At 37.3% G+C, this 112250-nt stretch overlaps 1 protein-coding gene across 2 annotated transcripts; it reads right to left on the bottom strand.

The window, feature by feature from the left end:
• Positions 1 to 36257: 36257 nt before the first annotated feature.
• Positions 36258 to 102330, bottom strand: SEC23A (SEC23 homolog A, COPII coat complex component). 2 transcript variants are annotated; one of them, XM_033428401.2, is made up of 20 exons: positions 102214 to 102330; positions 96392 to 96633; positions 94693 to 94750; positions 94403 to 94489; positions 92937 to 93173; positions 89271 to 89350; positions 88351 to 88495; positions 83981 to 84139; positions 82765 to 82880; positions 78939 to 79062; positions 74278 to 74358; positions 73170 to 73259; positions 71408 to 71514; positions 61576 to 61729; positions 55010 to 55087; positions 52406 to 52567; positions 49915 to 50001; positions 48379 to 48534; positions 46625 to 46690; positions 36258 to 37676 (listed from the first exon to the last, which is right to left on the bottom strand). In XM_033428401.2, the coding sequence occupies exons 2-20, from the start codon at positions 96610 to 96612 to the stop codon at positions 37587 to 37589; spliced, it is 2298 nt and encodes a 765-aa protein (XP_033284292.1). In that variant the 5' UTR covers positions 96613 to 96633; positions 102214 to 102330; the 3' UTR covers positions 36258 to 37586. The 2 variants fall into 2 exon arrangements, with proteins under 2 accessions (XP_033284292.1, XP_004270035.1); XM_004269987.4 differs by lacking the exon at positions 102214 to 102330 and adding an exon at positions 101508 to 101666.
• Positions 102331 to 112250: the final 9920 nt, after the last annotated feature.

The following is a 112250-nucleotide window of genomic DNA, read 5'->3' on the forward strand; positions in this document are numbered from 1 at the left end:
ACAGGGCATGAAAACTGGTAGAACCATTTGGAAAAGAGTGTGATAATATTCAGTAAAGGCAAAGGTATTCATATCCTGTGATCCAGCAATGCCATTCCTAGTTATCTGCCCTATAGAAATGTGTGCATATGTAATCGTGGCCCCTGTACAAGAATAATTATGGCACGATTGCTCTTATGGTAGGTAGTAAAATTATTCAAAAAAAAAAAAAAAACAACCACCAATCATCAACATAGCGGTTACCATTAAGAAGAAGGAAGGGGCTGTGACCATGAATGAACATACTAAAAGATTCTCAAGTACCAGCAATGTCCTATTTCTTAATCTGGATGATTTGGTAATCTGTACATATATATTTTATGCACTTTTATAAACTGTTCAATTTCAAAATTAAAAAATGTTTTTAATCCCTTAGTCTTGCCACTTTTGATTTATAACTGTCTCACTGGGTAAATATTACATCAATTCAAGATTCTCCCACTCCCCTCCATCTTCCTTCTCCTCTGATGACAACATAATTTCCCAAGGGGGTTACAAGAAATCTTGGCAGCTGAAGAAAGACATCTGGTCCACTAGCATCTATGGTATAGTTCACCCCACCTGGTCACAGGGCATCACGCACTGGCGTCTGATAAATAATGTGTTCAATTCCTGCCTCAACTCCAATCCAGTCTCAAAGGCAGCACATTCTGAATTTTCCTCATTCAGACCCAGGCCCTCTTTTAGCCTACCAGTCCTCTCAGCACTTCTGCGTGGCCCTGCAGGTTCAGAAAATCTGAACATAAGGACTAAGTGAGGCTGCCCCAGGCTTACCCACTTCTTCTTCCTTTGCTTTCCATCTTCCTGCACCATGCTTTCGGAAATAAGGCACAAATCTTCATGTTCTGGGCATCTCCCTATAAATATCCACATCTTGCATCCCCTCTATTTTCTAGAAAACTCTCAAATGCCTGGTGTTTCCTATTACCTTTAATTCTGTCCAGTTTTGCTTCATGTACTTTGAAGTTCTGCTATTAGGTACACACTTATTTATGACTGTTACATTTTTCTCATGTATTAACCTTTTTAACACTATGGAATCCCCTTTATCTCTTATAATAACCTTTGTCTCAAAGCCTAATTTATCTGATATTAAAACAGTTTACTCAGCTTTCTTATGGTTATAGTTCACATGGTATATCTTTTTCCATTCATTTATTTTCAACCTAATTTAATATTGCCCTACAGATCTGTGAGTCTCTGCTCCTTTTTTTTTAATCTTTTTCTCTCTGTCCTTCAGATTAGATCATTTCTATTGCTCTATCCTAAAGTTCATTGACTTTTACTTCTGTCATTTTTAATCAACTATTAAGCCCATTCAGTGAATTTTTATTTCAGGTATTATATTTGTGAGTTCTAAAATTTATATCCTGTTCTTTTTTGTAATTTCAATTTATTTGCTGAGCTATCTTTATTTATTATAGTAGTATCTTCCTTTATATCCTTTTCAAGGTATAATCACTACTTTAAAATATTTGTTTGCTAAATCCAACATCTAGCTACCTTGGGGTCAGTTCTGTATGGGTCACATTTTCTTGTTTCTTCATGTCTAGTAATTTTGAATTCACCTGGACATGATAAATGATAAATTATAGAGACTCTGCATTCTGTTATGTTTCTCCAGAGAGATTTATTTTTGTTTGTTTTGGCAAAAAGTTACCTAGGCTGAACTCAAACTCGAAACTCTGAAATCTCAGCTCAGCTCTCTTATTTAGCCTTAGCTGGGAAGCTTAGAGTCATCCTGCATATGTGTCATTCAGGGCCCATCTAGATATTTGGGCAATTGTACAAAGAATTTGGGGCTCCCTCTCTGTGGCTCTCTCTTTTCCTGGATTCCTCCCTTACTTTTCAGCTGCTATGGTCACCTCAAATCCTATACTCAGTATAGGTTTTACTCTCTATGGTTTGGTTTCCTAGTGTGCCAGCTGGGACTTACCTCCAGGCTAAAATCTATAAGAAACTGGAAACCCACCCAGTGCTGCTCCCTTACTCTAAATGTCCATATAAAATACATACAAATATGCCTACTTTGGTTTGCTCTTTAATGCCTTCAGATGGTTGTGTTTTCCATTTTATGCAGTGTTTATAGTTATTTGTGCAAGGGTTATTCTGACAGGAGCTTCTAAGCCATTACCAGAAGCAGAAACTAGCACCTACTATTAAAATCCAGGAATTTTGTATCTATTGCCTCTGGTGTTATTGTTGTTGTTTTAAATCTTCAGAGTCATGAAGAACCTAGGGGCAAGACGGATTTAAAGACACAGACCTACTAGAGAATGAACTTGAGGATATGGGGAGGGGGAAGGGTAAGCTGGGACAAAGTGAGAGAGTGGCATGGACATATATACACTACCAAACGTAAAACAGATAGCTAGTGGGAAGCAGCCGCATAGCACAGGGAGATCAGCTTGGTGCTTTGTGACCACCTAGAAGGGTGGGATAGGGAGGGTGGGAGGGAGGGAGACGCAAGAGGGAAGAGATATGGGAACATATGTATAACTGATTCACTTTGTTATAAAGCAGAAACTAACACACCATTGTAAAGCAATTATACTCCAATAAAGATGTTAAAAAAAAAAATCTTGACAGAAACTCAATGAAGTCCTCTCTCTCTGCTTTTTTGTATCCTTCCTTCCCTGGGACTATAGGATTCAACCTCACTGCCTAATTTTAATGCTGAAAGGGCTAAAGGAAATAAGAAAGGGAACTATGCATATATCCCTCTGTAAGTGAAGATATCTTATGGAAGAGATAACATATTAAAATCATCATTTGAACAAATCAGGTTGCTGGCCTAGGAGGTCCTGAAGAAGAATCCATGAGGAGAGAGTACAAAGGAGATGAAAACATCCAGAACTGGGTGAGAGACAGATCTGGGTGAAGCCCCTTAGTGAGGCGTGAGATGGGGAGAAAAGGCTGACCTCTCATAGAGGAAGGGGGGCCCCAAAGACAGCTTAGAGCCCAAGAAAACGGAGAATCCCTAAATTTCAGAATTATAGCCTCATGACATTTTAAACCTAAAAGATACTTATCAGATCATCTAAATCCAAAAGCCTTATTCTGGAGACAAGGAAACTGAGTCTCACATTTTGCCTGCCTCATAATTTAGTCAAGGTGCCCATACCCCCTCAGCACAGGGTTGGTACTATCCTATTCTTTTTAACAACAGCCTGGGGCCTGTTCACATTTGTGTTTTGACTAATCACTGTTCTGTATGATAGCTTTAGGTCTGAGCTACTCAATTCATTCTTAAACATGCCAGAGAATTCTAATATAGAGCTTTTTGTTCTTTCTCTATATATCTCAGAGTTTTAATCACAGCAGAGTCAATTGAGGATTTTTTATGACTGCATAGAATACATCAGGCTCCAACTCTCTTTTCTAATTATGATAAAGCCATGTGGCCTCTCATGGATTGCTTGGTGTAGTGTCCAGGTATAGATGGCTCACAGGATTTTATAAAGATTAATTCAGATTAGCTCATAAATTTATTGAAGGAGGTATCTATTAGGTGTTCCTGTCGGTCTGTGTGACTGCTATTGACAATAATAAAATGATATGAGTTTCAAACTCCCTTGTCCCATGATGCCTTCAGATTTAATCATTAGTCAGAATCTGCATTCTTCCCTAAGGTATCTTTTTATCATTTCAAATAAGAATGACAAACTGTATCAGTGAATTTAAGAAATTTTATTTCAAATACTACTTTTATTTCCACAGATTTATCCTCTTCTCTCAATATCTGGGTTATAATATAAATTAACATCTTCTGGACAAATTAATATATAACAAGATGAATATTACTGTCTTTTTACTCAAAAGATAGTATGTGCTTCTAATGACATCAGTGGCCAAGTAAAAACAGAGTAAACAATTGTTGACAACCCAAGGTCAAGAGTTGCTCTGGTTTCTTTCAAAATGATGCATTACAGCCCTCTGCTGTTCTGCCAACCAAGAGCCCAAGTAGTAATTTAACAAAGAGCCCCAAAGTGTCCAGTGTAACCAAAGAGTAACCTAGCTTTGGGGGAGAATAAACATAAGTAATAGGGTTTATTTTTATTTCCTTCCCTTAAATAAAAAATAGAAATGTTAACATTCTTTTAAAAATCTACAAATATTCACCACATTATTTTTGAGGCTGTAATTATATAGCCCAAAATTCAGCCCTTGGAAATACAAAAACAGTGCCATTTCTTAAGCAACTACTATGTGTAGAGCCAAACAGCAGATGCCATGTTATGTCTCACCCACTGGGGACCTGAGGGTCTCTTCTAATATCCTAGGGGTCATTTATCTTCTTTTTAAGATTTTTGGGCTTAATACTAAGATCCTCACGAAGAATATTTTCTGCAGTCCCAGATTACTGCTGTTATTTGCAGTGACAAGCCTGATAACCTCCACAATATACGATCAGAATTCATATATAAATAAGATATATAAATAAAATAAGATAAAAAAAGATCCAGATCATTTTTAAACAAAAGATAAATCATTTATTATTTCTCAACAACCACCTATGCAAATATACTACAGAATAAATGATATCTGATTAGGCAAATTCACAAAATCAATAACAACAAACTCCCACTAGGCTATGAGACAACATCTCAGACACCTCTATCAAGATCCCATGCATGGGCCCAGTTTCAGTGGTCAACACAATAAGCAGGAGCAGGAAGAAGAGGTAAAAGAAACATCCTTTTGATCTTTTCACAATATCTCTTCTACTCTGCTATGTTTCTTTTTCCCCCCACCATGTCCCTGGCAGTTACTGGATTCTATCTTCCTTAGCCTGGAGAAAATAAACAATGCCAGCTCCCTTTAGCCTCCAGACAACTTTATCCTATCTGAATGTAACTGGTGTGTAATATTAGTGGACACACTTATACCAACTTATTTTTTGTTGCTATCCTCAGGCTTAAAAACCTCTCTCACTAATTATTGAATGTACTCATTCGATGAACAAATATTTTGATGCCTGCTGCGTGTCAGGCAACATAGAAAAGCAGGACTGAACTAGACAAAGAAGGGGACAGGCATTCTAGGCAGAAGATACCCATTAAAGAGAGACTGCAGCAAGAAAAAGAGATTCCATCATATAAGGACTTATTATTTTAGTTGTAACTTGTAATTCAGCCCGTTATTGCTAACCCTTGAAAATTAACCCATCAAGCTAATTTTCAAGAAAAAAAGGGACAACCACATAGTATGGTAGTAACCAGGTAAGTGATTGTCAGTGTGATAGTACCAGATGGTCATACGGAAAATGCATTTTTGCATATATGCCTCAGTGGGGTTAATAGTGTAAGTGACAGGCAAGTAAAGTGCAAACGACAGGTAAAAACAGTGCTCTCAATATGGCTTTTAAGATGAATTATACTTTATATAATTTTGAAGTTCTTCAGAAACTAATACTCTGACTAAAATGCTTGAATAGATAAATTATCATCACTAAGATACATGTCATTTTTGGTCTTAATGATGCTTTAGTAACAAAATAAAAAATCTGTTTTTGTGTATCTTAATTCCTTGAGTTTTTTACTGAACTAATACTTCTTGAAACAAAATGAAAAATATAGGGCTTCCCTGGTGGCGCAGTGGTTGAGAGTCCACCTGCCAATGCAGGGGACACGGGTTTGTGCCCCGGTCCAGGAAGATCCCACATGCCGTGGAGCGGCTGGGCCCATGAGCCACAGCCGCTGAGCCTGCGCGTCCGGAGCCTGTGCTCTGCAACGGGAAGGCCACAACAGTGAGAGGCCCGTGTAATGCAATATATATATATATATATATATATATATATATATATATATATATAAGCTGAGGTCCATACTTGGTTAGACTGGAAAATAAAACATTTGCTTATAGTTTAGCACTATAATTATATTTTTTAACACACAAAATGTCCCTGAGGGTTTTACTTCAGAAATAATCCCCTGGGAGTCTACCTCAAGACATTAATATATCTATATATACAAAATGTATTAATACAAATATGTGATATCTTAAGCTTTAAACAAAGTAAATTTATTTCCTTTTTTAAAATGAGCTTTTACATTATGCCACAAAATAGCATTATGAGTACAATATTTAATATCAAACTTAAATATAAAAAATTCAAAACTACCTCAAATGCATTCCCTTAAGAGTAAATAAAACAGAAAAATATAATAACCAGATGAAGATGCTATCAAGATTATGAGCACCCCTGTGGAAAAATAAAGAATGCCACCTGATTTCGGATAAAATCAAAAATACATTCATAGTTTAGCTCTTCCTACTATAGTTTTCTAAAAACAACTGAAAAGGAGAAGGGAAGACAGGCATTTCCAGAAGACCCACCTTATGCAGGCACTGCAATGGGCTCTGGGGATGCAGCAGGGAACAAAACATACCTTCCCTGCCCTTATAGAATTTACATGAGATAGATGAGAACTGAGAAAAGATAGTTTTCCTATATTGTCTCTCTTCCCTCTCAAGCTCCCTGTAGCTTCCTTCCAGCATAAGGAAGAGAAATGCATCTGAAATTCCCTTTAATGCCTTTTCATTTTCTACAGAGTTCCAGTTCTCTGACCTGGTTTTCCAGGCCTTCCTCAGGCTGTTCCCCACCCACAACTGCAATCTCATCTCTCCCACTTTCTCACATGCATGTTTTTCTGTCCGGTTTATCTATTCACTATTTCAAGATGCTGTGTTTACTTTTAGTCAAAATAACTCACTGAATCCTTTAGTATCTTCTCTTCTTTCAAGGGCAACTGGAAGGGCTCCCTTTGTGGACAGTCCTGTCCTAGGCCTAATAAAGATCTACAGAATGAAGCAGACATGTTCCCTGACCTTGAGGAGCTGCTGGGAAAATGAGGAGAAATGGGCAGAGTTGATCTCTTTGCATTAGCTGTCTTCATGATCAATATCTGTCTCCACTGAATCGATTTTATGGAGCCTCAAACTAGTGGTTAAAAGGCCAGACTGAATATTCCAACCATGCCATGTATGTCCATTCATATTTTCCATGTTGGCTGGGCCATTCTGAGTGGTACCATTACTGGGGTTAAATATATAGAAGCCATCTTTGAAATGAATTATTATTCTTCATAATTTTTTTCAATATGAAGTAAACACAAAGACTTTCTTATGACTTAAAAAAGGAGTCAGGAACTATAGCCCAGAGACAATAATTATAAGACCTAGATAAGATTTCTTAAACTTTCATAATGTCATTTACTTTTGTCACTCTCCATAGTAATTAACAACAAAAACATTAAAAGAAACAACAAAAAGGCTCTGATTTTTCTTTATCTTTGGGAACTAGGGGTGAGTAGGTCCTAATCTAAAGTAGGCATTTGGTTGTTTCATCATGATTTATAACACTGTGGCCTGCAGGGAAAGAGCTGGGGAGGTGAACACCCCAACTTCTTTCCCTCCAACCTCCTGCCAAGGCTGAACCAAACCAGAAGTCAAAAGTCAGAGGAGCACACTGAAGTGCTTCTAGAGGTCACACTGCTGGGATGTGGAGCAGACGGAGAAGAGTTGAAAGCAGGTCCAGAGGAGCAAACACAGGCTATCTAGCCAGAAGACCTGAAAACCTTTAAAATTAGACTCCAGAAAATTCTTGTGCTCAGATGCAGTTTAGGAAATGTTATGCTACATTAAAATGGTTAGAAAGATGGGGTCTTGAGTGTCAATGATTCTTACTCATATACCTAGTACTTCTTTTTTTTAAAGAAATATGGAGGAATTTGAACCACTTACCAAGAAAGACATCAATTAGTTGCAATTGAAGGGAGAAAGATTATTTACTTTAACAACCTACAGCTTGAAAATAACATCCCAATTTTCGAACCTTGAGGCCAGGCGATTTGGCAGATGAAGATGAGTCAGTTATCACAAAGGGATAAATAAACACACCCTAGTCTCTCATTGTCAGTAACAAAGGCTCATGCCTCTGTGATGTAGTGCTCACAGAAACTGTGAATTAATTGAGAAAGAATGGAGAATTGAGCCCAGAAGCTCAGATGAGAACACACACAAATACACAACACCACACTGAAAGAGCAGAAGGAAAATTACTACAACAGCGTGTATCTTCCTCAAAGGAGAGAAGCCCTTATCTCCAAAATTTCCTCTGCTTCCCCTGCCTCAGAAAGTACAAACCACGCATGGACTGAACCAAAGAAGGCGCCGGTGAGTTCAGTGTCATCATTCTGTGAATTAATTTGGCTTTCACATATGGGTTGTTTTTCTAGAATACAGGATTACTACATTATGAAATGCTAATTGTTTCTGCTACCCAGCATGACCTGCCTGGAAGATGAGATGCAAATTAAGACATAATACAATTATGGATGCTCTCATCCTATTCAAATGTATTTTTCTTCTCCAACAGGCTCAGGTAAGTGGCCCTTATTTTAATTTCCAGCATCCTACTCTTAACTCCCAACTCTTGCAGGACTCTACTCCAGTGAAATACCTAACAGTACCACAAGATAGTGAGGCTTCTTGTTTCGAATAAACATATCAGAACTTATGTCTCCAAATAAGTCTTGTCTTTCTAAGTAACCAACTTGGGACACTAAACATTTAGGCCACATGGGCTACATTTTTATACCAGTGAGCTCTCATTAAAATACTATGTCAAAACAAACAAAAAAGAGAAAAGAGGCATCATCAGAGAAGGATGACATACATCAGCTTGGGAGGCATGTGTAAAGGCAGGGCTGTACGCTGCCTTAATGACCATGGGGAGTTTACAGAGGCAGAAACCTCTCTTCCTCTTCACCACCAGCTGTTAAGCCTCCTCTTAGCCTCCTTGCCAGGTGCCCACCCTGATTCAGGCTCCTTATCTTACCAGGAAAGAATGAAATACATTACTAATGAAAGTGTTTCTAAAAAAAGAAAGACACAGGGGAGCTAGGGAGGGGAAGGGAGGGGAGAAAAAATCAGAATAAAGGGGAAATAAATGCCTTTTGGCAAAGTATCTGAAAATCTCCTGTCAATAAGACATTAAGTACTTAAGAATGTCGCAGAATGTGAAGTTGTTTATGACAGTAAATACTTGAAGTTGCTGAAATGTTCAACCAAAGGAGATTGGTAAAATAATTTATGGATTATCCATGCAGTAGAATAATTGGCTGTGATTTAAAGCTATTGTATAGGGCTTCCCTGGTGGCGCAGTGGTTAAGCATCTGCCTGCCAATGCAGGGGACGCGGGTTCAAGCCCTGGTCCAGGAAGATCCCACATGCCGCGGAGCCCGTGCGCCACAACTACTGAGCCTGCGCTCTAGAGCCTGCAAGTCACAACTACTGAGCCTGCGTGCCACAACTACTGAAGCCCGCATGCCTAGAGCCCGTGCTCCACAAGAGAAGCCACTGCAATGAGAAGCCTGCGCACTGCAACCAAAAATAGACCCAACACAGCCAAAAATAAAATATTTTTTTAAAAAGAGTGAATTAAAAAAATAATAAAGCTATTGTATACACCTATTTTCATTGATTTAAGTGAGAAAATCATGTTGCAGAACTATATGTATAATGGGATCTTTTTAAAATACGTATGTTTGCGTGTATCTGTGAATAAGTGTATATGTGTACACACAGAAAGAGGGAGAAAACTACAAGGAGACAGAGGGAGGAAGGAAAGATTCTCAATAAACACCAAGATGAAAACGGCTATTTTTGAGAGGCAAAAATTATGAATGATTTCTTTCTTTTGCTTATTTCTATTTCCTATTTTCTACAAGAAATATGACTTACATGTGTAAAAAGTAAAGAAGGCTGCCATAAAGAAAACTGAGTAGCTGTGGCTGAAGATTATCATCCAAGTAGTTACCCAGCATTTGCTTTTTTTCTACTATATCTCTTTCTAAAAGGAGGCAACATTATGCTACAGATACAGTGATAAGCTTTGTACACAAATCTCTAGAGTCCACATCTAGTGCTCTTTTAAAATCATCAGTCTTCTCATCTCCAACATGTATTATTAAGTGAAAAAGCAAAATGAAGATGCAGGAAATGTGTAAAGTATGCAGCCAATTGTTCACAAAAGAAAGGAAAATAAAGAACATATATCAGATTGGCTTCTATGTGCATAAAAATTATCTGGAAGGGTTAAATAAGAAACTTTTAACAGTGTTTACCTGTGAGGAATAGCCACTGAGTAGAAGGGGGACAGAGATAAACCTCTTTATATTTTTTGATGTTTGAAACTTGTGAATTCATTACCTAGTCAAAAATTAAAATTTTAATTAGTCTTTTGTACTTTTCAATGACTTATCTTTTTATCATGTATCCTCAGAATTATAACTAAGTGATTGGTTTAGTGGTTTAGTCTTGATTTTAATATTAATTATATTCAAATATACATCTGCATGATTTTTTAAAATATTTCTACTTGATCTCTTTTTAAATGTTAAATGTAAGATGGCCTGGGTAGAAGGGGACAGCCTCAGCACCTTAGCAATTGAAGGGGACTGAATATTTTCGTCCATGCTCCCTACTAGCAGGTTTATCAAAAAGGTCAAATAAAAAACAAACCCCAGCTGAGGGTTTGCTACTAAAAGGTGTGTAAGAGGCACATGTTCTCATTTATCATTCTATTTTGGATCCAGTATTAACTTCTCCTGGATGACAATACTGCTTCTATTGTTCCCCCATTAACATGGTACACCCAGTGGGGACATCGGCCCAACACTAACGAACTATTCACAGGAGAAACAAGAACAGGATACCAGGAGCCAAGACAAAACAATTAGAAGGAAAGGGCGACTGTTGGCTCCTGACCTAAATTGAATTGCTTTTAAGAGACAGAAACAGATTTTTAATTATGTAATCCCTTTCTCATTTCCTTTAAAACTTAAAGGTCACATTCCCCTTTCAAATGCTAAAGGCCAGATCTGACATTATTTTATCTGATGTTATTGTCTCTGTGAGACTCACTGGACTAAAAATGGAAGAGGTGCCCTGTTCAACCCAAATGAATGCAAAGCATTTCTGTTGTTGTTGTTATCATCCAAACTACTGTTTGGAAGAATTAGTTAATAACTACTGTCTCTCTCCCTTTGCATTTCATTTTTCTTTCCAAATACTGTTCTAAGAGAAATGTGCTCTGCCTTTACTAAGAAAAAGAACTGTCTGAAGGCATGAAGATCTGGGATAAGAAGTCTCCTTAACTTCCACTTTTGCCAGACTTGACTTGGTGAGTTTGCTTTCACCTACTCTTTATCACATTTTATTGTTTGCATTTCAATAATAGAAATTTTTCTTTCCACACACTTCTCCTCTGCCCTTATTTCCCCCCTCTTCCCAGCCCAGTGAAGTCCACCTCTTCAACAGCAACTTTCCCGGTTGCGTCAGCTCCCTCTGATCTTGATCTCTGATTTCCTGCCTCTTTCTGTTTATAAAACTCATCTTGGCACTCAAGCCCACATTGTCTTCTCTTTCACTGGCAAGAAATCTAATAAATGAACTGCACTGGTTCCCACGGCAGAAAATAAAAGGAATTAAGGCCCAGCTAGCTGTGTGCAGAAGTTCAATCAATGTCATTGGACTCTCTGCCTCTTTCTCCATGTCTTTGGCTCTGCTTTGCCTCTGTGCATTTTCTCTCTAAAGCAAGCTTTCCCTACAAGGTGGCTTATATAATCCTAACGGTTGGAAATCCCAGAAGAAAAGGACCCTCTTTTCCAAAATCATAGCAGAAGTCCTAGGGCTCTTAGTAGGAGGCCCAGCTCTGAGTTACATGCTCACCTCTGGAACAGGGATCAAGATCAGTTCTACCCAAAATTCATGCACTGAGAAGGGGTAAGGGAGGATCCCAAAAAGAAAAGAGGGATTCTGACACCAGATGCTACGTATAAGGCATCACAGTTTTAATTCAGTGTTATTTAACAATACCTGTATATTCACCATATCTCCAACTAGAATGTAACCTTTCAACATCAGTTTCACTTCCTTATATCCCCACCCCTTTGTTAATATCTACCACAGCAGTAGTCACTGTTATAGTCTATTATATCAGAGGCTCCCAGTGACCCACACTCATGTGCTTCCCTCTGCATAACTAGGGTACACCGTGTGACTAGCTTTAATCATAAAATGCAGTAGCAATGACCCTGTGCCAGTTCCCAGTCTAAGCCTTGAAAAGACCTCGAACTTCTGCTTTTGAGCCCATGGGAGCCCGTGGGAAACTGGGCAACTCTGCTGGAGAGAGTCCCCGTCAACCCAGTGTCCCAGTTTAATCCAGCCGCGACCTGACCCACAAGTTGAATAAGCCACCGGACTGACCATCAGCAAGATCAGCAGAAGAACTCTCCAGCTGAGCCCATATTGCAGAACTATATGAAAATAAAGTTTTATTGTTTTAAGCCACTAAGTTTGGGGACTTATTATACAATAAAAGATAACTGGGGAAAGGTACTTGGAAAAAATATGTTGACTGAATAAATTAATGAATGAATGAAATTCTTGATTTTTTTATTGCTTTCGCTACAAAACTGCCATGGCAACAAATGTGACATTAAAAATGCATAAAGAGGGGCTTCCCTGGTGGCGCAGTGGATGACAGTCCGCCTGCCGATGCCGGGGACACGGGTTCGTGCCCCTGTCCAGGAAGATCCCACATGCCACGGAGCGACTGGGCCCGTGAGCCATGGCCGCTGAGCCTGCGCGTTCGGAGCCTGTGCTCCGCAACGGGAGAGGCCACAACAGTGAGAGGCCCGCGTACCGCAAAAAAAAAAAAAAAAAAAAAATTTATAATGAGGATGGGTTGGGAGTTTGGGATTAGCAGATGCAAACTATTATATATAGAATGGATAAACAACAAGGTCCTACTGTAGAGCACAGGGAACTTTATTCAATATCCTGTGATAAACCATAGTGGAAAATAATATGAAAAAGAATGTATATATATGTGTGTATACACATACACATATATGTATACACACATATATATATATATATTACTGAATCACTTCGCTTACAGCAGAAATTAACACAACATTGTAAATCAATTATACTTCAATAAAGTAAATTTCTTAAAAACTCATAAAGAGTGGATTGAGAAAAAGGAGAATGCATGAAAAAAGAGAATATAACATTTACTGATAACCTTCTATGTCCCAGGCACTATACCAAGTCGTTTTCACATTCACATTTCATTCTCTCAGCAACAACCCAATGAGGTAGTATTATTTTCCTGCATTTTTTTATTGATGAGAAAACTGATGCTCTGACAAGTAAATTAATTTGGTCAAGGTCAAGCAATTATAAAGAGTAAAAACTTGGATTCAAATGCAACTGACCCAAATACAACTCAGGGGTTAGGGTCACCAACCCTCTGTGCAGCTGAAAAATCTGTGTACAATTTATAGCTAGTCCTCTGTACATATGGTTCCTCTGTATTCCTGGTTCTTCCATATGCCTGGTTCTGCATCTCTATTACCATAGTATTTACTACAGAAAAAAAATCCACATATAAATGGACTCACGCAGTTCAAACCCATGTTGTTCAAGGGTCAAATGCACAAATCTTTAAGCTTACATACAATGCCCGTGCTGTTTCCACTCCATCATACTGTCCTCACAGACACTTGTAGTCAGTGGGGTATAACCATGCCCCAGCTTCACCACTGATTTTCCATGGGATTTTAAGCTTCTTCCATACACTATTCACTATACTTCTTCCATATTCTATACACTAAAGTTTCAGCTTCCTAAGCATGATACTACTAGGCTGACACTGCCCTTTCTTCCCTAAAATCCATCCCAACTCCTAAAATGCTTACAAAATTCCAGCAACTCCTTCTTCAAAGACAGTTCCTTATCACTTCACTTCTTGCGGAGCACGGGCTCTAGGCACACGAGCTCAGTAGTTGTGGCCCACAGGCTTAGTTGCTCCGCGGCATGTGGGATCTTCCCAGACCAGGCCTCAAACCTGTGTCTCCTGCATTGGCAGGCTGATCCTTAACCACTGCGCCACCAGGGAAGTTCCAATAAAGACTTTAAAAATGGTCCACATCAAAAAAAAATCTTTAAAAAAAAAAGTATATATATATATACACACACACACCTTGCCCTCATGTTTCTCTACTTTGATAATTAAATGTAATGTGTTATAATTTCCAGGTCAAAGTGGAATGTGGTTAACATCCTCCCATAAAGATGCTCCTATGTTCACACTAAATAATCCATGAAAATTTAAGACTAAACCCACCACACACACAACTAAATGATCAATAACCTCATGCCACAATCTTAGTGGAATCAACACAAAGCCCAAGGCATTTGAAAATACACTGAGAAAAACCTAATTGTTGTTCATCACACCACATACCCTGGTTTGCCTCATGAAAAAGAAGCCACTTAGGGAAAAAAATATACAAACAAAAATTATTTTTAACCTTTAAAAAAAAACTTTTTATTGAAGTAAAATATAGATATAGAAAAGTTCATGCATCATAGGTGTGTAGCTCATTGAATTTTCACAAACCAAACTCATCTGTGTAATCAGCACCCAGATCAACAGATTATTACGAGCTGCCCAGAGGGTGCCCTCAGGCTCCTGCCAACCACTAACCCCCAGACCAGGGTTTGTAGCTTGGTTTAAAATTCATAAAAGGTATTTCTATTCCCCCACTTTCAGTCCCCTGACTCAGAGTCCAAAAGAATGGAGCAACCAGAGACAAAGGCAGCTGCTCTCTGTGCTCCTTGGGTGCTTTTCTACAGGTCAAACACAATACCACACAAGACTCCCCTTTCCTACCTCACTCCTCCAAATCTCTACATCCAGGCAGAGACTGCAAATACCAGAAAGTAGTGGGACAATAAGTATGTATACAGAGGTGGCAGGGGATGCAGGGAGGGACTGGTGACATCTGTGTCCTTGCTATGAACACTGAATACTAGGGATTGTAGCCTTTGTGCATTATATTGGTTCACATATCACAGAATCAAGCATCACAGATAGACAGTATGTCAGTTGAACAAATGCCTACTTAGAAACGGGAAACTGGGTTGAAAGTGCAAAAGCATCAACCGGCATGCCCTTCACATGTCCTGCGAAAAATAGATCATACCAAAACATCTCTGAACCACATCAATACAGTTTGTGGAAGTTATGGGTGAGGGGGGTAAGAAAAAGTCTACTCACCCTGTCTGATGACAGGAGTCTGGACTCATCTCACCTTGTTCAAGGAAACAAAAGAAGAAAAAACCAACACGAATCTATGGGGAAAAAATACAGGATAAAGAAAAAAAAAAAAACAAATCAGAGACCAGGAAAAAAGAGTTAACATCTGAAAATAACTCTTTTTATATTCCAGAAGAAAATTTCCAAACTCTGATTAGTCTTCAAAAACAATATAAAAAGACACAGGAGACTTCCCTGGTGGCGCAGTGGTTAAGAATCCACCTGCCAATGCAGGGGACATGGGTTCGAGCCCTGGTCCAGGAAGATCCCACATGCCGCGGAGCAACTAAGCCCATGTGCCACAACTACTGAGGCTGCTCGAGCCGGCGAGCCACAACTACTGAAGCCTGCGCACCTAGAGCCTGTGCTCCACAACAAGAGAAGCCACCACAATGAGAAGCCCGCGCACCACAATGAAGAGTAGCCCCCGCTCGCCCCCCGCTCGCCACAACTAGAGAAAGCCCACACGTAGCAACAAAGACCCAACACAGCCATAAATAAATAAATAAATAAATAATTTTTTTAAAAAGACACAGGATCTAAAAAAGAGAAGCTGGACAAGGAAGGCGCAGGGTGAAATGAGAGGGTAAAATGAATGTTTTTAAAGAAATTAAAAGCACTATAGCACACAGCATTGCTTGGTGAATGTTCTCACAATATGTAGTAGACTTGATTATATGTATGCTCTATTAGCCAACAAACCCTCCAGTGGATACTTACCCTAAGAAATATCACAGGGTGCACCAGCATACAAATTTCAAATTAATAATACTGTGTTGGCTACTGGAAATTTGCTAAGAACAGATTTCAGGTGCTCTAATCACAAAAAATTAAATTATATGAGGAGAAGGTGTGTTAATTAGCTTGACTGGTAATCAGTTCACTATGTATATGTACATCAAATCATCATGTTGTATATCTTAAATACATATAATTTGTATTTTTTAAATTTTTTAAAGAATAATATAGCAGCATTTTTTAGTAGCCAAAAACCATAGACAACCCAACTGTCCACCTCTAGACGGGTAGTATGGTGATGTACACAACGAGATACCATACAGAAATGAAAATGAGCAGCATACAGCTACTCAGCACAACACAAAAAAGAGTCATAAATACAGTGACCTGTGGAGAAGCCAGACAAAAAATTCATATTGGCTGTTTTCTTATACATAAAGTTTAAAAGCTAAACTGCAATATTTAGGGATGCATACTTAGGTTGTCGAATGATTAAAAAAGAAAAAACGAGGCAGTGATTACCATCAAAGTCAGAAGGCTGTTACCTTTGAGAGGAACAAAGAGTTTGTCCGTGGGATGAGGCATGTGGGGAGCCTATGGGATGCTGCCACGTTCTGTTTCTTAACCTTAATTGGTACACATGGTTTATTCTCTTAGAAATTCCTCAACGTGTACATTTAGGATATATACATTTTTCTGTATGTATATTATATTTCACGACTTTAAAAAGTTTTGGAAACACATTAGCAGAGTTAAAATCTAGGCTGAGAGAAAAGGGAGGTTTGATAAAAGAAAAAATGAGAATAAACTTGTAAGAAAACAATAAGAGGTAAGATGATGACCACAAAGGAAAAAGAAAAGGAAAGACTGAAATTCAGACAACTGACATCTCCTGAAAAAAGTCCTAACAGACAGAAGGGGAAATCAAATAAATAATAATTGAGTAACATAACAGGTACTGGGCTAAATACTGTATACAAATTAACTCTGAATGTTTACAATAACTCTGTGAGGTTAAATACCATCATTGGGTTCCCTCCTCATGCTAGTGGGAAAACTGAGGCTTAACCTTCCCAAAATCTTATGACTTTGGTAAGTGGTAAGCAGGTAAGTGACAAATAGAAGCCTGAAACCCCTGTCTGTGAGGTACTAAAGTGAGTCCTCTGAACCACGATACCATAATGCCCCTATTTTTTCCTGCCCTGGATTAAAATAAAATGTACTGCAACATTCAAGGCCAAAGGACAGGGAAAAAAATCTTTTAAAAGATTTAAGGGGAAACTCATTTTTTGTTTGTTCTGAGGGGTTTTTTGGGTTGGTTTCTTTGTTTGTTTTTTCCAGAGTTCATTTAATCCATTTCTAACCATAAGCACTTATTACAAAACTCATTTATTCAGACCAAATAGAATTAAAAATACAGATTTTCCTGAAACAACAACTATGAGTCATCTACCACAAAACCAGATGTATTCAATATTTACTACAGAGTCCAAAATTGATAAAAACTTTAAATAAAAGTCATACTTGAGGGGGTAAAAAAACAACGTTCTCTAAAGAAAGCCAAGTTTACCTCAGTACTAACTGGGAGTAGCACTCATATGCTCTGCTGAGAAACACTAGTAATTCCTAGGTTCTCTGCCCTCTTTCTACAGAATAAATTACAAAACAACCAATGACAATGACCCTTAAATATTATGCTATTTTAGTCATTTTGCTCAGAATGTATGACCCCTTTATGTATTTTTAAACCATACTTTTTTTAAACTCTCATTTGTGAAAAACTTTTCAAAGCAAATCATTTATCTCTACGTGATATAACTAGGTTATGAAATAATGCACAACCAAAACCATCCCATATTTAGTACAAAACGCTCACCGCTTGGGCCGGGCCTGGAGCCCCCGGCGCTGCTGCCCGTGTTCGTCATGCCGACCGGGCACAGGCCCGAGGGGCTCGCGAGCCACGGGGCCGCACGTGGCCCACCTGCTGCACCAGCTGCACTTGGGGACTTTGTGTGGCGGCTCAGGATGCCAGGCCCGGAGACGCAGCAGCAGCGAGGCCGGTGCGGAAGTGGGCCCGGACTACATCGGAGAGCGCCGGCGGCGGCATAACCTGCGTGCCGCAGCACGCATTGCCGCTTCCGCCCGCAGGAGTTCCGGGGTCAGCGCTGCGGCCTGGGGCGCTGGGGTCGCCCAGTGGTGGAGCCCGGCTGGGTGTACGGCCTCAACTTTCCGCGGAGGACGCTGCTGCAGGCCGTCACCAACACACAGGTCGTCCACGGCTTCTTTGTGAAGCACACGGAGGACATTAAGGAGTCGGCTGCCTACCCGGCTCTCGTGCCGCGGGGCCACAGGGACTCTACCAGGGCCGCGCCCTCTCCAGTCGCCCCACCCCCCATCCCAGACGAGCCTTAATCAGGGGCCCAGCCCTCTGCAAACCCTCTCTGCTCACTCCTCACCTTCAGTGCCCGAGCTTCAAGGACAAGGCCCAGTGGGGAGGTGTTTGCCAGGGAAAAGGCAAAAAAAGGTGGCCACCAGCCTCCTGGCCACCTGTGAGGCCTGACCAAGGACCAGGCCACGCTGAGGAGCAACCATCAAGTGTGCAAATCTGTGGAGGTGTCTGGGGCCTGCTCTTAGAAGCACCTTGTCCCCACTCTGCTACAGCTGAGGGGAAACTTATTTTGACCCAAGAATTTTATACACAGCTGTTGACTGGGGAAAAAAAAGCACAACCTGAAAGTTGAGAATTATGTTTTATTCGGTGGACTTCCTGAGGACTTAAGCCTGAAAGACAGGCTCTCAGATACCTCTGAGGGGCTGCTCCAGAAGAGGTAAGAGAGGAGCCAGGGTTTATACAAGCTTTGCAACAGAAACCAGGTAGTTGGAACATCGAAAGATTGCTGTTAATTAAAGAAAACCAGACGTCTCAAGTTAATTAATTTAGTGCTTTTCTGTGTATGGGAAGATGCAAGAGGCTGGGCTCATTGAAATTATTCCTTTGATATGCACCTTAGCTATCTAGGGCCAGTATCCTGCTTTTCTACATCCTGAATCCCTTCGGGGTGCACAGTTGGGTGTGGCTACAGTGGCCTCTGGCTTGATGGCCACAGCATCCTTTGTTTACTGATATGGCAGGCAACATTTCTCAACCATACAGCCAAGTTGTCTCACACTTGTGAAAGCAATAAAACAAATTCAGGTATTTTAGAAAGTATACCCACTCATATTTTTAAAGCCTTTTAAAAAACATGCATTTGAAAACATTTCAATTGACCAAAAGAAGCAGCCTAGAAGGAGGTAAAAATGAGGGAGTAATAGCATAGGCATGTTCCAGAGCTCCAAAAATGACTGAAACCAATATAGATTTAATCATCTAGGAATAGTTTAAAAATAAAAACTAAAGCAATAGCAAAACATTCTTGAAAGATGCAGTATTTTTAAAATTTTTATAATCTAAATTTTAAAACCCAGATTTCGGGACTTCCCTTTAAGGGAAGTCTTTAAGTCTTCCCTTAAAGGCTCTGCACTCCCAATGCAGGGGGCCCAGGTTGGATCCCTGGTCAGGGAGCTATATCCAGCACGCCCCAACTAAGAGCCTGCATGCCGCAACTAAAGTACCCGCATGCCGCAGCGAAGATCCCACGTACTGCAACTAAGACCTGGTGCAGCCAAGTAAATAAATAAATATTTTTAAAAATAAATAAAAATAAAACCCAGATTTCATTAAGAAGAACTTGATGGGTGAGGGGCAATGAGCAAGGAGAAGGTGGAGGGTAGGTTAAACTGCTCTGAATGGTAATCAAAAATATGGTTTTACTCTGGGGGTTAGAGAAATGTAAATTTAAGAATGCTTTTGAAAAACTTTGAAAGCTAACTACCACTAGCAGAATTTAAATATGTGTGTGACTATCTCCAAAGGAAGATAAAAGCAAAGAAAATTAGATCCATATTTCAAAACAATGGAAACACACATAAATGGGCAAACAAAACATGAAACAAGATGACAAGTAACATCAAATCTATTGAAGTCAAAGGGTTGCAGACTGAGTCCCAAACTGCTGTGTTTAAGAGCCCCATCTAACATCAAGTGACATAAAAAGAAAAAAAGTTAAAGGAAAGGAAAATGTATGAAAAACAAAGGCAAACAAAATAGAAGCAGTGATGAAAATACTAATAAATTAAGAGGACTATAAGGCCAAAAGCATTACATAGAGCAAATAGGATCATTTTATATTAATAAGTGATACAGTCCTTAGTATCAGTATAACAGTCAAATCTTCATATGCCGACTAGGATTGTATTGAAAACACACACAGGAAATATGTCCTTAGGAATACAAGGATACTTTTTCAGGAACACTATAGTAGTAGGGAACTTTGATACCATCTGCATCTTGGCAAATCAAGTAGGCAAAAAAAAAAAGGATGATGTTTCAAGAAATACATAATAAGATCAACTTACTGGATATGTAGATCAAATTATGTATACCACAAAAAAAATAAAAATTATGTATACCACAAACCAAACACCACCTCCTAAAAATGTCCTAAGTAAAAGAAAAACCTCAAAGCCATCATTAGGATCAATTTAGAAATAACCAAAATGAGAACACTACATATAAAAGAATATAGTATCACCAACAAGGTACTCAGAGGAAAACATTCATAAACACTTTAAATATTAAGTAAGAAAGCATCATAGTAAATGAGCTGAGAGACTTCCCTGGGTCCGTGGGTAAAACTCCATGCTCCCAGTGCAGGGGCCCTAGGTTCGATCCCTGGTCGGGGAACTAGATCCCGCATGCCAGAACTGAGTATCCTGCGTGCTGCGGCTGAGACCCGGCACAGCGAAAATAAATAAACAAATATTTTTAAAAATAAAATAAAAATTTTAATGAGCTGAGCACTTATAAAAAAGCAATAAAGCAAGTCAAGGGTAAGCACAAAGGAATTAATAGGAGAAGAAAATAATGAATAGGAAAACAGAAAAATATTAGAATGATAACCCCTAAGATGGTTCTTTGAAAGAACCAATAAAATGGACAAATTTCTGTTGAATCTCATCAGGAAGCAAAGACAGAAAGTACTTGTAGAGGATCAGGAATCCAGATACGATAACTTTTTTAAAATAAAAGATTAAAAGTTTGGAAAATCTGGAACAATGGAATACAGCTTCACACCAGTTAGTCTGACAAAAATCATAAAAATCTAACAATAACAAGTGTTGCACATGTGTGGTAGATGCACCGAGAGCTGCTTTGGTTTGGAGGGCAGGCAAGACTGGAGACATAAAGTAGTTCAAAGTTGCTTTCTCTTTGGTCTGCTTTGCACAGCAAATAGTGCAAAGGATATCTATCAGAGATGCAGGTAGGTGGATGTGGCTCCCTTTTACTACCCTTGCTTTTCATGGTGGCACACTAGAATTTCAGTCCACCAGCTCAGAGAAGTATAGAATGGAGGGATCCCTGATTTTTTTATACCCAGATACATTAAAATCCAGACATGAGTTTTGCTGCATAAGAAGTCAGGTTGCCCCGCCTGTGCCTAATGTTCAGATCGCACGCCTTGACATTCCTGCTCTGCCAGTTCTGGGCCAATACCCTTGTCTGCTCTGCAGGATCCAGGTGTTTCCCACTGATGTCCAGTCAGGGGATTTGTGTGCCAAGGCTTGGCCATAACTTTCCACAGAGTAACACCTACTACTCTGATAGGTCTGTTCATTTGTTTATTCATCCATTCATTCATTAAACAAATATTTAACAGACTTTTATGTACCAAGCAATGGAATAAACCCTGAGGATACAAAAACTTTGGGGAAAAATAACTGCCCTCATTAGGGACAGCACATTCTAGTGAGAAAGAGTAAAAAAATTTATCATATCAAATGTGTACAGGTTGCTATGGAAGCAAGCTATGGGAAGTCAGGGAAGGCTTCACTGGTAAGCTCTTTAATAACAAATATGCAGGGATTTCCCAGGTGGTCCAGTGGTAAAGAATGCGCCTTCCAATGCAGGGGACGTTGGTTCGATCCCTGGCCGGGGAACTAAGATCCCACATGGCGTGGGGCAACTAAGCCCACGCACCACAGCTACTGAGCTCATGCACCACAACAAGAGGGCCCGATTGCCACAAACTACAGAGCCCATGTGCTCTGGAGCCTATGTGCCACACTAGAGAGAGAAAACCTGCACACCACAATTAGAGAGAAGCCCATGCACCACAACAAAAGATCCTGCGTACCACAACTAAGACCCAACACAGCCAAAAAATAAAATAGAAGAAAGAAAGAAAGAAGAAAGAAAATTAATTGATTAAATATATTTTTTTTAAAAAAGAACACATATGCGGTATTTGTCTTTCTCCGGCATATTTCACTTAGCATAATGCCCTCAAGTTTCATCCATGTGGTTTCAAATGGTAGGATTTGCTTTTTTTTTTTAAGGCTGAATAATATTCCTCTGTGAGTGTGTGTTCGTATATACACGTATATTTCACATTTTCAACAATACTATATTGTATACCTGTAAGTTGCTCAGAAGATATACCTTAATTTAAAACTTCTCTACACATACACAAAATCATAACTATGTAGGGGTGATGGTTAAGTTACTTAGCTTGATTGTGGTGATATTTTCACAATATATACATATATCAAAACATCAAGTTGCACACTTTATACAATTTGTATATGTCACAGATATCTCAATAAAGTTGTTAAAAAATAAAAAATAAGTATGAATTTTCTAGCTGAAATGAGATAACTCCAAGCAGAGGGAGCCTGTCTCTTCTCCCTCCTACAACCAATCTCCATGTCCTGTCACTCCCACTACCCTCCTCCCAGCATCATCCCTCTTGCCTAGATGTCCACAGGTACTTCCCAGCTGCCCTCTTTATTGATTCCATCCAGCCTTACCAACCTTCCGGTTTTCCACTCTGATCATACATTGTCCTGCTTAAAATCTGCCATGGGATCCTCAGTGCCTTCAAGATAAAATCTAAACTCTTTAACCTGGCTTACATGGCCCCTCAAGATATGACTCTTGTTTATCTCACCAGTTTCATCTACTGTATTTTCCCAGTGTATTAATTGGGAGAAGCAGATATTACCCAATTGAAATGACCCCCCTAAACTCTTGTAAAGTTAGATTTTCTTGCAGGTACCAGCTGTCTCTTTGCAACACATGCCTAATATAATACCAGGGCCTGGGAATATGCTATATATTCTCAGTGATGGTGACAATGCTGGTGGTAATGATAGTGCTGGAAATAGATTATATCTCCATTAAAACTAAAGAAATCAGGAGTCTGGGTAGAGAGGGAGAGGAATGTAGGAAATGGGTAGTAGTAAAGGAGGGATATTTAGGACATGAGTATAAGGCCGTGTACCTCAATTCAACATCAAAATGCGTGGTGGAGGAGATAGTAGTAGAGATTTCAGGTAAGTGTAAATCCCCAATCAATAGGAGTATGAGTCTTTGTTCCTGCCTGGAGTTCTGTTCTAACAGGCAATTATAATAAAGTAGATATCAGTGTGGAGAAGGCTTATGAGAACAGTGCCTTACCCCTACTCAGGTATACCTGCAGGCAGGGAGCTAGAGAGAGCAACAAAAGTTTTCAAAACCTTTAACAAAGGATGCAGAAGTTACTTGAAAATCACAAATCAGTACACCAAGCAAGAGGTCACCCCAGCATGGGGCAGTGATGAAAGCCCACAGCCAGTGGCCAAAGTGTGGACTGGCTGAGTTTGGGAATGTCAGCAGGACCCATGTGAGCAGATGTGGGAGCTTGTCAGCAGGGCCTCGTGGCTGGGCTCTCCTGAAGCATCACCAAGAGAAACAGCCCACAAGTTACAGGAGCAACAGGCAGTGAGGGAAAGGCTGATGACTGAAGATCAAATAGAATAGCCTTCCAGCCAGAAGCCACTAATGACCAAATGACCCCATGTTGGTTCAACTGACCCCCATAGACTGAGAGCAAAAACTGAGGAAAGAGGCAGACCACTCCAGATTACTGGATGACAATTTTAATAAGCAAGGGAACTTACATGCAAGACTCGTCTTGGGTGGCCACTAGATAAGTAGATCTCTGCACTCACCCGCCAGAACTTTAAAAGTTTATAGAGAGGCCTTAATTGGGTTCTGTCACATTTTCAGTTCAGATGGCCTCATCAATACCTATTCTCTTTTTTTTAAAATTTATTTTATTTTATTTTTGGCTGCATTGGGTCTTCGTTGCTGTGCGCGGGCTTTCTCTAGTTGCAGCAAGTGGGGGCTACTCTTCGTTGTGGTGCACGGGCTTCGCATCGCAGTGGCTTCTTTTGTTGCAGAGCATGGGCTCTAGGCACGTGGACTTTAGTAGTTGTGGCACGCAGGCTCAGTAGTTGTGGCTTGCAGGCTCTAGAGCGCAGGCTCAGTAGTTGTGGCACACGGGCTTAGTTGCTCTGTGGCATGTGGGATCTTCCCGGACCAGGGCTCGAACCCCTGTCCCCTGCATTGGCAGGTGGATTCTTAACCACTGCACCACCAGGGAAGTCCCTCAATACCTATCCTCTTAAGGCTGTGTCTTTGAAAGCAGAACATCATTCTGAGGATGGGGTTGGGGGTGAGGAGCATCCAATTGCCCAGGTCCAGTTCTCCACTCAACCAGTGGGCACAGCTGTTCAGTGACCTCCTCCAACATCCTTCCCTGATCTCAAGACCCCATACAAGCTCCATAGGAATTTAAATCACCCTCAGGGAAAAGAATTAAAATAGGTCATGTAGTCTGGATCAAACTACCTGGACTTATATCTCAAGTCTACCACTAAGTAGTTATGTGATCTTGAGTGAGTTACTTAACCACTCTGTGCTTTGGTTTCCTCATTGGCAAAATGGAAATAATAATAGTGCTTATCTCAGAGGTTATCCTTAGTACATAACAGTGCCTGGCACAAAGTGAGTGCTCAATTCATGTTATTAATTACTACCAAGTATATTATTCATTTGCAGTTTATGATGCATTTTTATACAATCGGTACAGTATAATCCATGGACTTTACTACTTACTGGTTGTACAAGCTTTTATAAGGTCTTTTAAGTCTTAATTTCTTCATCTGTAAAAGGCAGATAATAACGTGGGGTGCCTAATAGACAAGGAAGAATCAGAGAGAAAGAAGTAAGGCCTCCCATGACAATGATGACAGCCAACACTTACAGGGCATTTAGTTAGCTCCAGGCAATGTTCTAAGCATACTACAGGCACTTAATCATTTAATCCTCACACAACCCTATAAGGTAGGTACTGTGATTGTCCCCATCTTATAGCTGAGGAAGTAAGTCCAGAGAGGTTAGAAAACGTGCCCAAAGTGATTCAGCTGGGGAGCGGCAAAGCTGGGACTTGAACCCACATAGTCGTGCCCCTAAACAACTCACTCTGCCACCCTCTGGCCTCTGCATTTGTTCTTAATATCAACACCGGTGGATCCTTCTTCTTAAAAGATATGGACTATATCTGTTTTCCTCTATTTACTAGATTAAAATACATCTGATTATACTAAAAAAAAGAAAAGAAAAGAAAACACCTCTGAATCTAAACTCTGTTGGATTACCCCTACTGGAAATAGCAAATACTCAAACCTTGATGCTTAAATATAGCTGAAACACCTGCTATATCCCACATTTACCAAAGCTGTTTATCTCCACAGATCTCCACTCATGTGATAATTCACTCAAGCAAGGAAACTGAAGAGTGAGAGAATTTTTAACATTTTAGAATCTACCACTAAATATAACTTTGTGTAATTCCCCTGGTAATGGTTATTGTGCTTTTGCTTAAAAAAAGAACATCATACTTTAAATCTATATTTAGATTGTAACCAAATGGAAATATGACTAAAATATTAAATATTCTGCAAGAAATTATAAGTCAAAAATGTGGTCACATCTGGAGGTTCTAGGATGAAATGTGACCTCAAAATCCCTACCCAGCCTCTCTTAATTGTGCTATAGAGTCCACAATTGCTACTTTTAAAAGAATTAATTTACAGAGAAAATTTTTAATTTCATGTATTTGTAATTTTCTACTGGGAACTCAGATTTTGAAAGCTTTCCATGCATGATGTAGAGCTAAAGTCATACTTTCCAATTTTGTACACTTTCAACAAACTATTTTTTCACTTTGGGGGTCCAACTATTTTAGACAGTAGTAAGGATTAGCTTTCAAAAATCAAACACTAAGGAATGGGCATTGATATAAAAAAATCACACACAAAAAATAGAGTTCAGAATTTAAAGTGGAGGAGAAAGATACCAAAATTACTTCTTTCCAGTTTTGTAATAGCTGCTGCCACCCTGAGGTGAAAAAGTGTTAGTGCCTTCAAGCTATTTTCACCTCTTGATTGAAATTTCTTCAACATTTTCTAACATGTTTCTCTGAAATGATTTCCTTGTTATTTTTATTATATCGTTATTTTCTTCCTTTAGTCACTCTTTTGTTTATTGATGGCTTAATAATATAAAAAAAACAGAGTGAATTAAAATATTCACTCAATTCAAGAGCTAGTTCAGCAATTCTTACAAAAAAGCCGAAAGTGAAAATAATACAGAGAAATGTAATGACACATCTATAAACAGAGAAAAAGAGCACAGAATAATTTTTGTCTCTTGACAAGTTTTGTTTTTCAATCCTTCTAAAATCTAATAGTAAAGAAGACTTGGCTAGAAATAATATTGTAATATTAATTTTGTTAAATCACAGAGTCAGAAATAAAGGAAAAATATACTCTAATGTATGAATCACCTAACACATAGAGAATCTTTCATTGATTATTTGAAATGAAATTATAATTTTCTTTCCAGGGAGGGTAAATGATTAAATACCTCATGCCTCCCTCCCTGCAGATATCTGACTGGTAGGTTAGTTCTATTTCTAACTTTCTAGAATTATCAGCAACTGATATTTTTAGCACAAGGCACTTCCCTATAAATCATTTTTATCTCTAGTGTATCAGCACTTATGTAACCTACATACTATTGCATATGAAGTGATTGAATTATAGTATCTCTGAGATATTTTTTATCAACAACTGCCAAGAAACACCGATGTTACACAGGCATCGTAGATTTATGCAAAGTAGTGTCCATTTTCAGCCCAGACTCCTAGCAGGGAGGGACTCTCATCACCAAAACACCCTTCCCATGGCTACAGCCCACAAAGAATCCCCACCAGCAGAACGGACCCAGCAGGCAGAGAAGAACACAACCACATTCTGCACAAAGCTGCTGCATCAGATCACCGTTTTCAAGAAAAAGAAAAGCAGACAGATGGCCTTGTCTAGCATTTGAGAGGCACACGTAGCCTTTCATTAGAATTCGTTGATGAAGATTTGTCTCTTCAGGTTTACTCTGAGCTGTTTATAAGCAAATCCTGTGACTCAGAGTAAAGGTCCTAAAGTAAGAACTATATATCACAGAGCAAATACTGTGGAGGAAGAGGTGAATGGGTGGGACCCAGGAGAAAATCTCCAGGTCCTGGGAAAAGCATATATGGAGAACAGCACTATTCCCAAGACATGCTGATTAAGAAGTATCCCTGAGGGCTTCCTTGGTGGCGCCGTGGTTGAGAGTCCGCCTGCCGATACGAGGGACACGGGTTCGTGCCCCGGTGCGGGAGGATCCCACATGCCGCAGAGCGGCTGGGCCCGTGGGCCGTGGCCACTGAGCGTGCGCGTCCGGAGCCTGTGCTTCGTGGCGGCAGAAGCCACAGCAGTGAGAGGCCCGCGTACTGCAAAAAAAAAAAAAGTATCCCTGAGAGAAGAGCCAGAGACTGACAATGGGATGCTCCACGTATGTGTAATTTATGCTATTCTTGTGGATGAATGTGAAACAAGTGACTTAGACTAAGATAACACAGATAGCAGATTACAACGTGAGCCATAAGACAGACCACCATTCAGAAATGTAAATGAGATGATGCATGTATCCCACCTAGCACAGGACATGGCTATTGTTAAGTGGGACTATGTCTATGACTTAGAGGGATCTATTTGGTAAAAGTGACCCCAAAATTATCAGCCTGCTAGGGTCTTCCTCAAGTAGTTGACAGGTGGAAAACTACACACACTGAACACGTTTAAAGGGACAGAGATAAAAATACATAATTACAGCTCATGATCCCTACTCATTCAATGCACTAATTACAAAGATGTGAAGTGAATTATATATAACTCCTATTACTCATTGATATTAAGGCTTTTTGTTGTCTTCAGAAAGCTGAAAGTGAGGAATTCTCCTGGATAGTGTTAGAAAGACACCCAATCCAGGTGAACCTTATCTGTTTCAAGTGAACAGGTTAAGACAAAACAGTGTATCTTCTGGGACTCTCCAAATGTGTCACATATCTCACTTTCTCTGATTAGTTTTCTGAATACCGAATCCCTATTCTTAGCAATAGCCAGGTGAAAAGGTAATATCATCATGGTCACTGTGATCTTTGTTTCACCAATAAGTTTAACTCTTCTTCAATAATGGGGATTTGATGTAAGGGCACATTTGGCAGTAAGGGTGAAAGGATTCCATAAATAGCCATGCTTCAAAATTCAAAGCCATCTAGGAACACTCCTCCAGCTGGAGCTCATGAACCTTAACCCTCTTGTTCCACCATCAACGTGCCTCTTCCACTCCTTGTTTCTTCTCATTTTTTTCTCTCATTACAGAATGGCTGCTGCTCTCTGGGTTTTCCTATTCAACTTTTAGAGGAGGGAAGTATAAATAGTCCCTTACTGGGAAAACTTTTTCATGCCAAGTCATTTCAGCAGCCAGTCTGTGGATTAGGTGCCTTTAGGAAACTTGATCCTGTGCCTTTGTCTAAGGAAGAGACTGGTGCTGGCTGCTTAGCTCAGCAGAGGAGCTACAAGCAGAGACTTGCTGAGTGCAACGGGCGCGATGATTGACGTCTCTAGTATACTATGTTAAAGATTTGGTTTTCTTGCCCTGTAGTGGCAACTTTAGATTTCACTTATGAATGGGTTTTATCAATAACAGGAACAGAGCTATATATACCATATAGCATAGCTACATCATTATTAAACACATTTTGTGTTCATATTTTTAATAATAAAAGTAAGTTCCGGTCATGTTTAAACATATCTTTTCGACCATCACAGTTTCATGATCTATTTAATCATGAGAAATCCTCACATCATTTCACAAAACTATTTTTTTGTGGAAGTCTTGCAGAAAGGTGGAGTTTTTTTCAAGCCAGTTAGTTTCCTTCATTAGATAGTCGGACAGCTAAAGATATCGACTTAAAACTGAAAGGTGCAGATGGAGAAGCAGATGCAGCTGTCGCCCATAAGGCTGAGCAAGCACAACGGGCACCGTGAATGTTCTTGCCAGAGAACCTACAATAATAAAACATTAGCTCCCTGAAACCCTGCTGGACTTTAGACTCCAAATGGAAACTGATCATAGAGTCATCAACAACAAGCCATGTCAAAATGTGTATGATACTCAATAAGTGAACATAATTGAAAAGGCCTACTGTAAATAAATATATAAGAAGATGAGAAGACACAACAAACACAGAACAGTAGTCTGTTGGTCTAAAGACTGCTCAGACTGTCAAATTTATTTTTCTAACTCCAGGAATATCCATGTCTATCTAACCCATAATGGTTATCTAAGTAACTAATAAACATACCTAATTAAGAACATTTCATAGCATGCCTTGGCTTTCACAGTCCTAAAAAATGGGATGCATCTTCCCTAAGATACTTAAAGGCAGTTATTAACTAAGCCATTCCACAGTTTATTACTCAGAATCTCATTTTCTCAACACCCCTATTAAAATATAGAAGCTCATTCTGGGTATTATCAAAACCCAGGATTCAATGAAAACATTCTCTTCAGTTATATGATATTGTACTCCCATTAATATTTCAGTAACTTGATAGCTTTTTTTATAAATTTATTTAATTTTAATTTATTTTTGGCTGTGTTGTGTCTTCATTGCTGCGCGCGGGCTTTCTCTAGTTGTGGTGAGTGGGGGCTACTCTTCGTTGCAGTGCGCGGGCTTCTCATTGTGGTGGCTTCTCGTTACAGAGCATGGGCTCTAGGCGTGCAGGCTTCAAGAGTTGTGGCACGTGGGCTCAGTAGTTGTGGCTCACGGGCTCTAGAGCACAGGCTCGGTAGTTGTGGTACACGGGCTTAGTTGCTCCTTGGCATGTGGGATCTTCCCGGACCAGGGCTCAAACCCGGGTCCCCTGCATTGGCAAGCGGATGCTTAACCGCTGGGCCACCAGGGAAGTGCCGATAGCCTTTTTAATAGAAATACTTCCTTGCTGAAAATGATGCATTTGATAAATCAGTTGGCTTAATGTTCTCATTAAAAGAAGAATTTTAGAATTAAACATTTCAAGAGACCATACATGATGGAATAATCTGTGCTCAACGGAGGAGGACTGTGTCTGACTCTGTTCTCCCTACCTACCTTGTTAGCACTTAGTCAAAAATTAAATAAGAGAAACCTCATCAAACCCGCAGCTTCAGTTATCAGTTTTATGCTTACAGTTCCCAAACCTGAGTCTCCTGACTCCAGAATGCACATCTCCAACTGACTGCTGGACTTTTTCTTATGGAAGTTCCAAACCATGGTGAAAATGTTGCTTCCAGCTGAACTTGCTATTTAAATTGTGGTCCAGAAAGCAGCAATGGTATCTGTCACCTGGGAGCTTGTTAGAAATGCAAAAATCTCAGACTCAATTTCAAACCTGCTTCGAAATCTGCATTTTATCATTACCAGGTGATTCCTATACCTGGTCAAGTTTGAGAAACACTGTGCTATGATTCTCTCATCTCCGTTGAATTTTTCTTCACAAATGTTTTCAAACATGCAAAATACTTGACCTATCAGCATCTCACAAGGATTTTATGAAGATTAATTTTTAAACCTCTGAGGATTAAGTTATTTGTAAACAAACGGTGCAGTCCTTAGAACAGGTTAAATGTATACATAGGATCATTCTGTGGCTGCTTCACCCCATTAAGGCAGCTAAGCAAGATCTTGACACAGATCAGAAAATAGAATTTTCCCCAGCAGATCAGGCCACATTTCCCCTAGGAAACAGATTAGCACCACCAGCCTCTTAATGCCCTTTTCTCACCTAAATATGTACTCCGGTTACTGAAGTTGGGAAACACATAGGGCTCTGTTGGAAAGTGGGTGCCTGATGCCCTGCTTGGAAAGCATATTTCTAAACTGGCACACACTTCCTGCATTATGGGCTGCCCCGCTCTCTTTTAATGACAGTATCAGAGTGCCAGATGGCTTTGTGGATCAATGGTTACAGTCCTCAGAATGTGTTGTGTAAAACAGATTTAAATGTTCACCATCAAATTCTGGTCCAGGCTTATTTTGGTATGTCACATATTAATCCCTCCCAATTCACTATCTTTTCTCTAAAAGTGTAAGTCACTTGTAGCACTCAGCAATTTACAGCTCTCTTGTCTTGTCACTGCAAGTGTCCTACAGAGGTCGGATGATCAACCATCAGGGACACTGTGAGGGAATTCTTGAACTGGGTAAGGAGATAGGACTTAATGACCTCAATGGACTCTTTTAACTACAAAATTCCATAATTTCTCAACTTCATAACTACTTCTACATTCATAAGTAGTAAATATGATTTTAACATCAAGTTTTCCCTGAAATTCATTAAAGGATAAATTTTAATTAAACAACTAAATAATTAAACAACTAAACAATGATGCTTCTTAATTGGCCTGGATAAAAAAAAAATTGAATAATTATTCATTTAAGATTTCCAGTAAAAGATTATTCAGAAGATAAGCTGATACCCAATTTCCTTCCTAGCTTTAGAAATGGGTTTAAGACTTTCAAAGCTATTATCTTTTTGGTTTTATGAAACATCTCCTCCATTTATTTTGTTTGTTTTCTATCCCATTAAAATTCTTATTTTATCATTATTATTTCCTTTGCCCTTCTTTCCTTAGATTTGTTGTTGCTTTTCATTTTCTTGAATTGAATACAAAGTTCATTTATTTTCAATCCTTCTTCTCCAGTTGCATTTAAAACAATATATATCCCTTGATATATAATCCTTTTTCTCATACCACAGGTTTTGATAGAGTACTTTTATTGTTCAATTCTAAATATGTTGTAATTTTCATTGAAATTTCTTATATAATTATGAGTAAATCAAACCTGACTGTTTAGTGTCTGAGGACAATAGTGTAACAAGGACAGAACACTAGGTTTGAGTTTTATCACCATGTGCCAGCAATTCCAAATAATGTCAGTGATAAAATACTCCAACATGAAACAATTTTTATTGGTCTACAATCTATACAATTGCTATGGCTACTGCTGAGTTTTAATAATATGTGTGTAACCTTCTGATTAGTACATTGTTACTACTTATCCTTTCATAAACATTGTGTTCTACATGGAACTTGATTCAGAGAACTCCCATACAATCCAGTCCCAACATACACAGACACCCTTGCATTTGGAAGGTTAAGTTAGTAACATTTTTTAAAATCATTACAGCTCCCTTGGGAAGATTTTGTGTCTTCAATACCCATGGTTCTAAATATCCTGGTGTTTAAACAGTAGGTTCAAATAATACCAGCACAGTAATTACAAAGATGAAAAAACAATTCTCTCAATCTATATATGACCACTTGGAGTTTTTGTTTGTGATTAAATTTTGAAACAGTGAAACACTGTGAACTCTGAGGTGTAATCTTTTTCGTAAGCGCAAATTTTAGTGTGTATATGGAAACTTTTACTGAATCTTAGTATCTTTACAATTAAAATTGTCTTTTTAAACTATTGCTTTAAAACTAAAGTATTGGGCTTCCCTGGTGGCGCAGTGGTTGAGTCCGCCTGCCGATGCAGGGGACGCCGGTTCGTGCCCCGGTCCGGGAAGATCCTACATGCCGCGGAGCGGCTGGGCCCGTGAGCCATGGCCGCTGAGCCTGCACATCCGGAGCCTGTGCTCCGCAATGGGAGAGGCCATAACAGTGACTAAAGTACTAACCAAGAAAATAAATCAGTACATTAGTGGCATAATTTAGAAATTTTTCTTGGTGTGAAGTTTTAGATGAGGTTGATCAGAAATCAAAACGGTTGCAGCCTAAACAGAATTGAACAATGTACAGTAAAACATTAAAAGTTTTTAAGTTGTTCCTCGAAGAGCAGCACACAGCAATTGTAGAGAAGACTTCTAATTGTATTAGAAGATTATTTGTCATTAGCTTTGCAATGACAAAATGTAAGATAGGCATTTACACTGAAGAATCAAATTCAAAGAATGCCAGGAAAGCAACAAAAAGATGTTGGTCTTAAATGGTCAGAAGAAACTAAAAGAGCAATGTTCAAATGCCTTGATCATTTTCACCATAAATGGACATTTGTTCTAAATCAATGGATCAAATAATGTCAATGTTCACCAGCACTGAGCCATTTGCTCTCCTTTTTGCAAAAGAAAAATTTTGGAGGGTTTTACCAAATGTAATAGGAATTTATCTTGAATTTTCTGGTTTATATATTTTAGTGGAATTTTTTAGACCAAGAAGCTTTTTGAAAGCCACTAAAATAAATCCTAAAAAAACAGTTTTAAGAATTTAGGAATTTATTGTGAAATGGAATTTTTATGAATCTCTATTAAACTTATCTTTGTTTTCCTATTTGTGTATCTGTTGCTTTACATGAAAAAAAAAAACTTTTGAAATTAATAAAAAGTGTTCTTCAATCAACTATGAGCAAAGAATGACCAACCTGGCTATACTCTGTAGAGCATGGGTACATGAAAAGAACAATTTTTATAAAGTCTTAAGACACATTTGCAGAAGGTTCAAAAATAGTACATGTAATATTGTTTATTACAGTGAAAGACCAATAAGTATTTTTCCATTTTCACAAAATTCACTAAAAAATATTAATCCATTATTTCTTCCTTTTTGTGTTTCTTATTTACCATGCTTTCCCATTTGCCATGCTGCCTTTTTTTTAAACATCTTTATTAGAGTATAATTGCTTTACAATGGTGTGTTAGTTTCTGCTTTGTAACAAAGTGAATCAGTTATACATATACATATACCCCCATATCTCTTCCCTCTTGCATCTCCCTCCCTCCCACCCTCCCTCTAGGGTGGTCACAAAGCACCGAGCTGATCTCCCTGTCATGCTGCCTTCTTAATCTTTCTTGCCTTCTCTTGATTGATCAAATTATTTTTATTGCTTCTTTTCCCCTACTGTTTGGAAGTTACACATTCTGGTGTAAAAAGTATGTATCCTGGTTTTATCTTTGTTACCCTTAACTTTTAAAAATACATAGCTAATTTTATGTTGATCTAAAAAAGCCTAAAGTTAATATTTCTATCCACCTTCCAAATGCTTTAGATGCATTACTATATATATTTTTCTATGTTTACTTAAGTTAAAAAAATCCTTAATATTCCAGGATCACATCTGCAACCCAAATAATTGGGCTTTATTTCAGTATAAGCCATAGATAGGGATGGGAGAGAAAAAAAATCTGATTTAGTAATGTAACTTCACTATTACATACTTGGTATTGCATACCTATTATTATAGTCACCAGATAATACATTAAACTTAGACCAGATTTTGTTTCAATATATTAAACAAAGAATGAACACAAGGAGAATGTATTAATTTCATAAAGTAAACTACTAAAAAGCAAACAAGAAACAAAAATATCTCTAGAATTACTTGATAAAATGCTCAAAATGAATACAAATTGAGCACATCAAAGTACAAGATGTATGCATGTACATCGGAAACAGGAAAAATATAAATTAAAATGTAAAGCTAGACATTAGAAAACAAATAATCCTAATTTGTCAGTATTGTTTGAAAAATAACTGAAAAAATATATTCATCTTTTTAAAAGCCAAGTGCAATGAGCCATAGCATTTAGTTTGTAACAGCCAATAAAGAATGCATTTGCTCTTGTCACTATATTGACCCCAAACATCACACCTAAGACTAATGCTTAGGTAGAACTAGAGACCACTCTCCAGCACTACCTTTCCAATTGCATCCTTTGTACTATTTCTAGGAGAGAGCTATGGATTTGATGTGTAGTATACAATGTTACCAGGTCAAAGTGTTTGGATTTCATTACGAGGGCAGAGGGAATGACATAATCATATCCACGTTTCAGTGAATTGAAGAGAAAGATGGAGAAAAAGAGACTGGGGAAAGCAGACTGGTTAGAAGGCTATTTCAACAAACCAGGTGAGATATGATGAAGGTAGAATAGCAGTAAGATGGAGAACAGTAAACAGATTAGGGAGATATTACAGAGATAGAATTGGTATAATTTGGTTACTAAAGATGTTGAGGAGAGTAAGAGTTGAAAATGATTCCTTAGTTTCTGGTCTGGACTGGAAAACAAGCACAGTCCTTAGATGCAGTCTGGGCTAGGGAATATGAGAGGGAAGTTTACCAAGTGGAGAACTGGATAGAGGAAGTATCAGATCATTTTTGGAATCAGCCAATAAAAGCATAAATTTATTCTGTTACAACAAAATGTAAGTGTGCATAGATGAGATCTAAAGTCATTTTTAGAGATAAAGCCACTAGGGGTAAGTAGGTTCAAGAATGAATTCCCTAATAGTTCTGGACACACCAAAGCTTCTCAGTGCTGCTAGTGATTTAGCAAATATTCGTTATCCACTCTAAGTTCATTAAAAGGGTTAAACATTTCTTCCTTCAAGTCTATTTAAATAGCTAGCAATTTAGTAATAGCTAAATTATACACAAAAATTATCCAGGGTGACTTCTTTCAAATGGTAAGCTAAAAGGGTATGATGATATATTTGTTCATCCTTATCCCTTAAATACAGAGATACTTTAGTACCTTCGGCTGTAACTGCTTTAGAAGTAGAGGAGAGTTTAGGAGTAAGTAGCGGCTCATCACTCAAGAGAAGAAAAAACAATGCATTCTTAAAGGATATAAGTTAAGGGGCCAGGCAAGCTAAACATGTATCATCATCACAGGGATTTTCCTCAGTTCCTTATAGCAAAAACAAATAACTATTTGGGAGATGAAAATGCTCTAAAATTGATTGTGGTTATGGCTACACAACTCCATGAATATTCTAAAAACCATTGAGCTTTACACTTCAAATGGGTGAATTGTGTAACATGTGAATTAAACCTCAATAAAGCTGTTATTTTTTAAAATGAGTAACTTTTTAATCCACTAATATCAGGTTTTATAAATGCTTTAATTTTACATTAGGCTTTTCAGGCTTAATAGGTTTCAAAATAAGCAGGAAAACAGAGAAAAAGTATATTTTATTGGTATTTAGACCTAGCACAGTTCAAATCAAATAAAATGGAACAGAGCAACTTATTTACTCTAATTGAATATAACATATAAACAATTTTTTTAAGTTTCTGTCTATTTTACCATCAGATGATAGTGTTCATGCAAGTACAATCATGACACTGTCCTTCCGGGCCCATATCATAGCACCACCTTTTATTTGCAGTACTTGATATAAATTTCATTGTCAAACATATCTTGCTTTAGCAATGTAAACATTTGCTACAAGTAAACTTTAAGAGGTAAAAGTGAATGATACTAATGAATAAATCAAAATAGAACTGAGCATCACATGATAAAATTCAACAGAATATTAGATAATACTGTTTCAATAAGAACTACAACTTAATAAAGTTCACAAAATGGAAGCAAAAACCAAAAGTAGTGTGTAAACTCCCAAAATAGTTTAAAATACTGGAGGATATAACGTAAAATTTACCTCAGAAAAACAAAGGGAAACAACAAAACCATGCAGTGAATACCAAATTTGGTTTAGAAGTTACAGAAGTCCTTTTACTGCAAAGCCTTTCTAAAATGTACTGTGCCAAACTGTTTATTTTCTATCTCCCTTTATAAAAAAATTATCACTTTTAATCACATAGTTGAATACTTTGTGGGAATTTCACATATGTTGCCAACTGTGGAATTGTTACCCAAAAACTTTCATCTCTAAACTATTTTTTCAAATGACCAAAACATTAAATTATCTTCATAAAAATTACCATACATAAAGTCAAATAATTCCTAAACAAATCATCATAAAAGTAAATCTGCCTTAACAGAGTAAATACAGAAATAGTGTATACATAAGTGCTGAAAATCACAGAAAAATATTCAATGAATAGGCAAAAATTCTCACATTTATCATTACTGTTGATGATTTGCTTTACTTTTTGGTTAAAATTAAGAAACAAGTTTTCAAAATGTCAAAACATTCAGTGCCACTTTGAATTTGTCTGCAACATACAAATGAGTTATATCTCTGTAGTACAAGGCAGACTCTATTTTTACTTTTTAACATAAGTTATAAAGACCTCAAATTTCTAAAACCAGTTATAATACTGTGACAAGCAAAACAAATTTGTTCTTATTGCTCTTATATTCTAGCTTAATCTACAAACATGAACATTTTTCCATTTGTTGTCTCAAACCATACTAATACAAAAAGAGTCTAGAGAGATCTCTCTGTTGGTTTCCACAGATTAACTGAAAAAAGGGGGAAAAAAAGAAACTGAAATATTATTTCATCTTCTTAAGTGTTCTTAATATGTTTAGCACATCAAGCAGCACTTGACACAGCAAGTTTCTTTAAGTGATCCATAAACACTTGTAAACTAACATCATCTGTGAGAATAGGTGCTCCAGACTCCTAGAGGAAAAGAAAGATATTTTCTATGATTAAAACACAGGAGATGATACCTTATATAAACAAATGTGTAAAAAAACAGACAAGGAAATCATTTTAAGCAGAATGTCTATGCTCCCTGTTGTAATAATAAAGAATCTGCTGGCCTTTGTCCCAGATTCCTGTTCCCAGACTCCTGAGAGGGGAACTACATCCTTAGAATTTCCTGAAAGTAGTATCTGTTATTCATGAGCCCCTCAGATCACACCTGAGTTTATGCTATGAGATGAGATGACTCAGGATAGGGACCAGTCACCAGAAAGATCAACCATGTAATTAGATGCCTGGGCTTTAAGAGAGCCTGACCTCCAGGGAGGAAGAGATGCAGGGCTAGAGATTCAATCAATCATGCCTAAGAGAAACAAAAGCAAAAACAATAAAACCACTGGATACCAAAGCCCAGCGGAGCTTCCTGTTTGAGGAATACATCAATGTGCTGCAAGGGTGACGCACCCTGATTCCATGGGAAAAGGGCACAGAAACTCTGTATCTGGGACCCTCCCAGACCTTGCTGTCTCTTCCTTTAGCTGGACCTAACTTGTAACTTTTATACTAAAACTGTAATCATAAATATAGTGCTTTCCTGAGTTCTGTGAGTTGTTCTAGGGAATTACCAAACCTGGGGAGGGGGGTTATGGGAACCCACCCCCCACCCACTGCCCACCCCAGCACCCTCCCTTTCTCACCACCCCCCCCACACACGGATTTGTAGCCAGTTGGTCAGAAGTGTGGGTAACCTGGGATTCGACTTTCGGCTGGCATCTGAAGTCGGGGCAGTCTCGTGGACCATGTCCTTTAACTTTTGGAGTCTGCACTAACCCCATGTGGTCAGAGTCAGATTTGTACTGCAGTTTACCAATTGGCCTTACATTAGCTCCATACCCAACTTAATCTTTAAAGTAGTAAAGTGTTCATTTGTCTTGAATGTATTGGTGTTTTTATCACTACTAAGAAATAAGTCTCCCTTATTGCTGCCTGTTTACTAAAATAAAATTCCACTCACACATTTTAGCAGAACTGCCAGATGGAAGGAAGAGAATTTATATCATTTTTAAAATAAACTATACTTATATATTTTCATTCAAGTAATTTTAATTGATTTCTGTGGGTTCTAAGTAATTAACAAGGGTTAGGGAAAATTCCTAACTTCTATTTTAATAAAAACTGTGTTGATTACCTTAGTAATCCAATCCACTAATAATGAAATTTTATTGTAGCAAGAAAGTTTTTCTAGAATATTTTATATCTGGATTTTTTTGTTTTTTTTTGCGGTATGCGGGCCTCTCACTATTGTGGCCTCTCCCGTTGCGGAGCACAGGCTCTGGACGCGCAGGCTCAGCGGCCATGGCTCACGGGCCTAGCCGCTCCACGGCATGTGGGATCTTCCCGGACCGAGGCGCGAACCCGTGTCCCCTGCATCGGCAGGCGGACTCTCAACCACCGCGCCACCAGGGAAGCCTTCTATATCTGGATTTTTAAAGTTTTCACCTGATATCCAGTTTCTTATTTATCAGTATATATAAAATACCTAAAACAAGGAAATTAAGTAATTTTCAGAGGATACCAGCAAGTTAGTGGCAAATATGAGCTCTGACTTTATAGGTCTTGTGGTTCTAGGCTGGCATAGCCAGATATGTCATAACCTCTCCTGAATACTGGAAAATCAATTTTATTATGTGTTTTCATATGTGAATTTATAAGAACTTGAAAAACTTGATAATGAAGGGAGACAACAGCACTGTAATTAAGAGCTCCGAGTTTGGAGCCTGACTGCCGAGCTCACATCCTGGCTCTGCCACTTACTTAACCTCTCTGAATCTTAGTTTCCTCATTTGTAAAATACAGATAATAACAGAACCTATTTCACGTGGTTGTTATAATGATTAAATGAGTTAAACTTTGTAAAGCAAACACAACAATACCTGACACACACAGTAGGCATATAACATTATTATTATTATACCTGAATTTTTTGCATTTTACACATTTTCCACCTCAATTCACCCAATCCCAGATCTATTTCTCCTAGTCAAGACAAAATATATATGGATTTTCTAATTCATATACTGTGATCTTATTTGAAGTGATTAATACGAATGCTCAACTCAATCTTATCAAAAATTTGCAGTTGATTGATCTCAACTTTACAACTGCACTCTTTTTCTCTTTAAAATATATTCAGGATTAAGCAAAAAGTTCCAAGCTTTATATCATTTAGTATATGAAGCACTATAGCAACAGAGACCTCCAGCACCCTGTCACAGAAGCAGTGTTGCAGTGGTGCCCTCTTCAGGCCATCCGTGGATAATACTTACACTGGGTACTTGATTTCTGACGAAAAGAAAACTAAGGTATTAAATTCCATAATTTTTAGTAAAATGCTTGGCTACCATGTTAACGCCCTAAATTTCAATCATCAATTTAGCTTAATGGTTAAAAATTCTGATTCTGGGGTTAGAATGACCTAGGTTCAAATCCAGACCCTGTCACAGTTTAGCTGTGTGATTTGAGGTAAGTTAACTTAACCTATATAAGCCTCAATTTCCTCTTCTGAAAAATAGGATTAATAGTACTCACCTCACAGGAGTGTTTTAACAAATAGAAGTGTATGAAAATCTTAGCATAATGACTAAAACACAGTACAGACTCAGCTTATTAGCTATTATTATCTATAAAAATATTAACATAATTTCTCTTACAAAAATCATAGGTCAAAAAAGACCTTAGGGCTCTTGGTTTCTTTCTTACTTCTAATTAACGTATTTATTTAATTTTGACATTTCAAACAGCATTACAGGAAAGGGATGTTTTCAAATTTAACAAAATATAAAGACTGAGAAACACTGATTTAAATATGTCAGACCAAAATTTCATTGTTTTTAGACACATGAAAAAGTTTAATACAAATGAAAGATTTTTCAAATAGTTTGGAACCAATCTTAAAAAAAGAAATGGTCTAAGTAAAATCCTATAGAAATTTTTTTGTTTTGTTTTTGTAAGAATCTATTCATAAAAGATAGGATCAAATGTCAGCTTCCCCCAAAGGTGTAACTGTAACTAATTCCTAAATTTTGCTAAATCAAATGCATTTCTGGGGGCTTTCCCTGGCGGTCCAATGGTTAAGACTTCGCACTTCCAATGCAGGGGGAGCAGGTTCAATCCCTGCTTGGGGAACTAAGACCCCACATGATGTGCGGTGTGGAGTGGCCAAAAAATTACAAAAATTTTTAAAGTGTATTCCTGGAAAAGATGATTATATTTTCTAAAATGCAATAATGAGAAGAAACCCAAACTGTCTTCAACTGCCTCTTTGAGGAAAACACTTTATAAAAAATCTAAGGAGAAACAGACCTGATAACAATGTAATTAAAACCACCATATAGTATAAGGACATAATTTAACTTAATGACTATAAATATTTAAACAACTTTTTATCAAATCAATAAAAAGAATTCACTTAATAACAAGTAAGTACACTTAAGTTTCTCCAAAGGTGATGGCTTTCAAAACTGAGTACTGAATAGATGAATGGGTGGATGGATAAACAAATGAGTGAATCAGATAAACAAGATGCATGTTTATTCCTTTGCCTGGGATTTCCTTCTCCATCATATTCATCCAATGAAATAATCTCCATCTTTCAGGGTCTGGCTTAAGTGTTAGGGCTCTTGTTCATGTCTCTAATGCCCCTACTTCCAGGCAGTAATAATTAAACTTCAGTTTAAAAATAGGTTTTCTTTCCTATCTTAAATATCTTTAGAGAGACTTTTTTTCCAGTGATAAAAAGGAAAACTAATAACTAATATTTACTGAGTATTACTGGGCATATCAAGTATGTGTCATCAAACTCTATAACAGACAAGGAAGAGAAGGCATAGGAAGTTTAGTAACCTGCAGAGTTTTCAACTACCAGCCCAGAATGATGCCTCTCCATGTTTAACAGCTCAACAAGTTCTTTACTTTATATGTCTTCCATCCACATCTCCATGCTGTAATTTAAACCTCCCCAAACAAGGAACAAGCCATTATTTCCATGAACTAAACCATGTTTTTTTAATGCAGAAATTCAGCCACAAAGAGATAGGTTTTATTTGGTCTTCATAATGTGAGCTCACAACATTTTGCTAATTGAATTATGTGTATGACAACAATCATCTGGAGGGGAGGAACACTACCCCCTTTAGAAAAGGATTTGTGTACCCTCCCCACAAGCCCTAGTCTGCCATATCCCGCTGCCTCCAGGTATTGCTTTTTGACACTGAGAGTCAAGTTTTCTTATATGCAGCCAGGTTCACTCATTTGTTCACCTGGTCCCTAGGGGCATGTGAATATGTGACCCCTGACAAGTACTATTTTAAAGTATCCTTCAATCCTTTAACCTCCCCTTCATATTGATTATTCACCATTTCCATTAACTCTATTAACTTTATTTATTGGTGCTACTTTTCTATATTCTTGTGATTTTTTTTTCTTAAATAAGTTCTTCTTAAGTTGTGGGATCCAGAACCAAAACCAATACTCAGTTAACTAGAGTTAAGTATAATGGAAAGTCTGATTCATGGTACATCCTGTACTCCAAACTTCCACATCACAGTAATATTTGGCTTTTTGTTCCCCCAGCAACTGGAAGAGGGTGAGGGGTGATATTGAGAGTCTATACGTATATGTGTTATATGGGCACAAATTTTTCTCACATGTGCTATGTGTACCCTGTGAACACCTTCCAACAGTAAGTTCCTTTCTTTGCTGTAAAAAACTCCTCACCTTTCAGGACTTTTAGATCGTGAATTCAATTTATTTATCTATATCACGAAAGCTTCTTCACTCCTAAAGCATCTCTCTGTTCTCCTGTCCAGATCTATTATAGTCAATATATGCTATGTTTAAGGTACTGTGGAAAGTCAAAGATGAAAATCTAACAGGAGAAATAAGTGTCATCAGAAATAGATTAAAAAAGGGGGTGGGGATGAAGCGCCAGGGATATTACACAATATCCAGTCATGCAATCACAGAAAAGGTTTCATGGAGTCAGTAAACTTTGCACTGAGCCTTGAGGGATGGCTATGATGTGTTACAAGTGGTGATAGGGACAAGTCACATGCTCAGTGTATTCAGAGTGCAGTAAGAAGTCCAGTTTGGCTAAAAAGACTAAAGAGTAGCTAAAAGTGGACAAAGCTATTTGGAGCATACCACAAAGGACCCTCAATAGCAATATAGAACTTCTATGTAACTTAGTAGGGGGTTATTAAAGATTTCTAGGCAGTGCTTTGACTTAGAACGGCTTTAGGGGGACCACTCTGGCCAGTGCCAAAATGGAGGAAAAGGCTGAAGCCCCAAGAGCAGGTAATTCCAACAGTCTATGTGAATAGTAACAAGGGCCTGACTTCGATTAGTGACAAGGAAAGGAGGGAATGGACAGCGAAAATAAGTCAGTAATTAGGGGCAGAAAGGAGAAGATGTAAATGACTAAAGTTCCAAGCCTTGGGAATTGAGAGAACAGTGGGGCCCTCTATAAAAATAGGAAAGTCAGTCAGTACAAGATAGTGTGAAAGAGTTCAAGTTGGGGCATGCTGCTTATGAAGTGTCTACAGAAAACTCTAGTGCTGTGCAGCAGGCAGTTATAGAAATTCCAGTCTATAGGTCACTGTGAAGCCAAACCAAAGATGGAGATTTACAAGTTAGCCTCAGATGAAAGATGAAGCCATAGGAGTGGATACAATCACCCAGAGAAACAGTGAATGTACAGAATTCAAGGCAAACTTTTTTTTTTTTTGCAGTACGCGGGCCTCTCACTGTTGTGGCCTCTCCCATTGCGGAGCACAGGCTCCGGACGCGCAGGCTCAGTAGCCATGGCTCACGGGCCCAGCCGCTCCACGGCATGTGGGATCTTCCCGGACCGGGGCACAAACCCGTGTCCCCTGCATCGGCAGGCCGACTCTCAACCACTGCGCCACCAGGGAAGCCCAAGGCAAACTTTTGAGGCACCTCTATATTCAAAGGAAAAGGACCTTAATCCCAATTACTGCTTCGTTGCTCTTCTAACCAGCCTGGACCCCACATTCAGTTATCTAACTTCGTTCTCAATTATTCTACTCCCTTTGCTGTGTCCATCTTTCTTACCTCCAGTCCTAAATTAGCCCCAATGCAATGTCTGAATTACAAAGCACGGCTAGAGAACATTACAGAAGCATGCTCAAGAAACTGTTAGTAAATAAAATGGATCCTCACCATGCTGTAAAAGTCTTTTATTCATCTTCTGTTGCTTTCTTATATTCCCTATAGCTGTTTTTAATCTTTTCTATTTTCTAGTTCTTAACCCCAGCATTTCTCTCTCTTAGCAAATAATCTTTTACTGAAAAGAAACAGGCTTATCCAATGTGAGTTTTCTCTCCACCTCAAAAATCTTTCTCTGTCTTCACCCTTCTTCTCACCCTTTGCTTTTGCAGAAAGAAATGTCCTGCCTCCTTACCAATGCTTAACCACCACACAATGCGTGTGATCACACTGTCTCCTTTTGAGGATCTTAAACATCTATACACTGTTCTTTTGTGTCTCCCCTACATTAGCTCCTTACACTTGGTCCACAAATAAATTCTGTGCCCTTACTGTAGTAACAATCATCCTACCCTTCACTCAGGCTAAATTTGCAAAAGAATCATTTATACACACACACACACACACACACAGAGAATCATTTACACTTATGACCTCCACTTCTTTACCACCTACTAATTCCTTACAATCTATCTGCTACTCAACCACTATATTAAAGCTGCTTACCAAGGGCCAAAAATAACCTCCTAATCATCAAAGCAAGTGTCTGCAGCACCTCAATATTTGCTACTCCCTTCTTCTTCCTTCTATAACGTCCTCCCTCATCATTTAGGATGTGGTATTCTTCTAATTTTCCTTCCACTTCTCTGATTATTTATAAAATATTCCTACCACTTGTACTTCCTCAAGGTTTTATCTCATCCTTGCTTTGCCTCTCTATTCTCTCCTTGGACAAGAATCCACTGTGATGACTTTAAGTATCACTTGTCTATGAATCCTTGCCCTGATCACCAAACCCAAATTCTCAACAATCTGCTCAATTTGGGCATCTAGATGGTATCTCAAACTCAAAGTCTAAACCCAAACATTTTCAGGAATTCCCTGGTGGTCCAGTGGTTAGCACTCTGCGCTCTCACTGCCAAGGGACAGGATTCAATCCTTGGTCAGGGAACTAAGATCCCACAAACAATGTGGCAAAAAAATAAAATAAAACAAAAAATAAAAAATAAATAAAATCAAACATTTTCTTTCCACCCTCCCACTTACTGGCACATGTTCTCCTCAGTTACCCAGGCTCAAAACCCAATATTACCTTGTTCTCCCTCAACTATTTATTTTTCAGAAATTCAAACCTAGAGAAAAGTACAATGAACAAACACCCACATACTCTAAACATAACATCACCAATCAACATTTGCCACATTTTCTTTATGTTTCTATATATTTTTCCTTTTCTTTTTCTTCTTGTTAAATAATTTCTGCAAGTTGAAGACATCATGATATTTTACCCCCAAACACTTCAGGATATATCTCTCAAGATCGAGGACAATCTCCTACATAACCACAACACCATTATCACACTCAAGAAATTTAATAATATTATACTAGTATCTGACATATAGTCCACATTCAAATATCACAAATCATCCCAATTATGTTCTTTATAAGCTGTTCTCTCTCTCTAATCCAGAATTCAGTCAGAATTCACATTTTGCATATAGCTGTCTTGCCCTGGGGTAAGTTTTCCTTTCCTGCAACTTCTAATCAAATCTCACCGAGTCTACTTTTGAAATATCGCTCAGATCTACTCTTTTTCACCATCTCGTCTTCCTTCCCTTTCACTTGGATTACTTCGATAGATACAGTTTCAACCTACACACTGCTCCCAATTAATCTTAAGATTCGACTGTATTATCTAAGACCCAAATTTGCCCCTCTGTCCAAAAACCTTCAATAACATTCCATTACTTACCAAATAAAGACTCAGCTCCTCAGTCCTCAGCCTGGCATTGAAGAGTCTCCACAATTTGGCTGCACAATATATTGCCAACTTATAGTTCTACTATTCATCCCTACGTGTACCCTTTACCTTACTCCATACTGTCTTCTCCCTAGAAATCTCTTCCTCATACAATTTCTACTTACTGGATTAATAACCACTCTAAAAGGAAATGTCTCTTTTTCTGAGCTCTATTCTGACACCCTCTCCTGCTGCCACCATGTGACCTCTTCCACTCCTCCTCGTCTATCCCCCTGTAATACTTTAAATCTTCCTAAAAGCACATAGCCCACTCGGCCTTGTACTTTAACTACTTAGGTATGTATTTTATTTCTAATACTAGACTACAAGCTCTTCAAAGGCAGGGATGATCACTGTGGATCTTAAAGTACCAATACAAAGTCATGAAGATTGGAACACTTGATAAATGTTGATATATTGTATCAAGAGGTAGGACTTCCACCAAATTAAAATATATTAATAATGATTTCCAGGCTTCCAGCCTCTCCTGCTCAACCACAATCCCTGACCACTCCCAGCTTACTGTGGCCTTTTATAGTTCATAGTCTAGCATTAAGCTTGAATCATCACCTCCTATCTCATATTATACACTTTATTGCTTTTTGTCTCAAGGGTAAAGTGTTAAGCTTGAAATATGAAGGGGTTCTATCTATTTGATATAATCACTTTTTTATTTTCTGTGGTGCCACCAAATGCTAATTCTATTTTCGACTCTTATTTTTTTATTACTTTTCCAACAGACATTACCAAATACATAGGAAAAAATGTAGCATTCACTAAAATAACAAACTATAATAACACAAAGAAATAATTTCCAACATCTGCTATTTACACTTACCTGTCCCCAGGCATACATATTATTATGAGTCTGTGAAGGGTTGACTTTCGAAAGCAGGAAACGCGCCTTAAAAGCAAAGAAGAAATAACATTATCCATCAAAAATAGATTTGGTCAATATAGGCTAAACAAATGTATTATACTATCTAAACTCAATTTTATTTAATATGTTTTGGTCAAATTAACTTTATTAAAATACAACTTTAAAAAAATGAACTAAAGTTTGAAATATATAGGCCACTATATGTTACACATAAATAATAAATGTAACCTCTTCTCGCCAAATCATACATACATAATAACATTCATAGTAACAAATACAAATTGTTGAGTCCAAAACTCAGCATATAAAGATTATGTCTGCAACAATTATGACAAGGTTACTGTGACATTTACCAAATACCTAGTCTGAAATGTCATCAGAGGTTGGAAGTCCCCAAAAATGATAAAAATAAAAGCCATGAAAACCTATACATGTTCTTTTACTTTAAACAATGACTCTCAAACTTTTTTAAACTGTAGGCTATTCCATGAGAGCACTTACCCAACGTTTTACCCATCTATCCACTATGCCTTATCATCATTAAATAATAACCAGAATAAAAGAGGAAGACAGCACTACATGTGGTGAAACATCAATGAGAGAACCAGTCATAAATTATTATTACATGTTGGAAGAACAAGGACAGTCCTGCCTTTTGAAATTTAGTACCATATAAAATCTTTTCCTACTCTCAAAGTAGAAACACAAGAGCACTGGCTCACGAGTCAGAACGTCTGGATTCAAATCCCAGTTCCTCCATTTACTATGTTTCCTTGGCCACAAGTATCCTAAGTCTCAGTTTTATTATCTGTAAAATGGAGGTAACAATAGGACTGCTATGAGAATCAAATGAGAGAAGGTATGTAAAGTGCTAACTATCAGCTTTGCAAATTCTCAATACAGGGTAGCTTCTATTATAGTAAAACCCTAATAATAATTGCTATCATTTCTGAATAATAGTTACTGATATTTATTACCTACTATGTAATACTGTGCTAGGCACTAGGGATACATTAATAAACAAAGCAACATCTGTGCTTTTAAGGAACAAGTGAAACAAACTTATAATAATCTACAATTAATTTATATAACTCTAATAAGAATTACAAGGGAGCAGTAAAAGTGTTTTAAGAGTGTATGTTAAGGGGTCCTGAGTCTTCTGTAAGGCCCAAAAGGGCTATGTGTATATGTACATGTATCTTATTTAATCCTCATAATTCTAAAAATTACACACCTTTTTACAATGCCATAATGCTTTCCTATTATATTTCCTAGAAAATTGAAATGACAGAATGAGGAAAACAGAAGAACATTATGTTACCACAAACTTCGTATTCATAGACTTTACCAGTAAGTAAACTTAAAAGATTTAAGAAAAGTACACTAAATTATTTCCAAGTTGTTTATATCTTCTTGCTCAACTAAAGCTTGCATACCACCATAATGCCATCCTGGCTCCTTACTAGAGCTGGGCTGGAGGAAGAAGATGTGATAAACCACCAGCTTTAGACAGCTAGTCAATAATCTTACTGCTCTGCTCTCAAAGCTAAAGCAAAAAGCAAGCATACCTTCCCCTGGAAACCATCTGCCCATCTCCTTCCTTCTTTATGTGCCTGGTGAAGCAGTCTATTCAAATTAACGTCAGAAGGCAAGTAGGATCAACTCGTAAAACAAGCAACAAACAAACACACAAACAAATTAACAGTAGTTACCTGACTGCCCCCATGTTCAGTGTCAATGTATCTCGGCATTGGAAATCTGGAGTGAAGGATCTCCTGTGCATCATCCACTGGGGCTTGCAGAAGGTGGCGGAAATTTTCATATTCTGGCATGTCCTGGTATCCCGACTTACGCCACTGAGCTATGGTCTAATTTTACAACAGTTAAAAAATTATGACTTTTTTTCTTGCCTAACCAAAAACTTTAAGAGATTTTTTTCAAATGAAGCAATCTTTAGAAAATAAGAAAATTACAGAACATTATCCTATTTTTTTTTTGAGTTACAAATTTTTTTAAGTTACAAATCCTAATTTCAGTATTCTTGAGTAAACAGATGCAAAATTAGGATATTTCTTCTCCTTTAAAAGTAAAAAGAAATAATAATTCAGCCAGAACAATTGTAAAACGCTATACTTATATTAATGTTAGCTAAAAGCTATCTACCTAAGTTTATGATAAATAAGGGGGATTTTCACTACAGAAGATTTCCTAGAGACTTCAAAATTAATGACCTACTATTATGAAGTCTGTACCAATGGAGTTACATTCTCCCAAGATACATAAACATAAAAACTTTAATAATAATAATAGCAATAATATTATAAAAATAATATACCTGTAAAAGAGCATCTGAATCAATTCCTTTATTAAGGAAAATGACTCCAAAAACCATGTAATTAAATCATCCACAACTTTAAACCTGGCTTGATTTCTAAGTTAACTGAATCAATTAACTGAATCAATCAATGTATACTCTATATTGCTTTATATCTCCATATTTAACAGAGGAACAGTCATCTGCATTTCTGATTTCTCATTTAAGCACATTAATGAGCTATTGAAGAAACAAAAGTACAAAAAGACAAAAGATATAAGCAAAAAACCTAGCTCTGTCATATCATAGACATTATTCTTAAAAGGTAAACAGCACTAGTAACTGGTATCAATTAAAAATAATAATCAATAGGGCTTCCCTGGTGGCGCAGTGGTTGAGAGTCCGCCTGCCGATGCAGGGGACACAGGTTCGCGCCCCGGTCCGGGAAGATCCCACATGCCGCAGAACGGCTGGGCCCGTGAGCCATGGCCGCTGAGCCTGCGTGTCCGGAGCCTGTGCTCCGCAACAGGAGAGGCCACAACAGTGAGAAGCCCTCGTACCGCAAAAAAAAAAAAAATAAAATAAATAATAATAATCAATAGGTCTTTTAAAGTCCTGGATAATATCACTTAAAGTAATATTTTGAATAAGGTCTTCACCATTACAGTGCAAATCTAAAATCATTTATAATTAAAACACTGGAAAAATATATCTGCTGAAGTTACTAGAATACTAGACTATAAGCTTGAGTGTAGGTTTGTGAAAAAAAGATCTGTATCTCTCAAAGAATCTAGATTTACACATATCTTATAAAAGTGGAAATAAAGCTTATCATAGAGGAAACACTAGTCATATAGTAAAGGGGGAAAGCTTCTATGAATAAAAAGACTTTATTGAACCTACGTGCTTAGCTTTAAATGCTATGGACTCTTACCTCACCATGATAAATCAAAATCTGGAAAAATGTGTCCATAAGGAGAATACGATCTGCAAGAATGCTGCTGCTATCAAGAAGAACCGGCTGACACAAAGAAAACAACGGAAGAGGAAACAGGAAAACATAATTAAAAACATAAAACTGATCTTTCTAGGATATTTTAAATTTTTAAATTTATTACCTTATTACATAAAACCTCTTAGTATTATGAATTCTCAAAGTATATTTCAACTTAACTTTCTGAGGAATCTCTAAACTGAAGTAACAATTGAAAAATAGAGTCCAGTCAAGAGGAAAGAGTCTAACTGATGGTGGCACCACTGAGTGAGAGGGGAAAGGCTTGGGAAAGAACAAATTTGGAGATGGAAAATTAGTACTGAATATGAAATAGAAGGAAGTGGCCTGAACTTGGGTATCACATGCACAAAGATGGTAATTAAAGCTATATGGTGAGACTGCACCACTTAGAGAAAGGGAAGCTATAGAAGAAGTCAGAGATTGAGCCCGGAGCACGCCAACACTTAGAGGTCGGAAAGGGAGAAACCAGCAGGGAGAGACTGAGAAGGAACAGACAGTGAGGAGGAGGAGGAGTAGGTGTTGTAGGTGTCAGAGAAGCCTACAGCAAAAGGTTTTCAAGGAAAATCCTCAAGGTAAATATTGTTGAGAGTTCCGGCAAGATGAAGGCTTTGGTGACCTTCATAAGAGTTGTTTCAGTATAATTTTGGGACAAGAGGAGTTCCCTGGTGGCCTAGTGGTTAGCATCCTGAACTTTCACTGCTGTGGCCTGGGTTCAATCCCTGGTCAGGAAACTGAGATACCGCAAGCTGCACAGTGCGGCCAAATAAAAAAAATTTTAAAATTAGGGACAAGACTTTAACTAATATAGGTTGAAAAGAGAATGTGACATGGGAACATATAGACAAGTAACTTTCTGCATTTAGCTGTGACTGGGACCAGAGAAATGTGGTGGCAATTAGAGAAAATGTGAAGTCCAGGGGCTTTTTGTTTAACACGAGCGCTATTAAGGTTTCTATGTTAATGAGAATGATCCTGATGAGAGAAAGTGATGATGCAGAAGAGAAAGAGGGTAACTTCAAAAGCAAAGTCTTAAGAAAGGAAGCTAATGGGATTCATGGATTAAACAGAGAGCTTGAAATTTGATAGGAGTAGGCAGTGGGATTCCAATTTTCTTCTAAACAGTTTTCTACATTTTCCAGATGTCTACAACTTACATATATTACTATGATGATAAGAAAACAAGTTACTTCTAAAACTTTTTTCCTGATTCAAAGAACTACAAAACCAAACATAGACCAACATATTAAAAATGCATTTTCTAGAAAAGTAGAAACTATGACAAATTACTTTAAAAATTATAGTAACAAAATACAACATTTTAAGGGACTTCCCTGGTGGTGCAGTGGTTAAGAATCCACCTGCCAATGCAGGGGACACAGGCTCAAGCCCTGGTCCGGGAAGATCCCACATGCCGTGGAACAACTAAGCCCATGCGCCACAACTACTGAGCCTGTGCTCTAGAGCTCATGAGCCACAACTACTAAGTTTGTGTGCCACAACTATTGAAGCTCAGGCGCCTAGAGCCCGTGCTCGGCAACAAGAGAAGCCACCGCAATGAGAAGCCCGTGCACCACAACGAAAAGTAGCCCCCGCTCGCCACAACTAGAGAAAGCCTGGGTGCAGCCACAAAGACCCAACACAGCCAAAAACAAATAAATAAAAAATAAATTAATTAATTTAAAAAAATACAATATTTTACCCACTATTTTTTACAAAACAGTGAATAAAGGCATCATTAGAGATCATTAATCAGTAGATATTATAAATATTCTCTTTATAATAACCTTTCCTAAAGTATTATTTTCATACTTTTAAGTAGTGTAACAGATAATTTTAACCTTAGAACGGAAAAACTCTTTATTTAATAATAGGTTAAAATAAGTGTGACAGTTTTCTAAGAAGGCAAAATGGATGATTTTATCACTTTTTTAAGTATATCTTTATAATCAACTGTATCTTTTGTTCCAAAAAGACTATAGGAGAATGAGACTATATTAAAACAAGAAGTTCTGTTCAGACAGAATGCCCTAATTGTCAGACACTAAACTCTGGAATACAGTTTCTAGAATCATCACTACCTCTAGACATTGTTAAAGACATAAGAATAATCATGAGCCCTATAGGATTTAATCAACTAAACGACTAGACAAAATGATCTTTAAAAAGTCTCTTCTACCTCATTGTTGTTTTATTTTTTAATGATTTCCTAATACAGCCTAGTATTGTATATATAGCATATAGTAAGCACTCATAAATATTTTTAAGTGAATATATGAATAACTTAAGATAACTACACTTGAATTAAATTCTTATATTTAATAACTATATTTAAAGAAAAACCTAGTTGTTTTATTTTTTTAATAGCACACATCACAGTAACAAAACCAATTTCTTTTTCTGTCCCTCTTACCTCTGGTGGTCCACTAAAAGAATATGCATACAGAATAGGCTGAATCATGATTAGAGACTGGGTCAAATCTTGACGCATAAAATGGTGACGATAATATGAACTCTCGTCAGGACTATTGTTAAACACTTGCAAGAAAGGAGATCTTCTTAAATGAAACATAAACTATAAGATAAAACATGTGAGATAGCTTTTACTGATTTTAATATTACAACAGAAGTTTACTACTACAAAAGCATTTGATTACAACCATTAACACAATAAAACAACACCTTACAATAAGAACATTCTAAATTGTATTTCTCAGAAAGAATCTTACTCATGATATTTATCAGTTACTTAAAAATATAATTCAACAACAACTTAAAAATTAAAGAAAAAAGATGACTCAAAAGGAAAACAAGAATAGGGACAAAAACCCCTCGCTCAGATCTAAGTTATTAGAGACTGATGCTAGGTGATGCATTAGCAGCAACCTTTGTTTTTATTCTTCATCTCTCTGTCCACATCTCTGAGCCTTTTTATTTCTATTCATTACCACCACCAAAAGACTCTAAGAGAACATAAAAATAGATTAACAGATAGATCCCCAAAACTGCACTGGTTTAAAAAAAAAAGGACATATATACCCACTTATTTCTTAATATTTAAGGTCTCCTTTATCCTTAAGAAACATTCTCTAGACTTTGTTTCATAATTTCTTTCTCCTTTCCTTTTCTCCCCTTCTACCTACTCCTCATGTGAAAGAGATCAAAAAGGGGGTGAATTAGGCCTGAATGAAGGACAGCTACACTGTCCTTTGACACCAGGGGTCTCTGATATAATCAATAGGATCAGCTCCAAAATACTCCCATTTGTCTTTTAGTTACTTCTCTCAACTTCCTTCAGCCCTCAGGTCTCAAGTGCCTACATGCTGCCTGCCTGGGACTCATTCCACAGCTCTCTCCCAACACATGCCACTCATTGAAATTCTTATTCCTGTTCCTTTTTTCAGTGATCCATAATTCATTGAGAGGCTCTCTCATCCCTTACCACTTCAATCATTCTTGTTTACTTACAAAAATGTATAATTGGTAAATCTGGGGGTAAATATTTTATAAATGAAGACCTCCCTTAGATTTAGTTTATGTCACCTTTTAGAAGATCATAAGGCTTTGAAAACCCAAAGAAAAAAGCACTTCTGGGTCCTCTGGCTCTCTACTTTCAATGAGAGGAAAAGATGGGATGCCCAGATCTCTTGGAAGATCCAAAAGCCCAAAGAGAAGGCTTGGAGAGGGAGAGAAGAGAAAGTAAGGAAAGTGTGGAGAATTTAGTCAAATACTTAGACTAATGCCCTCAATTCCCTTTCCTATTAGTTTCTCTATGAAGATGAGGCCTGAGAATTCCCAAAACACAAAGGGTTGCCTCCCTTAAGACAAATAGACCCTGCCTTTTCCTAGCTCCCCAAAACCTCAACCAGAGATTTAGGAAAGTCTCCCCCTATAAACATGGAGCTTCTAGATTACAGATTACTAAAAGATTTTCAAAAAATAAGTATAGCTCTTATACTTCAACTTAATAAAGTTGAAGCTTTAAACAAATTTTTTGTGAGCAAAAATTTGAATTTCCACATCTCAATATTAATCATCCTTCCAGACTGAGCTAAAACAAAACACTACCTCTTCTATAAAGATATATCAGGGCTTCCCTGGTGGCGCAGTGATTGAGAGTCCGCCTGCCGATGCAGGGGACACGGGTTCGTGCCCCGGTCCGGGAAGATCCCACATGCTGCGGAGCGGCTGGGCCCGTGAGCCTGCGCGTCCGGAGCCTGTGCTCCGCAACGGGAGAGGCCACAACAGTGAGAAGCCCACGTACCGCCAAAAAAATAAACAAAGATATATCAAATCATCCATTTGGAAGGATTCTTTAAAGTTTCCTTTAAATGTTATATATCTCTCATAGTATTTCTCACTTTCTTTTCTGTGTTATTTATGTATATTTCATATCTCACTCTTCAGAATGAAAGCTCCTTGAAAGTGGGATCCATGTCAGCCATCTCTATTCTCCTAAATTCCTTGCACATAGTATATACTCAGTTGAATAAATATTATCTCTATTACTCATCATATAAACAACCTAGACTTTTAAAAATATCTATCGAAACAACACATAGACTCCACTACCCAAGTGGAAAAGGTTCTGTAAGATAAATCAAATTAGCTTCTTTTCTATTTATCTGGGATGTCCCCATAAAGTTGTTCTCAGGCAATGAGACCATGCTATAAGACTAGCTGATTTGTAAAATTACTTCCTTTTGGTACTACTGTAATTAGTTAGATTCCTTATATCAGATGGAAAGCTAATCTGCTTCACACCTAATTCTACTCCACAGTAGGGTTCCAGTGTAAATTTCTACTCAACACAAATAAATGCTATCTGCAAGGCCATCATAAAAATACTACATACTTTTCACTAGCTATTCAAGCATAATACTAATTTCTTAACTATCTCAAAACTTAAAACCTAACCAAAAGAATGACCCTATAAAATGAGTAATAAAAGACAACAGGAAAAGTGAAACCCAATGCTCCTGTCAACACTAAGAACACGGACCTTTTATCTACTTACCTGTGGATAAAGGGAGAAAGTTTCTGAAAATCTGAAGGAACTTGGATCATCTTTGTGATACTCTCCAAATTTCTGACACTAAATAAAATAAAACATGTTAGTAATATATTCCCTGGCACAGAGCTAAAACTTTGTCTATGCATACTCTATTTTTTTGAATGTTTGTCACTTTTAATTCAGGAACTATGAACAAACATAAACAATTCTGTTTAAAAAAAGAATTTCCAAATCTGTTCTGTATGATAACACACAAAATTGCTTGGGACACAAATTAAAGAGAGCAAATATGTCCCATCAGCTGCATACTCTATTTTTAAAGTTATTACTCTTTAGGAGGCAAGATACTTGATATAGGATAAAACTGGAATATTTACTTATAGACTTACCAAGAGAATGATTACAACCAAAGACATAAACTTGAATTTTGGAAACAAATAATACATTGCTCCAATGCAAAACAACTCATCTTAAAATGTTTGAATTTTTTTAACTAAGTGTCTCTGATAGCAAATAAAGAGCTCTTGGATGATGGCCAGAAGAGCTCAACAGGCACCCCCTAAGACTCTACTTAAAAAAGACAATAGTCTACTGACAGAAAGATGCACTATCAAAATACCATAGTGGCTCCAAAGGCAAATTGATGGTATAAAATTGGGTACACTAGAAAAAAGACCAAAAAGAAAGAACTGTTGAAGAAAATCAAGATCAACAGGTAAACCGGTAAAGAAGAAATGCAAAGGCAGAAAGTGGAAGGAAATCAAGGAGACACATACTCTAGCAACAGAGAAGTAAACCCTCTATGATAATGTGACAAAAGGCATCTAAATAACTGAGATAATCCACATGAGAAAGTGCTTAGCACAATGACTGACACTAAGCACTCAATAAATGTTAGCTTCCTCTCGTTCTTGAGCAAAGTCTCTGACCTGAAAAGTTTTTATAGTACTTATGTAACTGGTCTACTTCCTGGCAACGTTTATCGGTACTTGAATATGATCAAGGGCAAAAACAATAAGCAAAAAATAACAAAAGGTTCACTGTTGCAAGTAGTACAGGACTTTTACAGCCTAAAATGTTCAACTAAATAATTTATGTAGTTATCTGTGCCTTAAAGAGCACATACGAAGGCCTAATTGGTTTGATCACATTTTTTGGCTTCCAGGAAAAATCATTTCAGAACCACAGTTATCCAAAGGATAGAAAAGCTATAGTTGTAGCACTAATCCTCAGAAAATAGATCTTGGTATGTGGGAATAAGAATGTTTCTGTCTTCAAAGCCCCCTAATAACACTTCACTGACGGAACTTATAGAGTTGGATAATAATCTTCACTGTCCAGTATGAAAGCCACTAGCTATGATCCAATTTAAATTAATTAAATTGTATTAAAATCCAGTTCCTCAGCTGCACTAGCCGTATTTCAAGTGCTCAAGAGCCACATGTGGGTAGTAGTTCCATAATGGACAGTGCCGAACACAGAACATTTCCACCACTGTAGAAAGTTCTCTTGGACAGTGCTGATCTAGAATATAAAAATACACTTGAGATCTAGAATATCAAACACATTGAAAAGATTTTGTGGAAAAGCCAATATGTCACACATTATCTGATTTGATTATAAATAAGATTGGTAACTTTTTCATATGTTTATTGGTCACTTGCATTCCTTCTTTTGCTAATTCCTTGCTCATCACCTTTGCTCATCTTTTGCCCAAATACTACTGATTTGTAACAGCTCTTGTACATGAAAATTTTCACATTCTGTCATACATATGACAAATGTTGGCATGAAATTCTGCTAATAGTATTTTTACCACACAGACTTTTGTCTCATTTTAATGCAATAAAATCTTTTAATATTTTTATTTAATGGCTCCTGATTTTACCTTTCATGTATAAAATCCTTCTGCATCCAGAGGCTAAACACATATTAACCTATTTTTTGATAAATATCATCTATACTCTACCAAAGACAACAATATAAATTTTGTATAATATACACATACATAAATTTCTAATCTTTGGGTTACTTCTTAAAATTTTTTTGAACACTTATCAAATGCCCCAGCATTAGTTACTGGAATCATGAGGAGTAGTCCTTATTTACAACCCAAACAAAACACTAATACAAATGAGAAAAAAGATTGAAGCATAAAGGAGGTATATCAAAGATCCACCGTTTGAGTTATTTAGAAGTAATAAGACTGGGCAGATAAAGCATCAGTAATACAATTTTCTTGAGGAAAATAACAACACTTGCAAGAAGTTTAGTCATGTCTTCAATTCAGCAATTAGTTATGCATAAAGCCATCCACATAAATGGGCCCAAAGGGTCACAGCATAACCTCTATAAGAAAATGGTAGGGCTTCCCTGGTGGCGCAGTGGTTGAGAGTCTGCCTGCTGATGCAGCGGACACGGGTTCGTGCCCCGGTCCGGGAAGACCCCACATGCCGCGGAGTGGCTAGGCCCGTGAGCCATGGCCACTGAGCCTGCACATCTGGAGCCTGTGCTCCGCAATGGGAGAGGCCACAACAGTGAGAGGCCCGCATACCGCAAAAAAAAAAAAAAAGAAAATGGTAATGACAAAAGTGGTCCTCTTTAAAAACAGCACAACTGAAGTGCCTGGTCCCACTGGTATAGCAAGAAGAAAACCTAGCTGTGATAAAATTTGCAAGGAAAGCCCCAAGAGTCTTAAACAAGAGAGATTTCCTGGGAATGAAATTTCCTGAGAAATGATTTCCTGAAAGATGAACTGTTTATCCATCGTAGCTAGCAGCACAGCTGAAGGGAGTAGTTAGTGGGTAAACCAAAGGTCAAAGATGAAAAAAATCAAATAGTAATTTTAAGTTATACGAAGATGTCATTCAGTAGAAAAGGTCAGAAGCCAAAAAGGTAAGGAAGGAACAGATCCATGAAGCCAGACACAAGATGGACCCAAACAAGAGTCTGAGAATGGAAGCACCATATATCATGTGTTATACCGATATCTTAAGTGATTCTGACCAAGGAGAATGAAAGCTTATATTAAAGCTGTCAGAAGCAAATGTGGTACCAGCACCAATCTGGCCATATGATGCTCATTAGCTACAAAATAGTTTTTAAAAAGATGTTTATTTCTGGTTTTTTTCCTTCTATTTTATCTATTTTAATTGAGGTATAGTAGCTTTACAATGTTGTGTTAGTTTCTGCTGTACAACAAAGTGAATCAGCTATATGTATACATATATCCCCTCCCTCTTAGATCTCCCTCCCACGCTGCCGCCATCCCACCCATCTAGGTCACCACAGAGCACCGAGCTGAGCTCCCTGCGCTATACAGCAGGTTCCCACTAGCTTATTTTTAATTAAAATGACTCTTAGTCATCAAGAAAAAAAGAAAACAGTTATATTCACTATACCAAATTGAGGCAAGAAGTTTGTTAGCATAATTTCACAGGTGTTTCATTAGGAAAAAAATTAGAAAAGTGTAGTACCTAAGAGGTATTAATCCTTTCTCTGTTCGTATTGCTATCATTGTTATAGTTGAAAATTCAGCAATAGGGAATCAGTACAAAAAATGAGGCTACGGATTTCCCTAGTGGCACAGTGGTTAGGAATCTGCCTGCCAATGCAGGGGACATGGGTTCGATCTCTGGTCTGGGAAGTTCCCACATGCCACGGAGCAACTAAGCCTGTGCACAACTACTGAGCCTGCGCTCTAGAGCCCGAGAGGCCACAACTACTGAGCCCACGAGCTGCAACTACTGAAGCCCACACACTCTAGAGCCCATGCTACGGAATGAGAGAAGCCACCACAATGAGAAGCTTGCGCCCCACCACGATGAGTAGCCCCTGCTCTCCGCAACTAGAGAAAGCCCGCGCCCAGCAACGAAGACCCAACACAGCCAAAAATAAATAAAATTTTAAAAAATTAAAAAATGAGGCTACACTATGTTAGCTACTTAGAATAGCTTCTATAACTAAGGTTCATCTGTCATCACCTGAAACTTCACTTCAATTGTACACTAATTTGATTCAACCAATTAAAGAAAAGAACGTAAAAACCATATTCCCACCACTTTTACGATATATTAGTCACTAGGGTTTCTATAAGAAACTGTGATCTTTTTAAAAATTATTTTTTGAACTTTGCACACCATATGATGCCAGCCACAGTGATGCAGTTTCCAGGTTATCCTGTTAGCAGTTTCATTGCAGATCTTTTAGTCTCACGTGGCAGTAGGACTATATTCATTTGGATAACTCCATTCTCAGTTTTCGACACAAGACAAGGGGGGTCATGGATAATTGATGAAAGCTGTTTTGCAAAGAAAGCACGGCAATAGTCTGATGATATCAGCCTTTCCCTCTGAAACTACCTCCACCAATCCCCTCTTACACACAGTTGCCAGCTGACTCATGGAACAGACAAGCTATACTGCTGTGACAGACGAGCAGAGTATAATTTTCATTATGTCATGACTCGCCTGTCCTCTACCCTCAACTTGCTGCTGTTGTAAATGGTGCAAACTGCAGGATATGTAGCTTAGAATTGAATTATATTGTGAGATTTTTATCATTTTGTACTTTTTGCAACTGTCTCATTCAGTTATTTACAAGACCAAGTCTATGTTATATTTTATTAGCATTTGTGTTTTACAGGCATGTCAAACAATATGGCAATTTTTGAAGCTGAGGTGTGAGAAGAGAAAGATTCTAGACAGAAGCCTACAGAGAATTCCGAAGAATTACAATCTTCTGAGTCATTTCACTAAACCCATACAACAGAACACAGAAAAAGTCCATCTTCACACTGAAAGCTACTTACCAGTGGGTTTTATGTGGGGCTGATAAGCCAAGTTGTACTATCCAATTTTGTGTCATGTCATAACCTACAAATGTAGTAATAGCTCCAGCAAAATGGAAGAAGTACTTTACTACAAATCATAACCATTTGAGAAATAAAGGTGCTGATTACTTCAAACAGCTTTTAGACTCTCAAAACAATAAAGCGTTTGTTAAAACAAAGTCACAATCAGTGAAAAGGCTCAGGAAGCAAGATACTTCAGAGCAAAATTTATTATCTAGAAAAGGAAAAGTCATATAGTTGATGAGTGCTAACAATGACATGTAAAATTATAGTAAGTAAAATGCTGGGACAAGATGAAGTCTGAGAAATTGAAAAGGTTCCATCTTAAAACAATATAACAAGTGGATGCATTCATGACATGTTACATGATGCTGAAGAGTTTTGTGTAAATTAGCTGAAAAATAACAGCTTCTCTATTCAGGTTGATGAGTCAACAGATTTCACCAATGTCATGTCAAGTTGCTAAATAATAGTGAAATTCAAGAGAACTTTTCTGCTGCCCTAAACAAGCAAAGGTCAAAAATATATTTAATGTTTTGATCCTCTTATATGGAAACAAAAGTCCACCTTGGAGGAACTCTGTTGACATTTGTACTGACGGTGTCCAACCAGTGGTTGACTCCAAGAGAGATTTGATGCCTATTGTTAAAAAAAGACAGGCTGATGTCGTCATAAGACTGCTTTATTCACAAAGAGGTGCTAGTGTAAAAACACCCTCAGAAATGAAAGAATAAAAGCTCTGGATGATGCTACAAAAAATGACTAACTTTATTAAACAAAGACTAGTTCCCTCGATAATGTTTTAAAAACTGTGTGAAAATCTAGACAAAGGGCACAAAAACCTCCTGCTACAAACAGAAATTTGATAGCTTAACAGAGAGAGTTCTCAACAGGCTGTTTGAGCTGAAGGGTGAACTGAAGAGGTACTTTCAAGGAAATTATAGGCCAGAATTTGCTGAGTGAAAATGAAGCATTAAGAACAGAACTTGGGACTTCCCTGGTGGCACAGTGCATAAGACTCTGAGCTCCCAATGCAGGGGGCCTGGGTTCAATCCCTGGTCAGGGAATGAGATCCCACATGCATGCCACAACCAAGAAGCCCGCGTGCTGCAACTAAGACCTGGTGCAACCAAATAAATAAATATTAAAAAAAAAAAAAGAAAGAACAGAACTAAGCATTCTAGGTCATAGTGAAAGTAATGGGCTCCTGACATGTTAAAAGCCCAAGTAAATCATCATTATCAATAACTTTATTAACATACACTTTGGTAATCTAGATCTAGATAAAAAAGACTTGCCTATATTTTTATATGTTAATGTGTATAATTTTTATACCCTAATTAATTTCTCTTAAAATTTCCATTAAAATGAAAATAGAAAATTTAAACCACAGCAATGAAGGAAAATATGCAAAAAAGGAGTAAAAACAGATATAGTAATTTAGGATTAAATTGGGAATTAATTTCATATCAGCCCCCCAAAATAATAACAATAATAGGTTACATAATTGTCACTCTTTTATTTTAAGGAAAAAAGGCATTTTCATTTACTGGAAGAGATAAATTAACTCTGCTATTCATTAATATGCCTTTCTCAGAAACGTTATTAGGAGTCCCTCATACAGACTTTCAGTTACACTGTCAAGTACCATGAAAGAAAATAACTGACTACAAATAAATGCGTACAGATTTAGAACAGTATGATGTTTACTTCTTACCAGTCGAATGAGCTGTCTGTCTAGCCATCTAAGCACATCTGGACCTTCTTCTGTTTCTGCTCTATATATTGCCAGCCGAGCCATAAGAATGGCAGCTGCCTCCTGGTCAAAAGATGCAGCAATGTTTTGGATTTGAGTTTGAGCATCTGCCCAGCTAAAGACAAGAAGAAGAAAGCAAGAAGTGCTGCTAAATTATTATATTCATGATATCATAATTGGCTGTCACACAGATTTAAATTTAAAACATATAGAAAATTACTTCAATATTTCAAAATTCCAATATTACCTAGAAAAATTAGCTTTAAAAAAAATCACTAGTAGTAGTTTCAGTATAGTACTCACTGTTTTGCAGAAAAATATATCCAAACCTAATAAAATTTTCTAAAATAACTGTAAAGGTCGATTTCCAAACATATTCCTTAAAACATTAAGATTTTTACATGTAAAAATGTGTGTGCATATGCACATAGATATACAAGTTGGTATATCAGACTTTAAAAATTCACTTCTTCAATTTTATAAAAGCAAAAATATGGAAATAGAAAAATAAAGTTTTCTCCCAGACTAAGTAATTGTCATTTACTAAACTGGAAAATGAATAAACTATCAGAATATTTTCTCATTGGTCTTTAATTCAATTATTAGTAATAAAAATTAAATAATTAATATTATTATTTTTACATCTTCATTGGAGTATAATTGCTTTACAATGGTGTGTTAGTTTCTGCTTTATAACAAAGTGAATCAGTTATACATATACATATGTTCCCATATCTCTTCCCTCTTACGTCTCCCTACCTCCCACCCTCCCTATCCCACCCCTCTAGGTGGTCACAAAGGACCGAGCTGATCTCCCTGTGCTATGCAGCTGGTTCCCACTAGCTATCTATCTTAAGTTTGGTAGTGTATATATGTCCACGCCACTCTCTCACTTTGTCACAGCTTACCCTTCCCCCTCCCCATATCCTCAAGTCCATTCTCTAGTAGGTCTGTGTCTTTATTCCTGTCTTACCTCTAGGTTCTTCATGACATTTTTTTTTCTTAGATTCCACATACATGTGTTAGCATACGGTATTTTTCTTTCTCTTTCTGACTTACTTCACTCTGTATGACAGACTCTAGGTCCATCCACCTCACTACAAATAACTCCATTTTGTTTCTTTTTATGGCTGAGTAATATTCCATTGTATATATGTGCCACATCTTCTTTATCCATTCATCTGATGATGGACAATTAGGTTGTTTCCATCTCCTGGCAACTGTAAATAGAGCTGCAATGAACATTTTGGTACATGACTCTTTTTGCATTATGGTTTTCTCAGGGTATATGCCCAGTAGTGGGATTGCTGGGTCATATGGTAGTTCTATTTGTAGTTTTTTAAGGAACCTCCACACTGTTCTCCATAGTGGCTGTACCAATTCACATTCCCACCGGCAGTGCAAGAGTGTTCCCTTTTCTCCACACCCTCTCCAGCATTTATTGTTTCTAGATTTTTTGATGATGGCCATTCTGACTGGTGTGAGATGATATCTCATTGTAGTTTTGATTTGCATTTCTCTAATGATTAATGATGTTGAGCATTCTTTCATGTGTTTGTTGGCAGTCTGTATATCTTCTTTGCAGAAATGTCTATTTAGGTCTTCTGCCCATTTTTGGATTGGGTTGTTTGTTTTTTTGTTATTGAGCTGCATGAGCTGCTTGTAAATTTTGGAGATTAATCCTTTGTCAGTTGCTTCATTTGCAAATATTTTCTCCCATTCTGAGGGTTGTCTTTTGGTCTTGTTTATGGTTTTCTTTGGTGTGCAAAAGCTTTTAAGCTTCATTAGGTCCCATTTGTTTATTTTTGTTTTTATTTCCATTTCTCTAGGAGATGGGTCGAAAAGGATCTTGCTGTGATTTATGTCATAGATGTTCTGCCTATGTTTTCCTCTAAGAGTTTGATAGTTTCTGGCCTTACATTTAGGCCTTTAATCCATTTTGAGCTTATTTTTGTGTATGGTGTTAGGGAGTGTTCTAATCTCATACTTTTATATGTAGCTGTCCAGTTTTCCCAGCACCACTTATTGAAGAGGCTGTCCTTTCTCCACTGTACATTCCTGCCTCCTTTATCAAAGATAAGGTGACCATATGTGCGTGGGTTTATCTCTGGGCTTTCTATCCTGTTCCATTGATCAATCTTTCTGTTTTTGTGCCATTACCACACTGTCTTGATTATTGTACCTTTGTAGTATAGTCTAAAGTCACGCAGCCTGATCCCTCCAGCTCCGTTTTTCGTTCTCAAGATTGCTTTGGCTATTCAGGATCTTTTGTGTTTCCATATAAATTGTGAAATTTTTTGTTCTAGTTCTGTGAAAAATGCCAGTGGTAGTTTGATAGGGATTGCATTGAATCTGTAGATTCAATTTGGGTAGTAGAGTCATTTTCACAATGTTGTCTCTTCCAATCCAAGAACATGGTATATCTCTCCATCTATTTGTATCATCTTTAATTTCTTTCATCACTGTCTTATAATTTTCTGCATACAGGTCTTTTGTCTCCTTAGGTAGGTTTATTCCTAGATATTTTATTCTTTTTGTTGCAATGGTAAATGGGAATGTTTTCTTGATTTCACTTTCAGATTTTTCATCATTAGTGTATAGGAATGCCAGAGATTTCTGTGCATTAATTTTGTATCCTGCTACTTTACCAAATTCATTAAGTAGCTCTAGTAGTTTTCTGGTAGCATGTTTAGGATTCTCTATCTATAGTATCATGTCATCTGCAAACAGAGACAGCTTTACTTCTTCTTTTCCAATTTGGATTCCTTTTATTTCCTTTTCTTCTCTGATTGCTGTGGCTAAAACTTCCAAAACTATGTTGAATAAGAGTGGTGAGAGTGGGCAACCTTGTCTTGTTCCTGATCTTACTGGAAATGCTTTCAGTTTTTCACCATTGAGGATGATGTTTGCTGTGGCTTTGTCATATATGGCCTTTATTATGTTGAGGAAAGTTCCCTCTATGCCTACTTTCTGGAGGGTTTTTATCATAAATCGGTGTTGAATTTTGTCAAAAGCTTTCTCTCCATCTATTGAGATGACCATATGGTTTTTCTCCTTCAATTTATTAATATGGTGTATCACGTTGATTGATTTGCGTATATTGAAGAATCCTTGCATTCCTGGCATAAACCCCACTTGATCATGGTGTATGATCCTTTTAATGTGCTGTTGGATTCTGTTTGCTAGTATTTTGTTGAGCATTTTTGCATCTATGTTCATCAGTGATATTGGCCTGTAGTTTTCTTTCTTTGTGACATCCTTGTCTGGTTTTGGTATCAGGGTGATGGTGGCCTCGTAGAATGAGTTTGGGAGTGTTCCTCCCTCTGCTATATTTTGGAAGAGTTTGAGAAGGATAGGTGTTAGCTCTTCTCTAAATGTTTGATAGAATTCCCCTGTGAAGCCATCTGGTCCTGGGCTTTTGTTTGTTGGAAGAGTTTTAATCACAGTTTCAATGTCAGTGCTTGTGATTGCTCTGTTCATACTTTCTATTTCTTCCTGATTCAGTCTTGGCAGGTTGTGCATTTCTTAGAATTTGTCCATTTCTTCCAGATTGTCCATATTATTGGCATAGAGTTGCTTGTAGTAATCTCTCATGATCTTTTGTATTTCTGCAGTGTCAGTTGTTACTCTTCCTTTTTCATTTCTAATTCTATTGATTTGAGTCTTCTCCCTTTTTTTCTTGATGAGTCTGCCTAATGGTTTATAAATTTTGTTTATCTTCTCAAAGAACCATCTTTTAGTTTTATTGATCTTTGCTATCGTTTCCTTCATTTCTTTTTCATCTATTTCTGATCTGATTTTTATGATTTCTTTCCTTCTGCTAATTTTGGTGGTTTTTTTGTTCTTCTTTCTCTAATTGCTTTAGGTGCAAGGTTAGGTTGTTTATTCGATATGTTTCCTATTTCTTAAGGTAGGATTGTATTGCTATAAAGGTCCCTCTTAGAACTGCTTTTGCTGCATCCCATAGGTTTTTTCTTTTTTTACAGATCTTTTCCTGTAATTAATATCTAGTCTCATAGCGTTGTGGTCGGAAAAGATACTTGATACAACCTCAATTTTCTTAAATTTACCAAGGCTTGATTTGTGACCCAAGATATGATCTATCCTGGAGAATGTTGCATGAGCACTTGAGAAGAATGTGTATTCTGTTGTTTTTGGATGGAATGTCCTATAAATATCAATTAAGTCCATCTGGTTTAATGTATCATTTAAAGCTTGTGTTTCCTTATTTATTTTCATATTGGATGATCTGTCCATTGGTGAAAGTGGGGTGTTAAAGTCCCCTACTATGACTGTGTTACTGTCGATTTCCCCTTTTATGTCTGTTAGTATTTGCCTTATGTATTGAGGTGCTCCTATGTTGGATGCATAAATATTTACAATTGTTATATCTTCTTCTTGGATCGATCCCTTGATCATTATGTAGTGTCCTTCTTTGTCTCTTATAATAGTCTTTATTTTAAAGTCTATTTTGTCTGATATGAGAATTGCTACTCCAGCTTTCTTTTGGTTTCCATTTGCATGGAATATCTTTTTCCATCTGCTCACTTTCAGTCTCTATGTGTCCCTAGGTCTGAAGTGGGTCTCTTGTAGACAGCATATATGTGGGTCTTGCTTTTGTATCCATTCAACCAATCTGTGTCTTTTGGTGGGAGCATTTAGTCCATTTACATTTAGGGTAATTATTGATATGTATGTTTCTATTCCCACTTTCTTAATTGTTTTGGGTTTGTTATTGTAGGTCTTTTCCTTCTCTTGTGTTTCTTGCCGAAAGAAGTTCCTTTAGCATTTGTTGTAAAGCTGGTTTGGTGGTGCTGAACTCTCTCAGCTTTTGCTTGTCTGTAAAGGTTTTAATTTCTCCATCAAATCTGAATGAGATCCTTGCTGGGTAGAGTAATCTTGGTTGCAGGTTTTTCTCCTTCATCACTTTAAATATGTCCTGCGAGTCCCTTCTGGCTTGCAGAGTTTCTGCTGAAAGATCAGCCGTTAACCTTATGGGGATTCCCTTGTGTGTTATTTGTTGTTTTTCCCTTGCTGCTTTTAATATGTTTTCTTTGTATTCAATTTTTGACAGTTTGATTAATATGTGTCTTGGCGTGTTTCTCCTTGGATTTATCCTGTATGGGACTCTCTGTGCTTCCTGGACTTGATTAACTAGTTCGTTTCCCACATTAGGGAAGTTTTCAACTATAATCTCTTCAAATATTTTCTCAGTCCCTTTCTTTTTCTCTTTTTCTTCTGGAACCCCTATAATTCGAATGTTGGTGCATTTAATGTTGTCCCAGAGGTCTCTGAGACTGTCCTCAATTCTTTTCATTCTTTTGTCTTTATTCTGCTCTGCAGTAGTTATTTCCATATTTTATCTTCCAGGTCACTTATCTGTTCTTCTGCCTCAGTTATTCTGCTATTGATCCCTTCTAGAGTATTTTTAGTTTCATTTATTGTATTGTTCATCATTGCTTGTTTCATCTTTAGCTCTTCTAGGTCCTTGTTAAATGTTTCTTGCATTTTCTCTATTCTATTTCCAAGATTTTGGATCATGTTTACTCTCATTATTCTGAATTCTTTTTCAGGTAGACTGCCTATTTCCTCTTCATTTGTTAGGTCTGGTGGGTTTTTATTTTGCTGCTTCATCTGCTGTGTGTTTTTCTGTCTTCTCATTTTGCTTATCTTACTGTGTTTGGGTCTCCTTTTTGCAAGCTGCAGTTTCATAGTTCCCATTGTTTCTGGTGTCTGTCCCCAGTGGCTTAAGTTGTTTTAGTGGGTTGTGTAGGCTTCCTGGTGGAGGGGACTAGTGCCTGTGTTCTGGTGGATGAGGCTGGATCTTGTCTTTTTGGTGGGCAGGTCCCCGTCTGGTGGTGTGTTTTGGGGTGTCTGTGACTTTAGGCCGCCTCTCTGCTAATGGGTGGGGTTGTGTTCCTGTCTTGCTAGTTGTTTGGCATAGGGTGTCCACCACCGTAGCTTGCTGGTCGTTGAGTGAAGCTGGGTGTTGGTGTTGAGATGGAGATCTCTGGGAGATTTTCGCCGTTTGATATTACGTGGAGCTGGGAGGTCTCTTGTGGACCAGTGTTCTGAAGTTGGCTCTCCAACCTCAGAGGCACAGCACTGACTCCCGGCTGCAGCACAAAGAGCCTTTCATCTTTTGGGACATCTGAGGTCTTCTGCCAGTGTTCAGTACATGTTCTGTAGGAGTTGTTCCCCGTGTAGATGTATTTCTGATGCATCTGTGGGGAGGAAGGTGATCTCCATGTCTTACTCTTCCGCCCATAATTAAAATTATTATGTATTCTTTTCTCTCCACATTAACACACTAAAACCAATCAAAAATTAATGAATAAAAATTTTAGTCTAAGGGATAAATTTGAAATTACCTACGAAATAACAGTAATTTATTAAATTTACATGTTCTATAAATCTAATCCAAACTGATCCTGGGTAGACCCAGCAATAACTTTTTTTTGTTTGTTTAACATTTCACAGCGTTTTGTAATACTTCAGCTGATCTTAGTTCTGAAGTACCTCACTTTAAGCAATTCTGGCAATAGTTACAGACTTTGTGAAAAGCTGAACCCCTTTTACATGACTCAAAGATGTAAGACGTGATCCCAAGAAAATCCCGGCAGCAACGTTCAAAATTCTTCTCCTTTCTTCCTCTATTTTTAATTTTTTTCAAATAGACGAAAAATTTTAAAATATTTTCCAGATGACTGATACCCACGAATTATCTCAGTCTAACGAAATACCAAGAGGCAGAAAAGAATGAGAATAAAGGAATAAAAGCTGCTAATTATTTTTTTAAAAGATACACCATGCAAAGCACTATATATATATATATATATATATATATATATATATATATAGGCTGCACTGGGTCTGCATTGCGGCACGCAGGCTTCTCTAGTTGTGGCACACGGGCTCCAGAACACATAGGCTCTGTAGTTTGCACATGCGGGCTCTCCAGTTGAGGCATGCGAGCTCAGTAGTTGCAGTGCATGAGCTTAGTTGCCCCACAGCATGTGGGATCTTGGTTCCCCGACCAGGGGTTGAACTAGCATCCCCTGCATTGGAAGGTGGATTCTTAACCACTGGACCACCATGGAAGTCCCAAAAGCTGGTATTTTCAAAAGTTATTTTTAGTGCAATTTGAACACTTAGTGATTATACTAATAGTTTAGTTTAGTTATCTTTTTATTTTTTAAAATTTTTTTTGGCTGCATCGGGTCTTAGGTGTGGCACATGGGATCTTCGTTGAGGCATGCAGCATCTTCCGTTGCTGCACACAGGCTGTTCATTGTGGTGCACGGGTTTCTCTCTAGTTGTGCCATGCGGGTTTTCTCTCTCTAGTTGTGGCGTGCAGGCTTCAGAGCACGTGGGCTCTGTAGTTTGCAGCACATGGGCTCTCTAATTGAGGCGCACGAGCTCAGTAGTTGTGGCACGTGGGCTTAGTTGCCCAGAGGCATGTGGGACCTTAGTTCCCTAACCAGGGATTGAACCTGCGTCCCCTGCATTGGAAGGCAGATTCTTTATCACTGGACCACCAGGGAAGTCCCTATTTTTTAATTTAAAAATATCATAGAGCTAAAAATAAAGCTGGGTTTTGTTTGTTTATTTTGGTCACGCTGCACGGCTTTTGGGATCTTAGTTCCCCAACCAGGGATTGAACCCGGGCCCATGGCAGTGAAAGTGCCGAGGCCTAACCACTGGACCACCAGGGAATTCCCAAAAACAAAATTGTTTTAAATTGGTATTTTCCCAACTTGTATGACCATGGTGTTCATTTGCTTCAAACTGAAACATGAAGGTGACATTTTTCTTCTGAAAATATCAATATAATGGTTCAGTAGTGAAAATAAATTAGCAAATAAGCACATAAAAATTTACTACTTAAAAGTTCTTTAGCCATAAATTTAAAATTTTGCTCTTAAAGTTTAAAGGGTTTGTTCACATTGTAAAATCTGTCTTTTGTATTTTCAGTACCTCTTCACTGTGATTCTTACAACTAGTTTCAAACCAAACTTTCCAGATCAAAGTTATTTTCTCTATAAATATAGGATAACTTTTTTAAATTTTTATTTATTTATTTATTTATTGCGGTATACGGGCCTCTCACTGTTGTGGCCTCTCCCATTGCAGAGCACAGGCTCCGGACGCACAGGCTCAGCAGCCATGGCTCACAGGCCCAGCTGCTCCACGGCACGTGGGATCTTCCCAGACCGGGGCATGAACCCATGTCCCCTGCATCGGCAGGCGGACTCTCAACCACTGCGCCACCAGGGAAGCCCTAGGATAACTTTTGACTGTATCTCAGGAACTTGAGTCCTTTATTTTCATATGGCTTATTCACTTAACAAATGCACTTGCCTAGGCCCCTAAAGTCATATTTCTAATTAATAAAGAAAAAATAAGCCTTGATTATTGAAAATGGTCAGGATAAGTTAATTTGAAAGAGTGGGTGCTTTGGTGAGACACAATGATATAAATGGCACCATAACACACATAGTATCTCTCTACAAATAGCCTCATAAATTCTGTGTAAAAAACTGAAAATATATAAACCCATGAAAAATTTCTCATGACAAAAGTTCCCTTTCTCTTGAATGATTAACCTAACTCTTTTTAGAACTTTTCATTTTAAGAATATTTCAAACATAAAGCTATAAGTAGAATAATCTATATATCCATCACCTAGATTTATCAGTTGTTAGCACTGTAACATTCTGCTTTATCGATCTCTTTTCCTTCATACACACACACTTTTTCTTTTGCCAAACTTTTTGAGAGTAAGTTACAGATACATCACCCTTTCCCCTAAATTCTTCAGTGTGTATCCTAAGAACAAAAAAGTTCTCTTACATAGCCCCAATGAATTACTAAATTAATGAAATTAAACATTGATAAAATACTATTATCCTATATGTAGACCATATTCAAATTTCCCCAGTTGTCTCAACAAGGTCCTCTATAGCAAAAATTTTCCTGACGGGATTTTATCCAGGATCATATATTGGCTTTAGATGTAATTCTCTTTAGTCTCCTTTAATCTTAACTGGTTACTAACACTTTCTTTGCCTTCTAAGACATTTTTGAAGAGTCTAAGCCAGTGGCTTTATAAACTATCCCTCAAATTGGTATGTCCAGTTGTTTCCTTAAGTAAATATTTTGAATTCCAAGTTAAGTTATACGTGCATATGGGGTTGGGGGTGTGTGCTGAAGGGCCATAAATAAATTGACATGTTTGCCAAGAATCAATACTTCCAAGTTCATGATGTGCAAATGAACAGATGTAAAGGAAAGCTCAGGGGGCACTTTTTCTTCAAAGGAATAATGTATTCCCTTAACATTCATCTAGGATTTTAAGTCAAAGCAAAGTTACAGCAGGACAATAAATCTCTCTACATACTACCCTCTGCTAAGTAACAGACCATCCAACACAACACTGTTTCATTAGGCCATGTCCGTCACTCACCAGAATAGTCTCATGGTTTTCAGAAATGAAGCTAGTTTAAATACAGTTCAATAAAATGAGAGTTACGATGCCTTCAGTGTCCATTTTCTAGGCTATGCCTAAATCAGGTTAAGTTTATACTGACCAACACTTTTCCTACCCAGACAATCAAATCCAAAACAAACAGAAAAAGACCAAAAGCCTGTTCAATTCTGGACTCACCTCATCTAAGAAACCTTTCCAGACTAACTTCATTCCAAAACGTCACTCAAAATAGGAAGCCAGTTTGGGAGCATGACCCAGAATAGTTTTGATATGTAAATCAAATCTCTAACAAATACAACTTACTTCCTAGCAATGGTGGTCACTCGGATACGTCTCTGCCCACTTGAATGCTGATACTGAGTCACAAACTGGATTGCACCACGTCCTCCTTGAGGAATTGGAGCATTATGCTGTATAAATATAAAAGAGTAGAATCTAAGCAAGATCTATTACATTGTTGTCATATAGTCATGGACTGCATATCCTAGCACTAACAAAATTCATTCTAAAATCTATCAGAAGGATGCTTATTTCCAGTGCATACAAAACAGTGGTGATTTGCCACGTGAAAAAGAAACGGATTTGGGAGAGGAGAAAAATTATGGAGTGAGTCAAGCTAGGAAATCAATTTCAAGTAATATATAATTCAGAGAAACATGAAAAAACAAAATGAAGGGAGAAGTGTAAAGAAATTAACAGATAAGAAAACGCGTAAGTGAGGCAATTTTGCCTAATAGTAACTGGATAAAAAGACATTGAGCTAACATAAAAAATAATGAAATAATGCCTTCTGCAGCAACATGGATGGACCTAGATAATCACACTAAGTGAAGTAAGCCAGACAGAGAAAGACATATATCATATGACATGGTTTATATGTGGAATCTAAAAAAACAATGATACAAATGAACTTATATACAAAACAGAAATAGACCCACAGACATAGAAAACAAACTTATGGTTACCAAAGGGGAAAGGGCAGGGGATAAATTAGGACTTTGGGATTAACAGATACATGCTACTATATATAAAACAGATAACCAACAAGGACCTACTGTATAGCACAGGGAACTATACTCAATATATTATAATAACCTATAAGGGAAAAGAATCTGAAAAAAGAATAGAAAAATATACATGTATAACTGAATCACTTTGTTGTACACCTGAAACTAACACAACATTGTAAATAAACTACAATTCAATTAAAAAAAAGAAAAAGAAATTGAGCTAAGTTCTCCTCCCCTAGGTACATAAGATGAAAACACAGCTTTGAGGAAGATAATCACATGATGAACAGATGACTAACAGAAAATCATTAATGAGAAGAGACCAATAGTAATATATGATAACGATCCTCAGAAAGAAAAAGTGGGGTGGTCAATAGGGAAACTTTCTTCATGCCCTTTGACAACATTCTTGCTTTGTTGTTGTTGTAACTGTTTATCAATAAGAGCCACTATATTTTTCACAAATTTTAACTGTAAAAAAAAATTCCTGCACTTGTCTTAGGAAGGCTGACTACTAATACTTTGTGGTTCATTTTATGCCTAATAACTATTGGTATATAAGTCAATAATTTATCCATTATATCATTCTTTAATATGATAACTTTTTCCTGCAGCAGCAGAAAAAAATCTTTCCAAATATTGGCATCTTTACCTTCCAATCTTTTTCTATAAGTTTTGATATATTAAACTTTCTCGTAGGAGGACTCAAATATTATATACCTTGAGACACCTAGGAGGAACTAGATACCTAATTACAAAAATGCATAACTAGAACAGAATTTAAGATTTTATTTATGCTTCAATTTTTTATTAAAAACAAAAGAAAACTAATACTGAAAGTTGGGTTGCCCAAGGTTGGGCATTTGCAGGTTTCCCTGACATCTCTATTATAGTATGTCCTCTCACCAAGGAGTGTAGCCTTGAGAAACAGAAAATGACAAACAAAAACTCCAAAACAGAATAATCTTTGGGTCATAAGCTCTGGAAATATTCATGGCCTAAATTAAGTATTTTTTCAAATATACATTTCAATATTCAAATATAAAAAGTCATACCTGATTGACAACTTCAAAATATATGGCTAAGGTTGTAGTGGGACTGAGTCCACATATCTTCCATTGACAAGTGCCACCTGTTCCTATCTCCTATAAAAATAAAACATAGTATGTTTGAAAACCAGAGAATATAGTTTATTACTATATATATATTAAGGTGAAAAAGTAGAAAAAAATATCAGTAAGAAAAAATCTATTTCAGGTTTCTAACTAATTCAATAAATGTTAGAGGTTTAAGATTTTTTTAAGATCATATAAATATACTATGAAATAAACTTAAGCAATTTTTACACAAATAAAATTATAATTAATTCAAATTCTTGCTAAGTAAATTACAAAAGTATTGATACAAGTTCTTCATATTGTAGACTTTAAAAATATACACCATTTAATGAAGTAATTACAACTAACATTATCCTTCTATCCAACTATTTAATCTGTGTAAAGAGATAGTGATTTAACATATAACATACGCATATATGAATATAGGTTCTCTGGATCAGAACTGTGTAATTTAAGCAGTCTAATTCCCAAGAAAACTTCTTAGATATAAATTTTTCCATGCAAACTGCTTAAAATTAATTTTTAAACTCTGTCATTGTAAAGATGATTGCACACTTTGTTATTTGTCCCATCATCCTCTCCACAGCTACATGATTCTACTATTTCAAAGTGCCTTATATGTCCACTAGATGTGATAAAAGAAAAGAAAGGAATTGAAGCTTAAAAGTTTAAATCTGCTGGCTACTTTGATGGAAATTCTACTAACGAAAAAAATTTCAGAATTAATTTTGACTTTCAGGACTCTCCAAATTTCCAAATCATAGTTGTTGTTTTTTCAGGCACGCTGGGCAAGGAATAACTTAGGCATAAAAAATAGAAGACTGGTGACAGTACAAAAGTTTTAATTTAGGGGTGAATGGGAAAAGGGGTATGTGGAAAGAACAACAACAAACAGATGTATACCAATGGAAGCTGAGCCACATTCTACTGTAAAACAGCCCACACAATAATTCTGAAAGGAATGCTATAGACTGCCACCCCAGGTCTCTCTTGGATCTGCCCTGAGAATTAACTGTATTTTCTTTTTAGAATAAAGATGACTTACATTTTCAGACACACAGGGTCCTTTAGAATTGAGAGACACACAGGGTCCAATAGCTCCTGAAATCTTTATTTCCCTTGAGGTCTGCAAAATAAGAATATATTGTCAGCCCTCCATATCAGTGGGTTCCACAGCTGCAGGTTCGACCAACCTCGGATTGAAAATACTTGAAAAAAAGTTTTTCAGAAAGCTCCAAAAAGCAAAACTAGAATTTGCTGTGCACAGGCAACTATTTACATAGCATTTACATTTTATTAGGTATTATAACTAATCTAGAGATGATTTAAAGTATGTGGGAGGATGTGTGTAGGCTACATAAGAATATTACACCATTTTATAGAGGACTTGAGCATCTGCAGTGGTGGTGTGGGGGAGGTGTCCTGGAACAAGTCCCCTACAGATACCAAGGAATGACTCTAGTACACTTTGGTGTACCACCTTCTATTTTAACTCCCATTGAAAATCTGTCACCAAGACTGGTTTCTTTCCAATCTCCACTAACCCCCAAATTTAAGCTAATGTTATCTTCTATCTAAAAATTTGGAAGCCCAACTCAAGTTTTCTTACATGAGATTCTTTTTCCTGACAAATCCTGAATACCACTATCAAGACAAATTTTACCCCAAACACTGTTCTTCATTAACCTATAAGGGCTTCTTCTGCCTACACATGCATCTCCAAACTACAACCAAACCACACAATTAAAACTATTTCACTTACATTCCAATACAAACCATCCACTCTCACTGGGCAGTCTTCCCAAACATACCATGCTGATTCTCACCTCTGTGCCTCTCTTCACACTGGGCTCCCAACTAAAATCATTCTCCTCAACCAAGTTAAACTCTGCCATGTTTCAAAAACCACTCTAAGTCACTGTAAAACCATCTAGGATAAATTGTATCCTGCATACATTCATTTTTCTTCCCTAAACCTTTACAGCTCTTTTATAATCTACTATTGTTTCATTCAATCACATGTGTTAATCTTGTCTTTCTATCAAGAATAAGTTCTTTATAAGAATACCTGTGCCTTAGATATTCCCTGAGATCTCTACAATTTCCTAGCTTAATGCTGGACATATAGCAAGCATTCAATGAAATAAGAAGATTAACAAGAAATATTTAATAATTCAAAATCAACGTGCTTGTAAGACACTTAAAAATAACACTAAGCCTTTGGGTTTCTTAAATCCCAAATTTGAAATGAATGATAGAATTGAATAATATCAACAACTTACCAAAAACAATTACTGATTATCCAAATAAAACAGAAAATGTTTCTCTTAAGTTAGATACCAACTCCTGCAATTAAAGAATCTAGCACTAACATAAGCAAATTTAGCACTAAAAAAAACATACGGGCATACCTTGGAGATATTGTGGTTCTGGTTCCAGATCACCACAATAAAGCAAATATTGAGAATAAAGAGAATCAAACCAATTTTTTTATTTCTCACAAAGTTATGTTATATAACTTTATGTTACATAAAGTTATATTTATACTACACTGTAGTCTATTAAGTGTGCAATAGCATTGTCTTAAAAAACAATATACATAGCTTAATTTTTAAATGCTTTATTGCTAAGAAATGCTATCATCTGAGCCTTCAGTGAGTCATAAACTTTTTGCTGGTGGAGGGTCTCGCCTCGATGTTGATGGCTGCTGACTGATCAGGGTGATGGTGGTTGCTGAAGGTTGGGGTGACTGTGGCAATTTCTTTTTTCTGTTTCTTTTTTTTGAAGTATAGTTGATTTACAATGTTGTGTTAATTTCTTCTGTACAGCAAAGTGATTCAGTTACACAAATATATACATTCTTTTTTATATATTCTTTTCCATTATGGTTTATCATAGGATATTGAATACAGCTCTCTGTGCTATACAGTAGGACCTTGTTGTTTACCCATTCCATATATAATAGCTTACATCTGCTAATCCCAACTTCCCACTCCATTCCTCCCCCAGCCCCCTGCCCCTTGGCAACCACAAGTCTGTTCTCTATGTCAGTGAGTCTGTTTCTGTTTTGTAGATAGGTTCCTTTGTGTCATATTTTAGATTCCACATATAAGTGATATCATATGGTATTTGTCTTTCTCTTTCTTACTTACTTCACTTAGTATGATAATCTCTAGTTGCATCCATGTTGCTGCAAAGGGCATTCTTTCTTTCTTTCTTATGGTTGAGTAGTATTCCATTGTGTATATGTACCACATCTTCTTTATCCATTCATCTGTCGATGGACATTTGGGTTGTTTCCATGTCTTGGCTATCATGAATAGTGCTGCTATGAACATAGGGGTGCATGTATCTTTTTGAATTAGAGTTTTGTCTGGATATATGTGGCAATTTCTTAAAATAAGGCAACAATGAAGTTTGCTGCATTGAATGACTCTTCCTTTCACAGTTTCTCTGTAGCATTCAATGCTGTTTGATAGCATTTTACCCACAGTTGAACTTCTTTCAAAATTGGAGTCAGTCCTCTCAAACCCTGTCACTGCTTTATCAACTAAGTTTATGTAATATTTTAAATCCTTTGTTGTCATTTCAACAATCTGTACAGCATCTTCATCAGTAGATTCCATTTCTAGAAACCACTTTCTTTGCTCATCCATAAGAAGCAACTCCTCTCCATTCAAGTTTTATCATGAGGTTGCAGCAGTTCAATCACATCTTCAGGCTCTACTTCCAATTCTAGTTCTCTAGCTGTTTCCACTACATTTGCAGTTACTTCTTCCACTGAAGTCTTGAACCCCTCACATTCATCCATGAGGGCTGGAATCAACTTCTTTCAAGCTCTTGTTAAGACTGATATCTTGATCTCTTCCCACGAATCACAAATGTTCTTAATGGCATCTGAATGGTGAATTCTTTCCAGAAGGTTTTCAATCTACTTTGCCAAGATTCATCAGAGGAACCACTGTCTATGGTAGCTATAGCCTTATGAAATGTATTTCTTAAAAAATAAGACTTGAAAGTTGAAATTACTCCTTGATCCATGGACTGCATGATGGATGTTGTGTTAGCAGGCATGGAAACAACTTGAATCTCATTGTCCATCTCCAACAGAGCTCTTAGGTGACCAGGTGCATTGTCAATGAGCAGTAATATTTAGAAAAGATTCTTTTTTTTCTGAGTGGTAGGTCTCAACAGTGGGTTTAAAATATTCAGTAAACCATGCGGTAAACAGATATGCTGTCATACAGGCTATGTTGTTTCATTAATAGAGCATAGGCAGAGTAGATTCTTAAGGGCCCAAGGATCTCGAGAAATGGTAAATGAGTATTAGGTCAACTTAAACTCACCGACCTCATTAGTCCCTAACGAGAGAGTCAGCCTGTCCTTTGAAGCCCACCACTGACTTCTCTCTAGCTATGAAAGTTCTCAATGGCATCTTCTTCCAGTAGAAGGTTGTTTCATCTATATTGAAAATCTGTTGTTTTATGTAGCCACCACCTTTATTCATTATCTTAGTTAGATCTTCTGGATAACTTGCTGCAGCTTCTACATCAGCACTCAATGCTTCCCCTTGCACTTTTATGTTACAAAGCTGGCTTCTTTCCTTAAGCCACATGAACCAACTCTGCTAGCTTCAAACTTTTCTTCTGCAGCTTCCTCACCTCTCTCAGCCTTCCTAGAATTGATGGGAGGACAGGACTTGCTCTGGATTAGGCTTTGGCTTAAGGGAACATTGTAGCAGGTTTGATCCTCTATCCAGACCACTAAAACTTTCTCCATATCAGCAGTCAGGCTGTTTTTCTTTCTTATCCTTTGTGTGTTCACTGGAGTAGCACTTTTAATTTCTTTTAAGATCTCCTCCTTTGCATTCACAACTTGACCAACTGTTTGGAACCAAGAGACTTAGCTTTGGCCTGTCTTGGTTTTTGCCATGTCTTCCTCACAAAGCTTTTGATTTAAAGTGAGAGATGTGGGACTCTTCCTTTCACTTGAACACTTAGAGACCATTGTAGGGTTATTAATTGGCCTAATTGCAATATTGCTGTGTCTCAGGGAATAGACAGGCCTGAGAAAAGGGAGAGAGACAAGGGAACGGCCAACAGCTGGAGCAATCAGAACACACACATTTACTGATTAAGTTCACTGTCTTAAATGGGCACGGTTCATGGTGCCCCAAAACAATTACAATAGTAACATCAAAGATCACAGACCACAGATCACCATAACAAATATAATAATAATGAAAAAGTTTGAAATATTGTGAGAATTACCAAAATGTGACACAGAGACATGAAGTGAGCAAATGCTGTTGAAAAAATGGTGCCAGCAGACTTGCTCCACACAGGGTTGCCACAAACCTTCAATTTGTAAAAAAATGCAGTATCTGCGAAGCACAATAAAATGAGGTATGCCTATACTTAAAAAGTTAAACCCTATATAAACAAAAAATAGAGTTAAAGGAAATTTTACTTATATAATTTCCTCTTGTTTTAACAATTATTTAGAGATGCTCAAGTAAAATTTCATTGTACATTTAACGATGAACATTTTTCTGGTGAACAAATCTCTAACTCCAGGTTTCAATACAAAATAACCACTATTTTTAAAGCATATCTTGAATTTGATTGATGATGTTTTAAAATTATGATCAAGCCTACAAATTTCTCTCTTGGTAACATACCATACATGTCAAGTTTTGGTTCTTACCTTTATTTCTAATGTACCACCAAAGCCCATTTTAAACTGTCCATGCATATCTTTGGTAAAAACTCTTTGAAAAGTTTGCTTGAATAAGGAAGTGTTGAAAGAGTCACCCATTACCATGTATCCTCTGCATGGAAAGAGGAAAAAACAATGTGACACAAGAGTCCATGTGTAAAACCAGAAAAGTAAATTATTTTTCAACACTACCAACAAAATTTTAAAGATATTTCCCAAGATGTGTGATATTAACATTAATTTAAAAAACTCAGTTATATGAAAATATCCCCACGCCACAAATAATCTCAATTCTGAGGGTACCTGAGTGCCCCTAACACTTGTATCTGTCCTCAGTAATTTTTAAAAATTCTTTTTTAAATAGGTAATACATCTATACATTACAAAATTCAAAAAGTACAAAAGGGTACATAGTAATATATGTGTCTCTCCCATCCCAGTTACCCAGTTCTCCCTACTGGTGAAGACATCTGACAGTTCACAGCATTCATTCTCATTCTTAAAAATAAATATCTCCATGTGTAGTGTGTGTATATGCATATATTGTCTCTGTGTGTCACACTGAACTTAACAGTGTTATGCCCAGTGAATGAGAATACAGGCATATTTTGGGAGCATTTTCACTTTATGCACTTAAGTACTGTTAAATTTTTTTCAGTAACCATGTACCTTTATAAATTTTTTTAAGTTTTAAAAAACACTGTCAAATAAAAACTATTCTGAGATGCCATTTCCACCCTAATAAATCAGCAAATCAGTCTGACAACATATTCTGTTGACGAGGCTGTGGAAAAACGGGCATGCTCATAATTGCTTATGGGAATGGAAAATGGTGCAAACCCAATGCAAGGGAACTTGACAGTATCTAACAAAATTACATATGTATTTTCTCTGTAATCCAGCCACCCCACTATTAGGAATCTATCCCAAAGATAATCGGGCAAACAAAAACCAAAAAGCAAAATACAGGCACAAGTCTATTCACTGAAGTACTATTTATAATAATAAAAGATTGGAAACAATCCAGATGACCATGTATTAGACTAGCTGAATAAAATATGGTACAACCACACAATGGAGTGATATACAGTTGACCCTTGAAAACCACAGGTTTTGAACTGCGTGAGTCCACTTATGAGCGGATTTTTTTCAGTAGTAAATATTACAGAACTACACTATCCACTGATGGTTGAATCTGAGGATGCAGAACTGCAAATATAGAGGAACCACAGATATGGAGGGCCAACTAAAAATTATACTCAGACTTTCCACTATGCAAAGGGTCAGTTCCCCCAATCCTCAAATTGTTCAAGGGTCAACTGTACTACTATAAACCCATTTCCAAGATATCAGTAAAAAAATGCAAAGTAGGGGAAGCTATGTAAAACTTTCTACTGTTTAAATTAAAAGGCGGATACATATATCCATATACAACCTGAGTCCAAACATTTACATGTATTTGTTCATCATATTTTTAAAATATTTTAAGTAGTTTTTAAAATAACAATAAAACAATCAAAAATTACATTAGGCAAAAGAAAAAAAACTGATGTGGTATAATTAATCAATGGAAATTTTATTTTTGATACTGCTAAAGTCCTAATTTATGTTATCTCTGATGCTATTATAGATTGTATGCTGTTAAATTTTGTTTGCTTTTTATAGTTGACCCTTGAACAATGTGGAGTTTAGGGCACAGACCCTTATGTGCAGTCAAAAATCTATGTAAAACTTTATAGTCAGCCCTCCGTATCCATGGTTCCACATCCTTGGAGTCAACCAACCAAGGATCATGTAGTACTATAGTATGTATATATTGAAAAAAATCCACATATAAGTGGACCTGTGCAGTTCAAACCCATGGTGTCCCAGGGTCTACTCTATTTGTTACTGTTATACAAAAATATAGTTGAATTTTGTACACTGACCTTGATTTAGAAGTCTTGACAACTTAACATACTAATTCTAATAGTTTGCATGTAGATTTTTTCAGATTTTCCACTTTTGCAAACATGTCATCTAGAACGATCTATGTTATCACTAAACCTAGTAAAACATCCTAAAATAATGGCAACGTATACCATACCCTACTTATCCACTCCCTTTTACAGCAAACCTCTATGAAAGAGCTGTCTATACCTTTACTACTCAGTGTTGCCCTTGGTCCAACAACATTAGCATCACCAAGGGTCTTGTTTGAAAAGCAGAATTTCAAGTCCCATCCTATGCATACTAAATCCAGAATCTATATTTTAACAAGCTATCCAACTGACTTGTACATGTGAAATGAAAGTCTGAGAAGCTCTGGTCTATGTCAGCTGCTTCCGATCCCCTTCTCCTGTTCCTTTTCTTATTCACTCTAAGTCAACTTTCAGTGCTCTTAGGAAGGTCACCAATGACCTTCGTAGTGTTAAATTACACAATCTTACAATCTCATCCACTTTTATTGCTTTAAAAAACCAACAATAGGGACTTCCCTGGAGGTGCAGTGCTTAAGAATCCGCCTGCCAATGCAGGGGACACGCGTTCAATCCCTGGTCTGGGAAGATCCCACATGCCGCGGAGCAACTAAGCCCGTGTGCCACAACTACTGAAGCCCATGTACTCTAGGGCCCATGCTTCGCAACAAGAGAAGCCACTGCAATGAGAAGCCCGCGCACCGCAATGAAGAGTAGCCCCTGCTTGCCGCAACTAGAGAAAGCCTGTGCACGGCAACCCAATGCAGCCAAAAAATAAAAACCACAGCAATATTCTGACAACTCCTGCATTTATATCTCTAGATACAAATTCAGACCTATCTTCTGCATTTGTAGGTTCTAATATCCAACTGCCTACTCAACCTCTCCCCATGGATGTCTACTGGCATCTCAAACCAAACATGTTCAAAACTGAACTCCTAATCTTCTCCCCAAATGTTCTTCCTCCCAGTCTTACCCATTTCAATAAAGGACAACTCAATCCTTCTAGACTTATTTGGTTTTCTCAAACCCCAGATCCAACCTCCTAGCAAATTCTCTGTCTTCTAAATATACCCCAAATCCAACCACTTCTCACCAGCTGTGATGCCACCACTTGATATTCCTGTGTCCCTCTACGTACTAAAGACAACTAAAGTCAAATGATCCTTTTAAAGCATTAAGTCAGATCATATCACTCCTCTCCTGAAAACTCTCTAATGACTTCCCATCTCACTCAAAGAAAAATCCAACAAACTAGGAATAGGAACATACTCAACCTGATAAAGGCATCTACAAAAATCCACAGCTAACATTATACTTAATGGTGAAGGATAAAATGGTGTCCCCCTAATATCAAGAACAGGCAAATCTATAGGGACAGAAAGTAGTTTAGTGGTTGTCTAGGCTGAAAGGGGGAGGGGGAGGAAGGAGAATTGGGAAGTGACTGCTAATAGGTACAGAGTTTCTTGCTGGGATAATGTAAATGTCCTAAAATAAAATCATGGTGATGGGTAGAATATACTAAAAGAAAAAAAAAAACCATTAAATTACATGCTTTAAATGAGTAAATTTTATAGTATGTGAATTATATCTCAAAAAAGCTACCAAAATAATAATATAAAACAATGACTGAAGGGTATGAAGATGATCTTTTCAAACAGAACTTGTGCCTTTTTAACTGTATTTTAGAAAAAATTTAAAGTAAGCTTTACTGAAAGGAGTATCAAAAACTGTTAATAGCTGTTGCCCTGGAGTGGCAGGATCATGACTATTTTTTTTTTCCATTATTGGTTTATATTTGTAAAGTGTCATTATTAGTTTATAACTGCAATACTTGTAAAAACGTATATACATACCCAGTAAGGTTAGGACAGCATTTCATCTCCAGGAGACCTGTCTGATCTAATGCACATGCATAGATATCAATAACATGACCAGTCGTAGCAGCGCGATTAGCCAATGCTTCAAAATGCTACAACAGATTTTTTAAGATCAAATCAAAGTAATGTACAAACTTAATCATCCTATAAATCTTTTGCCATTAATAAATCAAAATGATCTAAGAAATACTAAAAGAATAATCCATAATAATTTAAGTGTGATTTGTTCTAATTTAATTTTCTATAACGTCTCATAAAATGATACGATAACTTCTAATAAGTCTGACACTCTCACATTCTTTTCTTTAAATGCCATTCATTCTAAATGAACTCCTAAATTTCAAGCTAACCTTGAAGAAAGGCATGTTGCTCTTCATACATACATGATGGAAGAACAACACAGAACTCTTTTTCCTGGATAAATCTATACTCAAGTAACATGAAAAATAGACAATAGCAAAAGTATTAAGATAAACAAATATAAAACTTCTTTTGAAGCTCTAAGAAATACTCCAAATTCAAAAGGGAAATTAGGTGACAGGAAAAAAAGCATCCATTAATAGTGACAAAAATTATCTGTTATTAATTACACCCTAAAAATATAATAATGACTACCAAAAAGAAATATGAGATAATACAGGACAACTAAACTAAAATTGTAAACTCTAGACAATTTTTTTAAAAAGGGGGGGAGGGATGGGACATTAACAAGCAGAACCAATACAAGGGTATCAAGAATCAACAGTAGTGAAAATGTACTGACACAAACCCAGATAAAATTGAAGTTACATGAACAGAGAACAACTTATGAGAAAATGATGGACTATTCAAGCTATGAACAATATACATATCTAAAGGGCAGCCTCCTGGAAATGAAAAATTGGAAAATTCAAGAAATTCTTCCTGATGGGAAAGACATTCTTTAACATGAATATTAAAAAAGACACACAGGTTTTCTCTCAGGAGTAGTTTTTAAAGAGACACCTATTGGTGCCCCTTATTAAGTTTTTAAATATTTAAAACCAGAAAAAATATAACAAATTATCAAGGAAGAAAAAGACTATTTCTCTAATTCTGAGGAGCAGTTGCAGGATCATCACAATATCAGACTTATCAGAAAGTAATTATATTCTTCCTCTTCCATCAAATGAATTTTTCTAATAAGGCAAAAAGACTTAAAAACCAAAATTACCTTAGTTCCCTTTTTAACATATTTGGCATTGTCTTTTTCAATGTCATGCCATGATCTTATGGGTGTCTTCAATTCGTCTCCAACCACCATTCCAGGCCCCTGAGTGGCTGGACCACCAATGAACATCATGATACGAGCACCAGTGTTGGGAAAAGTACACTATCAGGAAAAAGTAATTCATGAGAAGAGCTTAAAGGAAAACATATGGATATACATTTATGATAGTGAATTTTTATATATTCTTTCTAGAAAAGCATACATTTTCCAAGAATAATCAAATGTTTAAAACAAAATTTAAAAACAAGATGTTTGTGTGAATATCTTTCTTTTGAAATCCTATTCTAATAGCAATGCCTTCCTAATTTTAAAATAATCTATAAACCTGATCCCTATAAGCAAGGATGTTTCTCCTGCTTAACTAGTACTAGATAGGGAAGAGTAGGAAAAGAAGAAGAAAAGAGGGTATCTTTTTCTGTTTGGTTGTTATTTTTGTTTTCTATGCTTAAAATACATGCACAACTTTTATTTCTAATTCAAACTGATGGATTGAGTACTTCAATCTACCTCCCCCTTCTTCCCAAGATGCCAGTGAAATGATATAAATGGTACTGTTTAAAAAATAAATAAGAAAGAGTACTATCAGCAGACTAGAAATTTTGAGGAATCCAAACAACAGATTGTACTGGATTGACAAAAGAATTTTAACTATATATATTATGTATAATTTAAAATATATATATGTACATATATATATACCAAAAGTAAGCCAGATCTTCCCAAGGGAATATCTTAAAAACTCTACATTTAGAGTCAAAAAAACACAAAAAGCAGCAATGGGCCAAAGAAGTGCAGTCAGCTCCAGAAACAGCAGCTAATGACAACAGATTTTAGCAATTCCTAAGAAGAGCTCTCTGAGAAAAGTAGGCAATCTTCCCAGAGAAGGTTCTTAGCATAGAAATTGGGGGCTGAAAGATACAGAACACATGTTACAATGAATATCAAAACAAATATGACAACTCTCAAGAGATTCTAGAATTAAAATCATGGCAAAAGTAAAAATACCTCAAGGAATGGGCTAAAAAGCATGTCTGAAGACCAAGTTAGAGATATGGAAAATAAACTTGAAGAAACCTCTAAGAAATAGGAGAAAAGAAGGAAAACATGAGGAAAAAAAATAAAGATATGAAGAAATGCAGAAGTCCAGCATCAATCTAATGAATATAGAATAAAAAAGAAAAAAAGAAAGTAAGCTGAAGAATGACAGAAGTCTTAATGAAAGGACCTACCAACAACCAAACATAATTAATGAAAAAATAATCAAACCTAAACACAACCTAATGAAATTTCAGAACTCTAAAATTAAAGAGAACATTCTAAAAATGTTCAGTGGGAAAAATAAGTTTCCTGAAAAGGACTAAGAATGAGACTACATCAAATTATCCAATAAACTATCTGTTAGAATACTAGCGAGGAATGCCTCAAAGATCCTATTGAAGACAGGGACCCAAAGTACAAATGAAGTGAGAGGGAAAAATTAAAAAACATTTTTAGACATGCAAGAACTCAGAAAATTTATAATAAACAAAAGAACTGAGTACAATCCAAAAGAAGCAGGGAATCTAGAAAAAAAAAATTTAAAGGTATCCTAAGACTTTAATACATGAAAGATTCCCCAGCAAGCAGCAAAACTGCAATTACAAAGAATTACATCTCCTTCTCTATGTGTATAACCACTCTATTCCACAATTAACAATATTTATATATCATATTTGAAATGCTTTTATTTCTAATTTCTATAAGCAGTTATTGAACAAAAATACACAGTGCATTTTCAAGCTACATTATAGCTTCAGAAAAGAATGTCAATGATATATATTTTGATGATAATTTTAAAAATTCATGATTAACAAATCTAGGCAAGAGCAAGGAAAACTGCCTTTTACTTTTCATTTTTATACATCCTTGCATATTTGAATGTTTTTATTAGGTATACTTATTACTTCTATAACATTCTTAAACTAGATTAATAAACAAATAAAAATACTGTTTTCATACTGGGTATCACCCTGATGAGGTAACAGCAGTCATGTAAAGCTGAAACATCAGTAAAGAACAAGAACAAATTAAAGTATACAAACCACACACCTTCATACCTAGAACTCAAAAAGCATTCAAACTTCAAGTTACTTATAAGTAAAAAATAAATAAATAAACACTAAGTCCCAGTGAGCTATCTCCCATGCAAGCCTTCACACAAGCAAGGGCAGTTTGGGGAAAAGTACAAGGAAGAAAGAAGGAAACTAGCAGCCAGCATAGAACAACTGCCAGATTCAAATGAAAACTTATTAAGGGGCACTAAAGAACAGCAAGAAAATAATCAAGAGCATGAAAACGAAATAAATAAGAATAAAAAATCAGAGATAAAGTGGTTGAAATAGAAAACAAGCAAAGATCCAATTTATGTATAATTGGAGTTCTTAAAGAAGATAAACAAAACAATGAAAAAACTAACACTTAAAACTGTAATACAAGAAAACTTTATAGAAACAAAATACTTGAATACACATATAGAAAAGGATCACCAGGCACTAGAGAAAATTAACCCACAGGACATACTAGTAATACTCCAAGCAAATGATCAAGTAATTTACAAGGGCAAGAGAATTAGGCTGGCATAATTGCATAAGCTCAATCTACTCATGATTAAAGATCAGATAAACCCAAATTGAGAGTCCTTCTACAAAATAACTAGCCTATACCCCTAAAAAGTATCGTCATGAAACACAAAGAAAAACTGTGGAACTGTTCCAGAATAAAGGACACCAAAGAGACATGACAAGTGAATACAATATACAGTATTATTAGGATAACTGGTGAAATCTGAATAAAGTTTAAAGATTAGAAAATAGTGTTATATCAATGTTAATTTCATGATTGTTAAATGAACTGTGGTTATACAAAGGAATGTTCTTATGTAATTAAGAAATGCACACTAAAGAACTTAGAAGTAAAGGGACATCACGTTTGTAACTGACTTTCAAATGGTTTTTTAATATTTATATGTGTGTAACATATAAATAGATACCTATATATAGCTACATCTATATTTATAGAGAGAGCACACTATATAAATATCTGGAGAGAGAAGGATAAAGCAAATGTAATAAAATGTTAACATCTGAGGAATCTGGGTGAAAGGTTTAAAGGAATTCTTTGAACCATTCTTGTAACTTTTCCATATGTTTGGAATTATGTCAAAGTAGAAAGTTAAAAGAATAAAAACTGATAGTAACAGATAACTCACCGTAAAAAATAGGAAACCACGAATCCACAGTGATATTAATAAATGAATAAATTGAAAGTTTGATGAGGAATAGGATATTTGCATGGTTTCAAAGATCCTCACCATCTAATGTTTATTAATTACAAAAGGAGGGGAAATAAGAGTAATTTTACAGTGGAGAAACCTGGCAGACACACCTTAATGAGTGATCAAAGTCATAATCATCAATAATGGGCAAATGAAAATCATGTGCCACCTGAGAGGATACAGTAAGAATAGACCATTACTTCTGTGATATTCCTTCCAATGATGCAATACCTCAATCTAATTGTGACGCTACATCAAGACAAACCTAATTTGAGAGACATTCTATATACTGGCCTGAATCTTCCAAAGTGCCAAGGTCATGAAAGTCAAGGAAAGGCTGAGGATCTATACCAGACTAAAGGAGACTAAACAGACATAACCACTACATACATGCCTCTGAATTAAATCCTTTCAGTAAAAGAAATTATTGAGATAACCACTGAAACTTGAATGAGTTTTGAGAATTAGATGGTAGTAGTGTATCAGTGTTATGTATTGTATAATACATCAGTGTATGTATCATATATTTCAAAACCTGACTTTGAAAGTTGTATTATGGTTATGTAGGAGAATATCCTGGTTTATAGGAAATACAACTAAAGTATTCAAGGGGTTGGTAACATCACTTCAGCAACTTAATCTCAAATAGTTCAGAAAAAAAGTCCTTTGCAGCTTTTCTATAAATTTAATAACATTTCAAATTTTAAAAAACATTTTTTAAAAAACTCTTCTAATTACAAAGCTAATATATGTCAAGTGTAAAATTTTCAAATTCTACTTAAAAGTAAAACTCTCCTTAACCCACCACTGTTAACAATTGGGTAAATATCCCTCCAGAAGCCTCTCTATACACAAAAGGATATACCACAGATCGAACTTTAAATAAAATCACATATGCGCTGTCCTATGACCTGATTTTTCCACCCAACATTATCTGGTACATATCATTCCATACACACACATACACATTTACATTCCAAAACAAAGCTATTGTCACTACCTCAAGTAGTCCTACAGCTATGGAAAGTGCCACCCCAGAGGAACGCAAAGGTCTCTTTCCCTGTGGTACAGGCCACGGGTCTCGCTGCAGTTCTCCCAGAAGATCTGTGAGATTCATGTCTATTTTCTGTACTGGCTGTAAGAACCTGCAAAACAAAATTAAATAAAAATCCATTTATAAATGTTTGTGGGTGAGGGTTTAAGAAACAAATTGTCCACTTTCTTAAAAATAGAGAAAAATAATTTGAATACACATTAGAACAATGGTTCGCAAACTTTTGTGTACATCAAAATTGGTGGGAGGGTTTGTTTTAACATAGATTGCTGGTTCCAAAGTTTTGCTTCAGTAAGTCTGGGGTGGTGACCAAAAATTTGCCTTTCAAATAAGTTCCCAGGTGATGCTGCCCACTGGTGAAGAATCACACTGAGTACAACTACTATAAATAAAACACTCAAACCAAGTATTACTTTGAGACTGCATCTTCCTTTTACCAATCTAGTAAGTTTTAAGGTTACTGAATTAATTATGAGAAGATACATTAACTCAGTTTTAGTAAGACCACCTCTGATTAGTAAGTTTAGTGGAAAAAGCTACTACAAGGGTAAGGAGGCAAAATGAAAAGTTTGTGGGGCACTATTTTTGCTTGGCTGCCTTCAACTACAAAAATTAAGTTTTTCTGAACTTAGAAAATCAAGAATATATCAAAACTAAAGAAACTCCTTACACTGTAATAATGAAAAACCAACCTTTTCAGCGATGTGATTCTACCTCAACTCTTTAAAAAGTATACTAATGCAATATTTATATTCCTAAAAATGTTTAACAATATAGTATCACTGAATCCCTACATTCAAGTTAAGGATATAGGATGCTTAAAATAGCCACATGAATTGTAAAATTCTCTTTGCCGTATTTATTACCTATTGGAAGGAGGTGGCTGCTGTACCTGAGGACCACGTGTTGCTTGAGTAACTGGTACTTTAGAGAGCCCCAGCATTTCCTGTAAAGAGATTATTTTTGTGATATCCATTTAATTACTCCTACAAAGATGTATCAAATATTTATGATATGCAAGGTGCTTCTGTAGGCATCAGGAACACAAAAATAAAGAACACAAAGTCTCTTCCCTCAGAAAGCAAAAGTTCTAGTTGGGGAGACTGTCAGGTAAACAGTAATACAATGAAATGATCATCATACGACAGCAAAGTACAAGGTGCTATGTGAGCAAAAAAGAGGGATACTAGCTCAGAAATACTGTATTTCTAATTAAGTAAAAATAAGTTACTGTGTAACTTGAATGTCTATATTTCTTAACTTATCTTCATTCATTCCTTTCAGCAACTATATCTCAATGTGCCAGGTATCTAATGTTGAAAAAAATATATAGTCCCTGACCATATGGAAATTTATATCTGGTGAAACAGACAAGAGTTAAATCATTAGCTAAATAAGTGTAAAATTGCAACTATAATAAATATAAAGGAGAGATACAAGGAATTGTATTAATGGGGTTTATAAGGTACACACACCTTGTACGTCTATTCTTCTTAATTTTCTGACTTAATGCCTAACCAAACTGCCAGTTTTGTTCTGAATTTTAGATGTATGCAGAATTCCTCTCTAGACACATGAAAATAATGTTATTTTACTAAAATTTTCTTGAATCTAGAAATGCTTAATCATAAAGTAATAGAATAAAAGTATATAACAGAAAATCAGAAAGTCTAAAGATTTGCAAAAAAAAAAATATTGAACCAATCCTGCAGTATTTCCTACACTGCTAGAATGATCAGCAACTTTTTACTGAGGACTTATGTGCCAGATTCTGTGCTAAACTCTTTGTATATACTATTTCCTCACAAAATATAATGAAGTAGATTTTTAAATTCCTGCCTTGCAAATGAAAACTGACACTCAGAAGGGCTAAGTAACTTGCCTAAGGTTACAAAACTAGTAAGTAGCAAAGCAAGGTATTAATCTAGATTTTGCTATGAAGCCCTGAAAGAGTTTACACTATACTGAGTGTTCTCACTTACATTATTTCATTTAGTATTAAAATAAAATAATCTGATAAAATAGGTATTGTTTATTCCTTTCCATAGAAGAGGAGAAAACAAGCAAAGAGATCAGCCCAAGATCACACAACTAGAAGAGTTTAAGATTTGAATCCAGAACTATTTGGGGAACAAAGACCAGGCTCTCTTCAACAAGATGGGTAGAGAAGGAAGATAAAAACATTTTGATGGAGAAAAAAATTTAGTTTGCATGCATTCATTGTTTCAAAAAGGCAGATGTTTTATGTATTACATATATATTACATAATTTAAGTAAAATGCATTCTACAATCAGAACTAGAAATAAACTACCTTAAATAAATTTACAGTTTAAAAATAACAGTAATAGCAAACATCTAAAAGCACAATCCATTTAATTTTCATGACTGCCCTGTAAGATACATACTATTATTATCTCCCTTTACACATGAAAAAACTAAGGTATGGGCTTCCCTGGTGGCACAGTGGTTGAGTCCGCCTGCCGATGCAGGGGACACGGGTTCGTGCCCCGGTCCGGGAAGATCCCACGTGCCACGGAGTGGCTGGGCCCGTGAGCCATGGCCGCTGAGCCTGCGTGTCTGGAGCCTGTGCTCCGCAATGGGAGAGGCCACAACAGTGAGAGGCCCACGTACCGCCAAAAAAAAACAAAAACAAAACTAAGGTACATAGAGGTTAAAACTTGCCCACTCTCTGTCTCATGGAAACAAGTGATCCTCCCCTTCAAGGTACTCTGCTTCTTATGCTCTTGAAGGAATCCCTGTCATGTTTTGTGAAACCTCACTCTCCTCATCTCACTCTTCCTTTCACTCACCATCTTTAGTCTCTTTCTTTTTGTGTATAAACACATTCAAGTGTCCCTCCTAAAGTAAACCTCTTTAACTCGGTCCTCTCTCTCTCAAACTTTCACACTATCTCCTTCCCTACCTTCAACAACAAACCTCTTGAAAGAACACAGACTCTAATTTTCCCCACTTCCTCAAATCTTAATCACTACTATGATTCACTACCATATTCACTGTTCATTCATCCTCCCCCTCCAAACCTGCATATTCCTCCAGTATTTTCTGTCTCGGTTAACTGCAGCACCACTATCCTAGTCTGCTAAGCTTCAAATTAGTCATCCTCAAAATCTTTTTTTTTTTCATTTTGGGCTACCTGGATGCCTCCAAAGTCTGATTTCATATCTGTCGACTTTATACCAGGCTTATCAATCAGGGTAATTTCTCAACTGGGGGTTGTATAAGAATCACTTAGAGGGACTTCCCTGGTGGCACAGTGGTTAAGAATCCACCTGCCAATGCAGGGGACACAGGTTTGAGCCCTGGTCCGGGAAGATCCCACATGCCATGGAGCAACTAAACCCGTGTGCCACAACTACTGAGCCTGTGCTCTAGAGTCACGAGCCACAACTGCTGAGCCCGCAGGCCTAGAGCCCATGCTCCACAACAAGAGAAGCCAACGCAATGAGAAGCCTGCGCACTGCAATGAAGACTCAACACAGCCATAAATAAATACATAAATTTATTAAAAAAAAAAGAATCCGCCTGCCAATGCAGGGAACATGGGTTCGATCCCTGGTCCGGGATGATCCCACATGCCTCAGAACAACTAAGCCCGTGCGCCACAACTACTGAGCCTGCACTCTAGAGCCCACGAGCCACAACTACTGAGCCCACGTGCCACAACTACTGAGCCCACGTGCCACAACTACTGAAGCCCGTGAGCCTAGAGCCCGTGCTCGGCAGCAAGAGAAGCCACTGAATGAGAAGCCCACGCACCGCAGCAAAGAGTAGCCCCCACTTGCTGCAACTAGAGAAAGTCTGTGCGCAGCAACGAAGACCCAATGCGGCCAAAAATTAATTAATTAATTAATTTTAAAAAAAGAATCACTTAGAAAGTTTTTCAAAACACTTACATAAACAATCTCTACCCTCTCAACTATCTTCCAGTTGAAGCACATATTCACTCACTCTCTTATGATCTATCAAAATCTCTGGGCAGAAAAAGATTTTGAAAAATACACCAAGATGATTCTAGTATGTTACACATAACTCCCTGCCTTGGAAGACAAAGCTTCAATTTGCCCCAAAGATAAAAATGTCCTAGTGTGTGAAAAAATATATATACTCGTGGTTCACCTATTAACTCTCAAGCCTTAAAATATGTACCCTTGCCAAAAGTGTTTTTTTCCTAAGTGAGATGTAAAGAAACAAAAGCTAAAATTCTGTGGTTACCTTCTCTCAGTCTTCAGCATGACTCTTCTATAAACCTTTCAAATCTCTAGTAAAATAGCTTCAGTTTCACTCTAAATTTTAAAGATACTTCAAAAGTGAAGGGTCTTCAATCTCTACGATAACAATTTAAGGCAAATGAAAGAACGCTGAGGCCAACACTAAATTTAAAGGCTTTGTTATAATACAATTATATTAGTCATTCATAATATTTTCTAGAAACGTATATCTAGAAGGCATTTATAGACATACATAGAGTGATGTGCACAAACAGGCTAAAACTACCATTCTTGTTGTTTACCTGCAGTTGTTTGGCAGACAGATCTTTTGTTCCTCTGAAGACATAGCTTTTTGAAATGCCCTCACATCCAAGTTCATGAACCTGCACCATTCTCCCAAAAGTAATTAGGCCAACCAAAGCTGTAGGTGGTAAAAGACTTAACGACATCTGCATAGATTCTTTCAGGGCTTGTAAGTCTTCATCTTCCATGCAAGTATCAACCACATAGAGGAATATCAAAGGCATCTGAGGACCACGCTTTTAAAAAATGTTGCGATTAAAAAAAAATGTTTTAAAAGTATTAACACTTCAGCACAATACACAGGATAATCAATAGAGGACTAATTAAATAATTTACAATACATTTACACAATGGAATCCTAATAAAGCCATTTCAGAAATGAAACAGGTTATATATGCATGGAGAAATATCCAAGACATCATCAAGTGAAAAATTCAGTTTAAAAACATTATTTATAATTACATGAAGGAGATTTTCACTTTCAATTTTACTTAACTGCATGAGGTTTCATTTCTTATAATAAGCACTTATTTCTTTTAAAATAAGAAAATAGTAACTATAAAGCTTAAAAGCAAAATTAGGTTATTTTTATAAAATAATTATCTAACCCTGAATTGGATTATAAGAGAACTGGAAACTAGCCAGAGTGGACAAATTACTGACTGGCTCAGTGAACCATATTCTGGTTTCTCTACAACATTCATAAAAAATATTACCTTAATACTTAAATATGTAAATAACTATGTAAAGCTGTTCAGAAACGGAAGAAAAATGATTTTCCTAACAAGGGCCAATGCAAGAGTAATTTCATCATTAGACTCGAGCATCATACTGACCAAGTATTTGTAATTGACCTTCCAACTACAAAGCAAAATTGATACTTTACTGTTTATTGATCTATTTGGTATAGCAAACCACACCACCCCACCCAATACCTTGGCCACCTTTCAAATAACTACAACAGAAATTACCTTACTCAAACTGACCTTGACAGTTCTTACCTTTGAAATTCTCAATCAATTCAATGTGAGAATCAAGAATGATGCCTTTTGGGCTTCCCTGGTGGCGCAGTGGTTGAGAATCTGCCTGCTAATGCAGGGGACACGGGTTCGAGCCCTGGTCTGGGAGGATCCCACATGCCGCGGAGCAACTAGGCCTGTGAGCCACAACTATTGAGCCTGCGCGTCTGGAGCCTGTGCTCCGCAACAAGAGAGGCCGCAATAGTGAGAGGCCCATGCACCGCGATGAAGAGTGGCCCCCGCTTGCCACAACTAGAGAAAGCCCTCGCACAGAAATAAAGACCCAACACAGCAAAAATAAATTAATTAATTACTAAACTCCTACCCCCAAAATCTTCTTAAAAAAAAAAAAATGATGCCTTTTAAGTCAGCTCAATTGAACAGTTATTTTGGTATAAATTACTGGATATTTTAAATTTCTTAAAGAGTTACTCTTATGTTCTTACCAGAACTACATATTCAATGCTAGAAAACTGAGGTAAAAGTTCAGCAGGTTGATTCAGTTCAGATATACCAGCGTAAGTAGGTGGAAACTGCAGGTAGAAAAAAAAATTTTTTAAATAAATTATTTGTGTGAAATTTTAAACTGAAAATAATTATTTCCTGATCATTTAATTATTAAAAAAGATAGTTTCATCATATATAAAGTTATTTCATCTTTATTTTTAAATATGCATCTTTCTGCATATTTAGAGCAGTATTATAGCATTAACATCTGCAACAGGGGTTTTCTTACCTGATTCCTTTGATAACAAAAGTTGCAAGCCCAGAGTTTTGCTCGATAATCCACTTGACTGTTTTAAGAAAAGATACAATAGCTCATGGTTCAGTTAAATTGTACAATAATCCTAATTTCAATAAAATTAATTTCTTTCTGAAAATGAATACATTCAAACTGATATCAAAGCAATCTTTAAAAGCCATGTATTTTTAGGTGTTTTTTTTTTCTCCAAATGGCTCAGTAACTTCTAAACTCAGATCTAGAAAGCATTTATTCAATAAAAATATATTTATTGAATGCCATTATTCTAGGTGCTGATAAAGAAGTAAACAAGATCATAGGTCCCTGCTATCACAGAGTTTATATTGTAGAAGAGAAAGACAATAAACAAGTAAACGCATAAACACAGAAGATACTTTTAGATAGTGATAATAAAGATTAAAGATAACAAAGCAGGACATGAGAATGTATTTGGGAGGGCTACTTTAAAGGAAAGCCTTCATTAATAAACAACTGAAGGACTTCCCTGGTGGCGCAGTGGTTAAGAACCCGCCTGCCAATGCAGAGGTCACGGGTTTGATCCCTGGTCCAGGAAGATTCCACATGCTGCGGAGCAACTAAGCCTGTGCGCCACAGCTACTGAGCCTGTACTCTAGAGCCCGTGAGCCACAACTACTAAAGCCCGCACGCCCCAGGGCCCGCGTGCCACAACAAGAGAAGCCACAATAATGAGAAGCCCGCGCAACACAACGAAAAGCCCTCTCGCCGCAACTAGAGAAAGTCCGCGTGCAGCAACAAAGACCCAAACGCAGCCAAAAAAAATAAACAACTGACATGTAATCAGAATGAAAAGAAACCAGTCACAGGAAAATCTGGGGGCAAAGCAATCCAGGCAGCACATATAGCTATTGCACAAAGTCTGTGGTAGAAGTAAGTTAGGTATATCCAAGGATAAGAGAGAGGGTAAGGTATAATGCAGATGAAAATAAAGAAAATGGATGATACAAGATGAAGGCAGAAATACACAAAGGATAGATCATATAGGGTTTTATAGGTCTTGATAAGGGCTATGGATTTTTCATTCCAAGTGTAATAAGTATCTATTGAACAATTTTAATAATCTGATATCCATTTGTAAAACCCTAGCTTCTGAGTGGAGAAGAGACTGCTGAAAAGCAAGAACGGAAACAGGAAGACCAGTTAGGAGGATAATGAAACCATCCAGGAAAAAGATGGTATATTTTGAAGTACCATGTTCTAGCAAAGAGTAAGAGACAGAATCCTGATTGTTCTGGAGATGGAATTGACCAGATTTGCTAGTGGACTGAGTGGAGAGAGAGGGAGCAGAAAGAGGAATAAAAGTTAATTCTTGAGAGTCTGGCTTATGTAACAAGAAATCATAACATTTTTCAAACACCATACCCCTCAATTATGACCTTTCAAATGACACCAGATGGGTTGATTGCCAGCATCAGTATCTAGAGAATACTGATAGAATCTAAGTTTACACAGTGACAACTTTGCATTTGGTTTCTTATCAACTCTCTACAACTAGAATGATCCTAAGATTTTATAGCTCTTTGGATCTGACTACCTTAATTTGAAAAAATAACTATAATCAAAAACAAAGATATTCTTATATAAATGAGCAAGAAAGAAACTACATTTTTTTAAAATCATAGTGACATTAGTTTTTTCCATATACTTTAATTACCATAAAGGATTCAAAACTGCACGGCAAGTGGTCCTACTACACAGAACAGGTTCATATTGAATGGGTGGCAAATCTGGTCTCTCCTTCAGTGGTGTAAATAAGGCTGCTACTGGAACGACCATTCTTGTAGCTTCCAGTCGACTTGATGGCCAAACATTCCAACTAAATCGGACTCCATCTCGTTCTTCATTTTGTTGGATGAATTCCAAATAGGTTGTCATCGTAGAGCTTGATTCTTATTTCTGTAAAAAAATTAACGGATATTTTTAAATCCTCTTAAGAAAATTCAAAATAAGTATGTTTTTCCCACTTCCAGCAATATTAATCCATTAGAAATCATAACCAAATGAAAATATTTATCTCAAAAAAAAATTAGCAAACAACAATGACCACAATTATAACAAAATAATGAATGGCTCTACAGAACCCAATGCATATTAGGCCCAATGAGAGGTATTTTATCATTTTTTATTCACTCCCAAAAAAAACTATGGCAAAAAATAATAAATAATAAAATAGATGTCCTATTGATTTAAGGCAAAAATGGGGGAAAATCTAGATCCTAAGTTTTCCGTATCAGCCTTGTGAGTTACATTATTCTAATACATAGATTGTCAAAAACATTAAATTCTAAAACTCACATGCTTTTCTACCCAGAAAGTAGTAAGTTTCCACTAAACTTGCTAGAAGAGAATATTTAAGGGTACAAAACAAAAATATTTTTCTAAAACTAGGTACTTCTATTTTAGACAGGTAATTTTTTATCATGCATCATTTAACCTCTCTTGCAGACACTTAATTCAGAATACTTTTAACATTCCAACTTAAGAGAGCATTTTAAACTCTAATTTGAGATATATAATTTCAATATAATCATTTAACTTTACCACTGGAAGAGGGAGATGCCACTCTGGTTAGTGCCCAGTATCAAGAGACATCTCCATCTTGTTATTCTTTAGCTTCCTGACTAGGATGCCAGCTCTCCTACCTGGGAAGCAGTTCTATCTATCTCATGCTCTCAAAATGCAACAGTGGTTAGTGGTGGAAGGAAACTGTAAAATTTAAAGGTCTGAGAAGATAGAATTTCAAGTACTATGTGGCTGGCTAAAAGACTTGTGGGAGAGATGAATGGCATCAAGAACCGAAGAATTATGAAGGTAGGGTGCCAACAGAGGCAACATGGATGCTGAAGTAGCTAAGAACAACAATGGGATGAGGAGCTGATTTTAAAATGTAAGTAAGGGAAGAAAAGGTATTATTAGATATAATAACAATTTTAATTTTAGAAAAATGTCCAAATATATTTTAGTAATACAAATTACAGAAAGCGAAGCTTAACAAATCTGAAGTATCTTAAGCAGCTAAGACCTTTCCCTTCTCTAAAAGAGATGTTATATGCCAAATATATCTCAATTAAAATAATAATAAAATAAAAATTAAACACTGTATTTCCTCCCATCAGAATTTCAGAGACAGCTAAGGAATTTTATGCTATTCAAAAGCAATCGTGTATTTTCCAAAGATTGATAAAGGGTAGGGAGAAATCCTAAGATATCTAGATTTGTTTAGAAAAGATTATCTTAAAGCTAAATACAGGAGACAGCTTTGAGAAAGATAATATGAGCTTTCAAGAAAAAGTGGCTGTTGAAAGATAATGATAAAACAAAGGTCTGGGATAATCAGAGAGGAGTTAGAAGATGCCAACCTCAGTTTTAACACAGGCAACAATAAGAGGAGAAACAACCTCCTCTGGGAGAGAAATGGTTTTTAGCAACAGCTTCCATGCTACAGATGTGAATATAAATTCTAGGAGTATGCAATCCCTCCCATTATTTCTACAGAACATAAAGCAAATGAAGTTTTCTGTTTATTACTTAATTGCATCTATAATCTGAGATACATCTAAAATGCATCACCAAAAAGCATCAAAAGACTATTAAAATATACTCAACCAATCAGCATTGTTCATTTGAACGACAAGACACAAAAAATGTTTTAAGTGACTATTTTCTCAATTCTCCAAGAATAGTATATAACTAGTACTTAGGTATTTGTCATATATTTTCTTAAAAATGGATGAAGTGAGCCTGTCACCTGCAAAACCATTCACAGTATTTGTTGCCAATGATAAAATCTGAGCTTTCTCAAATTTAAATTAAAACATTAAGATTTTTTAAAACTTGTATCTAATACCATGAGCTTCACAACTTCCTAATATGTAAAGATTTTGCTGATGAGACCAGTAGTGATAATAATATGATTTTTTATATATTATATAATGAAACATGCCAACATTTGGAAGATACACATTATTCAGTGAAGCAAGAGCTCCCAAATGATCTTTTCATGATGTTACAAAATCATGCATGGGTAAATGATCCATTCAAAGTGTAGGACAGACCAATGGGTTATAACGCAGTAAGTACAGAAAGTTCATTTTTAAGGTTTCAGACTCCACACTGCAATTAACCCTTGATTTCTTAATTAAAACTGTCGAGTTTGGGTACAGTATCAAAGAATATGCACATTTTTTAATACGAAAAAGCTATTAATATTATCTCTCCTTTTTCCAACTACGTACCTATGTGAAGCCAGACTTCCTTCACACAATTCAACCAAAACAACATATTACAATAGACTGCAAAGCAGTAGATATAAAAATCTTCCTGTCTTCTATTAAGCCAGGTTTTCCTTTTTTTTCTGCATCCTATAATACTCTTAAGTATTATATGCTTTATAATGCTTAAGAGTATAAAGAGGTCTTGGGACTTCCCTGGTGGTACAGTGGTTAAGAATCCTCCTGCCAATGCAGGGGACACGGGTTCAAGCCCTGGTCCAGGAAGGTCCCACAGGCCATGTCCGTGAGCCACAATTACTGAGCCCGCGTGCTGCAACTACTGAAGCCCATGCGCTTAGAGCCCGTGCTCCGCAACAAGAGAAGCCACTGCAATAAGAAGCCTGTGCACCGCAACGAAGAGCAGCCCCCGCTCGCCGCAACTAGAGAAAGCCCGCACAGCAACAAAGACCCAACACAGCCAAAAATAAATAAATAAATTTATAAGTGCATCCATTCTTTAAAAAAAAAAAAAAGAGTATAATGAGGACTTGAGAATCACCTCCTTAGGACTCTGGGGCTTAATTCAAAATCTGGGAGCCTAGTAGAGAAAGGCTCTATGAAACTTAGCATGAAGACTTAGCATGAAGACACACAGGCAATAGCCAGATTTAAGTTTCTACAACAGGTAACAAACCTGGATTGTAACTCCACATCCTTACTTTTTATTGAGACATACTAAATATCACCTGAGTGATATTTGAGTACAATTCCCCTCCTCTTCCTCACTCTTTTTCCTCTCAGTCTCTCTGCTCTAAGATTATATTTGTTCACTAAATCACACTTATTTCTTACCTTCTCACTTTCCAGCAGTGGTTTGAAAAAGTCCCACCTGTTTCTTCTTAACTGGTCCAATTACATAAGCATGCAAAACACCCCCCCAACTTCCCTCACCTTTCCAAGGGAGAAATTACTCAATCTTAAAATCACTCATTCTAGTACAAATTTTGCCAGGTTTGGTCCCATAGTCAACAATAGCATATCTGAAATAAAGTCCTGTTACAAACCAGCTTTTTATAAAATGGCATTATTTGATAAGCATTCTCTCCCCTGATATTATGTTTGTCTAAAAGCATAAAACTAAATAAATACGATTCAAACACTATATTAGGATGCAGACTTAATATACTAGGTGTTATATTTTTTTTAAGTGGCACAAACACAAAAGACCATTCTAAAGAAATGTCTCATTTTTCAGCACAACTTATAATCACTGGGAGTTACCTTAGTTAAATACTTACTCATGGTATAACTAAAAGGAAAGAAGCATTAAGTCACTTTAACCTAGAACATCAGATATGTGCCCACAGTATTTTAAAAGGCTTTACCTATTCAATAATAATTAAAAGTTTTTAAATATTCCGATTTTAGCCCATGTATAGATAACTAAGTGCAAAACATTGTAAATTGCAAGTAAAATTTGAGTTCCTTCCAATCAGATATATTTGTTAACAATTATATGTGCCTCTCCCACTTTTCTGTCCTAAAATCTTCAATGAAGTGTCTTCAACTACTTCCCATGACTAGATTTATCATATTGGAAAAATAGCTTAACCCCTCTGATCCTCAATTTCTCATCTGTAAGATCAGGGGTTTGGGTTAGAAAACTACAAGACCCCTTCTAAATGTAAAATTCTGAGCCTATTAAAAATGACTGGAATTCCAAAATGATGTCCATTAGACTACTGGAGAAGGGAGAGAAGGAAGACTTAACACGCATTTATATTTAAATCTAAAACTTCTTTTAACCAAGTTAACTTGGCTAGTTATCCACGACTTTGAGGGGTGTAACTTGAGTAAGTTCACGTGAAAACACGAATTCAATTTACTCAATCCAGTGATTACATGCAGATTTAACTATGACTTTTCCCTTCCCACCAGAACGGGAAAACACTTAGGGCTGAATGAAGTAGGTACAATTGGTCTAATCTGATAACTGAAGTCTACTTGTAATCAAGGCCCAAGGTGTTAGCTATACCTGGCACTTTTCTCCTTATCCCCTTTAACTCCCAAGGCCGAACTACGGGTGACGAAGTCACCTCGGTTCAAAGTCTAGGGCTCTTCAGCTCAGGCAGGGAATGAACCAAGAAGTCAAAGTACCTAGAAGCGGTGGTGGGGTGGGGAAAGCAGATCGGCCGGGAGCGGAGGGTGGGGTGCTGGGGGAGATGCCCAAACTGCTGTTTTTCACCCGACTCCCATCTTTCGCACCTGATACAGGGCAGGTGGGTGAGGGGGCCAGGTTCCCAGGCCCAGAGAGAACTAAGCAGAGGGTGGTGGGTGAGAGGGTGACAAGTTCAGGGTTCCAGGCAGCCCCGCCGGGCCGGCTCGCAGCCCCGGCGCACCCCGCCTGCCCCGGGGCACCAAGACGGCAGAGCAGGCACCACCCTTGAGACCCCTGCCCGCGGACCCGCCGCCGCACAGCCACCCCTCCCCCGCTTCCCACTGAGCGCCCGCGGACCCCCAAGGGAGCCGAGAAGTGGCAGCCCTGAAATGGATCCTTACCACAGTGCCACCACGTACGAGATCCGCGCCTGTCGCAGCCTCGGCCTTACAAAATCCGCCCTCTCCGCCGAGCCAGAGAAGCCGTGGCACCGCAATCAGGGACGGCGCCGCCCCGCCCCCTGCCTCGGCGCAGAACTCTGCGGGACTAACATGGCTGGTGCCGCTTCTGCCACGTCAAAGGGGGAGGCGGGGCGGGGCGTGAAGGGGCGTGAGGGGGAGGAGACGGTTCTGGGGGCGGGGCGACCGGGCCAGGGAACTGAAGGGGAGGGTGCGGGACCAGGGCGGGGCGGGGGGAGGGGATAGGGAGAGGAAAAGGGAGGGGAAGAGGAGGGGACCAGAGCTGGAGGGGCGGGGTGACAATGCCAAACCTAACAGGGATACTCAGGAGGGGCGGGGAAGGGAACGGGACCTGGTGGAACTGGAGCGCGAGGGTGGGGTGCGCCATGGCCCTCCGGTCCCCTCTCCCCGGAGCCATGGTGGCTCCCACTCCCCGCGGGTCTCATGATATGTGACCTTCTGTCGCCAGACTCCTCAGCTTGTTGAGAGAAATGGAGGTGTCCTCTAGGAGAGTGGTCCCCAAACTTTCTGGCACCAGGGACCGGTTTTGTGGAAGATAATTTTTCAGGGGTGGAGGGGGAATGGTTCAGGCGGTAATGTGAGCGATGGGGAGCGGCAGATTAAGCGTCCATTACTCCGCGCTGCTCACCTCCTGCTGTGCAGCCGGGTTCCTAACGGGCCGCAGACAGGTGAGGGTGGGGGCTTGGGGACCCCTGCTCTAGGAAATCCTCTCCTCTAGGGCCCGGGTTGATTCCAAGAAACACAGGCTGCATCGCCCCTGAAAAAGCGAAGTGAGAAGTTCGTTCTTTCACTTAGTGCAACAAACATTTACTGAACATCTATCTACTTTGTGCCAGGCACAGTAGCGATGCTGTGATATGATGTAGGCAAAACAGCCAAATGTCTGGTCTGGAAGAATTTATATACTATTTATACACTATTCATGTATTCCTAGTCAGTTTACCTCTTTCCTCCTACACTGTCTCTGCCACCTCTCCCCCTACACACACACACACACACACACACACACACACACACACACACACACACACACTACAATCTCTGGCTGATTAATCTTGATGTGTTTTCTGCTTCTCTTTCCAAGAAAAGAACAGCAAAATGGGACAGACAGAAACTGGTTGGAAAGGCATTCGAGCTTGGTGGTCTCAGGCAACCCCAACCTTCAGTGAGGGGTTGCTCATGGAATTATTTCCAGATAGGTCAACACCTAAAATCCTGCAAAGCTTAGCCCTATAAGCATTTTATGGAATAGAGAAAAAGATCAATTTTTTGTTCTTTCAAGCTTATATTCACAAGAAATAAGATATGCAGCAAACATATATTTTACTTCCTCTAAGATTGTTTTGTAAGGTAAAAGAGTATTAGTTTGCTTATCAAATTTTAATACAATCCTGAAGAGGAAATGGGAATCAGAAGCCAAAATTCTGTATAGGCCTGCAAATAAAGTGGGCTCAGGATACTACCTTAACAAGGATTCTTGGCTGAAAGTACAGCAAGTAAATAGCTGTAGACAATGATATAAAGGTGGAATAAGGACATTCGCAAAAAGAAACAAGATCTAGGAATGAGTAGGGTAAATAACACATAGATGAGAGGATCCACCAGGATCCTGGAATTCAGTGAGGAATACACCAAAGTATAGCACCTTCGGTAATTTCATTATTTTATGGTCCCCAGAAAGGGATCTTTGCCATCCAGCTCAATGAAGTCTAAGAAGTCATAATGCCTATGTATTCAGCTGAACAAAAGGCTTTTGTTTCCTATTACAATGAAATAAATGTTATGATGGGTAACAAATTCATTCATATCTGCCTTTATGTGCTTAAAGGTGAATGAGTTTAAGAATTTAACCTTTGTATATATCATCAGGATCTAGTAGACCCAAACTTTAGTTTTCTGAGATTTCCTCTTTTGGGAGTACTATTTGTAAGGATTGATTTTTTTCATGACTTTTATTCTTTCTTAAAGGTCTTCCAAAAAACAAAGAGAAAACTTATTTTTTAAAAAAATAGGATAAAACTTTCTCTATTTGCAGTGGTCATATGGGTCATTTGGACTCTTGTAAATCTAGGATACATCATGGAATCTTACTGATCTTATTTTTCCTATGTCCTGCAACATTCTCCTACTTCATCATCCATGGAACTATTTCATCATTATCATTAATTGTTCCAAATCATGCTTCAAAATATACTAAAATTATAAGAAAATGGAAAATGATAGAATTACCTAAGATGATAGAATAGTGAAGTAAGTCATCACTATTGCATTATCCTTCAGTTTTCCTTTTGCAATGCTCAAAGTACTGCATCATCTTTCTAGATCTTTGTACTATGCTTTAGCTCTCATTGAATATAGTTGAGAATTCAGAATTCAGAAGATTAATGCAGAGATAGAGAACAGCACTCTAGACCCTAATAACCTTAAACTAGGAATCTTTAGATGACCACCACCTAACTGAATTTTTCAAACTCAAGAATTAATTAGTAAACAATGTATTTCTAAGGACAAAAAGAAAACGTGGTATTCTCATCTACTTACTCATTCAAAAGGAATAACTCCATTCCACAAGATTTTGCAGCAAACATCTGGATAACCTCATTTTGCTAAGAGTACATATGATAGTATTCTTTCACCTTTTATGATGTTTATATGGATACATTTACTTGATATGATTCTTAAGTGCACAAATGCTAGTGGCAGTTGTGTATACAAAGATGATAAGAAGGAAATAGATAATCTAGAAATTAAAAATTCTTTGAGTTGATCATTTATAAAACTAAAAATACAAATGTTTTGCAGCTAAGTAGCAAAGAAGATGGCTGTCCTCTCTTCAACAAAATGATGAGCCTTTAAATGTTTCAAAAAATTCTACAAGTCTTGTGTTTTGATAATGCAACTGCAAAAAGAATCAGAAGCAACAATAAGCTAGTATGCAGTAGTGATGTATTTGGAATCTGCAGTCACTATTTACAAGATGAGTATGCTGCAGACTCAGCATCATGGATAATGTGTAGGTAGTTGCATTTAGAGGACATTGCCCATTTTGGATATATCTTCAAAACCAGGAAAATATGGAATAAAGACTAGGGATTTCTATGTTTACATACTTACTTAAATGTCCAATAAAGTTGTTTTTCATTATCCCTTTACTCTCTTTTTATAACAGCTTTATTGAATATCCCTTTACTCTAATGTGTATAAATTATTCATGAAATGACTTAAAGATATAAAAATTAGAAAGGATCCATTGGACCCAGATGGTAAATGGTAAAGACTAGTTTTTCAAATATACTGAAAGTTAAGAGGTTTCATCTGAGGAAGAATAGAGAGAGAATGGAAAATTTCTTTTTTTTTTTAACTGAAGTATAGGTGATTTACAATGTTATGTTAGTTTCTGGTTTGTTGTCAAGCAAAGTGATTCACATATATATATATATATATAATATATACAATATATACCATATATATGTATATGTATTCTTTTGATTAGGTCAGTCTGACCTAAGAAAAAATTGGTAAGATTTATGTCAGAGAATGTTTTGCCTATGTTCTCTTCTAGGATTTTAATGGTGTCTTGTCTTATATTTAAGTCTTGAAGCCATTTTGAGTTTATTTTTGTGTATGGTGTGAGGGTGTGTTCTAACTTCATTGATTTACATGCTGCTGTCCAGCCTTCCCAATACCACTTGCTTAAGAGACTGTCTTTTCCCCATTGTATAGTCTTGCCTCCTTTGTCAAAGATCAATTAACCATAGATGTGTGGGTTTATTTCTGGGCTCTCTATTCTGTACCATTGATCCACATGTCTGTTTTTGTGCTAATACCACACTGTTTTGATTACTATAGCTTTGTAGTATTGTCTGAAGTCTGAGAGGGTTATGCCTGCAGCTTTGTTCTTTTGCCAGGATTGCTGGTCTTTTATGGTTCCATATAAATTTTAGAATTATTTGTTGTAGTTCTGTGGAAAATGTAACTGGTAATTTGACAGGTATTGCATTAAATCTGTAGATTGCTTTAGGTAGTATGGCCATTTTAGAGAATGGAAAATTTATTGAGCTACTGAGAAAGGAGTCAGACTATGAATTGGAAAAAGGAAGAACCTCCAAAAACAGTATTTATTGGCTTTCATTTTTTAAATATTGATTTATTTATTTATTTGGCTGTGCCTGGTCTTAGTTGAGGCACACAGGATCTTAGTTGCCTTGTGCGGGATCTTTAGTTGCAGCATGTGGGATCTAGTTCCTTGACCAGGGATCAAACCCAGGCCCCCTGAATTGGGAGCACAGAGTCTTAACCGTTGGACCACCAGGGAAGTCCCTTTACTGGCTTTCTAAATTATAGACATCCCTGGACCAAGGCATTTTAGATCAATCTGTGAACCTGAAGGATTCTTGTTAAACATTTGCCAACATGCAACTGATTATAATTGTTTGCTGTCAGTTACACCACCTTGTGCAGGTCCTGGCACAAAATGATCGTTCCCTAAGTATTCTTGAATTGAGCATGAAAACCTAAACAATTATAAAACATTGTGTGTTTTTCGTATTTTTTTGTTTTGTTTTGTTTTGTTTTTTGCGGTACGCGGGCCTCACTGTTGTGGCCTCTCCCGTTGCGGAGCACAGGCTCCGGACGCGGAGGCTCAGCGGCCATGGCTCACGGGCCCAGCCGCTCTGCAGCATGTGAGATCTTCCCGGACCGGGGCACAAACCCACATCCCCTGCATCGGCAGGCGGACTCTCAACCACTGCGCCACCAGGGAAGCCCCCAAACATTGTTTTTATCATCATCATTTTTACGTATTTGGATGGTAAAACTATAAAATCTGACAAAAGTTCCCCCCCGAAAAAGTCTTTTTTTTTAAAGCAAATACTCCTAAGATAATTACTTTTTCAAACTGGTATTCTTGAAAATGCCAGAGAATATTAAAAAGAGAAAGAGAGGGAGAGGTCCTGTGTTCAAATACCAGTTAAATTATGTAAAATAGGACTGTTGACTTGTCAATAATTTTAATATGCTAATATTCATTGTGAATATTTAAGAGTGGCATTTGCATACATTTCCCAAAGATATTTGACCTTGGAACTTTTTTTCAGGGACTATCTGGGGGCAAGTATTCTAAACAACCTATGACTTTTTCTTCAGTCATTAATCATCTTAATCACTAGTTAATGTGTAACAGCCAGTATTTTCCTTCCTACTTTTCAATCCACAGATGTTTCTAAACTGGAGGTTCTAGTATTACACAGTCAGGTGAAGTATGATAATGCAAATTCCTTGGAATTTTATATGGTCAACACCAGATGGAGCTTTTGCCTCTACTTTTTGGTTTAATCCAGTGTCTGGTTTGGGTATTTTTTGTTTGTTTGCTTTTGTTTTTGTCCCCGCCCAGGGACTGACCCCCTGCCATGACAGTGAAAGTGCCAAATCCTAACCACTAGACCACCAGGGAATAAATAAAGCATTTGCAGTTTTTTCTAATATGGATTATCTTCCATTTGTTCAGATAGTGACATTATAAGACACTAGCCAACTATTTTTGGACTACTCACTACAAAGAGTAATACTCAGCATCGGCAGAGTGTCAAGTCCATATATATGATATCTGTCTGGTGGTGTAGTCTGCACACACAATGACTACAATCATATCAGGTATAATAATAGTAAATAAGACTAATAAATTACACATAAATTCAACAACAACAACAACAAAAAAAACCCAATCAAAAAATGGGCAGAAGGGACTTCCCTGGTGGTGCAGTGGTTAAGAATCCGCCTGCCGGGCTTCCCTTGTGGCGCAGTAGTTGAGAGTCCTCCTGCCAATGCAGGGGACACGGGTTCGTGCCCCGGTCCGGGAAGATCCCACATGCCGCGGAGCGGCTGGGCCCGTGAACCATGGCCGCTGAGCCTAAAAAAAGAATCCGCCTGCCAATGCAGGGGACACTGGTTCAAGCCCTGCTCTGGGAAGATCCCACATGCCGTGGAGCAACTAATCCCATGCGCCACAACTACTGAGCCCATGTGCCACAACTACCAATCCCATGTGCCTAGAGCCCGTGCTCCACAACAAGAGAACCCACCGCAATGAAAAGCCCATGCACCACAACGAAGAGCAGCCCCCGCTCGCCACAACTAAAGAAAGCCCACGCGCAGCAACGAAGACCCAACACAGCCAAAAATAAATAATATAGGGACTTCCCTGGTGGCGCAGATGTTAAGAATCCGCTTGCCAATGCAGGGGACACTGGTTCGAGCCCTGGTCCGGGAAGATCCCACAGCCGCGGAGCAACGAAGCCCATGCGCCACAACTACTGAGCCTGTGCTCTAGAGCCCGCGCTCCACAACTACTGTGCCCGCGTGCCACAACTACTGAAGTCTGCATGCCTAGAGCCCGTGCTCCACAACAAGAGAAGCCAACACAATGAGAAGCCTGTGCAACGCAATGAAGAGTAGCCCCCACTCGCGGCAACTAGAGAAAGCCCGCGCGCAGCCACGAAGACCCAACACAGCCAAAAATAAAAATAAATAAAATAAATAAATTTTTAAAAATTTCTAGCTCTTGTTCAAACAGCAATTGCTTCTATTCCACAGAGTGCCCCACCAGTATTATACTCCAATACGATTTCATTCTGCCACTCTGACCAACTCCAGAATTATTACTGAGTTCATTTAATTGAACTAAACAAATGAAATCCTATGATCTGCTCTCAAACCATTTATAGCTAAAGGAACAAAACATGGTTATCTACTAACGTTTTTTTCCTTTTCTTTTTATCTAATGTTTATTTGATTTGTAAAGAACATAAGAATTATTAAAGCCATGTAGCAAAGAAGGGAACTCCTACTTTAAAAGAAAGGAGCTTGGGCTTCCCTGGTGGTGCAGTGGTTAAGAATCCACCTGCCAATGCAGGGGACACGGGTTCAAGCCCTGGTCTGGGAAGATCCCACATGCCGTGGAGCAACTAAGTCCGTGTGCCACAACTACTGAGCTTGCGCTCTAGAGCCCATGAGCCACAACTACTGAGCCCACGTGCCTGGAGCCCGTGCCCGCGCACTGCAACGAAGAGTAGTACCCGCTCGACACAACTAGAGGAAGCCCACGCGCAGCAACGAAGACCCAACACAGCCAAAAAAATAAATAAATAAATAAAATAAATTTAAAAATGGATTTCTATTAAAAAAATAAATAAAAATAAAAGAAAGGAGCTAGATTTGTATTTTTACTTTAAAAGAGGAGTAAAGTTTTGGGTTTTGTGTTCCATAACTAAACTAGACTTCACCTTAATTTTCTGCCATCAGTGAGCTTTGTTGGATCTGGACTCCAAAGCCTAAGAACAGCATTCTCAGACAGAGATAAAGAGACTGACTCTGCTCATGCCCAGAGGGTGTGACCCAAGACCAGGATCCCCTTGCGTCTAACTTAATTGCCTCTCTCTAATCTACAACCAGTGGGTCATAAAGCCTCTCATTTGTGCTGAGCTGTATCTTGTGGAGCATAGTAAGTTTTAGAGCAATGGTTCATAAGTCTGACCACCCAAGATAGAATCTCAGCTCCATCTACTTCCTACTTGTATGACCTGGGCATGGTATGTAACATTTTCTGAGCCAGTTTCTTCATCTGAAAATAAAGATAACAATCATACTTACCACTTAGAATAACAACACATTGTGAGGATTGAATGTGATAATCTATATAAAACATTTGGCCCCATATAGCCCTAAGAAAGAAAAAAGCATCTTCTGAGAGCCTGAAATTGGCCTGCCTCTATCAGTTGGCCCCAGCTGTTGTTAGGAGCTGCCCGGGCACTCACAGCCAGGCCACACTATTCTTTTGTTGAATCTAAACCATATCACAGCACACCAACATCAGACAAGAACACTCAGGAACCCTGAAGGATCATGACCAAAACAAGACTACTCTGTAATCGTGTCTCTGAAGTCTGACAAATTCAAGAAGATTGTCCAAACCACAAAATGACCGAATACCTCCCTAACCTGGCTAATATGAGTGACTGCTGCTTCTTTACCAATTACACCATTAGCTTCCCTTCTTTCTTCTACTTTCTAGATAAGAGTGATTAAAATACCTAATCACAGAATTTGTCAAGTGTTCAGATGAGCTGAGGAGAGAACTCAGCTCCCAGGTGTCAGAGAAGCCAATCAAAGCAACAATGAGCCAAAATGAATGCAAAAGTGAAGCCCGTAATCACTTACTGTGATTGCATAACCAAGACTCTAAACCTGGTGAAAGCACAGACTCCCCCAGTTCCATTACCCCCATGGAATGGCATGACTGGTTGAGGGTCATCTCACTCTTGAGGGGGTCCCAAACAAAAGACTCCTGCAGATTTATGGAACTGGGGGTGGGGATGGGGGCAGCCTTAGGAGTGGAAAACTACTGAGTACTGACTCAGAGAGGTGAAGTTTCCCATGAAGGAGACCTCCAAGTGGAAACACCTGAGCTAGGAATGCAGCAGTGCATTAGAATGCCTGGCTAGGGAGGGCTGTTGTTGACTGCAATTCCCTTCAGAGACTGCAATGCATTGAATGGGAGCATCAAGTCTGGTGTGGAGAGGGCAGGTTTCCCTGTGGAGCCTGCCAGGTAAAGGCTTTGTAACTGGCGTATAGTCAGGCCTAAAAAAAAAATCACACATAGGTTTTTAACCAGGAGCTGGATTCCTCAGAATTATCCCCATTTCTTGACAGCAAAGCTCCACTGTCCCCAGATCACCTAATAAAGCCCAATGCTTACCACAGTGCCTGACACATAATAGAAAACTGATAAACATTAATTGGATGACTGAATTTATTAAAGTTCAATGGCATAAAGAGGCAAGTTAAATTTTAAACTGTAGCCAAGGAGAAAAGAACTGACAAAGTATGGTAATGTAGGAGAAATTCTAGGGTAGTAAATCTTAAAGAATAGGGAGGGAAAAGATTAAATGGATGGGCTAAGTTATGTTTCTCACTTGGAATTCTTAAAAATCTCAGTTTCAGAGTCCTACAACCAATAAACAGACTCAAACTCTGGAGAAAGAGAGTTATAGGACACAGGAGTCTGTATTTTAAATAATTTCTTCCAGATAATTCTTATATACACTAACATTTGAAAATAACTGAGCTGCTTAAAGGGATATAAAATACAGGGACAAATTTTGCATTTAGCTCTGTAATTTTGACTTAGCAGATGCCATCATCGTCAATAAACAGCCATTGAGCTCTGTTCTCATAACCTTCATACTACTCCTACAGCCAACCACCAATGTGAGAAACACTGAAACAGAAAAGTCTTTCCACTGTAAACTGAGAAGTGACTGGAAATCTTTGAAAACAGGGCACCGGAAGTAGTTTGGTATCTTAGGAATAGTTCTTCCTAGAAAGAGGCTAAATGAAATGGTTATTATAGTTTTAGAAGTTCAGCTTTCTAAAAATTAAGTTTTTTTCAGAATAACTTCATCAACCAAATAGTTTCTTCTCAACTGTCCCATATCTCACTGAAACATTCAAAAATACTTAGTGCAATTTCCAATTTATAACCATATTTAAAATGTGTTCCAATGTTCATTCCTTAATTCTTTTAAGTCAGATTAGTTTTAAAGAGTAGAAAGTAACCCTTATAAATTTTTACTTTCCTCTCTCTTGAATGAATTTATTCCTGTGTATTTAAATTTTTAGCACCATTTCAGAATCACTGATGTACTTTATAACTCACATTTTCTTTTGAAAAAAAATTTTCTTAATATTTCCCAGGACAACCTTTGTTCCATTCTGCTATTCCTCCCCTTGTTCCCTTCATCCCTGTGTAGTTCTGCCACGCACTTATACATGGAGTCCAGTATTAAGAATTGTTCCCTTGTGGTTGGTCTACTAGGTTCTTTTCTCCAGAAAAGTGGGGATAATTTGTTCCATTTGTTCTTAATCATTACCAAAACGTTTGGTGACAGTATTTCTCCATATTTCTTGCTAATAAGCTAGTTTCAAATATATATATATATTTGTATATATGTGTATATTTGTATATATATATATATTTGTAGGAAAGTCCAGAAATGACACACTGTTTACTTTTTCTAATTTGTTCTTGATCATTACCAAAACGTTTGATGACAGGAGCATTTCTCCATATTTCTTATAAGTTTGTTTCTCCCAAAATCAGTAAAATTTTTAACCAAATAATTTTCTAGTTTGACTGCAGCCAAACAGTTTCTTTCCAAGACTCCCAATTGTTTAGTTACCATTCATAAGCACTAATTCTTTAGCTCTTAACCTAAGGACTGTCCTTAGTTTGTCTCCAATTTAGAAAGTTACATTCTGGTTTTGAAATAATTGCTTGCAAGCTAAAGACAGTGCTTTAAGAAAAAGAAGAAAAAAAGCCTGAAAAACAAACCTTAGAAAACAAGTCAATTGTATTCACTCACAGCTTGTTTAGAAAAACAGATATAGTACTTTGATTGTTTCTTGCAATTTGTGACCCAGCACAAGTTAACTTAATCCATTTCTGCCTTGTTTCCTCACCTGCAAAATGGAAATAAAGTACCCCCTCACAAGATTGGCCCTAAGATTAATAATGATAACTTCTAGGTGTTGGCATTAACTTTATTCTTTGCATTATCTAAAGAAAGAGATATTTCTGAAAAAGTGATGACTACTCTAGTAGTAATATTC

Source organism: Orcinus orca, chromosome 2 (assembly GCF_937001465.1).
Source record: "Orcinus orca chromosome 2, mOrcOrc1.1, whole genome shotgun sequence".
In the NCBI taxonomy this organism is placed as follows: domain Eukaryota; kingdom Metazoa; phylum Chordata; class Mammalia; order Artiodactyla; family Delphinidae; genus Orcinus; species Orcinus orca.

Excerpts from the sequence above, each read along its gene's own strand:
- SEC23A (XM_033428401.2), bottom strand. The coding sequence starts at position 96,612 with ATGACAACCTATTTGGAATTCATCCAACAAAATGAAGAACGAGATGGA. Across the intron at positions 88,496-89,270 it reads CAGCCACCTCCTTCCAATAG|GTTCTTACAGCCAGTACAGA; the intron begins GTAATAAATACG and ends TTTGTTTTGCAG. Across the intron at positions 52,568-55,009 it reads CTTTCTCCCTTTATCCACAG|TTTATGTTTCATTTAAGAAG; the intron begins GTAAGTAGATAA and ends TTTATCTTATAG.